The sequence below is a fragment of the Hypomesus nipponensis genome, chromosome 2 (assembly GCF_054491055.1).
Source record: "Hypomesus nipponensis isolate SF chromosome 2, ASM5449105v1, whole genome shotgun sequence".
NCBI lineage: Eukaryota > Metazoa > Chordata > Actinopteri > Osmeriformes > Osmeridae > Hypomesus > Hypomesus nipponensis.
This window is the reverse complement of record NC_140362.1, coordinates 15,207,950-15,349,371: the sequence shown is the minus strand read 5'-3', so window position 1 is coordinate 15,349,371 and position 141,422 is coordinate 15,207,950. Positions and strand designations below refer to the sequence as shown.

Here is a 141,422-nt window from a genome sequence, read left to right as displayed (position 1 = left end):
TCAAAACATGTTTTGAAGTGTTAAAAGAATCCTGCCATTCCCCCAAGACCCCCCCCCCCCCCTGAACCTAGAAGGAAGAAAATGGAACAAGGTGCCATCATCTCTCTCCTGGTTAATTTAGGTTGTATGTATTCATGTGGACATGCTCAGAGACATCTCGTGTTGTCAGTTTACCGGGCACACATTCTGCCAAGATGATTCAGTCAAATTTAGGATTGAGAATCACTTCTTTAGTGATACGGACAGAAGCCTTCCTCATTATATAATTTTGTCTCCTCAAATGTATTCAAATGCCACCTTTATAACCCCTGAGGTGCTTTGCATAAATTGAATAAATCTACAGATACTCAGTGAGAATCTGACATATCAAAGGTTTCCTGTCTTTGAAGTGTGGTAGTCTTTAATTCCAAAACAGATTTTCATGATAAATAAATACATTATTTATGAATTGTGCGTGGGGGATGGAGGGAGGACAACAATAAAAATGCATGAAACATTTTAAGCTGTGCAAATGTCAGGAGATGCAAAATGACACCAGCTGACTGACAAACAGAGCTGTCTGCATTAGTAAATTAGAAACATATGCTGTTGTGCTTATTTGCTGGCACAACTCATAAATTTGAATTGTAGAATTACATACTGCACTCAGCTCGAGTCAGAACACTCTAAACAATCTGATGAACAAGTTGAAAATTATTCATTGTTTTGTGTGTGGAAACCGTACATGGATGGTCTAACTCAAGCTGTAGTGCTCATTATGAGAAAGTACCCTATTAAATGTAACAATCAATCTAAACATATACATTAACATTTACAGGATGATACTGTATTTCCGATATATCAATATTAGTTACTTAACTTAAGTATGGTGAATATTGGTAATTTACATGCAAGACTTGACTAAACCAGCATGAAATCCAGTTTCATCATCGGATTCATCTCTGGGAATAAGGCTAGTAACCCAGGGTCAGAGGCCCTAGTTGTATCCACTGTCCAAAGAACCGCTGCTCTTCTCATACACAATGGATTGAATTGAACGATACGGACACATTTTAATTTATTCACTTGCAGTATGTATTTGTGATGTAGGGGTGGGGAAGGGGGGGGGCAGGCCCAGCCATCAAGTATGATCAAGAGAAGCAAGGCGATTTTAGGAATGGAAGACCGTTTACCACGGCCAACAGATAGCATGCTCCTTCAAGGTGTACATTTGACTTTGATGTCCGAAGGTTCCAAAGAGTCAAATCCGGGGTTGCGTTCAGAGGGTAATTACACATGGGCTTATCTAAATCAAGCCGTCAGAAGAGGCTCACTACAAAGGTCTGTCTGTGGACATATAGAACCTGGGCTAATTACTCTGTCCAAGCATTGATCTTCAAACTTGTCTTACACAAATTCGAGTCAATGGAATGCCAAATCTTTCAAAATGCAAATCGATACATAAACTGGGGTGAACTCCCGCAGATTCTACAACGCCACCTCTACCATACAAGGATGCGAACGTGAAAAACCCTGGAATGGTTTGTTGAGATTAAAGAATTCCCTTTAACCTTTTCTAAATGAAACTTGCATTCATTATGCAGCTCATGCAACCTACAAAAGAGTGAACTACAAACACACAGAAATTATGAAATTGCTAATTAAGCTAAGGTAAATACATGGAAGTGTATTACAAAGGGAGCCGTCTCTGTAAGTAATGAGGTCTGCACCTTAGATGGTGTTCATTTAACCTGTGAACCACAAGGTTATCCCTGTAGTCGCTCGACAACCAACAGCCTGGCTGATGATTTATGTGGGAAAATCCATCTTCATCATCTTGACTGTCACCTTTGTCTTCATCAACGTTAATTAAAGGAAGGTCAGTGTCACCCTTCAGATCCTTGACTCTCTTTTACATAATAAATCACCTTCCAACACAAAGGAGGGCTGTTGACACAAACACAACCCAGCTAGCGACTGTCATCGGGCTGGGATAAGGAAAGGACCAGCTAGATAGGCTTCTGCTGGGTGTCTTTGTGCACCACTGTAACTCACTGTGCTAACACATGCACATTTGTCCCTATTGGAAGCACCAGCGATGCCTGTCGGAAGAGGGGATCAATGTGGTTGTCCAGACTTTAATAGGTAAATACTGAAGTCATGGATTAATTTGTGTTTTGCAATTACATGTCCATTTAGATAAATTCATCAAACATTAAACAGTAACACTTTGTTCCAAGGTTACATTAACTACTGTGTAACTACATAGTAGTACCTTTACTAAAACCATCAAGCAGGTATATAGAAATGACTGTGTAATTCAATGGTATTAAGTGTTAGTGGCATAGGTTAGAACAAAGGTGTTGGAAGGGATGGGGTATAAGGGAAAGTGGATGTTATAGGGAGGCTGAAGTGGTGCAGTTGCAGGGTTTGTGACCAGAAGAAGAGTGTTACCATTCACTTACTCCTGGAAAGCCCAACCTTACCCATACCAAGTTTCACTTGAGTAATATCTTGTTCAACCGTCACAAAGTTTGAATCAAAGCAGTTCCCATGTTCATACAATTGTTGTTGTTGTTACTGTAGATATTGCAATGTAGTGGTGTGGTCGTTCATGTACAGCTAAATGTAAAGTGTTGCCTTAAGTTCTTCAAGAGTGACTTTACTCAAAATACAAATGAGTTCAAAACGACATTAACTCTGTGACAAACAACGACATAACAATGGCTCCCATACGAAGCAGTCAATGACTGGATGAGCTGGGATGAGTGCACGGGTTCACTGTCTCAGCCCAACAAAAGACATAAAAAAGAGAAAAAAAACAACAACATTCATTTATTAGAGCTGTGGGTGTGGACATTTCTTACCATACATGGAACTTAACCTTTTACACTAAACCTCCTAGTCTTTCTTTAATAGAACGCCATTGTTGTCTGCTCCGACCATGCTAATATGTTGAGTGGTGACCACAGCACCCACAAGGGAAAAACAAGAAGCATTTATATCTGAAGGATTTCAGCTTCACCGATATCATCTACACCTCATTGTTGTTTTTAATCATCTAAGCTCCTGTATTTGCAATACAAGAGACAACACACTATACTCGTGTCGTGTATTTCCGAGTTGGTTAGCTAACTGGCTTCGTCTGGACCCACGGTGGTGTTTGCTTATCACGAGGTAGCATGCAGGCTCCCGACGGGCCCTCTCAGTCATCAGTCCATTGATGTAATTGAAGCCCTCCTTAGCTGCTGAGCTAGCTGCCCGGGCCTCACTAGCATATGCTGGGAACACTCTGGACAATGAGACCCACGCTTTGTCAATAAATTTCAATTCCGCTGATTGTCTGGAATTCATTAACTGAACGTTGGGAGAGAACATGGTCCCTGAAAGAGACAAACAATGCAGCTAGCAAGCAACATGGGAGCGCTCTAATAATGGAGGCCACATCCTGAAATATGAACACATTTTCAAATGCTGTTTTATGCATATTGTTACGGTGCAGTATCTGATGAAATGCGGTAAACAGAAAGGACGGGTGGGATTTCATACAAAATACTGTCTCTTTATTTTGCACACTGTATTTCACTTTATTTCAAATAAATCTTTTTTTGTTTTGTTTTTGTTTTTTGTTTGTAATATTTGCGGAAATTATATAGCTATGTTTGCCCAACTTTCACACTAGACATGACCTCTGTTTTCCCTAATAGAAGCTGCAGTTTTAACAGGCTCCCCAATTAGTCAGACTCACTGCCTTGTTCCGTCCACCCCGCGACAACAAAATCTGAGCTTGGTTGTCTCGCCTCATCTGATTGGTCGTGGCCTTGTTCCTCAAGTCCTTGTTGCCCTTAGGAAAGTCCTCAACTTCCCGCAGACCTGCCTAAGTGACCAGCCTGGGGTCAGGGGTCATCCTGAACTGCCACTTCCCCTGTCACAGGAAACAAGCAGACAGGACCTGGTCCCTGGGAGGAGGTAGGTGTTGTTCAAGTACAATGACAGGGGATGTGGCTGGAATTAGCCTGTTATTTATTTATTTTTCTTTTATGTATTTATTCATGGTGGTGGGGGATAGGAGGGTAAAGGTGGGGGTTTGGGGGGTTGGTTACATTTAGTCATTTAGCAGACGCTCTTGGTTAACCTTTCAGCATGTTTAAAAAAGCTCTGAGCAATGCTGTGGCATTGAAGAACATGTGGAGCTGCTCACTGATACACTCATCATATTCATAACTTTTAAGGATTTTTATGAATTTACTGATTAGTTGGTCATTATTATAATCTATTATTATATTCTTGTTAGTTGTGTAATCCTTGGTGAAGACGGAGGACATTCGCACACACATGCACACTTTCTCTAAAGAGCAGGTCTGAGAGTGGCCCACACATCTCCACCAGCTCTGATTGATGCTATGATCTACTGATCCCTGCTGAGTCCACCCTCTGCCTGGCTCAGGGGTGGTGGTGGCCCCTGCTTACTCAACCAGAACACAGCCTCACTGTGGAGCCTGCCTGCTGAACAGGCCTGGGACTGCCGCCCAGACTCCGCCGGGTGTGTGTGCGTGTGTGTGTGTGTGCGGGTGTGTGAGAGAGAGTGTGTGTGTTTATATGTATATATGTGTGTGGTCGCGTGCATGTGTCTGTATGTCTGTCAGATAACCCTTTAAACTAATCTCCCACTTACACTGCAAGGTACTTCCCCTCAGCATAATCACAGAGTATATCCTTGTGGCCTAGGGTAGACATCAATAACATTAATGATACTTCACTGGCCTGATCTCAATGTTCCCTCTGCACAGTGTGTGGAGACACTGATCCTTCTGGTATTACCACTGGCATATGTTGCCGTTCTTAGCTTGAAGGAAAACATCATTTAAATCAGCGGTTCAGTTTGATATCTCTATACCACAATGAGGACTTGGTCACATCCCTGAATGGACAATAACTATAATCAGGGCCCACCAGTATTATGAAGCATGTCCTTCACTTCTGAAATAATGCAGCCTCTGTGATTAGACGGGCTGGAGTTCAGTTTTCGAAAAGTTATTGTTTTCTTAAATGCCATGCACCAATTTTTTTTTTTTTTTTTTAAGAAGGCCCTATGATCATGGTTGATGGGTGTGTGGACGACATTCTTCCGTCTCCCTCTGTCTCACCCTGCTCATGCTCTGCAAAGGTGAAAGAGACAAACAGTCGGCAGGCAACAAGATGTCAGGAGCAACACACCATCCGTCCACGTGTGTAACATTCAACATCTTGATAAATTGTGTTTTTGAGAAAAGCTGATATATCCCTGTAATGAGATTGGCAGGACAAATATTTTTATGCTGCCAATATTTCAGTCAGTTGGCAAAGTAAAAAAGTTTTTTCGGGCAATATTTGATTATAGCATTATATTTATAATAAACTAAGCTACCTTTCAATTGTCCAATATACAATTTGAGGTATTTTAGTCAATTAAGTTTCTTTAGGTCTTTACACAGTACTATAAAACTAAAACTCACGTAGAATACCTTACTTTACATCCTATCTTTATAGCTCTGGTCTTCTGAATGCATTTCAACGTATCAGAAATAACGTTGGACAGCAACTACATGTTGTCCTTTCTTCTTCAATCATTTACATTTTTATATATATGTTAATGTAATAGATGACAATTTCTCTATGAAAAGATATTTGTAAAAAAAAAAAAAGTGAACATTGTCAGGAGTGCGTGCTGCCATCCAAACCATGCAGTGTAACCCCTGTGTCTACCTCAGTACCCAGAACACTGGAACAGTACTGCCCCCACATGGCCAAAACAACTCCCTGCACCCTGTATCATGTCTCCAGTCCCTTCTGGACAAAAAAAAAACAGTAATTAAGAAACCAACCAAGGAAAATACAGGAACAGTGCACACACACAGAGACACACACACACACACAGATTCCCCAATCTCTCTATAGCATTGATAACTATGAAATTTACCCTCCAAACACACACTGGGGTTGGGGGTGGTATGGGATGTGGGGGTAGAGAAATAATTTGGGTAATAGACTTAATAGGTTTAAGTGAGGTTGGAGAGCAGCCAAGAGGGGCTAAGAAGACATGGTTGTGTGGGCAGAGAGAATAAGACGTGCATACTATGTTGCCTTTTATTGTCTGATTAGATTTCTGAAGAACGGGGAGAGAGAGAGAGAGAGAGAGAGAGAGTATTTAAAACCCTGACTCCTCCTGTACGATAGTGCTGTCAGATAGCAGTCAGTCTGCACAATAGGGATTTGAATGGTAATTAATTTAATTGACAAAGCAAACAATGGGCATACTACGCCAGCAGAACGATTCCATTTTTTTCGGAGAGGGAGCTGGTAATTACTATAGAGGGAGTTGAACAAAGGCAGTGGAAGCTTCCAGGCATTCTGGAGTGTTTATTTACAGTAAAGAATCCCCAGCGCTCACTATAAGGTCCCTATGCTGGGAGAACTCGTAAAAGTCCGCCCCTCATAAAATATAAGGGAAGAAAAAATAATTCTTTTGACATTAATGTTGTAGTCCCATTGTATGTTGAATACATGAATGCTGTGCATCCTGCGCTATGAACCCATGAAGGTTGTAGTCCTACTATACGATGAATGTGTGAATGTCGTAGTCCTACTGTATCATGTGACATGTTCATAAAACATGAATATTGTAATCCTACTGCATGAACACTTGAATGCTGTAGTCCAACTGTATGATGAACACATGAATGTCGCAGTCCCACTGTATGATGAACACTTGATTGTTTTAGTTCTCCTGTCTCATGACTCCTCTATTGCATAATATACCACTCTTTTCCATATCCCCACTGGTCATAAACAAGAAAACAGAAAAGTCAGGTCAGGAGAGCAAGACAAACTACCAATCTGTCTGGATCGGAATGAGGAAAATAACTTTGACTCTAATGCTGAAAATGATGACCGATGCTACCATTAGGAGTTCATGTGACCAACAGAATGGGGTGATAGGGTCTGCAGTGCTCCGGCGTTGACCCACTTACTGGGCTCTCAACCCACAGGCCTTTAGCACTAGGCCCACTGTAAACATTTACCTTAAATAAATCGGATATCAATGTGGGATAGTGATCAATTTGAAAACAAATGGGAATATACGGAGCCTTCTCATCACAACAAAGTCAACATGATTGCAATTCGTCATAAAAATGCCAGTGCCATAGTTTGGGCCCTGCAGACAATGGCTTGCCACCTCCCTCTCCTCTCACCACGACTGAAGGATGAGGCAGAGAGAGCTGAGGAGGGCAGGAGGAAACGGGCTGCCTCCAGTGTTAAGTGAGCTAGCGACAGATATGAATGTGATATTCCCTCTGGTGTTTTTAACCGCAGTATTGAATTCATATAAAACACTTAAGACTTCTTCTCCTCCTCGCCTGATGGAAGTCTCTCTCACAGGGGCTATCTGTGCGCCCGAGAGTCTCCTGAGAGATCTCTCATGCCATGGACCATCTTCTCCTCCGCCGTTTCCCTCCCTTCCTCCATCCATCCCTCCATCCATCCCTCCGCAGAGAAGTGGGGCTGGCATGAGAGGAAAACCCTCATGAAAACCTAATGAAGTTAGAGAGAAGTCCATGAAAATCTCATTAGGCCCTTCCCTTATGCAGACGGAAATCAAACTCCAGGACTCTCCTGAGGCCTGTCGTAATGGAGATACGTTAGCATGTCTATTAAAACCTACCATTTGAAGACATGTGCTTTCAGGGCTCCGTCACGTCATTCGGTTTTGCATGCAAGGACAACGAGCAAAGTTACACAGAAAGGAAGGAACTCGGACAGCTGGAACGCTGACGGCTGAAGAGGGGATTGGAACCACTTCACTTCTGATGCAAGCTTCACTAGAAGCCCTGCAAACACTCATCTCTGTAAACTCAGCTTTTAAATACCCCCTAAAAGTGTTGAATATATTGTTCCAGGAGACCTTTACTAAACAGTTTGATATGAGGGTGTTAAATAAATTGCTATTGCTATTAACGTGATACCAACTGTTTGAATGATCACAATTTCTCAATGAACAAGTTTGACCAACTTAAAATAATGATTAAATCAGTTGGTTCGTGACCTTAACCTTTGAAATAATATGTCATACTAAAGCTTCTTACTTATACACAGTAAGACACACAACAGAACCCACATTTTTGTCATCAAAAGGGTGGAGAATTTGAAAAGGCTGCACATTACAATATGAATAATGCATTGCCATGTGAGAACTTTACACTAATCGAACACATCCTTATAAATTATACTGCAGGGTTTTTTCATATTCATCATTGCTCTGACTATTTTTCATGCTTGAGAGGCATTTCTCACTTAACAATCAATTATTAACCTGTGTCAGAATATGGAGTGCTAACATAGAGACAGAGATGTTCGACATTACCTGGGACTGACAACACTTCTGTTACTCTCAGTTTGAGTGGCTGTCTTGACAGCGATAAAAAAAAAGGGACAGAAACAGTTTGCTCTTTATGTTCTCGAACCACAGTTGGAACGTTGTCTTCGAGAAATTTACTGTTTTTATGACATTTTTCCACATGGTTGTCCTTGAAACTCTTTATTTATTAAACATACATGTTTTCTGACTGACCTTTAAATGTGAAAATAACGTCAAATATTTTCTAATTTTTATAAATGAATGAGACTGTATTTGAGTTATTTTCCAAATAATGCTGAAAGAAACTGTCAGACTGTGTAGAGGGAAGGGAGGCGCCCGGACATTAATTCAACAACAACTCTTGATTAGGGGTTATATGTAACAGGTGACCTCCCACGAATTCTAATCAAGCAGGTAAGTCAGTCAACACTATCAAAATCACATCTTTATGTCCATCAATAGTTTTACAGATGTTGGGAGTTGTGAACCTGAAGACCATTTAACGAAGAAGTGCATTCATTATGCAAATGTAACCCATGTTTATTTGCATATATCAGAATGCCTTCTATTTGTATGATAATCTGGAACCAGGATGTTGATGAGAGGTGTGTATATTTTGAAGGGGCGGGGGGCTTAATGCAGGTTTAAATATGCAATGCATGTCTGACCTCTCTGGAGAGGAATGGAAGGGAGCTATGTAAGATTTATAAGGCATCTGGGATTCCTAGATTGACTAAGACACTGGGGATCATTTAGAAATATACAGCCCAGTCAAAACAAAAATTACAGTCAAAAAGTTCAACGACTAAAAACACATAATATCAAAACCTCCAATCTTTGTCCTGTACCTAGCTAGCAAAAGTTTGCATTCTTTCAAACAGTGTTTACTTTTGGCAGGTATGTGATCCAATGTTACATTTTGGTGACCTGAAACTAAGAGGGCTTTGGCCTTGCAATAGCAATCTGGGTAGTGTAGATAACACAGTGAAAAATGTTGGAGGCAATCCACTCTGTCTGGAGAGTAAGACCTTTCCGATTTCAGCACTTCATTAGGAAGTGGCTAATCTCTCCACTCAAGCCGCCTGATAAGGCCTCTGGCTAATGCAGGGGGGGTCAAAGTTCAAACAGCCTTCGATGTTTCGATGCTTAACTTACTAAAGTTCCTGTATGTTCATTAGACAGCTTTATCAGCAAATTCTTCGCTTACATTCTCCAATACCCATCAAGATGGGGGGAAGCGCAGGAGTGGGGAGGAGTGGACTACAGTGGCTGAGAGGAGATAAGAGATAGTAAGGCTCTTGCTGAGGGAGAGAGGAAGGCGGGGGGGAGGGAGGGGGACTGGATTGACCATCTCCTCCCCTTGCCTTCTTCCAGGAGTTTCATCTCGATTAAGCCTTTAGCCCTGACTAGAGTGCTAAGTGTAAACCCTCTGGTGAGATGAGCAGAGGGGCTTTAAGTTTCACTGGACTGAATTGGGGAGAAAAGTAGAAGTCTTGGAAAGAAAGAAAAAGACTGTGTGTCATACAGAGTGAGAGAGAGAGAATAGAGGGAGAGAGCAGGAAAGAGACAGAGAGAGATAGGCTGTGTCTAGCCTTGATGTCCTCGTGCTGTCATATCTCCAGTCTTTCTCTCTCTCTCTGTGTCTCTCTCTCTCTCTCTGCACTCATCAATTTTGCATCACCGTTTAAAAAGCCTATCGCAAGTTTCACATCAGATTCACATCGGCCCCTGACGCACATAAAAGGAGCTATTTATTCAGATCCCTTTCCCCTGAAATTGTTTTTCAAAGTGAAGATACTATGTGGTGCTCCTCCAGAATCAAAGGCCCGACACTCTGGAGAAATGGCCACATATATCAAAGCAGTACGGGAGCAACAAGGACACCAAAAGGAACATTTTGCATGAACTACTTTGAATGTTGTGCACATATTTTTGTTTACTGATCTAAATATTGTCATCTCATGCCGGGTGACATTGCCACCCGTTTTTAATTGCAGCTGACATGTTTTTCATCACTGACTAACTTTAACGATGTACAAACAAGCAATTTCCATCACAGAAGTTGTGGTCCGCAGTCTCTACAGTGACTAAATCAAAGGTTACAAAATGTTCAGACTTTGATAGACTTCAGGGTGCACTCAATAGAGAGGGGATTAAACTGTGACGACTTCCATACCTGAACGTAGGTAACACAGATTGAAACTGCTCATTTATTAGTTTAAGAAGTGAAGAACAATAGGCTTGGTCATTTTTGTTTGTGGGTGCACATCATTTCTGGGAAACAACAATCTAATACAATGTTTATTTTCAAGATGAACTCGAAGATTTCCCAGCATGGGCTGAGAAATAAACTATAAAGTATTCTTTTGTATATCATATGTGAATTCCACATACATAATACAAACAGTACTACCAGAGGAGTGGAAAATAGTGGAGATTAAATACTGACTGAGAAGATCGGGTCTGAATATCTTTATGATCACGTTTTTTGTGAAATGTCTCTGCCTGTGATGTAACTCAAGGTAAATGACAAATGAAGGTGCCAACTGGGCCACAAAAATATCCAGAAAGATAACTGGTTATCTATTAGCTTTCTCTGATCTCTTCGAAGGCACCGGGCTTGGAGTGTGAAACGTCAACACCTTAGATATCTCGAAATACTGAATTGTCCTGAATCAAAGCCAATCAGGCTGTTCAGCCTCCTGAACAGGGATCCCATGGCAAGCACAGCAGAAGTGGCTTAGCTCAGAGTTAGGGGGGAGAAGTGATGGAGGAAGTCAAGTTCATTTTCTAAAAGCTGTTTGTTCACATACTTATGTTCAGACACATTCCCGTAGTTGGAATTCAACAACAACAAAATAGGATGATACAGTAGTTCATGGTTCTGAAGGGGTTTGAGAGAAGCGAGAGATACTTTGCATAATTAGTTGTTTAATTATGCATAGTTTGCTCACTTGAGCAACTCTAAAATGGAAAGAGAGAAAAAAGGCCTATACTTTATTTCCATTTAGAGAATAGAGAGAACATTTAACAATGACAAAAAGATTGAGGGTTGGGTTATTAAAACATGCTTTTCTCATTATCGTTCCAAAGTTCACATTCATTTCTAAACTGGGTTGTTTACAGCTGCTGTTGTAAAGCCAACCTGATTAAGTCTTTATTTCAAAGGGGAATTTTCAACACCGTTAACGTTCTACACTGTTGACTACTAAGTAAATTAGGTAAGGTCAACATGTAAACAAAAAACTCTCTGTAGCAGTGAAAGCATAGTTGTGTTGTAAATGTTTTGCTGTCATTCAGTCTCAGTAGTTCTTCAGTAGAGACAGTACCGAGGCTGTACGACAAGCACACACCGCACCACACTCTGCTGCCTTTAGCATTGACCCTAACATGGGCTGGCTGTATCTATTTCAGCAGAGATTTCAGTGGGCCAAACACGTTTAATTTCCCAATGATATGTCTCTGAGGTGCTTTGAAAAGCCCTCTAAATGTAAAATGAGACTTTACATAATGAATATCCCCTCAAACCTCATGAGGGTTCGGTGCCCGGGTTTAACTTTGCCAAGAAGCCTGGGGGAAATCCTCTGGAGCCTTCATTATGTGTCATTAGGCTTTATAAGGTTTTCATGAGTTACTTTATCCCTGCCGTCACTGCTGCACTCCAACAGCCATCCACGTACATCTCACAGACGGCTTATCCCCAGCCAGACATACCAAAGCATGGCTCTCTCTGGCTGGACCGCCCGACTGATGTCCCTCAGGAGAGTCTTCCGCCACCACCACACATTATCCACTGAATATCCCCAACCTGAGGGAACACAGAGTCCTCTTTGTGGATGGATTTAAAGACTTCCTTCTACTGTACTGTAAACATGCTTTAAGGAAGTGAAGGATTTCCCCAGAGCCTTACAGGCTGGCAAGAAGGAGGCTGGTAAATAGCCCTGGATAAATGACTGCGGTGTAACAGAGGTGGTTTGGATTCATTTACCCGTAATGAGGAAGTGCAAGCTAAAATGTTGGTCCAGGATGTCCATTGGTCTGTTGGTAGATATGTGGAAGACCCATATTTGATTGGTTACATTGCTGCTGTGACCCAGATGGGTCTCAAGGATTCAGACAAGACAACACCGACATCGTCCACATGTCTTCTCCTTATCACAAGATGCTGTTTCCAAATCAACTCCACCACACGGTACCTCCTGATGCCTTCCATCACCTCTCAAACAACCCTACATGTTAGTCTTTCCCTCAACAGTTTTACACTTGTCCCAGACAAAACTTCAAGATCAGACAGTGTATCTGAGATTTGAGTCTTTATCCAAACGTCAATTGTTCATATTTTTTATTGTACAGGAGACTTCACTTCAAAACCAGGGGGAGCTGCACAGTCACAAAGCAGGGCTCAATCCCTCCTTACATCTGAGGGCAGGCCGGGCGCTGTTCAACACACAGCACTGACAGCCCTGCTGTATCATCTCCTATTGGAGGTGGACCCCTCCACCCTTCATAGAGCCACTGAAAATCTATTTGCCGCAGGCATCAAAAGTTTCAACCCCGTCCTTCCTCTGCTTCTGTCATGCACCTCCTTCTGCTTCTCCCCCCCCACCCCCACCCCTCCACTGCTTGATCCACATCTCTCCTTCCTTCCCCCCTTTCCCTCCACCCTTCTCATTGTGCCCTCTTCTATCCTCCTCTTCTTTTCCGTTGGTTCCCCTCCGTGACTTTCAAGCGAGGGAAGGTCACCAGAGTGTTGGTGGGGTGGGGGGGCGGAGGTGGAACAACTTACGGACACAAAGCTTTATCCTCCTCCTTCGTTTGTGCAAGACATCCAGGGCTGCCACCTCCATCCACCTTCGTCCTCTCTCCTCCTCCCCACCACCCCTCTTCTCCGAATCACAGTCGGCGGCTCGATCTTTAGAAGTTCTCTTAATCAAAGTGCAGCACTGTGGCTAATCAAAGGCCTCTAAATAACTACGGCTCCCAACACAGACCACGGGGGGATTAAAAATCCACTAGCCAGAGCTCGGTTCTTCGATCCAGGCCTTCAACGACTAATGAGAACTCCCCGAAGCCCGCGATCAGAGAGCAGCACTAGCCCGGACGTGGAGCAGAGAAGGCCTCTTTAAATCCTTAGGAGATCCTATCAGGGCCAGATGAAAATAGATATTGGTCTCTGTGTGTTGGATGATTACAGGAGAGGTAGAGGATTAAGAAGAAGGGGAGAGGAGATGCTTCTGGAAGATACCGAGTGTCTCATTTACATGGTACAGGAGGGACTGACAGATAACTGTTAAGAGAACAGGGGTTACTGAAATGCCATGTTTCGGGTATATGAGAATTGGAGCCTGAAAACATTCCTTTATTTAGATATCGAAGAGATGATGTCCTGTTTTGTAGGACTCCAGGGCTGTGCCTTGTTTGTCTAATGAGAGCTTGATGACACAATTAAATAAAATGGCACAATTAGATAGACAGCTAAACTGTCACAGATCGTGACAGTTTGCCCATATAGCTTGAGTCAAAGACCTGGTTTCCAGTCTGTCTCACTGTGCCAGAGGTAATTGAATGGTCTAATTGCATATCATCAGATAGGAAACCAAACACAATTTGTTACAGTCGGTAAGGAAGGTCTAACAACATAGAGACAGGGAGGTAGAGCAATGCTAGCTACTGTATCTGTGCAGCCAAGTCATTCCTGATCCTTGACATCATCACAGAAAAATTAGTAGAGGGCTAGCCGTCCTCATTCACCCTCAGATTCAGACAACTGTATAGATGAAGAGAAGTCTTCATATTGAAACTAATTAGTCATATTCAGCCTAGTACAGCCAGAGATTATTATTATACTGGGATTGTGTGTAATTATTGGTTTACATCTTTATAAGTAAATACCATACATATACATAAAATAAAACAATTCTATGTGTTCATGTAAATATGTACTGGGATTCTATTAAACTACCTTACTACTACAGAAATGTCACAAAAACTCTTAACCATATGTCATGTCATATGGGCAATAGGCAATCCCATATGTGTTGTATTGAACTCTGAATCAATATTCATAGAATTAGATAAGAGAGAATTGTATTCAATAATTTTATTCCCCCAACAAGGTGTGGTATTTGTTGTTTCAGTCTGGGTTCTGTCTAACCAGCCTGCCACAGATCTGATGAGCGACACACCTGTCATGTTGCAGACTTCCAACTTTAACATTTTCATGTCTACCTTGGCAGGTCATTAAAATAAATGAGAGGGGGGACTCTGGTCCACTGTGGCTCTTCCTCCTAATGGGAAAAGAGAAATCTGCAAGCCAATACGGTAAATTGACTGATGGTGAAGGCTGAAAAGAGCTGGCTAAAGTGGACAATTAGGGGGGAATATTTTTTCTCTGGCCAAATGAAATTTCCCTTGTTATTTTAATAAAGCAGACACTTGGCTAATTTCCATAGCCTGCTTTTGTCACGATAATGTGCAGCTTGCATGTTCCCATGTCACTTTAAACTCAGTCCTCAGAACCCCAGGTGCTGCCGACAGGTTCCTATGGGAGAATACGTGGACAGAAAGACATGGTGAAGGAAATAGTAGAGCAACTCTATAAACCCACTGTTAAGGAACAAAAGTATTGTTCTTACACATAAATACACGCACGCGTGACATAGATGATGACGAAGAACCACCACACACTCGCAGGATTTCATTCTCGGCAGTGAGAAATGTGAAAGAGCTGGAGAGTGTATGTCAGATTGGTTACACCAACTGTATCAACGATGTAAGATTCCCTCAGCCCTTCAGGGATATATCTCTCCAAGCCTCTTGAACCTACAACAACCAACAATAGCCATACAGACAGGCTCTTTGCTCCACTCCAGAGCCGCTACACACGCTGCACACATCTGACCTAGCTTAGCACACGTGCAAATCTCTCAGAAAGCAGACCCTCAGGACACTTTGTACTCCCAGCATCTCTCTCTCTCTTTCTATCTCTCTTATATTTATGTATCCCTCTGTCTCGCTCCCTCAATTTCCCTCTCCTATCTCTATACAACCTCTTTCTCTCTATTTCCTCTACCCATCCCATTCGCTCTCTCTCTCTCTCTTTCTGCAAGTCTCAAAAGCTGACCCCAGATGTCTGACTGTTCTCTTTTCATCCTCATTCCCATGGAAACTCATTTAACGTTCTGGAGGGAAGACACACCAGTTCAATTGGTTCAGTTTAGACTTTAGATATTATTCATTACATTAGACTAGTCTCTCTGTTGGATTCCACTCACCTTTGTCTATTCAGCTTTTCAATATATTCTTCTCTTAAAATTCATGGACTTCCCCACAATGCATACCCATATTTGGTTTTCCGCTTTTGTCACCGTTGCCTATCTGAGCATGGAAATTGCATTGCTGAATGTCAAGTGTGTTGTTTTCAAGGGCGAATGACACAACTACACAAAGGCCTATCTTCCCTTGTCTAAAATGTATTTGACTGTGTGCCAATGATCACGACTATATGCAAATGAATAAACACATTGGACTTTTTGAAATAATTGAATTGTTGATGCCTGTTGAACCATACAGCCTAGTGAGAGACAATGTAATACCACAACTTATATTTTATCTTCAAAAGCCAATGTGTGGCTATCGCTAGCAGTGAAACGTTATGGCTAATTTCCCCCCTGCCGATAATTTTATGGTCTTTAAGCTTATTATCTAATTGCTTGCCATGGATTCCTTCCTGGAGTGAGGCAAGCATAATGAGAGTGTCTCTCCACCTCCACCAGTTGCACGTTTAATTATTTGTACTGTCTGTCGTATAACTCAGGTCTCCCTAGCATGTTAATAGCATTACAAGGGAGGGGGGGTTGAAAATGAAGTGATTAGGCCTACCTTTGAATAAGTATTAATCTCTGCGGCTGTACAGCCTGGGGGACCGTTGACGTTCGGAGAGTGGGTTCGAGAAGCGAGTGGAGAGTGATTAACGTGAACAGCTAGCAGTCCTGCCCACCAACCACCAACCACCTCTCGCCATCAGGAATCACAACATAACAGATTTCTGCATGGCGGGAGATATCTGACTGTCAGGGACAGACGGGAGGGGTGAGACGGTGGATTCTTCCCTTTTTTCCAGATAATGGCTGCCATTTCCTCCTTCCCAGTCTCTGATGACAGGCTGAACTAACCGATAATGGCATGCCGGCACTGGAGCGCGCCCTCCTTATGTTATTTTTCCTGACAAGGCTCAGGGGAAGGCCTCATTTTTTTGACATTTGACCATGCAAATTTGGTCCTGCTACATTATTCCACATTTACATGCTTCTCCTTAAGAGTCTTCTTGAAAAAAAAAGTGCTACAAACGACAGGATCTCCACTAATAAACCCGGAGAGTAAAAAGCTCTGGTTAAATATGGATGTAAAAGGTGATCTAACTGAAGGGCCCCAGTCCTTTTTCCCTCTCCTCTCACGGTTCCACCTTTCCAGAGCAAACGAGCCGGTCAAACGGAAACCTGGTTAATGTGAACAGGTGCGAGGTAAATATGAGGTATGCTGCTTCGCTCGCCAAATAATTAATCGTGCGCAAATTTCGTTTTCGTGTTTTGTTTCGTTAAATCTCTGCTCCTCACAAGCGCGTGTAGCTACATCCAGAATTGAGAACCACTCTGGATTTGCAAGATTTATCACTGAGATATTGAAACAAGTAAAAATGATAATGGTATGGCAGCTTGGCGAGGCTGCGCATCTGACAGTCAGGTAGGATTATAGAAAACAGAATATTCTGAACGTCCGTGCACACCAGCTCTCCTTTTTTTCGCTCTCTCGCATCAACCACAAAATCAACGCTGGAGAGGCACTGCATCAGGATCCCAAACCTTTTGGCCACCCTCCTATTTATCGATTGCATAAGTAGGCTAGCCTAAATTATCTTGCATTGTGTTCATTTATTAATCCAATAAGTTAGCTTCAGAAGTGAGTTGGCCAATAGGAGGCTGCTGATTAATTAATGTGGAGGCTCCATCCCCCTTGTTTTAGAGTGCAGCTGTCTGGCGGCGGAGGAGCCGAGAGAGATGAGAGCCCGTCTGGGGGGTAATTTGACGGTTCTCGGAGGGTCAGCACACCTGCTGAGGGTACAAGCAATCTGGGATGGCTAATGTTCCCGGAGCTGACAGGAGCCCCTGCTCCGCAGTCTTATCCCGGGGAGATTGCCCTTGTAACCGCTAATAATGTGCCATAGTCCGGTTTTTTAATAGGAGAGACTTTGATAGGCCCAGAACAGTGGGCCGGGTTCAACCCCACACACTCTACCTGTCTACCTGCTTTAACACATTATTATGTTGGCAGGGGGGCTCTCGGCCTCCGCTGTTCTCCGAAGGCGGGCTTCGTGGCGTGTCAGGGTGGAGGCAGACCCGCTGCCAGCCTGCTCCCTGACAGGTAAATAAACCTCATTAGAGATGATGCTGTAAAATAACACCCTGAATGAACTGACAGCAGGGCCTGTTACACACACAGCTTTACTCTTAAAACAACCGTCAGGCGTCCTGGCAGACAGCAAACTGACATACCCATACGAGGTAGGCTAACACAACACAGGGGAAATGTAGGCTACAGGGATCGTGAATGCATTGACTGCTAATTGTACGCCTAGCCTAGATAGCAGACTGACACAGCCTTCAGTCCCCTTTGAATCGTTTTATTTTGATCAACCGTTTCTACTAACAACAGATTTGAGGTCATTAGAGGTTTAAGGAGCGTTTATTCTAGTCTTTCTAATCATTTCATGTTGCTTGGAGAGCGTCGCCCGTCGAGTTTCTGAATACAGAAATCATTACCTATAGTCTATGCATGGTTGTACTTAAAGTGGACAGTGATTTGCACATTTAAATGAAAGCTTTCACCATTGCCTTTCAGCATCTGTTTCTGAAATAATGGTCCACGCCATTGGTTGATTCTAAATCCGTTGTTGCATGCAACTGACACAAGGTCACCGGACAGTCACAAAAATGGACTTTAAATGATATGGACTTGAAACATGTAAAGCCAGGTCTCACTAATATAGTAAAATATTAATGTAACTTCCATCAATGCACGAATGAGGACTATATTAACAGATATTTAATTATTCATATACATACATAAAAGTTACCTAGATTAAGGATAAAAACACTCTATGGGTGATGTATTATGAAGCTGACTGATAATGTAGGCATATATTAAGAGCTCTTAGCTTGACGGTCCTTCCACTCATGCTGCTACAGAAACGATCTGTTGTAAAGCCCACCAACGGGCTGGAATGGGCTTCTTCAGTTGGGTTTACATCAGTTAAAAGTTGATCACAGACACATTTACCTCAGCATGGCACAAGTACTATCGTCCAAAAGAAAGCTTATATTGGTTACGCTTGGTAAATGTGCTTTTTCAGTCAACAACCTAACAGTTATTTTAAGATTTTAAACAACTCGTGTTTGGGGTTCCGATCTCTGTATACCAAATGGTTGTAATATACTTCATGAAAACAATGGTCTACTTTATTATTGCCAACTACAGTATGTGTCTCTATCTCAAACTATTCAACCTTCCCTTTCACAATTATTCAACTACAATGATTTTTTAAAGTATTGCAAATGACAAGTCTCACACATGGAAGGAGTGACTAAATCAGGAGGAGCAGAGAGTAGTTTAGATGGTTGTTAAGTATCCTGTAAATCAAACAGACAGCTTGGACTGAAGAATGAAGTACTAATCAAGTTTCAGTTTCTGCAGTCAGTTTTTAATTGAATATACAAACACACCCACACAAACAATTTAATCAGAATGTTATTATGTTAATGTCCTGTCTCTCTTCTTGGTTGAAATTCTGTCATGAGATATGTAATTATGGTTGACAAAATTAATCCTTATTAAGATGCAGGAGAGAGGTGAACTGTGTCACAAGTGGAATGTTGTTAATACCGTTTTACAATAATTAAACTGATTCTACAATATGGATACTCCAGCTATAAGTCTATAATTTTGTTTTAGCCAGGCCAACATGTATACTTGTATACAGTATAAACACACCAGTTTCTCCAACTACATTTTTTGGCAAGAATCTGAGTTGAAAATGACTTCTAAATGCAAGGGCTCTATTCAGTAGAATCCCTGACTCTTTTCACAAGGAGGATCATTTCCATTACCTGCTTAGTTATTGAGAATGCAGGAGACTGTCTGGTGTCTAATCAAGTCCTGTTTCTTCTAATAAAGCCCCTTCCTTATTGATCGTGGTTTTAATATGTCATCCACCAGAGAAACAACTTCCTCCTCATCTGTGAAGATCAAAGCTTTGCTGGCTCGGCCCAGTTCTTTCTGTGATGTTGTCTTCAGACCTCTCACTGTGCCTCACTCAGACAGTGGAAACCCTTATGAATTAACAACTCAAATAAAGATGTCTTTTGAAACATCCTTAATAATGTATACTGGCTCATTTGGTCATTTATAAATGAGAGGCAATTAAACGTAGTATGCTAATACATGAGATGAAAAGCATGCTCACCAAAATCAATTCGAGGAGGTGTTGTCCGACACGATTTCATGTACACAACAAAATCAAGGTGATATCATCTCAAACTTTTTTCTTTTATGTACATCATTAGTCTTGGTTAAAGTATCGTACAATGAGTGCCGGCATTTGAAGTCACTCGGTTGGAATATAATCTTACTCTAGAAAGAGAGAGATGGACCTGCTAGTGTTATTGAGTGAAGAGTCTGTGTTAACGACAGTTGATGAGCTGAGAGAGAGAGTACTGAGCCTGAGGAGAGAGAGATAGTCGTACTCCTCAGATAATGAAGTCTTCAGCCAAGGGGGAAATGCGTGTGTGTGTGTGGATTGCAACAGGATTAATCACTAACAGAGGAGGGTGGCTGTGGGGGGGAAGGAGCGTCACACGCTACCCCTGTATTGTAATGAGGATACAAAATTGTGTAATTAATTATGAACAAATCTGAATAGAAGCAGAGATTTAAACACAGAGCCGATACACACGCTGAGAGAATGGTCTTTGGGCCTTTTGTGATGTCTCAGTCTCTGAGCAGAGAGAGGCGGACAGGGCTTTGAGAACGGGCTCGCTACGCCACCCTGTGGCAACATTGGGGAAGTGCACCCCTCCAGCCCTCGAGAACCCCCCAGATCTGACTAACCATGCCCAGACAAGGTGGATGTGAGGCTTTGAGGACTGCTACCTGACCACGTTATATTCTCATCCATATTTTCATCACACAAACAAAAGTCTCACAAGGAATGGAGGCCACAGGAAAATGCTACAAAACAAGACAAATCATCTTCATATCTTATACATTTGTGTTTTTCCTTTTTACTAAAAGCTTGTTTGTTTTGCTTTATGTGATTAATGTTCCACTCTCTATAATTACACTTACCACAAAGACAAATTGTTGCTGTCTAGGCAAAAACAATTCCTCAGAGTGTGGAGGGGAAAAAAGCAATTAGCAGGGGGAAGGGGTGTCCGTTTACTTTTAATTGTAGTGTGCTGTGATACCAAAATAGCTGTGAGGATCATTACTGAGACCTTGTGTTTTATAACACACAAATATGACAGTTTTCCCATGTTCTTCCAATTGCATTTGAATGAATGTGTCCCTCTCCAATCAGTGCCATTTTCCCCTCAGCACTTCAACATTAAGTAAACAAACAGGGCCAGTATATTTACTGAGTAAAAATAACATGCAGGTCCAATATATTTACTGGTTCAGGATGACATTCGGGTCTGGTATATTTACTGGGCAGGGATAACATTCTTGCCCTGGTATATTTACTTGGTAAGGATAACAGCCGTGACCTTTTCACTTCAGATGTGCCGGGGCCACGTCATTAATATTTCCATGGCAGCCGCCTAGGGCAGACCTAAACTGGTGATAAATAACGTCTGAATCATTTATGGATGGGCCTTCTCGCCCTTCTCCCTCACACAATATGTTAGATGACATGTGCCCATCTCCCCTCCACAGGCTCTGCCCTTGGAGAGATTTCTTGAATGCTAAATGTATGTGCATATTTTTTCATAGCAAGTTCATATTAGAATTTCAGCCCCCCACCCCCAACATCCCCTCACTCCTTTCCCATCTCCCCCTCCTCACACCCCGCTCCCCTTCTCTTCCCATCTCCTCCTTCCCACCCCCTCCCTCCTATTCCCCCCCCACACCAGAACATGAAAGAGTGGAGAGTGCATAATGCCAGCAGAATTATGAGATCCCCTCTGTGGCCCACGATAGCAGGGGCCATAGTAATGAGCGTCCTTAAGTGCTTTGTGTAGCATTTCACCCACCCCCCCCATGTCCTCCATTCCCTCCTCCTCCATCCTTCAATCTTTCTTCCTTCCTTCTCTTTCATTTTCATATTTTAGGGGGTGTCCCCTGGTTTATTTATTCATCCAGCGCTAACAACCACATCTCGTGTTATTGGCGGAGACAGAACGGGGATGAATGAGACCCCCGACAAAGAGCGGACATATTTGTTGTTGCTGTTGTTTGGAACGCAGTGAGACAGTTGGAGGGGCACAGGGTAGAGGAGGGGTAGAGGAGGGGTAGAGGGCTCTGAAAACAGTGTGTCTGACTGCCTGCCTGCCTGCCTTAAATGACTGCTAATAGAAATATTGTTCTCCGGATGATCTGTGAAGATGGCTCCCCCTGTCTCTTGCCTCTACAGATGAAAGAGCCTCTCTTCAGGGATGGAAGCCTCGGGAGGGGGGTCTTGCTTCTTTCCATTCTCATCACCCCAGTGGAAGGAAACTGGCACAGTGCCTCCATCGCAGTCACCTGATCCCCATCCTCCCCAACCCCCTCTTCCTCCCCCCTCCTCCACCCCCTCTTCCTCCCCCCTCCACCCACCATCTCCTCTTCTTCCCTCAATGATGATGGACATTGATCAGCTGATCCAGCTGGGATTGATCCAGGAACTCCAGTGAGTTATTCTATCATTCCCAGAAGGCTTGTGGGCTGGTGTCACATAGGTGAGCTAACTTTTCTTCTACTTCTACAGGCCTTCTCTATCACAGGAGCCTCTGCTCACTGTCCCTACATGGTCAAACTGTGTATACCAGGTCTCAGTGTTGGGACAGGGTTGCAGGACACTAAAACACTTAAAGACTGTTAAACAGTACTCAACAGCACTTTTCTGCTGAATTCAACCCTCACACTATTCATTTTGGATATTCATTACGGTGATGGTATCTATAAGAAGGTAATTGAATATTACAAGATTATTGATTTCTACATCAGGTCGATTTTCATTCCAATTAAGTAATAATTAGCACTTACATCTACGTTCTTGATAAATCTATAGCACTTTTGAAGTTTACAAAATGCAGGACGCAGGATACATGACCCACTGTTTATGTGAATGTATCCTGATTAGTAATAATCTAATGGAGACTCTCAGGTGTGTATTTATACTGTCATATGAGAGGGGTGCTGGGGTCTTTCAAATCTCAGTTACTCTTCCACTTAAATTAAAGTAATGTGCCTACAGCTCCACAAGAGGGCAGTATTCAACAGTTTTTCAGCCTGGGAATACAGTAGCATACTGCTTAAGTCAAGTATTGAAGAAGATGGGTCTATCTGGCAAAAAAAGTCCTTCTGTCAAAAAATACGAAAGACATGTGGCATCTGTAGGCTTGCATATGATGTACCGAGCTTGCGTGAAGGGGACAAGGCCGTGTGGGACTCACCCATGGGGCCTCACAGGAGGACAGGGGACCTTTGTGGACGTGTCACATCCAGTTGGCACTGTCCTGATCAGAGCTGGCACTTCTGTGCATGTCCCCTCAGACACACAAATTCACACACAAACACACACGCACACGCATATACATTCACACGCACATTGACACGCATGCAGGCCAGACACACGCACAGTCAAACAGAGACGCACACGCACGAACAGGCACACACGGAGATAATCCGTTGCTTTTGTTATCATTGTTCATTAAAAGAAGTGAGCTCTATAATGTCACCCCCTGCTGGGGGAATACATGGCTATGACTGACCCAACACGTTTCGTCAACACTTTTTTGAATTTCTATCGCAACCTTTTCTCTGAAACATCTCTTCTCTTGCTCTTTGCGGCAACGACGTTGACCGTTTGACATGGTGAGGACAAGAGACAGAGAGAGGGAGAGTTCAAGAAAGAGAGGTGGAGGGAGAGAGATCGAGAAAGAAAACGAAAGAACGTCTTTTCCTCATCGGAAGCATTAGAGGGATGAAGAGGGGGTCACTGGGAGTTCACTGGCGTATAAGGTGAACCCTTACGTGAAAGTGTCCAATCACAAGATCCATCTCAGTGTCCAATCCCAGGATCCATCTCATTCTGCCAGGAGAGGTACAGTACAGTTCCACATCTCTCTACCAAACATAGAATGACATCAGATAAACAAATCATTGTTTGAATAACATCTACATGTACAATAGATTCCGAATTATAGTTGAATTTTGTACATTGAAGCTTTGAAGCCAGGATGGTGTTCTCTTACTGGACAGGAACTCTGACAGGAACACACTGTATCATCTGTCTGCAAGATGAGAATAGACCCTGCTCGGGCCTGTGGCCATTCAGTCATGCAGTTCTAATTAAGATACATAGATACATCCATTTAGATTCAGTGTAGGGGAACAGGGCATCTGAACTGTAGTTGGGTTTACTATGTACTGTGTCTCTTCGCTCACTACATAGACATTTCCAGCTGATTGACACTACAGTTGGTACGGAGGCAAGTGTGTGTGTGTGTGTGTGTGACTACAAACCCACTGTTCAGAGAAACCATGGAACGTCCAACGGGGTTAAGTGAGTTAACCAATAAAATGTCTTTCTTTACTCCCCTCTGGTGGACACTGGTGGGAACAACCACATCACCTTCGAAGGAAACGCACTTGTTCTGTGAAAAGCTGTATCCTTTAAGGACTACCGGGCTTGCTTTTCAAGTGAGACAGACACCCATTATTATCACATCATCCTGACCACTTGTCCTAATCTCAGCCAAATGAACGGCTCAGTGCTACTTTGATTGGAAAAGTCTAGGTTGAGGAGAGGCCTTTCTGACCATACCAGACCTGAGTGTGTTATGGAGACCACAAGGTGTGCTGGGCCAGGGAGTCAGGCTCCCTTCAACACAGTAGACCAGTGACCTAGATAAAACGTCCTAATTAAGCTGATTCAAATGCACTGGCTCTGACTGGCACAGTGATGTACTCCTGCTGTTACAGTAGAATTATAAATCTGAATCTGATTTGAAATCACGCATGCGCACACACACAGAGACACAAACATGTAAGACCTCATCTCTAATCGTGGAATCGTGTGACAGACTATGTTATTATGAATTCAAACCCTAATAGCATGCACACAACCATGCCACCCCATAATAGTCTGGTTCCTGTCATTTTGTGGAATGGGCTAGCTAAACTGACTGGTTTCAGACTGTAATCAGCGTGGTGCCCCAGTACTTCAATCTGCACCCTAATGACCTGTAACATCCTCTAGAGTGGGAGATTTATTTGACTGAGTGGAGAGGGCTGCTCCATACTGAGGGTAGGGTGTGTCTGGCAACAATATCCTGGTGATTGAGGAGACATGTTGAATGCTATTGAATCTGTTGGGGCAGGGCCTTGGTCTCATTGCTAAGTATTAGTCATTATTCCCTCCTGAAGGGAGCCCCCAAAGCCGTCCAGTCCTCCTCTACACTCACACACACACAACCACACGTACTGGTACCCTGCCCCTCACGCACACACAACTACACAAGCACACACACACACACACAAACCCAGCTCTCCTCCAGCTCTCACGGTACCCATCTTAAGCACGGCTGGTCACAGTGGAGCCTGCACCCCACCCCAACCTCACCCCCCACACCCCTCAACAATGCCAGCCTTTGTGCCGGAGATGAAGTCAGAGGGTATTTAGTAGACCTGGCACAGAGTGCCCTTGGGCTTAGGGCTGGATGTTTGGGGATGCGGAGGGGGGCACAGAAAGGAGGAGAGGAGGAGACTACGATAGCACAACCTCTCTTCGCAGACCCACACTGGCAGACCTGCCCTCTGGGCTCCCTTCTATACCGTGGAGGAGAAAGTAGTGTGCGTAGCAGTGTGTAGCCGTGTGAGAGGTTTTGGCATGAGTGACCCATGATTCTAGGTCATCATTGGGTCTCCGAGCTCTCCCTTTTAGGCTAAGGATTTAAGGGAACGCCATGGCCATCCTGGATACGTTTCGAGGGCCGACATCACCCCCAACGGAGGCTTATTTCGGCCTCAGGGGGTAACATTCAACCCATCCCGGAAGGAAGGAACTTTCTTGCAACCCTAGTCGCCACAGCTGCTGTCTTGCCAGGGTTTGCATCCTGTGTCAGGGATTAGGTCACCATCCACCAGTTGTCTCTCTGGCCAGACCAGAGACGGGAGTGACAGGGAACCTGTACCCCCACCCTCCCAGAGCCACTCTACAAGTGTATAGACAGACGTCTCATTCCCTCAGCCCCGCTCCAGACGTGTGTGAGCTCCATGAGCTCAAGCCCCGGGCCCATAGAGGCAGAGCCCACATACTTCAGATCCCAGTTATAGCGCCAAGGTCCCCGAACCACCTCTGTTACAGCCACAGGGATACAGTGAGTCTGTGACAGTGTGGTGTGATCTCATGCAGTCCACTCAGCACAGTCAGTGAGTAGAAACCTTGCAAAGCCCTATTGGAAAATCTGAGAGATACGTCCATAACTCCAGCTCTTTGAGAAGTCACAGTAATACAACAATTTATGTGTTGGGGAGAGGAAAAATGTATTTTCATTTCGGAGACACTGGAGACAGCTTGTTGAAGACGTCCATTGTCTCAGGGCGGTTTCAAGCCCCTCCGATCGCGACCACATCTGTGTCAGAGAATGTCATCGTCGGCAGATTTGTCATGGAATCCGACAGAGTGGAATTGTTATCAGAGTTTAGCTGTTGTGCACACCACCCCCCATCCCCCCCCCATCCCCCCCCCCCCCCCCAAGTTAGAGGTCTCGTTTTTCTCTCTTTCTCCCGTAGCTGAATCTGCGGGCTCTTTTGTCCTGCTCTCCAACAGGGGCTCTGGGTGCCAGAAGAGTAATAGTCTGCCATTTCAGATAATGGGGGTTCAGTTGCCTCAGCTATTTAGACAGTGTGACAACGACTTGGGGACTGCCCACACAGGAATGTTACTCGTTCACACGGGCAGCTTTGTGGGAGGAACTACCACGCCATTCTCAACATGTCATACATTCTATGTAGGGATGTGTTAGCGTGTGTGTGTGAGCATGCATGTGAACTTGTTTGTGTGTGTGTGTGCGGCACAGTCAGTAGACTCATGTCCTCAAAGCCCTGCGCTTGTACTGGGGGACCATCAGAATCGATTTGTTCCTCTGAAGATGAAAGAGATGGGGGTGTACGTTCACATAGTCCCTTACCCCACTGCTCAGCCCACCACAAGTACTGTGTGACCTCCGGTCTGGGAGGGAAGGGTCGGGTATGATGTGGGGTCAGCACAGGTCAAGTTCAAGCACACATACCCCTTGGTGCTATGAATTCATTGTTTAGGCAGGGCTTCTTTATGTGTATTGATTACATATTTGGGCCATAGGTCCCAGAATATTTATATACACTGTCTTCATGGCAAGTCGGTATAAAACACGATGCTCGGAGCAACGTCAGTTTATACATGTGTTCAACTTAATACAAGTAATGACAGGTGAGGAAAACATCCTTGTTTTTACATTTAGCAAACACTCTTATCCAGAGCGACTTACAGTAAGTACAGGGACATTCCCACGAGGCAAATAGGGTGACGTGCCTTGCCCAAGGACACAACGTCATTTTGCACGGCCTGGGAATTGAAACGGCAACCTTTAGATTAATAGCCTGCTTCCCTAACCGCTCAGCCATCTGACCCCCGTTTTTACACATAGAATGAGCATCCAATGAAAGTAAGTGGGTTGAATGTTGGGTTAGGGTTGAGGTAAGGGTTAGAATAAGGGTGTGCATGACTGGCGTTGTCATGGAAAAGGGTCACATGTCCTTTCTTGTAAGGCAGCAGGACAGACGGCGGGGTCAGTGGCTCTCTGGGGCTCTCGTGGGGCTTCAGAAGATGGTGTGATGTCAGCTAATTACCCACAATCCCAGACGGAGCCCCGGAATGTTGTTTGGATGAGGGCAGACACATGTAAACTCCTACGCCTGACAAGGTCAAAAGGTCACGGAGCATTCCAAAGGATGGCCGCTTCAAACGTGATAATCGTGGCAGCAAGAATTCAGGCAGAAGACCAGCATATTTCTTGATGTCACTGTCTGTATTTTATGGTATGATAAAATATCAATGAATCAACCATTTTCAAGGATTCTGTCAGACCTTCCTCCTTAGGTTTTGATGAATGTCTCCCTCGCACATGAAACAGAACTGATACAGACTTGATTCATCCCACAGCATACTTGCACTTCTAAAAACAAGCCACAAAACTTAGCATGGACCCATAACGCAATCTACCAGCTAACAATGCTGCTTTGTTGAAAACGAAATGTTTTAAATGAACGCTTCGCACTGCGTAAAGTAAACAGAAGCTTGTGTTGGCATCATTCGCGAGAGACACCTGATTCGAATTACGAGTCCGATGGTTTTGTCGAAGACTCGTGTGTTTTGGTGTTGCCTTCTAAAAAGCACTTCAAGGGTCATTGGCCGGAAGGGAGATAATGACAGCATCTGCCAACAAACACATTTTAGGATCCCTCAACCTCAAAACAAACAACAGACTTAGTTCCCCCACCCGGCCTTAGAATCAGGCATCTATTGAAGATCTGATGGGTACAGGTATTGACGGAGGAGGTGATCTGTAATCATGAGTGACTGGGTGGAAGGTGTTTGGTGTCATGGGGGGAGGGGGGAGGGGGTGAGAGGGGGAGGGGGAAGGGGGGAGGGCTGGGGGGTTGGGATGTGGGAGTGTTTGTTTAGCCTGTCTCCTCTTGTCAACAGAGACGTTGGGAGACGCTGCACACGGGCTGCTCAGAGTGGACCAGGTTGAACTGAACAAAGAATCCAGTTTCTAACTCTTTTGCAATGAACAAGTGTTTGTTCTGCTGTACTCTGCTCTGCTTGACTCTGACCTACTCTGATCTACTCTACTGTAATCTGACCTGCTCTGCTCCTCTCTGCTGTACTCTACTGAAGGCCAGGGAGACCAACAACTCAACTCCTACAGTTAAAATAACTTTTAACGAGTCAATGCCAGTTTGTTCTCTTGATCTTTTTACCCCCTTTACGACACATTCTCACCTTCTGTGGCAGGGAGCTGTCGAACCACTGATATATGGGCTGTGTGAAACGAGGGGGACCTCTTCCAATGAATTAAACGCCAATTAGCTGTGATGCCATTCAGCTTGTCTGCACTTTGGGAAAACATAGTGTACGTGGAAGTGTAAAGGAGAGCGTGATGGACGCGAGCATCGGAGAGCAGAGTGTGTGTGCGCGCGTGTGTGTGTACGTGTGTGTGTGTGTGTGGGGGGGGGGGGCTGTAAAGAGGCCGTGGCCGGGACAGCCCACACGAGAGCTGCAAAACCGTGACAAAGGGCAGGAAAACTTCAAACGGAGGGTGGTGTGAACCATGGGAGTAACAGTGGGGGGGTGGGGGTGGGTGGAGCCAGGCTTCTGATCTCTGAGGATAGTTCACAGGGGCTAAGCATGGGTCGGCCCGACCGTAGCTTCTCACGTGGAGATCATTAGGATGTGCCTGGGTGGGTGCAGCTCTGCCCACCTATAGGATGAAACCAACCAACCAGAGGAGCTATATGATGCACAGCCGGTTCACTAAGTCTGACTGATTTTTAAAGTGTTTTTGGTATGTATGTATGCATATATGTGTGTGTGTGTGTGTGCGTCCTCATGTCTGCAGGTTGTATGTGCATCTACAAATGATTGCAGTGGGCCTAAGAAGAGTATTTCCAGAAGGACAAATCCGGTCGGCACCATCCCTACTTCTGCTCCCGTGCCGTGAACAGCCCTCCTCCATGTCCAGGTGGTCCCGTGTGCAGGGTCCAGGTCAGAGCCGCTCTGTCTGTGCCAGGGTGGTCTGGGTGAGTTTCCATGGCCTGTCTGTGCCTCCTCTCACCCAGAGGACAAACCCAGAGCAGGGCCGAGGCTGAGCCGAGCTGAGCTGAGCCCGGGCCAAATAGGAAGAATGCTCCTCTTCTTCCCCTGTGGTGCCTGACTCGGGGTCTGCAAGGTTCTCTCTGTGAAGGTTTAGCTCGATATCTGATTGGCTAGCTGTGTGACTGGCTGGCTGGTTGGCTGACTGGGGGGTTGTGTGGCTCAGTGACTCTTGGCCAGACTTCAGCACCCACACATTTTAGCTTGCATTGATTTGCGAAATGCAGATTGAGCTTGTTGAGAGAGAAGCCCTTTCCTGTGGAAGGAAAGTTGTGAATGGGTGCTATGTGTTGTGGACAGTAGGTGAGACTGGATGTTTAGACTGGAGGCCACTGCTTCTGCAGTGTAAGCCTTGATTCATCCCAGACTCAACAGCGCTCCTATTTTAAGGATCTGGATCTCCACGCTTAGTCATTTACAATAAGCACACTTTTAGCATGACATACAGTATGCTATTAAAGACAAACAAAGGAAGGAATTCATGAATGAATTAATAAATGGGTGAATTAGTTCATACAATGAACACCTTGCTTTCTTTGTTGTCCTCAAAGAGACAGCTCTTGGGGCCTGCTACTTTTTCTCTCAGTAAATGCAGCCGTTTCCTGTAGGAGCTGACTAACACGAGTGATAAGCAGGGGCCACTAAGAGAGTACATTCGCAAAGTCTGGTGGCAGGTGCATGGGTACAGTGTACAGTAGACATCGAGGCTCAAGTCCCCCGTTCCCCCCTCCGCCCCCCCCCCCCCCCCGCCACCCCTCCGAAAGTAAACTGATAAAAGATAACTGGGTTTTCCTCTGTTGAGATGAAGGGAGTTATTCTAACAACCGTGTATACACAACACGGAGGTGATGAACTTCTAACAGAGTTTCACCCCTGCCGAGTGTCATAAGACTGGCCACATCATCTTTACTCCTTCTGGGTTTCATCTCGCGTAAACGCTCTTTCTGCCCCAGCGATCACAGAGACCTGACATCAAATAATTAGTGCAATTCCACGGCCTACATTCAGTGTGGGTTCACTAGAGAAGCTTGCAGAGCTGAACCCTGTACAATCTTTATCTATGGGTTCAAAACTGTCTGGTCAACAAGGAGTGTTTAAAGAACACATTGTCCATGCAGAATGTTTGGACTGTCTGAGTCTCATTCCTCCGCAGAGCACTGGGGGTGTTCTCTCTTGCAGGGTGTTCATTTCAAGAAGAGATATTACCATGTTGGTCTTATTTTTCCTCCGACACACAGTCTTTGCTGAAACGATTCATTTTGATAGTTTGCAATGACAAATGACACAAATGTGCTATAGCAATGCCAAGTCTCCTCTATGGTTGTCTTTTTTCACAGAAGTTTTAGAACTGTTCTCCTCAGTAGCTCACCACAGCTGACAGTAGGAAACAGTGACATCAACCATCAGGTTGGTGTTTGACTTCTACTGCCTGGTGTGCAATCAGTGGTTTTGGTGCAAACACGTTGTTGCAGGAAGCAATCTAGAGTTATTTGGAACAATTACAGATGCCATTACTAGAAAGATTATACATAACAAACTTGATTAGCACCATGAATCAGATGATTCCATCCACTGTTGGGCTTCAAGACTTGCTGGGAGTGGCCTGGTGTTCTCCCGTGTGGAAAATCCAGCGAGTGGTCTCCAGAACCCAGAACCAAACCCTGCCTGAGAACAGTGGGTTCACTGGGATGGAGAGGGGTTAGGTAAGGTAAGGTCTTTGACCGACAAACAGAAAATTTGGGTCGACCACTTTGGTCACCTACTTCTGTGTTTACCTTCCTAATGTAAAGTGTGTCAAGCAGTGACTCCCCGCCCCCACGCACTCTCTCACACACTCACACACATCCACACCCACCCCCTCCCCTGACATATTTCACAAATTACTTTCACCACCTCTGTCCTTTGCTCTCCCACCTCACCCTTCTCTAGATCACCCCCATCCCACCTCACCTTCAACCCACCTCTAACCTCCTCTGCACCCCTCGTCCGCCCCCTCCCCACCCCCACCCCCATCCTCACCCTACCCCCGCCTCACCCCTGCCACAGTGCTCCAGTCTCGCTCCCCTTGTCAGCTCTCGTCAGCCCCCCCTACGTGCGATCCTGAGGGGTGGAATGTTACAGCTGCGATCGGTCAGCGTGGCTCTTCTGGCCCGCTGCCATGGAGGACTATGCCCCACCTGACATTCTCAGACTGCTAATTAAACCAGACCACTCAGTGAACAGCCCTCACAAGACCTGGATCATTCAAGATTTAGGAGCTGGGATACTGAGAATCAGAATCGCCGGGCAGAGTGATTCTGAATCATTCTGAGATTCTGAATAAGCTTGAGCTACTTGTGGTTGGTGATGGATGCAGAACAAGAGTGTGTTTATGTGTGTGTGTGTTTGTGTGTGTGTGTGTGTGTTTGTGTGTGTGTGTGTGTGTGTTTTAGAAGGCTTTACTGCACTTAACTCAACCAGTCTACAAACACAGAGTGAGCCCATTAAGAGACAGAGACAGACAGGAGCTCAGGGGGTCAAAGGTGAACTCACTCTATCTTGTGTATGGACTGCTCCATTCAGGAGGGGAGTTGGTTTGTACCATTGCCCAACTATCGGGGGGAGATTATCACACTATTGGCTTAAATGTGATGTTGGTTCATTAAACAACTTAAAGAAGAGAAGATCTGCATTGTTTCACATTATTTTGTACAGAATTAGACAAAGATCTCAGGAGATTCCACCACTGGCTAAATGTGTTCCAGGTACATGTGGATGACTGAAATGTTCCTATTTTGCAATGTATTGAATTACAATTCAAACTGTATATGCAGGCAATGCTGGTCTGTTGTCTGACAGTCAGACAGACTGGTGCTGGGAGGGAATATCAGCTTAACAGCTGACACTGTAAAGATTCTCCATGATTTAGAACAGATGGGTGAAGGAATTCTCTTTATAGCACAATTTATCAATGGGTAAATCCAGGATTGGCAAGCAAGACGAGGAATCTGGAAGTTGTATCTTTATGTCTGACTCAGTTCACTTTACAGTATAACCTTGTTTTTATTATTTTTCCAATGAAGCAGTGTGTAGCTCTAAAAGATGGAGGGTAACCAAAAGTCATCAAGGTCCTTTGTCATCCGAGTGCCATTTTACGAAAACTACCACCTGTGTGACCTCCTGGTGACGGAAATTGCCGTTTGGAATAAATGTACAGTAGATGGTGGTTGAAAACATTTTGAACCACTAGATGTGGACACTAGATGGGGACAGTCTGGTCATTTTGACTTACTGTAGACTTGGCTGTATCAGCAATCCCTTTACTCCCTGCTTTCCTGTTCAGTCGAATTGCAACAAGCAAGTTTTGGCTATCTTTACACCAACAGATTTCCTGCATATTAAAACAAACATGAGGAATTAGAATTCAAGAATTGTAATTGATTTAATTCGACCATAGTCTAACCGGGTCAAAGACACCTCTTTCCCCACCCAGTGTCTCAGCACAGGTGTTGAATCTTATTGGTCGGGTCGCTGCTCGAAAGGGTCCTGCCATGTACGTGACCAGACGCGCAGTCTTTCGACAGTGTCTTTCCACAGTGAATTGCAGCGGTCTTTCGCACTAGACTAATATCAGGAATTACATTCTTATTTCTACTGAAACACATGGATCACGTGATGAACGCACGCGCCTCAGTCAACCGAGTTAAATCGGTATGAGCGCGTCAATCGGCCGCAGGGGTCGAGCAGTAGGTGGGGGGGAAAAACCTTAAAACTGAAATGTCTTGTGAAATAATAGGATATGCACTCACCACCCTGAGATGACAGGATTGCGATGTTGCAGGACTGCCCGCTTCAGTGATGCCAGGTTTGAAGGAAGACCATTATTGCAAGAGAGAGAGAGAGAGACTAAACGACGTACCTGGAACTCCCCCACCGCCTCGACATTTCATTCATCCCTGCCAAGTTTGCATTTCACTGAAGTTTAGTTGAATTACCGTGGCAAGCCCACAGGACAATTGCGACCGATTTGGACAAGATATTGTGCAAAAGTTTTGTCGGAGACATGGCTTCTCTGTGGCTTTATACAAAGTGGAGATGCGGGACAATATCGTTAATCTTTTTCCAGCTTTTTTTCATTTTGCTAGTTAATGAGGTATGTAATATTGGGGCGCATTATCTATCTGAAATGTATGACCATTCACTACTCATGTGTTAATGACGTCTATGTGTGTTTTATAGAGCCTCCAGCTGAGTTTTAGAGAATCTGCACATAATGACAATGGGAAGACAAGAGGAGCATCCACTTTACTGCACTCCCTAAAATTGCCTCAGAATACAGGTATAAACCAATGTATTCATTGTTGTTTAGACCATGTTAATAGGGCCTACCTCATTATTGTTCGTTTTTTCCTTTATTGTTTCTAAAACCACTGCACGCACAATTTCCATCTATGGCTGCATTCACTTAATAACCAAAGTTGTGTCCGAGATTTTTGTTTGTTAATTGGGTGTACTGCTTTTCTCCGCTAGAGGATGTAGTACAGTTTTACGCCCAGTCGATTAAAGTGCATTCAGTGTTCCGTTCTTGAATAGCACCGACGAAGTATCTCATAGTGCACAGAAAGTGAACACGTATGCGTGTCTTTGCCCCTACATTGATGCACATGACCTGACAGACATGAATGTTCCTTGTCTCTTATCTGTATCATACTGTTGTTGTTTTGCTTGCCTTTCATTGAATGGAAATGTTTTTGCTGACCTGAAAACTCACCTGCTATCACTGATTGATAAATGAAGTAGGATCTTTGGTGGTGACATCTACAGGCATCGGCTAAGCCACGCATTGCTTGCAAAGGCCAAGACTATACAAATCAAACGTTATTTAATTTGATGACTACAGTCTGGCTCAGGCGTTTCTCCAAACTAAACCCTGCAGGAGTCTCATCTATCAGCTCCTGTCTAACCTGTTTAGGGTAAAGTTGGGGTTCTCTGCGGACATGGCTTCAGCAGCTTTAAGGTCAATTAGGCCTTTGTGTGTGTGTTTTTGTGTGTGTGTGTTTTTGTGTGTGTGTGAGAGAGAGAGAGAGAGAGAGAGAGAGAGAGAGAAACAGAGAGAGCAACAGAGAGAGAGAGAGAGAGAGAGAGAGAGAGAGAGAGAGAGAGAGAGAGAGAGAGAGAGCGACAGAGAGTGTGTATTTGTAAAGGTGTGCGTGTGTGAGTTGTGACAGGTGAGTGTTTAATCAGTGTAGCACGGGTTCAGTGACCATAGGCTTGGGGACTGCAGTTTAGTATACATTTGTAACCTGCATGGTGTATAGTTTTACAAGACACTTTGAATGTTATGATAATGAGTTTCCTGCTTCTCGGTCCCCCCTGTCCGGTCTCATTCTAAAGGTACTTATTTGGTGTTTGCCAAAGCAGGTCTGAGTGTGACAGAAAGAGGTGCTTGTTTACCTTCTGCAAACTCACTCAGCATGGCATTTCTGACTGTGGTCTCTGCTAAGCTGAACCACGTAATTGTCTCATTCACAATATCAGGACATAATCAGACTGTTATCTAATGTTTGTAATTTTCCTTCAATTTTTCAAAATGAAGGATAGCGATACAGTGTCTTGTATTGTGCTTAGTTAAAAGCTTTTAGAATGTTTACCTCATCAGCACACTGGGTCTGATAAGAAACGGATCAAGGTTACATTGTTTGGTCCAAATATCAGTTCTCTGTACCTGGCACCTACATGTGCAAATTCCAAATTTCCCATGCTGTAATACCAACTATGGAGAACAATAACGCTTATCATTTACACTGAATCCACACAGTGCTATTACAAACCCTGTCCTTGTTCAACCAACACCACCAGGAGGACAAGCATCACCTGTCTCCAGGCTCCTTAAACTCTCTGACAGCGTTTTATGATGGCACTTTAAGGATTTCAAAAAACCTACTACCTCCATCTAGAACATTACCCTGAAGTGAATCAGTCAATGGACAGGAGTCAGACAGTGTTTCCAGTGTGTGGTTCACCTGAGGGAGGAAGAACACAAGAAGCCGAATGCCCCACCAGACATTTAAATGGTCTGACATCTTGGCCCTGTGACCTCTCACCCTCTCTCTTTACAACCTGCAGTAAACCAGCCTGAACTGTTGTAAAGCCTAGGTCAGACATGATTCACTCTTTGACAGGACTGGGTTTCCTGTTCACACCCTGGATAGCTCTGCCACATCCGCAGAGTTGGCTTCTAACTCTGTTTAATATCATTCCTTTACTTATAGCTGGTGAGGCTGAATGAATTAATTTGTACTTATGCCTTTGACTTGCTCTCCTTGGAAAAGAGTGCTTTGTTTCATTCATGTTTTCTTCTCTGGGACCTCTGCTACTGATTTTGTATGTAATTATGCTTGATGAGTCTGTAACCTTTCTGCTTATCTTATTCCTAATTATCAGCACTTAAAATGACTACTGTACAATGTGTCTCATTATATATTTGCATAGATAGTTTTTAGGCACTAGAAGGCATGTGTCTCAATGTTCTGGTGGATCTCCTCAACAGAATATGAGATTGTGGCTCCATATGAGGTGGACCACCAGGGCCAGTACGTTTCCCACCAGGTGGCCCACCACCAGCGCCGGAGACGCTCACTGACCAGGGGTGACAGCCTCTGGGAGGTGGTCCACTTCAAGCTCCGGGGCCTGGGTCAGGACTTCCACCTAGAGCTGCAGGAGGCCTCCCGGAGCCTCCTCGCACCTGGCTTCACCGTCCAAGTCCTGGGGAGGAATGGCACCAAAAGCCTGCGGGCGTATCAGCCGGACGACCTCTGCTTTTACCAGGGGTCACTGAGGTCGGAGGTGAACTCGTCCGTGGCCCTCTCCACATGCGCGGGAATGGTGAGTGAACCGACGGGCCTGGAGCGTGTGTTTCATATGTCAATAAAGAGGTCAGGCTGAGCGGAGAGGAAGGAAGGCGGGCGTGTTGGCCAGTCGCCAAGCCTGTAGTAATCCTGCATAAAATCGTTTTCCTTCTAGCCCTTTCCTTATTGGCGATGACCAGGTGCAAGCAATGGATGAATCGCAGTGTTTAGCTGAAGGGTTAAAGCCTGAGACTAGGAGACTGACACTCCAAAGGCTTCTTGAGAAAATGCTTTGCAAGCATGACCTAAAGCACACTTAGGTCTGAGTGGGACTGCTCCTACCTCAAACATACCCAATAGCCTGGAGGCTAAACCCCCTGAGAGAAACGTCTTGAACAGAACATGGCAGGATCTGTGTGTTAGTCTGTCTGTCTGTCTGTCTGTCTGTCTCAGTCTGTCTCTGTCAGTCTCTGTCTGTCTCTGTCTGTCTTGTGGCGTTGTCACCAATTTTGACCAACAGAAATGTCCCAAAATAGTTTGTCACACTCGCTGCTTTCTCTTTGTCCTCCAGCTTGAAATAATGAAATAAAATACATTTTGTGGTACATGTTGACGTGGCTTGTCTCGATCTCTCCGGGATGTTGATCTTCCTGGTTAGCAGGTAGACATTTGTGTGCTGGCCCTCATGTTGCGATGGCCTATCTGTCTAGAAAAACATCTGCTATCAAAATGTTTGTCTGGCTGAATGTGATAAGTGAAGGGAGACCTTGGTCTTCCACCTGGGTACTGTTTGACAAGGGCCAGACAAATATTGACCTGATAGGGTTGGATCGATATCAGGAATTGATCTCTGTTAGGCAGGTCTGGGCTGAAACACGTTATGTGGCAGTTTCCAGGAACATCCGGTCTGGAAGCAGAGGGTTTTGAACTCACATTTTTATTAACATTCACTTGGTGATGTATGTCTTGTTCTGTATGGAACTGTATTACCTTGATCCATGTGGGTGTGTTCATCTGTTTGTTTAGGGTAGTATTTAGATCTATGTATTGTTTACTGCATCAAACATAGACCAAGGTTTGTTGGTGGGGTTTGGTGTAGGTTTTTTACTCTATATTGATGATGTTCCTCCTGGGCACCTAATTTCTGTACTGTACATTCGTCAAACTGATTGTACAACTGATTGCAATAGCTGTTTCTTAAATGACGTAGGTGAGTTGTAATGTCATGTCGTCAAATTGCTTGTGGGCCCGGCTTTGGTTTTCTGGAAACATGACAGCTTGGTTGTCCCAGTTTAAGGTTGTTGGGATGGACGCCAGGGAGAAAATCATTGTTCACTTTGTGACTTGTGAGAGGGTAAAACATGGCTACAGGGAGGAGACTCATGTCTTAAAGCCTATGTATAAATTCTCTTTGAATAGTGGGCTGTTGGCAGTGCTGAGTTAGAGTGGTTAACATTGCTTTGATGACAGTAGGGAGTTTGCCGTTAAAAAGTTACGAGTAGAGCGTGGTGCAGGGACTGTGCGTCTGCCAGGGAGTTTGAAACAGAGCAGACACAAGGACATGGCAAATGAAGGCCATAAAGCAGGTCCCTCTGTGTGTTAGATGTACAGCTTGTATAGTCATACGCTTTAGTGTGGCGTTAAAGAGGGGTTGCCAGGTTGGATTGTCAGGTTTGATGTGAGTGGACTCAAGGTAGGTGGTTGTTGGAGCTCAGCCATAACACAATACATGATTCACCAGGCACTAGTGGTAACAACTATTTGATTTAGGATTGAAGTGAACCCCACAAGTTTAAGATTAAGTGTTAATCTGACTGTTCAAGGGGCTTCCCGAGGAAGTAACAACCTTAGATTAGCTTGTCGATGTATCTTATCTGAGGTAGTCTTGAGATAAATAAATAATAAATAAGGAAGTGGAAATCCTCTCCGCTTCTTTATTTTGTAGATTCCTAGTAGATGCTTAGTAGACTCATTCAGTCTGTCTTTTTCTCTGGTTTGTCAAGATCTAAAAGAAGTTGCTTCATCTTCACCAAGGCATTTGTGTCAGATCTCATCTTACACAGACACTTTTTATTTGAACAGAAGGAACATACATAAGTGTTTCCCCCCCCCCTCCCCAACCACAAATCACTTGTTGGTTGTGTTTTTCTTTTTGTAAAAGTAATGTTTGCTCCAGGGTTTATAGTAGAACCTGATCCACCGCCACATCTGCTCCTCCTTCTTCCTCACCTTCCTGGGATTTCCAGGAATATGTGATGTGACACGCTCTGTAGATGCAAAGAACATTTTAGAGACATTGAGTGTGGTCCCCTTTGGTTTTCTACTATACAGAACCTTCTGCCAATGAACACAGCCCGACATGCATAGTGTTGTTGTTGTGATGTCGTAACCAGGGCATTACCAGTGATAATGAATATGTCTCACAGTATTCACATGAAGACAAACCATTTAATTGCATTATGGTCAAATACCGTGTGTAGTTAGTGCTTCAAAGAGGAGTCTATTGCGATTTGCGAAGCCAACCTGCCAGGAAGGTGCGTCTTTGTGAGGCAGTCCCAAGCTCCAGGCTCGCTTACACTCGTTTACTGACATCCACTTGTACACCTTGCCTTCCCCTTCCTACAGTACATGTTTGGATCTGTCTTCCTCCAGGGTGTCCAGCTGTTCATCCCCCTCCCAGGTACTGTTTCACCCTGCCTACTAGCTTTTTACGACTGCTATTTGCACCTCGTAGGGCCTGGCGTGTAATCTGATGACATTGGCTATTTAGGAGAACGGGAGTGTGACCTAATCTCTTAATTTAGAGCTACGTACGAGTGGTGAAGGGATACGGGCTAGTGATTGTTGTGCACAGGCAATAGTTGTGGGCATGCATGTTAAGGACATGTACACGTCTGAATTGGGTAACTTAGGAACATGGCTTTGTTTAATGAAAACTTTTTTGCAATTTCAAGAGCATTTGTGGCAGACTATCAAAGAAAGAATCATACAGTCTCGTGATCGTAATGTGGAAATAGCTTGGTAATGTAACATGTGGTGCTGGGTGTACTACTGTAGTTAGAGTCCAACACAAAGTTGAAACTAACTAGGTTACAGCAGGACCAGAGCCACATGTTGTGGAGGCAATACACGTGCTTAGTATCTAGGCAGGGTTTCAAATAATGTGAGCCCCTTCACCCAAGTTGTTTACATGTGCAGTCCCAGTTCTCAATTCTCAGCAATGGCAAAGCAGCAGTTTCCATGGATTCTTGTTTCGGAGGGAGAGATATGGTGCTGGAGGGAAGTGACAGCAGTGGAGACATAAGGAAACAGGATCGTGGTGTGCAGGGTGACATGTGGTCTCCATCTGACAGTGTCGCAAGCCCCGGCCACGCCAGCGGTGCCTGGTGCTGTTTTCTCTTTCTGATCTGCTCTCAAACAGACTGGAGAATGATGGGGACTTTAATGTCCCCTTTGGGAAAATGCAATTTTCCGCATTGTGCTTACAGTCTGCTTTGCAAATAGACTGGATCTCTGTGTTTGTGCCACGGCAACAATTCTTTTTACAAATATGGCTACTTGTAAAATCAATATACACTTTGGAAATGTTGTAGTCTCCTTGAAGACCCATATGTTTAGGGGTGGAGGTGCAAATCCAACACTTCCATCAAGTGTCATAGTGCATGTCAAAATGCTTTCCTCAACGTGGGACGCTTGATTCAAGCGACATGTCCTCCCTCCAGATCCGGGGTCTCACCTCGCCCAGTCTCGGACCAGATGTATTACAATGATTGCTCCAACGTGTAAGAGACTGCTAAGAGAATGACTGGAAACACACAGGGTGTCACCAAAAGCCAAGCAACCTGGCTGCTGGTCTAAGGATTAGAGCGTTTTGCTGGCAGCTTAGTCAGCTATCATCAGCGGTGTCTGCACAGTGTTGTTGAGTACTCAACCCAGTCTCCAGAGACAGTAATAGACCTCTTTATTACAAACAGAGTTAGAAGGGATGCCCATTCCATACATATGGCTAGTGATGAAGAAATTGGTTTATCCGTCTCTTCATAAATGGAGTGACCAAGTTCAGTTGAGTTCTGGATTTTAATAAGTATCATCAATCTGCAGATTGGGAGACAACCAGACCTCTGACCATAAATGACAACACAACACAAGGCTTAAGTCTCAATCATGTCTCTCTCAGCTCTGAAGGCCAGAGGACCATCTTTTATAGGGTACAAGAATGTAAACATAGATAGTGACAGTCAGGCAGTAATGACGTTACAACAGTCGCAGAGAAAGAGATTCACAGCTCCCAACCCATGACCACTCTCAGACTAGAGAGATCATAGTTGGAGCTTTCCTTGTAGTCAGGACAAGGGACGTTTACCCACTACTTTCTCCTGACCCCGAACATCTATTAACCCTGACACATAGACACAATAATATAAGCACACAGAAAATCCCAATTTCTTCCACACTAGTCAAGGACATCTATTTTCTGTACAGTGTACAAGCAATTTCATCACAGAGAAAAACTTTTTTTGTGTTTTTTTTCTTCTCATTGCTGTTCACCAGCCAGTTGTGTGACTGTATATAACTGTTTATGATTATATCCAGTGTCATAAGCCGGCTAATTCCTTCACAGGAACACCCTTGATACTCTTAAGATGCCACAAAGCGATCAAGCTATTTTCTCAGCCAGTTAAAACCCTAAGCCTCACTTTGATGTTCTATTGATAGATGTCTGTAGACTTAACTTAATAGTTCATTTTCCATGCTATAAAAATGCAGCTAATTGAGTTTTAGTTTTGTTAAATTGGTGACCTGTGGTTCTGCCACACCAGTATATGCCACCTTGAGATCTACCATTAGACCAAGAGGCCCTCAATATGGTCTTATTGCAAGAACAACATTGAACTTAGAAAGCTGTGACTCATTATGCAAACAGGGTTCTGAAACACTTGCGTCACACATGCAATGCCAATGTAAAATTTGACACACCAAAACATGCTAAATGAGTATTGGCTAGTTGACACAAGTTAAAACAGGAAGTACTAATTACCTAATGCTGCATCACCTGTAAACACCTCCACTACCCATACCTCCCTTACATGGCTAGGGTCATATACAGGACTTGTTTAGTTTGGCTGTGAAGAGCTATGACGTTTAATTATCTTCAGTGTAATCCAGTTTCTCCATTTATTTCTCTTTCTTTTCCTATCTCTCTGATATCTCTCCCTCTCTCTTTCTCTCTCTTCTCCACTCCAATACTCACACCGCTCCATACGATCACACTGCCGCTCAGAGCTGAGGCAATGATAAAGGACCTCACACATCAGTCTGATGTGGAGAAAGGGGCCTTACTCAGTTAAATATCTGGACCTCTACCACTGCCAGGCCTCGTTATGTTTCCACTGTGTGTGGGCCCGATGATTGTCAAGGCCGACGTGGCACTAAAAGTGGAGCAGAGAGCAAGTCATGAACTTTTGGGGACTTTTTGCTTTGAGCTGGCGGATGGGAGGTTCCAGCCACTGCCTCCCAGCTCCATTCATCCATATTGCATGAGAATACAGCATGCTGAAACTGCAGCGGTGATGAGCACCCGTTCTTGCCTCTAGTCAGGTTTGATCCGAACGCAGGATGCGGAGTACTTCCTGAGACCCCTGTCCTCCAGCCTGGCCCTGCAGGAGAACTTCAGCGCCCCCCCCAGCCATCTACCTCACATCCTCTACAAGAGATCAGCAGACCTGCACACGCCACCCCAGCGGGACGCCGAGAGACCGCAGGGGGGGCACGCCGGCGCGGACCAAGGGGCTCACCAACGTGACCGTCACCATGACCACGGTCACCACGGCGACGGTCACCACGGCGACTACAACCATGGGACGAGGCAGCGGCAGCACTTCTGCGGGAGGCGGAAGAAATGTATGTAAGGGCATTCTGTCTCCTTGTATGGGCAGGACCAACATCCCAGGCCGACTTAATCTGTATCTATGATACAAAAAGCATGTACTGTTGATGAGTAGTGTGGCTGTGTTGCTTGAACTTTGAAATCAATAAAAAGTCATAGAACAAGTTGCATTTGCGGCAAACGTTACGTGCTAGACCCGGGCTAATTACATGTATCAATTACTTGTAGGTATTTAAAAGTAAATGAAGGGTGTTTGATTTGAGTCACGGTTGCTTCCTGAGGGGCCAGATCGAATGGTTTCATTAGATGAATCCATCACACTGAAGGATTTGGCTGTATGACAGCTATTGCAGTAAGCACAAGTTCTGGACCCCCACCCCCACCCTCTCTTTATTAAATCGTCCACTAATTTACTGTTGTGCATTCCTGAGAGACCCCGGACCTTCCCTCTCTCTCTCAGGGCCTGACCAAGCTTAACATGTTGAAGCGTGAAACATAACACGTCCACGAGTATCATGGCGTACACGTTATTGACCGTGTGCTGTGTGACCATCTCATAGCACAGTCATGCAACGCCTGGCCGGGCTAAGCTCATTAGACTGTGACCTCACAGCGTGGGGTTTCCACAGGACCAGGGGGTGGTGCACGCCCAGGTCACAGCTGTCCTCAAGAAAACAGCGTTGTGTTTACACTCCGGGAATGACATCAGCGCACCACCTGTGCCACGTTTGAGCAAAAGGCCGTTTGGCCCTCACCTGTTTTCTGGTTAGACAAACAAACTTTCCATCTGAGGTCTTAAAAAGCAAAACACTTGCAGGACAGAAAGATTCATAATAATTTGAGAGGTCAGCAGGGATTAGGTAAGGATACATGTCAAAGGCAACATTGGGTTTTCACCCCACTCATGTGAGTTTTGACTTTGTGACCTGATGTGTAAGTGAATATGGAAGGTTATGCTACAGAGATGACTAACATTCCTGTGGAGGATTAAAGATGGGAGTTCACAGCTCAAATTCCTCTCATGATTTTGTAATCTGACAAAAATGTTTTGGTAACACTTCTTACCTGTCACCTCATTTAAAATGCTTTCATTCGTTTATAAAGGCATAGACTATTACAGAACTCATCAAAAGACCACCTAAATGACAATCCAACAACCAGTCACCCAAAGTGTATTAATCCTTTATGAAATGTGTGAAAACTATGCTACTGTTTAGTGTTACAGTTACTGTAATCCTTCATAATCTGGCTCTGATCTCTTCTCTTTTCCTCCTTTTTCCACAGACATGCCTAAGCCTCCAAAGGAAGACGTCTACATATTACCTGATGAGTTCAAAGACATACCCAGGAACAAACGAGCTCTCTTTTCCAAGACCTACGCCAACCACAAACTCAATGTTGAGACCTTGGTCGTGGTGGACAAGAAGATGATGGACAGCCACGGTCATGAGAACATAACCACTTATGTCCTAACCGTGCTCAACATGGTGAGTGGATAGAACCGTGATTCAGGGCAAAACAGTGTTGGTTAGCGGGAACCACCATAACACTGTTAGAACTGGGCACGGCTGTTCCTTGATTATCTGCACTGGCTTCATGCACTTGTCCGTTGCTATGGACCGTACCATCTGGTACATTTATGAATGCATGTTATGTAATGGAAGTGGTGGTTGGTATCTAAATGGGGTCATGCACATCGTGAATTTAGGAGTCTAGACACAACATTCAATGTATTGAATTATACTGGATTCTATCGACTGCATAGGAAAAAGATACGTCCCAGATTTAGTCTGGTCTTGATCTACGCCAGGGTTTATATGACCGAGGAGATATCTACTCCCGGTGTTGTTTTGAAGAGTGTGGCGAGAACGTAACTGATACGGACATGAGGTCATTGGACGGCATGCTGTCGCCCAGCTGATCTGAGCACATCTCGTCATGCCGTTCTGCTACTTAACGACTGACTGACAAATCCAAAGATAATCCCAGCGCTCTTTTCAAAACAGTGTTCCCTGTAAAACCCGGGTCAGAAAAGTTCAGCACCTACTAAAGAGGGGCAATCTTGACAGGATGAAGTTACACTGAACACCCACACTCTTCTGCCACTTCCCCTGGGTCCCCCCACCCCCAGACACACACACACACACAGAGACTCACACTCACAACAACACACACATCTCTCCAATAAGGATATAACAGAGTCCCGTTAGGTTGCTGACATAGCGATGTATCACCGCCATCTCCCTCCCCATCCACGTGTCAGCAGAGGGAACAAGATAACATGAGGAGGGAACAGAGGTTTCCAGAAGAAAGGAGGGAGGGAGTCAGGTGGCTGAGCGGTTACCGGTTCGGATCCCGGCTGTGCAAAATGACGTTGTGTCCTTGGGCTAGGCACTTCACCCTACTTGCCTCGGGGGGAATGTCCCTGTACTTACTGTAAGTCGCTCTGGATAAGAGCGTCTGCTAAATGTAAATGTAAGAAATACCATTTGGGTAAAAGTGACACCTGAGGTATTCTACAATCCCTGAGAGAAGAATCGGGATTCCTGTTTCAAAGTTGGATGGAGAGCTTTGATTGATGTTTAGGTCATCGCATGAGCAGAGGCTCAATTGAGACCAGCCGTTAAGGCTGCGTTGTTCTCCCATAGGGTCTCTGGGGTATTTGGATGTTATCTCTTTTAAATAACGTGGCTTTGTTTCTTGTTTATTAAACTCTGATCTTTGTGCCAGATACATAATCTTTTTAAGATGTTTAATTAGTTCGGAAACCAAGACTTTTTCTCATTTTTTGACAATATTATTGTTAAATAAGACTACCCCTTCCAAATGCATGATTGTCTGATTGTGTTTAAAATCAAGATGTCTGTGCAGCAGTATTTACTACAGATGTTGTCAATGGTAACTGTATTAAGGATGATGATGATATATTATATCCTCAGATTAATGTATGTCCCCCCCCCCACACACACACACACACACACACACAGGTCTCTACTCTCTTCAAGGACGGGACCATAGGGGGGAATATCAACATTGTCCTAGTGGGTCTTATTCTGTTGGACGAGAACCAGGTTAGTGTTTTCTTTTTAGGATGTTCATCTGTTACCATCACGGACACAGAACCAGCAGCTTAAGTCACGTCTCACGTCACCCAGTCTTATGAAGCCAGGAAAATATGTACGTTTGAATTACACCCTGTTGCCAAAAGTGACGATTTGGCACTGGAAGACCTGTAGTTTCAAGGTTAACATTTAGTTGTAAATGCTTTGGGCTTTTTTCAGATACATTTATCTGACATGCTAGACTATGTCTACCTCAGGGTGCAAATCGCTAGGTGTTTTGGAGCGTTCCACCAGTTTGGAGGTTTGAGCCGTTTGGTTCTTTTCTTTTACAACGACAGTTTAATTATGGGGTGTACCCTTCCTTGGGTTCTCGCCAATTTCTTACGAAAATTTCTCGCCGAATTGTGGGCGAGGGAGTTGAGGAGCCGGAGAGAAAGGCCATCTTTGTCATCCACCTGTGCCTAACGTTGACGAACTTCAATTTTCTCCAGAGGTCATTGGGTTCAGGAATGTCAAAAATGTCCCTACTTCTCCAATTTACTATATGCTCCCAGTAAAGAGGCACTTTAGACCAATTTGACCTGGCTTTTTGCTCAGTTGTTTTCTGGTGATTAAGGAGCTTCTAAAGGAGGGAACTCGTTTTAGTGCCTCTCTCCCACTCGTCATCTGACAATATGAAGTGGAATGTCACTTGGGCTTTTCATCTGAACTTTCTAGCTTTTTTATGGGCACCAACTGCCACTTTGACACTCATTACCATACATTCATATACACACACACACACACTTTGATGTGTTTGTCCCTCTCCCTCAGGATGGGCTGGCGATTAACCACCACGCTGACCACACCCTGAATAGCTTCTGCCAGTGGCAGGCCAGCCTGGGAAGCAGACAGGGCCGTCGTCATGACCACGCCATCCTCCTCACAGGGTTGGATATATGCTCCTGGAAGAACGAACCGTGTGACACGCTGGGTAGGTCGCTCTCTCAAATGCAGCACTCCCTCTCTCTCTCTTTCTCTCCCTCTCTCTCTCTCTCTCTCTCTCTCTCTCTCTCTCTCTCTCTCTCTCTCTCTCTCCCTCTCTCTCTCTCTCCCTCTCTCTCTCTCTCTTCTTGTCCCTCTCGAATGTAGCTCTCTCTAGACTGTCTAGAATAGCTTACACACCCTTCCTACACCAGCCTGCTGGCCTTTCTATCCACTAATGAGCTGTAACTAGCTCACTGAAGGTAATCACCAGGAGAAGGACTTCTGGGGTTTCCTGTGAGAAAAAAAGCTCTTATGTACTATCCCCCCCACACACACACACATACACAAAACTCACCAAAGACACACACAAGCTCAACCCAAGTCCAACCTCTGACTTCAAAGTGCTGGCTGACTACTAGCTCGTGTTAGCTACACTCTTTCGTGTTGAAGCCCAGTTCAAAGGCTCCTGGGAAGATAAACGTGCGGGCCAACCTGTGAGTTGCTAACACCTCAGAGACGGCCCTGGACTCCTGGGCCAGGCCTCTGATGTGGAAGGCCCCCCAGATAATGGAGATTTCACCCCGCATCGGCAGCTCCATCCGGCAGCACTAAATATTTATTTATATCGTAATTTATGTTCCTGTAGCAGCAGATGGAAGGAGGAAACGAGGGATGGTGTATTGCAGATCAGAGGGGAGAGACCCAGAGGGGTGTGGAGTTCAGCCAATATAGGCTGGTTTGAAGGAATACAGAGACTCACAAAGATATGAAACATGCTGTGAGAATCGGATTTGTATGCCGATATTTACGCCTCGAAATGAATCTATAACATCGCCTGCGTGTTATTCGGAATAAGTCCTTAATCAGTGTTTTTATGTTATTACTTGTGTGAAGGTGTGACCTGTTCAAGTATGTATAAAAAGCCCAGGTATCGCTCATCCATTGAGATTGACTCCTTTGTCTGAAACAAGTCAGTGAACGACATGATATTACATTCTCACTGGGAAAACCCCCCATAAAAGAAATCCTTTGTGTCTGTGCCTTGCAACTATTTTTCACTCTCTTTTTTCCCATACATCCTTCATAGTTCCCATGCTCTCATATGCGAACAGGTTTTTAGGGATGACCAAGGGCTTGTTTGATTTCCCTTCATGCATTCCAAAGCTAACATGCAACTGTTAGCTGTCGTATCTGCTTAGAGCCATGGAGAGACAACGTAGAGCAGAATTAACTTAGAACTAACAGTGTTTCACTGCTCTTAGAACAATCCGGACCCAGAATCCAGCCTTCCACTCCTTTGCTGTACGATGCATAATAGTATGTAGGAATGTAGTTTGACTTTTGTATCATAACAGAGAGATATATGCTGCGTTCATATAAGAGAGGGCATGATAAGAATCACAGTTCAAATGGCGTTTTGATTTAATGTGAACTCTTAATGTGTACAGTTGGCACAAAATATGGGAAAAATGGAGACCTGATCCTACAAATCAGTTTGTGCAGATTAGGAGGACCACACATTCATTACTCTCCTCCTCTTCCTCCTCCTCCTCCTCTCTCTGTGCAGGCTTCGCTCCCATCAGTGGGATGTGCAGCAAGTACCGCAGTTGCACCATTAACGAGGACACGGGCCTGGGAGTAGCCTTCACTATCGCACACGAGTCTGGACACAAGTAAGGCTGACACACACACACACACACACACACTGCTCTCTGTCTGAACAACTGTTACAACCTGAGACCTCACAGCCTTACAGGGTCTGTGTCGAGGCTTTAAATATCCATTACAGAGACATTTCATGCAGAAAGAGACGTTGGGTCACCCAACTGGCCAACAGAGGAAAAGAAGAATGGTCAGGACATCAGTCATCATTATTTTGAGCAATGAAGACATGTTGGTTGATACCTCATACCGATGATACTAGAGAGAGGATGTGTGGGCTTGTGTACGACCCCAGGCTGCTGTTTGCTCGTCCTATAGGATCAGATATGACCTGTTGCTTCCCCTGCATCTCTTTCCCACAGTTTCGGCATGGTACACGACGGGGAAGGCAACATGTGCAAGAAGTCCGAAGGCAACATCATGTCCCCCACGCTGGCTGGCCACAACGGCATCTTCTCCTGGTCAGCCTGTAGTCGCCAGTATCTCACCAGGTTTCTCAAGTAAGACTGCACAGCGAGTCAGTACCTCAGCAGGTTCCTCAGTCAACACAGCCATCAGACGCCATTTAAGAAACATTTATAGTACAGAGAAAAAAAGGCATGACAAGAAATCTGAATGGTCAGTTTGGCATGTTGTGTATGATGTTGTTTGAAGTCATTTTAACGCTGTTTACAGTATTTGCATTAAATGGTTTTGAAATGAAGGACACCCATGCTGAAAACCCTGCCTCATTGCACTGCACATAACTTCCTACAGTTTTATAAAACCAGGCTTTTTACTTCATGTATGATTCTTGCTGAAGGGTCCCCCCCCCCCCCCCCCATGATACACAACACGCAATGCGGACCAATCGAATGGATTTATCTCTGTACTCAGCTCAGACCCAGAGGAAGCCTGGTGGAAAGCTATCCTCCCATTCCATGCTGCATACCTGCTGGGTGTCTCAGCCTGCCAAAGCGTGGGCCGTTCCCCTGACGTGAACATCTCCAGGCCTGGAGTGGGAACCTATCCTGGCTGGTCATGTGGGGTTCCCCCCCCTCCCTCCCCCCTCCCTCCCCCCCCCTCCCCCCTCCCCCCTGCAGGGACCAGGCTTCAGCCTTCATAGTAGAGTGAAGGGGACGGGAGGTGGGAGGGATAGATATATATTACTGGCATGGTCGCCAACAGACTGATATGTGGGCCTTCACTGTCTGCCTCTCAGTTACAGTCTGTGCATCTGAGTGCGTCTGTGTGTCTGTGTGTCTGTGTGTCTGTGTGTGTGTGTGTATGGATGTGTGTTATTGTGTGAAACTCGAGATTGGTACCCTAAATTTACCAGTGTGTGAAAGGAGCTGTGAGGTATTCCATCGCCTACTGTCAGGGACACTGTATTTCCTCACTGCTTAATTGAAGCCCCATGATCTCATCCTCGTTAGGGCTGTCAGAGTTATATTAAACTCACCCAGACACTGTGCTCGTCTGGCTCACGTAGAGAGGGTGGTTCTGGGCCAAAGAGCTCGGACCCAGGTGCACTCGCATCCTTCTCTTTGGGTCTCTCCTACCAGCGGAACATGCTACACTGTTGTGGATCGTCCAGCTCACGGTCAAGTCAGTCACACGTCAGTTAGTCACTTCAGGAGACACGTAACAGGCATGCAAACGCAGTTCCCCTGCCATGTTGTCAGTGGTTCCGTCCATGCGTAAGCGGAATCTCTGCCGAACCTTTTGGTCCACCCTCTGCACCAGTCTCACACTGCAGTCTCACAGTTGACCCTTAGACGTGTGACCCTCATCACATCCACCCCCACCCCCACACCCCCCAACCTGCCAGGAGGAAGCGTGGCTTTGGTCGCTTCCTGTTTCGGAGGCTCACTGAAGCCCAGTTGAGCGGAGCTCGGGGTGAGGACCTTGAAGGAGGTGACAGTGGGCTGGATGGATGTGGCTCTCAGCACTCGCTGACATTCCTACAAGTGGCGGCCAGATGGGACCAGCTCCCCCTACACACACGGGGAAAAAAAACGCCCGTTCCACGCGGTACACACGCGGTACACACGGCACACACTCAGTGATGTATAGACGTCTAATTGGAAGCAGGGTGAACGTATGAGAAGTCGGCAGTAAATCTCGGGCGTACAGAACTTTGGAAGAACAGAATGGAATCAATCGAAGGAGAGTAGAATAGATACCCTTTTGCCCCCGCCTCTCTGCTTGGATACAACCGCAATCTGCTTGGATATAAATGCACATGCGACCTTGAGGGGGGTGTAAACGAGATATACCATCGTGCGCCATATGATGTTGTCACTGTGAGACACAGCTCTGGGAACGTTAGAAGGCTGTGCAGTCCAGTCATTGTTCTTCAGACACGTAGGAATCGTAAAGGAGTGGTGAGCGCCCTGTGTTCTGCTTAAGCCATCAGGACCTCTCATGACTCTCTGGGCTGTACACTACATCCATTCTACATTGTGACCAGAGGATTGAAGTTGTAAAACACATCCCCATGATTACTGCTGGTATCGGGTTACGTTGGGAAGCCTGTCAGCGACCTGAGTGATAGTATTTATTAACGCGTGTCAAGAGAATCTGTCAGGGACATAAAACTGTTCCCTGCTTGGGTTTGGCACTTGTTATGTTGCCAAGACAACCCTTTTATGGCCTTTTCTCTGTGAGAAACAATATCATTATGGGATGTGTTCCTTTATAGTGAGTCAATGAGCAAAACATCCATGCACAATCAACCTACATCGCTTTGGCAACGAACCATTTCTCCACTCTGTTGACTTTGTTTGATGCTGTGCGTTTTGCTTTGACGTCATGATGGTGATGTTATGCTGTGTAGCTCGTCAATTCCCTAAAAATAATGAAATACTCGATTCCATCTCCTGTCTCCTCCAGCTCAGCCCAGGCCACCTGTTTGTCTGATGAGCCCAGCTCGGTGCAGGAGTACAGCTACCCTGAGAAGCTGCCTGGGGAACTGTACGACGCTGACACACAGTGCAAGTGGCAGTTTGGAGAGAAGGCCAAACTCTGCACGCTGGACTTTAAGAAGGTACGGTGAAAAGACTGTCAAAACGCTGTCAACCTGACTGTTCTGCGGAGAGTGGGAAGGCGGTATACAATATATGCTGTATAGTATATGTACAATATGAAATCATATTGTGTGGTGCAAAATGAGCTGTTACAAACTGCGTTGATGAGCTTTTGGAACGATTCCATCCCAGTTGTCTACCATCCCAACAAGGCAACAACACTCAGCACGCACCTCAAGAAGCAGAGCTGATGTCCATGTGTTTCGGATGTCTAGACACTTGTTCTGCTCGTAGGAACCAAACCATCGCTTCGTCCCTCCGGTCTACTTTATTTCGAATTGTTTTTTTTGATGAAGTCTTTGGCAGGCGTCACAGAGATAAGGCACGGCTGGATCGTTCAGCAGCAAGTCACACTATACTCTCCGCGGGGGCCTCCCAGGTGCTGGGTTACCTTGGCAAAAGCAAAACAATAGTTTGGATGTGCACACACGCACACACAAAGCAAGAGCCTTCTTTTCGTTCTTTGGAGTTTCTCTGTTGGAAAATCCCTGAGTCTGCAAACAGCTGCACAAACACGTCTTGGGATTGCTTCCATGATAGATGCTGGCAGGCTCCTGCCTCTGCTAGCATTTTGCTCCCATTGTTGTCAGAATATGACAAAGTCATTCACTTTCGAGCAGCAAACACACATGAAAAGTAGCAGTTTGTGTCTCTCAGGCGAAATAAGTAAGCTGGTGTGAGTAGAGCAAATTCCTGTGGGTTTCAATACAGATCAGCTGCCATTATAAATGTATGTACTGTGGTGTAATGCACTGTACATATGTGGAACATGCTGTTTGCAGATGACTCTTTGGGATATGAAGTGTTTCAGTATTGTTTACCACAGGGCTTCAGCATATCTGTAAAGCATATTACTGTTATTTTGACCACCTAAAAACATCTTTTGAACATAATGACAGTGTCATAAAGTGTGTCAGGAACATCTATTCATTACGCCAATGACGGTGTGAGGTTCTAGACCGGCCATTAGTCAGCTAACTTCCTCTTCTACTTCCTGTCTGTTCCTCTCTCTTTCTTTCTCTCTATAACCTTGTCTCTTTCTCTCTTGTGTGTCTCTCTTTCCTCGTCTCTTTGTCTTCCACTCTTTTCCATCCATCTCTCACACTATTTAGCACCTGTACAAGTGTGAAAGTGCGGGTGTTTACTTGTGTGTGTGTGTATGTTTGTGTTTTTCAGGACATCTGCAAGGCTCTGTGGTGCCACCGTGTTGGTAGGAAATGCGAGACTAAGTTCATGCCAGCAGCTGAAGGCTCTGCCTGTGGTCCAGACATGGTGAGACGGAGCATCATAAGACTGACACACACACACACACACACTGGACACACACAGCTGGCGACACACACTGGATACCCACACTGGCACACACACACACGTCCACTGTCAGCAGCTTCTGTGTTTTGGATGCCATTTAGCATAGCATGACTCAGCATAACAATTACTATACTTGTGTTTTAGATTTTAAGCGTCAGAAGTGCTCTCAGAACGTTGTCTTCTGCCCTTTTTTCAATTCTCCCCCTCAAGACAACACACACAAACACCTCATTCTCTAGAGTAGCCACACTAGCACGAGTCTAAGCTCAGCTTCACGTCTGCTGCCCCACAGGCTTCAGTCATTTGACCCTGAGATCTTTATCAGATCCCCCTTGTCCGATATCTGCTGGGTGACATTTAGTCCTGCCAGACTTAGCTCTGTTAACACTGCGACTGGCTGCATTCCTGTGCCCTGGGTTGCCAGGTTTGTCAAAGCTCCAGTGCAAATGCCACTTAGGTCACACGGGGTATCGGTGAACTGCCTCAAGTGGAGTAACAGCAAAGTCTATTGAGGGCTTCTTTGTTCTCTGTTTAATGCTGTCTTTCGGCGTTTATGGAGCGGCTGAATGCACTGTAAAAGCCTGACGAGGGACTTTTGAGGACCTCACATTCTTTATTGGGGAAGTTTTGTCTCTTAATGATGCTGTTGGACCGAGAACTTCCCATGAAACATTCAAATTCACAAAGTACTGTAACAGAGAGGATTATCTGGGCATACGGTCAAGCCAAGCCCTCGCAGAGCACGAGCGTCTCTCCCATCACTACTCATAGGACAACACTGCCAGCACAGTGGGTCAGTACTGAGCTTGTTAAAACAGTTTTTTTTTGTTGAGGGGGCTGGAAAATATGTGTTCCTCTGGGATTTTTCCTGACAGCGTCTCAAAGAGATTTGCCTCCATCCTATATTGAAGTTGATGGCTTAATCCCATCCATTCCTCTGAGGTCCAGTTGTCAAACACAAACAGTGACAGGCTGGGTGAGGAATCCAGGCTGTTCAGGGACCATCAGCTGCTCCAGTCCCAAATCTGGGGATCTCTCCGAGGTGGACGCTTCAAACTCACGCACGAATGTCATCTTGGTGTAAAATCAACTCATTTAACATGTTTGTTATTGCTAGTTGTCAAGACCAGGAAATTGCTGCTGTCAGATTTTCTGGGAAGAACCCCCCCCCACACACACACTCACACACGCACACACAGACCTGCTTCAATTACATAAAAGTATTTAAAGTTAGATTCGACTCACGGTCGGTACTTATGAAGGTGTCCCATGTGGAAGTGGCACCATTGCAGTGGGTGAGACAGACCAAGCGCACCCAAGTCCTTGACAGTGCGTGCAAATATTTGGGAAAAGAACAGCTGTGGCGTTTACGTGCGTTTGTTTCGTTCTCCAGTGGTGTCGTCGTGGCCAGTGTGTGAAACAGGGAGACGAGGGGCCCCGGCCGGTCCACGGCCACTGGTCAGGCTGGTCGGGCTGGTCAGCGTGCACGCGGAGCTGTCAGAGTGGGACCACATATAGAGAGAGACAGTGCACCAACCCGAGGTACACACACACAGACACTCATGCAAACACACACGGACACACACACAGGTATTGTTGCATGAATGCTAACCAATAGACGCACAATTTGAACCCGCATACACACACTTTTTGTGGTTGGACAGGTGGTCATGATGTTAACTCAGTGTGGTGCCCCCTTTCCCCCAGACCTATGTTTGGGGGGCGGTACTGCGAGGGCTCCTCGCGCTCCTACAAGCTGTGTAACACTGAGGACTGCCCCCCCAACACGGTGGACTACAGATCCCAGCAGTGTGCAGAGTTCAACGGCCGGCAGTTCAGGGGCTGGTACTATAACTGGAAACCCTACACCGCGGTGGACGGTAGGTTGGCTCTGGTGGTCGGGGTGTGGGGGGGGGGGGGGGGGTTGTGGAGGTGGTTTGGTGACTGTGCGTCATCGCAATCCCCCAACAAGTCGAGAAAAGCAAACATTGGCCTTCCTCAATTCCAGATCAGGACGTCTGCAAACTGTACTGCTATGCCGACGGCTACGACTTCTTCTTCGCCCTGGCCAGCAAGGTGCGGGACGGGACCCGATGTTCCCCAGAGAGCTCTGACATCTGCATCGACGGCCTGTGTGAGGTGATACTGAGCTTTGTGTTTGGAACGCAACTCCGCGGGACTGAAACACACGTTTGTCGCACGTGTGTTCGTCTCCGCTCTTCTCTTTAGACATTCCGTTTGACACTGTTGAACAAGGACGACGCTGTGCGGAGGCACTTTGTGGGTGACCTTGTTTTGGATGCTTGGTCCCGCCTGCGTGAACTTGGCGGCGCGCGCCGCATGTTCACCGGATGAGAATGAGAAAGCGTTCTTTTCCCTTGTGTCTCGTCTCTCCCAGAAAGTGGGCTGCGACCGCGTGTTGGGCTCGTCTGCGGGACCTGACGTGTGTGGAGTCTGTAAAGGGAACAACTCCACGTGTCGGACCTACAAGGGCCAGTACACCAAGCAGCACTTCACCAACCGTACGTCTCAGCGCGTCCTCGCCATCGCCAAGTCGACCCAGCCTTCGAGCCTGAGACGTGTTACCGAAACACCTCAGCCCATTTCAAGTGGTCTAATGTTAGCAGGGAATCTGGGTTGAATCCCCTCAGCATACCCCCCCCCCCCCTTACAGTGTTTCGTTTGTCGTTTGTGACCGTGACAGAGTACTACGGCGTGGTGAACATCCCGGCGGGGGCGAGGAGCATCCGGGTTGTGGAGCTCAACACCTCCGGCTCCTACCTGGCTGTGAGGAACACCCAGCGGAGGTACTACCTGAACGGGCACTGGACCGTGGACTGGCCTGGTAGACACCAGATCGCCGGATCTCTGTTTGAGTACAAGAGACCTTATAACCGACCAGAGAGCCTGTCGGCCGCTGGCCCCACCAACGAGACCCTGGTGGTCGAGGTACGCTGACATGACGTGTCAAAAAGGAATGTGACGTGCAATTCAGTAAAGGGATAGCCCACTCAAACATAGCTGCTCCCGCCCCAACATTTAAACAAGGTTTCCTACAAGGCCATGCCCAAATCCTGACCAAAATATCCCCCCTAAAATATCACTTCTGTAGTCAATCGAATTGAATGAAAAGCGTTTTATGGGTGGTATCGTGTATATTGGAGCTAGAATGTTCCGCTGGCTGAGGGCCTGTTTCTGTAGATCCTCCTGCAGGGCAGGAACCCAGGTGTACGCTGGGAGTACACCCTCAGCGGGACAGAGGTGGACAGGAGAGGAGCGCTGAAGCACAACTACACCTGGGCCGTCATACGATCCCACTGCTCGGCCTCCTGCGCTGGAGGTGAGAAGATTGGAGACCGCACAAGCGTGCACCCAAATGCAGAGCCGTGCACAGCCCCACCACACCCCCACCACACCCCCACCGCACCCCCACAAGAGAACTGAGATGCACACCCCCCCCCTTCAGATACAATCTTCACTGAAACACACAGGAGGTGCTGTAACAAACTGCTCTGTACTAGCTCGTTACCATCAACCAGTGTCCCCCCCCCCAAGACATCTCTTCAGAAAGCACAGGTTCTCAGTCCACCTCGCCTGTAAATATGGGTTATTCTGATAACAGCTGCCGTTGGTAGTTATATAACTCGTTAACAGTTACAGTAGTTGAACTCCACCACATCATTTCATGAATTGACAAAGGGACTTGTATTAGAGGTAAGCGTTTCTCCTAGCAACACTAGTTCAGGTCTATTTGTAGGCATGGTCACGTTTCCTCTGTACGCGTAGATCAATGAGAAGGAGCCTAAAGATCTAGGAGGGTCAACTGATCTGTAATGAGCACCTTTAGCAGGGAATAAGTAGGGGGCCAGGGGCCGGTTCCCATCATGACTGAGGACATGGCCTGTGGCTGGATACTCCTCTCACAGGAGCCCTGCAATTAGACCTTTTGTAATGACCTGGCTCTAGCCTGGAGAGGTTGTGTGTGTGTGTGTGTGTTTGTTTGTTTGTGTGTGTGTGTGTTAGGAGAAAGAGAAGGCCGGAGGGTTTGTGTGAACAAAGCAGGGGTTGAGTTCATTGTGATTGGGAGGTCAGAGACCTCCATACCTGTGAAGAGCTCTAGTGAGCTTCCCCACCTGAGGCCTGCTGGACTAGGGGTCGTTTTCGTTCTTGAAGAGGGTGACTCCAGCATTGTTTAGTAGAGGTCCAGACCTGGATGGAGATCCCATCAAGTGAGAGCCTGCAGGTCTTTCATTGCATAATGACAGGAACATTTTTGAGTAAGGAGGTGCTAACATATAGGTGAACCCAGAGGCATTGTTAGACAGAACTTTACTGGGGCAGAGTCCCCTATTCGTATTCCTTTTTTTTCTTTCAAGCTGCGCTATAAAATCTCCCCTTGCTCAACCCACTATATACAACATTTCAGGGACGCAAATTTTATATCAGGTTTGGCAGGGACATCAATAGTTGATGCAAGTGTGCCCAAAAAATCTATCATTTGAGGGCAAATATTGTTTTTTGAGCTTCATGTAATTGTTTTTATGTTTCAGTCAAAATACGATGGTCGGTAGGCCTATCATTTAGAAACTTTCTTTCGTTTTGTAATGCTTTTTTAGCCTACCTCAATTCTGACTTGTGTGCCGAGTCTGACACCTGGACTTCTGTGTGCGTGCTGCAGTGGCTATTTGGCAAGCTCAAGAGAGAGCGCTGACATGGAATTCTGCGGGCCTTTGGGATTATCAATCTAAATGAATGCACTGACTAATAAAGTAAATTGTTAAAACTCAAACTTTTGATTTTACTGGGGCACAGCAGATTTATACTGGGGCACAGCAGATTTATACTGGGGCACAGCAGCTTTATACTGGGGCACAGCAGCTTTATACTGGGGCACGTGCCCCAGTAAAAAGGGTCTAACAACGCCCCTGGTGAGCCTTTATTGAAGTTAGTCTCTTTGAGAAGTTTGCTGATTAACGGGTGTTCCTTCATGGTTCCTCCAGGCCAGATGACCACCAAGTCGGCGTGCTACAAGGACCTGAGAGTCCAGGTGAACACGTCCTACTGCAACCCCAGAACCAGACCCAGCACAGGAATGACGCCCTGCAACCCCCAGCCCTGTCCTGCCAGGTAGGCCTGCTGTGTGTGCGTGTGCGTGTGTGTGTGTGTGTTACAACTCCAGCAAAAAGACACAAGCCCACAATGAGTCCAGTCATAACTGTGACTTGTTGATCTACCATCCCTAGTGAGAGACTATAATAAGGGACAATATTTACCTTCTCAATTAAACCTTAATTCAATTTCCACAACTAAGCGTAACGGAGAATTATAAATGATTCAAGCTTGCTAGCATGTTTCTTTGGGTAATATGATTTGTTTAAAATAACTATTAATTTGAAAAACTATGCTGTGACTTAATTTCTTATCAACGTTTTTTGGAGTGCCTCCAAACTGGACATTGCTTTTGAGCAAACAATAACATGATTTGTTGGTTTATCTCTGTAAAACCATGACATGCACTACTTCTGCTGTTTAAGATGTAGTCAGTAGCCTCCTAATAGCAGCCTTCTCTTGATAAAGGTTGTTTGGATTGTCTTGACAACACAAGCTAAGAGGCCATAAACTGACCCAAAATAATCATCCCTCTCTCCAGCCACAAAAGAGAAAGAGAGTGTGTGAGAGAGAGAGAGAGAGAGAGAGAGAGAGAGAGAGAGAGAGAGAGAGAGAGAAAAGAGAGAGTGAGAGCAAGAGAGAACAAGACAGAGATGTTTTAGAGACCCCTGTGTGTGTGTGTGGGGGGGGGGGGGGTAGGTTTATGTTTCTCTCTATCATGGAACATCATCCCACTGCAGTTCAGTCTTACCGACCAGGACAGCTGATGGCCCACAACATACAGCATGCATCCCACAGTCACAGTCACACACACACCATGTCATCCATCTTAGCCCACCTGCCTTTCAGCAAGTCTTCACCGTGATAGAATGTTTCAGCATGCAGTGCGATGAAACACACTCCTGATGTGGGTCTCAACAGAAGACCTGCTGTGTGTGTGTGCGTGTGTGTGTGTGTGTGTGTGTGCATCCGGCAGGCCCACGGGCCAGGATGACATCACCGGCTTCAGCACTTAGTCAGGACTCCCTGTCTCATAAATCAAGGCTCCGGCTGACAGGGGTGTTGGTGCTCTTTGGTCACGGAGGAAATCCCGTGTCACATCAACAGACATCTGTGTGATTACCGTGATGGGGAGAGCTGCGAGCGCTCCCCGCTGGGCTGCGTACGGAACAGGGCTGCACAACTCCACAACCAAAGATACCCAGGACAGCAGGTTCTTTCAGGCTGTAGCGAGGGAACATGATTATTCGTGCCGTAACGGAAGCCTCCGTCGATAAGCGGCCCGATTTGTACATCGGTACAAGTGATTAGTGTATGTGACAGTAGAAATGTAAGTATCCAGTATCCTAGACACACACCGGCCTGGACCCTATTCTGAGGCTGTGCCGGGATGTGGTCTGTCCGAGCGGCGGATCTCTGGAGTTAGACTGTAGGTGAACATACGGTAGCTATGCCTGTACTAAAACCTCATACCCCCACCTCGTGCTCTGCAGACATGCTGCCACTCAATGACTGTAGTCACTCTCTGCATGTTGAGTATTTTGAGCACAGTGGGTGTTTATTTATTTTGCTGTGTCTGTGTAGACGGAGACAGTATTACATCATGGAAATAGGTGCGCGCTGGCAGCACCCAGTCTAGGGGGGGTGAAGAGATTAGCAGAGAGGGTATCAAAGACATGTGGAGAGGCCAGACTGCCTTGCGTAGCCACGCGGCTTTCGGCCTTTTAGTATTCTCAAAGTTGGATCCAAATAAAAGTCCAAATGTGGGAATGTGTGTGTGTTGTTCCAGATGGAGTGTCGGGGAATGGAGCGTTTGCAGTCGCAGCTGTGGGGGGGGCGAGCAGACGCGACAGGTGCGGTGTGTGCAGAGGAGCAGCCAGACACTGGAGGACGCGCTAGCCGACACCCAGTGTGGACAGCCTCCACCGCTCAGGAGACAGAGCTGCAGTGCCCACAACTGTCCACCAGAGTGGAGCGCTGGACCCTGGTCAGAGGTATGTTGTTATTTTTATGGCACTCAAACGCTGGATGCCCTTTTGCTCCTGTGACGATGAAAGATCTGACATCATGACATCTCTGTCCTTTACATCAGTGTTTGTTCCATACAGAGCTCCGAGGAGCATTAAAAAAAAAAAAACGATTCCACAAAGACCAAAAAGATCTGGCATTGTTTCACAGTCTCTCCCTGACGGCTGCCGTCCCAGGAGTCAAGAAAAGCTTAAGTCTCATAGAATGTCCCCAGTCTACCTTCACAAGCCACGCGCGTGTGACGTCCCTGCCACTGTTGTCATGTTCCCTGCAGTGTTCCAGGAAGTGTGGGAAGGGCCTGAGGAGGAGGACGGTGGCGTGCATGAGCACTGGCCTGGTCTCCAGGACGCACAGCCTGCCCGACAGCTCCTGCGTGGGCCTGGAGAGACCCAGCAGCCAGGAGACCTGCCTCCTCAAACGCTGCCCCAAACAGCGCAAGGTCCAGTGGTTCGTCTCCACCTGGCAAGAGGTAAAGTAGCCTCGGGACGATCGTGACGCTGGTCCGGTCACTGTCCCGCTCTGGAGTGAGGATAGGTGCCACGCTCAACTTTTCTCGAGTGAAGGCCGATCGCTGTGACAATACAGCCGTGTTTGTCTACCTTCCTGCCTTCCACCCCCTCCTCCTTTTCCACCGCTCCTCCCTTCCACCCCCCCCCCCCTTCCTCCCTTCCACCCTCCGCAGTGCTCGGTCACCTGTGGCCGGGGCTCTCAGGCCCGCTTCATCAAGTGTGCGGAGAAGGACGCCGCGGGGAAATACCGCGAGCTGCCACCCAGGAAGTGCCAGCACGTGGCCAAGCCCTCGGTAGAGCTCCACAGAGTCTGCACCCCAGCAGAGTGCCCCCCTCCGCTCCTCCACACCTGGCCCGTGTCCAAGCCCCTGCCTCGGGCAGAGTGGTACTCCTCCCCCTGGTCTCAGGTTGGTACCGACTGACTGTCGGATTGACAGTAATGATAGTGAGTGACGACAGACGGCAATCTATGGAGTGAAGTAGTAATGCCGTATCGCCAGCTTGGGTGTTGACCATAGAAATATAATTATGTGATGATTCATCTAATTATGTGGGGTTGACTCTGTTTTTTACTAAATCAAATCAAGTTAAATCGAATTACCTTTTTGTAGCCATTTTTAAGCTGTGTTACAAGGTGCTTGTTCTGCCCCTACAGTGCACTGTGACGTGTGGTGGAGGGGTGCAGGCCAGGACCGTGCAGTGCCTGGCCCAGGGCAGGCTTTCCTCGGGGTGTACCCCACACCTGAGACCCCCCATGTCCCAGGCCTGCAACACCAACTTCTGCCCCCTGTCTGAGAAGAAAGGTACTGCTTGGAAACACCTTGTATGCCAGTTGCCATTCAATTTGCCATTGCTAACTTTTTGTTACAGTGCTCACTGTAGTTGAGTTCAGGATCCATTGATGGACATAACTGACCACAACTCAACAACCTTTCTCCAGTGTATCTGATGTTGTTTGTCCTTATATTCCACAGATACAGCTTGCAAGGATCACTTTAACTGGTGCTACCTAGTGCCTCAGCATGGAGTATGCAACCACAAGTTCTATGGGAAACAATGCTGCAAGTCTTGCTCTCACTCAAACCTATAGGTTCAAGGGACCAGAGGGCTGTATCCGGCATAGATACAGGACATAAAGGACTATGCTCATAGAGTACCAGTGGGTACCAACGGACAACTTTGCATAGAGCATGTGCATGCACTGACAACAGAGATCATAACAAGGAACTGGAAGACACAGGAAGTAACAGTCACATGATACAGCACAAAGGAAGTGTTATTCTCATGATGCAGGACATCTATCAAAGGGACCAGCCTTCCATTCTGCCTTTCAACAGTCTGGACAGTGGATGGTTATTGGTTGCTCTTTCTTGGAGGGGTCTGATTGGTTCTCAGCCCGACACTCCACCAACAGAACTGAGAGTGGGTGGAGTCAGGGGACCGCTCTTGCAGAGGCCTGACATCTTACATTGGGAGCAGTTGTGTTGGTAACCAGACCACTGTGGGATAGGCCATAATAAGGCAGGACATCCTTTCTATAATTAGAGTAACCATTGGACAGTGACCAATAAATAGTGTCTCTCCTCGAAATTCTGTCACCATTCAACTACAACTGGATCAACCTAGCCCAGAGGAAATGCATGAACTGAGGTTTAACTATGGTGCTACATTATGTCTCAAGGACGGACAAAGAGACTGAAATGAGCAGCCTATCATTAAGGCTCTTTTTATAAACAATTAAAATGTTATATCCCTGTCTGACCCCCATGATCACAGTATTGGCTGTTTTTATTTATTATATGTAAGGGTGCTGTGTGAACAATAATGATTTGTGTTTACCTGAACTTCATTCATTTCAATTTAGGATGTCTGCACCTTTATGTATTTTTGTATTGAAACTATGTATTATTTTTGATTATACAGATAACTCATCAGTCATCATCAATGTGGTTGAATACAGAAACTTCCAATAAAATACATAAATGGCTTGCTAAGTCTCCTTAACTATGACTTCTAATATACTGATAACACAGTGAAGGTAACCTGTAACAGGTTGCACACTGTAAGACAGTGTAAGTGTAAAAATAGTGGCTTTTTTTACAAGGCTTATTGAGAGATGTTTCTTACCATGATAAATTACCATTTCAAATCAAATATGTTAATGTATAAGCATATAACATTTTTCTTTTGTCATAAAAGAAAAACGTGTTTTTAAAATGCATTCTGAAAGCGATGAAATGTGATAACCCTGAATGGCCGCTAGATGTCGACCATGACCCCTAAGTCGTTCACGGCCCAAAAATACAACTCAGGCTATGAGGAAGAAACTCTTCTTGCCGAGACATTTCATTCTGTTGGAGTTTTATAAATGATAGTAACTTTTATACATACATATTAAAGTCTGAAAAGATGCAGCTACATCTGGTTCAACTGTTCAGGGCATCCTCCATCTCAATGGTTTTCGGAAGTGCACTCATATGCACCAGTTTGTAATGGCCAGTAGGGGACAGCACTGGCTCAGATTTTGTACATCTCATGGTGAAAGCAAGGATACACCGGTTAAGAAGGTGCACCATTCTCTGCTAAACTCAACAGAATGTTCGTGGTGCATGGTGTTGATTGCTCTCTAAGGCATTAGAGCTAATAATGAGATGACCACCTTGGACCTGCTTTTTCTATCGTGCGTTTGTTGTGTGGTGGGTGTTGGAGAGGTTGACTGTTATGGTTTGCTATGCGCTTGGAATCTTTAAATTATTTTCGTTATATTATGCAGATCACCTAGATATAGATATGTTTCTATATTTATGGTTCAAAGGACCATACGCTGGATGTACATCAAACTGGTGGTACGAAACAGAGAACTCTGATTACATCTCGCGATGTTAGGTTCGGACATTTGATTTAGCTGTGGGTGGAGTCAAGTTGCAAGTTGAATCGCCCGTTGGCTACATCGAAAATGACAGCTGATTTTCGACCCCTAATATACAAAAATACCGTTTATTTGTGGAGAACTTGATGAATGAATGCGGAGGTGTCTTGTGCAATTGCACCGCATTATGTGCATCTAGACGTTGCAGAGTTTATTTCGAACGCGTCAGAACCCCGGATTCAGGAACGTTCCTGCTCCTTCTGGAGCTACCGATTCATCCCGGCTAGTTAGCTATCCAGCTAATCAACCGGATTTAGTGAAGAAAGAAGACAGTGTTAGCACCATAGCTAACCTTATCCACTCGGTAAGCACAATATAAAATGCTTTTACATATATTTGCATACCATGTCCCTAGTTCAAGTGTATTGCGAATGGCAGCTGTGGTCAAGCTAGATATGTGATGCTGTTCCATTATGAGCTTGGTCCACCAGGTTTGTGTGTGGGGACAGTGACAGTGAATTCCTAGTCGAAGAGCATGATAGACGTATCAATCAAATGCCTATCATGTTTGTATGTTTTTTTGTTAGGAACACAATTTACAGTAGTCTCTAAAACGAACATGACAAATGTCATTAATCGTGTCATCAGATTACTCTCAACGGGCACTCATTAGACTACTCTTTGACAACATGCAAATTGCAATCAGTTCATTTCTAGAGTTCTGTAACATTGAGTGTAATTGCAACATTAAAATTCACATTTACATGAGCACAACAGGTGTGACATATACGATGTACGATACGCTTATCTACCACAGTGAGCATGTCTGGTAGCATGTGCCTGTCCTAAAAGACTCGTCATCAACTGGTACCCATGCCATGGCACCTTGAACAGTTTATTCCCAGCCCAAAGAAGTTTGTGTTTCCTCTGAGAGTTTAGGTTAGGCTGCTGATGTTTTAAATCTATGGATTTAGTTGGTAAAGACCTTGGTGAGTAAAACGATCAATATAGATCTAAATAGTTTAGTTTGATGATCCAACGATTGTGTTTTGTGTTTGTTTGTTTTTTTGGAACCTTGCCTGTTGTCATGTGGCAGTTCTATTCTGCTGTGCTGCAGTGTTCTATTAGGAAGTCCTACCCCCATGAGGTTCAGTGACATTGTTCTTCTCCTCCCCCACCCACTTCTCCCCAGCAGAAAGGCTGCATCAGCCCCAGTCCTCTCCTGCCCCACTGGGTAAGGGTGGACTGCACAGCACAGGTTACCTTCACAGTGACAGACTCTAGGATGTAGACTGCTCTAGACTACATCTGCCTGGAGGGTGACACAAGCTTCACTCTTCCTACTTTGCCTCTTTAGTGTGAACGCTAGTCATGTTTGTCCAATCTGGCATAACGCCATCGGACCAAGGAGAATGATGTTAACAAACGAGAACCCTACGCGAGAGCAGGTAGCCGATCAAGAGAAGAGAGGGTTGGAAGGAGGACAGAGGAGAAGGGCATGTCAACCGTCCTCGCGAGTCGCCAGGCTGTCGTCGTCTGCGTCCTGCTGGCGGGTGATCTCCAAGGTAACCCTGAGCAGCAGGGGGAGAGTGGTGGAGGACGAGAGAGGGAGAGGGGGGGGAGAGAGGGAGAAAGAGAGAGAAGACTAACTGGCTGTCCAGGAGCCTCATTAAAATGCATTAGAATCTACTGCCTGCCCATGCTTCTGCACTGGCTCCCCAGCCTCATTCACCCCCACCCTCACCCACACAGAGGGGATAGGGATCCACAGAGAAGCAGCCACACCAAACCCTTGGGAGCCCACCGCCAGGTTGGGAGACAGGGAGACCTTTTCTGAGAGACAAAGGCTATTACAGTGGTAAAAGCCTGACACGGGAAACATTTATAAGGCACAGGTTATTCATTCAGGCCAGGGATTGGTTGTCTTCTCAGGCTGTTGTCAGGTAGTTTTCAGCATTTTTTTTCCCCCAGCAATGTTGAAAGGCTGTTTGCTCACAGTCTTCTGAGGGAGATTTGCAGCTGAGACTGTCTGTTCTATTATTTATATCCATTCTGTAGGCTATAACAAAGGTTTTTAGGCCTATTAGTGGAATGCGTGTGTCGATATGGCCAAGTTGTCTGGGATGGGAGGCGGGTGGAAGATCCCTGGAGAACAGACTGAAGGCGAACTGAAAACAGATTTCAAATGATCCCTTTAATTTGAAATGTGCGAGCATTCTCAGTGGTGAGGGAAGGCAGATATCTTAAAGTCACTATTTACTTTAAATGGAAAGCATGAATGTGTATGTTTATATTCCCCAGCACTTTGACAAGGTAAGAACTCCGTACTGGCCTTATTACTTGTAATTGCTTGGAATACTGCTAATGGTGCATTCATGAGCTCTCAAATGCATAAGAGAATCCCAGCTCCAGATTCCCCCATGGTGCTGGTGAAAGATGGAGGCTAGCATGTTACTGCCGCCCGCTAATCCCAGATTCAGCCTGACATTTGCAAGCCCTTGGTTTGTTGGCACTGAGGGACCCCAGTGGGCATGCTCACAAACCCCTGTGGTTCAACCCAGGGAGCGAAGGGGGGGATTAACATCTGCACCACAGCGATGGCAGCGCCCCGGAGACGTCCTTGTGGGATGGTAGGGCAATGGCACTCTGGGTTGTTTAGACTCAGTGACATTTTGTAGCAGAAAATGACATAAAGCATTATGGGGCTTTTTCCGTGACGAGTTTGTGTGTGTCATGAAGCCGTATTGTCTCAGTGCTGTCTAACCAGCTCGAACGAGCTGGGTACGTTTACAGGAGCCGAGGGGATTTCTCTGGCCTTATTCTACTGTTTAGAGTGTCAGCTCTGGTTTTGATGTTGGGACAATGTTTACCATCCAAATTACTATGATCATTTAATAGCCTCTATAACTGGTTAGGCAAATGATGGGCTGAGGCAGACCAGGGGAAGAGAGATGGTGAGACAGAGGGTTGGGAGGGTGGCGGAGGGTTGAGGAACAGCAAGACGTGGGAGAGGGTGATATTCCAGTGCGAAAAGGAAGAGCGATATCGACGGGGGGGGAAATGCGAGGAGAAGAACTGTGTACACACAGAGAGAGGAGGAGGAGGAGGAGCAAGGAAGAGAAAAGGGTGAAAGGACAAGGATGGATTGAGAGAGTGTGGTGTTGGGGGAGTGAAGGCGGAAAAATAAAGGAGGAGCAAGCCGGGGGGGGGTGGGGGGGGGGGGGGGGAGTGAGAATCAGGAGATAAAGGGAGATATGGAGCCATTAACCTCCGTCTTTGTTGAGTCTGGCTGTTCCCTCCAGGCCCCTGCCTGGGTTTTGAAGGAGGCTGTGTCTCAGGCAGCGAGAGAAACTGTAGAATCCAGCTTGAGTGTGCCTCTGCTTATTTGTCTGTCTCTCTGTCTGTCTGTCTCTCTCTCTACCTGTCTGTCTCTCTCTCTACCTGTCCCTCTGTATGTGTCTGTCTGTCAGTCTGTCTGCCTCACTCTGTCTGTCTGTGTCTGCCTGTCTGTCAGTCTCTCTCTCTGTCTGCCTATCTGTCTGCCTACAGGCCTACTTGTCTGTCTCTGTCTGCCTGTCTTTCACCCCACCTGTCTGCCTGTCTCTGTCTTCTTAACTGGTGTGAGTCCTGCTTCTGCTGTGGAAAGGTAGTGACTCTGGGTGAATCACCCAGGGCTGTCGGAGGAAATCTAGGCTTGAACAGGGAGACTGATACAGAAATGTCTGTGTGCTTGTACCTGTGCATAAGCTGTGTGTAGTGGGTCTACACACAACAGCCATGCCAGCCTGCTGCTCAGTGTTCAATTCAAGGGAGATGGGGATGATTTGCATTCAATTTATCAATTCAATCGTTGTGTGTTTTTGAATGGTTTGCCGTTTAGGCAGGAAAAGGTCGATAATAGTACTGCCGTTTACGAAACGCCAGAATAAAAAGTATTCTGTGCTAAGAAACCTATCCTATTAGCCCTCAACAATTGCCTTTGACCTTCCTGAAGTCTTTTAATCCCAGTCAATATCTTTCTGTAAAGATATATTTATTCTGTGCGCAGAACTCTGTTTTAGCCGGCCTTAACCTTTGGATGAATATCCAGCTTGTCAGCCACATCTGCTTGTCCTCAAGAGTCTCTCTCCACATGACTCACTTGTTCTCTCCATATGCAGATTAGTGGAGGAAGCCTTCTTTTTTTTCCCCCACCCATGTTTTATCTCTCCACAATGTCATTTATTGCCGGTGAGGTGGGGTAGGTGGATTCATTTGGAATGGACCCTGGAAAAGGGAAATAAAACCTCCTTGAGGTGTGCTCTTATACAGTCTTGTAGTAATTAGATTACTAACATAATGTTGTAATGTTGCTTTTTATAGCCTTGGCTTTTTGACCAGTGTCGATACCTGGTTGAAGAAGTGTACTGAGACTGTAGTGTTTTCCTTTACCTTTCCTTCAACAACGTTTTCTCCTATACATCTCCCTATCTTTGTGTCTGTGTCTAACCTTCCTCTTACATTACATTGACATTTTACATTTAGTCATTTAGCAGACGCTCTTATCCAGAGTGACTTACAGTAAGTACAGGGACATTCCCCCGAGGCAAGTAGGGTGAAGTGCCTTGCCCAAGGACACAACATTAAGTGGCATGGCCGGGAATCGAACCGGCAACCTTCTGATTAATAGCCCAATTCCCTAACCGCTCAGCCATCTGACCCCCCTCCTCTTCTCCTCTCCTCCATGTATTCTCTTTGTGTCTGTGTTTAACCTTCCTCTTCTCCATCTCTTCTCCTCCACGTCTTCCCTTTGTTTCAGGTATCTGCTTGCGTGGGCGGCTTCAGAGCATGCACTTGTGCTCGATAACCAGCCAGTCAGCGGAGCTGGAGTGATGCGAGCGGTGGCGGGCTGCAGGATGAACGTCGCAGCCATTCTGAACGGCCTGCTGGTCTCCGTGGTGGCGGCTCTGCTCTGGAAATACACCCAGCTCAGCGACCACGCCGCTTCCCTGGAGGAGGAGCTCCACCTCACGCAGCAGTCTCAAGAGCTGTCGCAGGCCCGCATCGACTACCACGCCGCCCTGCTGGCGCTCCAGGAGCACGGCACCCGCATGGTCTGCACGGGCAAGATGCACACCGACCGCGTCTGCCGCTTCGACTACCTGTGCTACTGCACCGAAGCGGAGGAGTTTGTCTTCTTCCACGGCAACTCTTCCGTCATGCTGCCCAACATAGGGCAGCGACGTTTCCAACCGGCGCTGCTGGACCTTTCCTCGGTCGAAGACCACAACACCCAGTACTTCAACTTCTTGGAGCTCCCGGCCGCCGCCCTAAAGTACATGCCCAAGCCCGTGTTTGTGCCCGACGTGGCGCTCATCCTGAACCGCTTCAACCCGGACAACCTCATGCACGTTTTCCATGACGACCTGCTCCCCATCTTCTACACAATGAGGCAGTACTCGGACCTCGACGACGAGGCTCGTCTCATCTTCATGGAGGGCTGGGGCGAAGGGCCGCACTTTGACCTCTACCGCCTGCTCAGCAGCAAGCAGCCCCTCCTCAGGGAGCAGTTAAGGAACTTCGGCAAGCTCATGTGCTTCACCAAGTCTTACGTAGGCCTGTCCAAGATGACCACCTGGTACCAGTACGGCTTTGTCCAACCGCAGGGCCCCAAGGCCAACATCCTGATCTCCGGGAACGAGATCCGGCAGTTTGCCTCCCACCTGATGGAGAAGCTCAACATCACTACCAAGGAGCAGAACGAAGGGACGAGTCCCGACGAGAAGGACCAGTACATCGTGGTGTTCAGTCGTTCCCAAACCAGGCTGATCCTCAACGAGGCCGAGCTGATCCTGGCGTTGGCGCAGGAGTTCCAGATGAGGGTGGTGACGGTCTCCATGGAGGACCAGACCTACCCCAGCATCGTGCGGGCTATCAGCGGCGCCTCCATGCTCGTCAGCATGCACGGAGCTCAGCTCGTCACCTCGCTCTTCCTCCCCCGAGGGGCGGCTGTGGTGGAGCTCTTCCCCTACGCGGTCAGCCCGGAGCAGTACACCCCTTACAAGACCTTGGCCACCTTGCCAGGCATGGACCTCCAGTATGTCGCCTGGAGGAACACCATGGAGGAGAACTCCGTGGCCCACCCAGATAGACCCTGGGATCAGGGGGGCATCGCTCACCTGGACAAGGACGAGCAGGAGCGCATTCTGGCCAGCAGAGAGGTGCCCAGACACCTTTGCTGCAGAAACCCAGAGTGGCTGTTCCGCATCTACCAGGACACCCGGTTGGACATCCCCTCTCTGCTGGACGTCCTCAGGGAGAGCCTGAAGACCAGGCCCAACCTCAAGAAGACCCGGCCTGCCAGCACAGTTCATCCAGGCAGGGTGAGGGAGCCTCAGTGCCAGACCTCAGTCCAGGCTACCAACGAAGCCAAGCTCACAGTATCCTGGCAGATCCCTTGGAACCTCAAGTACTTGAAGGTAAAGTGCCTAATATATTCCGCTTTATAATTCCGTCATTGTGTTACAATATGACACACGTCATTTTTTATTTATTTATGTATTTTTAATCTATGTTTGCCCAATAAAAATTTCAGGTCAGGGAGGTGAAGTATGAGGTATGGATCCAGGAGCAAGGAGAGAACACGTACATGCCTTACATCCTGCCCCACCAGAACTACACCTTCTCGGAGAACATCAAGCCCTTCACCACCTACCTGGTGTGGGTGCGCTGCATCTTCAACAAGAACCTCCTGGGACCCTTTGCAGATGTCCTCATGTGTAGAACATAACCTTTTTAAGCTCTTCAGTTGTGCTGCTAGTACCGCTTGGACTGTCTGAGGTGAACACCGTTGTCATAACTTGTCCCAGACACGGTGAGATGGGGAGAATGAAGAAGAGGTCAAAGAGGCCTGAGGGCGTCCAGACCAGGCCAGCTCCTGGGCAGAAGTGTCACCTGTGTTTTGGCTCAGTGCTGGATGACACAGTCATGAGCTCCCTGTGGCTGATTCCACTGTGGCACAGGCCAAGAGAATCTTAACAGCAACAGAACGGGACACAGGTAAACATGGAATGCACAAATGTCGTATGTATTACATGTCTACAAAAGAAAACGATTTGCACATTTACAATTTTTTATGAGTAGTAGAAAACTGAACTTTCTGGTACCTGTTTGAATGTGCTGTGTGGTATTCTGGGGGTAGCGATTGGCATTTTAAGCCTGTGAGATCTGTGTTTTGTAGGTCATTGTCTTGAGTGAATTGAACCTTTAGCCCTTTCATTGGTACGTTTGACAACATACTAATTTACTGAATTTCCCATAAGCAACAACAGCATCAAAAAGTGGCGTAGTCACTCGTCTATGTTTTAGTTAGGGTGTTTTTGGTGGATTTGGTGTTTATTGATTGTCTACATTTAATTCTTAACATCTTCATGTAAAATGTTTAAGCAATTACAAATAACACTCATGGCCAGTTATCTGAAGGTTCCAATTGAAGAATAGAATGAATTTTAAAAGTCTTTAAATTAGCTAACAGTAAATTATTGTGTGCTCTTAAGCTAGGTTTTTATTGTTTACAACTTATAGATTTGACTTCTCTTCTTAGTAAAACACTGAATGGCTGATGTTTCAATGTGATGTGATTGTATGTCAAGTGTGAGGCTAAATGGGGGACAGTGATATACACAAATGGCTATGCTGCTGTTAAATCAATGAAGGGCACTTGGGTCCATGTTTATCCCCCTCAAAATCTGTGGTCAGCGCTTAGAGTAGATGAGACCATTATTGTAGCCTATTTACTTATAAGTTGATAAAATTGCCATATTGTATGTGAATCTATAAACGGGCTAAAATTGCCGTCAACATTTTCAATTTGATCACGTGTGGTACTGTCCCATTAGTCGATGTGTAGAAGTAGACCACTCTACAGCTAATCTCCACAGCTAACGACCCTTCTGCGTAGAGCTGGTAATTGCCTGCTAATTAAGACAAGCTGAGGATCTGGGCCTCCTCTGGGCTCCCTCAGCCTTGAACACAAGCTTGCTGCTTGTAGGCCTATGGTTTGGATGGCCCTTATTCAAGCGTTTGTGCTTATCGCTGCAGTAGTTAAGCATATAACGTGTATGTAGGTGAGTTGGTAAAGTAGAGCAGTGGTTGTCAACCCTGGTCCTCAAGTACCCCCTGTCCTGCACATTTGAGATGTTTCCCTGTTCCAACACACCTGATTTAAATGAATGGGTCGTTATCTAGTTATGCGGAAGCCTGTTAACGACCCATTCATTTGAATCAGGTGTGTTGGAGCAGGGAAACATCTAAAACGTGCAGGACAGGGGGTACTTGAGGACCAGGGTTGGGAACCACTGAAGTAGAGGATGGTGATTGGTTTCACAACTCAAAACAAATGTAGTTTTTAAGGTTCGTATTGCATCAAGTCTGTATCACAGTTTACAGATGTGATACGCATTAGCTGATGTCAATGGTTTTGATCTGTTTTATGCTCAGCCTTCTATTGATATGGTGGCTATTGGCCCATGGGAGGATAAACTAACTTTTGGCTACTGAGATTAATCTTTAATGTTTTATCTGTCCTGTGTTCCTTTTCCATCCAGAAATGTTTTCTGAACCCTGTACTGTTTTTTTTTTTGGTGATATGTTCTCGAATGCAGTTTTCAGTGTTTTGTATTTAAGATTATTTGCAACCATTGTTCAATGTGATGCTGTATGAAGATTTTGTTAATGCTTGTTCATTTTAAAGATATTATATTTGCTAATTGTGTCAAATTGGACAATTCCATCAATATCACTTTGGAAAAAAAATTGAAACAATTTTGAAGTAATTGTGATTGAATGAAGAACATAAAATAAAGACCTTTACCGTACTTTGGGTCTTTTTTCCTGTGATTGTTTTACACTCGAAGCGCATTCTCATCCCATATCGGATACGGCTGCCTTTGACCATATCTCGTATAGCTATTGATTTGGTGTTCTATAACCAATGTAGACCTTAACGAGCAACAATGGGATTCAAGCCCAGTCATCCTGGGTTATTTATTGTTACACCTCAAAAAGAATATGGATTTAAGTGTAATGTGTCCGTTGCCTTCCCTTAGATCTAGTAAGCAGGGAAGGACTAGGTTGTTTTTACGTTCTAACCATGTTTCCACAGAAGGTGAAACTCAAGCTTGTTAGTATCACACCACAGCTTGTCTCATGCAACTCCAGTCTGTCACGTCTGTTAAAATTACGTAGGGTAGCAGAAAACAGACTTGAAGGATAAATGGGTGTGAATGTGTGCTGGAAGGGATGCAAAAACTGCAAATAGTATTATAATGAAAGAGCTCTATTATTGCAACTCTATGACTCAGTGTTGCTTGTGTGTGTCAACGTAACTGCACAGTATGAACAGGGCAGCAGTCTACACATGCATTCCAGCTCTTCTATCTATATTGTAGATTAGGAAGACAATCTCTGCTTTCTCTTTCATTCACAGCCACATGCACATGTGCCATGATCCAGACTCACTCAGTGCCAGGTACACACACACAGGCAAAGCTTGAAAAAGCTTAAGTGGACCTCATATTTCCCTCTTTAAACAACACATGCCACAGCAAGTAGTGTTTCTTCCCCCTCGAGAGAAGAGGAAACTGGAGGAGGAGGAAACGTCAGACGGTGCAGAGACTTGTAGTGAAGGAAAGGCTCTGGTCTGCTTCTCGCATGTTTTTATGCTAAACCTAGCTTAGACATATCATATTGATCATATATCACATTGTTGAATATATATAAACTTTTTGAAGTTCTATCTGGAAACAGGTCAGATCTAGTCTCACAGTACAACCAAACCCTGACTCGAATTACAGAAAAGGAACCAAAGGGACTGATGTGGTCTTAATTCATAAGGGGTTGGATGAGTGGGCGTCTTTATCTCAGTATTCACAGGGAGTTGTCTCAAACCAGGTCTTCACCTCAGAAACAGAGCGGTGACTCACTAATAGGGTTTTTGGAGAGGTGCAAGGTTAATCTGATGTTTGAAGTCAGGTTTATATCTCATTGACTTTTACACCGAGAGGAAAGCTAGATAGTCCACACTTTGAACTTGAAATAAAGCCGCTTTTCCCTCTCTGTGTATAACTCCAATCGCCTTATTAATTCTTTTGGAAGGTTAAGGAGACTTGAGGGAAATGTTTACAGTGTGCTGTGTGTGGCAATGTATGAGTTCTGTCTGCGAGGATATTAGATAATCACAGTGACTATTTCATCCACAAATATGTCACTGCTTTTCTTTCTGAATGTGCAAAGATTCTTACATTTCAAACCATTTCAAAGGTCTTAAATATACAGATTGCACTTACAGATTCATGTTGTTTGATTATAACTTGCTTAACTACATGCTCTTATGGTTCTTCCCTTTGGCACTTATTTTTTGGTCGTTCCCAATGTGTGCTTCTTGTTTTTGGCTACCCGCAATGCTTTGGGGCTATCTTGTTGTTATTATCAGTGACCCATGCACTTTGTAAAGCTCTCTCTTGGAAGTCGCTTTGGATAAAAGCGTCTGCTAAATGGATAAATGTAAATGTAAATACAGACTGCATGCCATTTTCACTCTGAAAACGACACACCAACACACATACACCCTCTGTATCCAGGTTCTGGAGCATGCACACTCACATATTCATTGATGTCACCCCTGCACACCTGAGGGGGTGCTGTCACTGCTCCTTTGTCAACGCACATCTCATTGTTAGGACAAAACCTGAGAAGAGCAGTGAAGGTTCGCTCGTTAGAATCGCAGCCCGGAAGGTTCCTGGAGGCTCAGGTGTTCTCTCTACACTGCATGTTTTTGGGACAGAGACAAAAACGAAACAGTCGGACTACCTTCACCTTTTCTCCTGCTCTTTATCCCTTTCATGTTCACTTGTCCACCATGAAAAATGTAGTCGATGGACCTAACTGCCTTTTTTCTTCCTGTCTGTTCCTTTTCCATCTGTTTTTCTCTCGTTTTCCTTTGCACTCCTTCTCCTCCCTCTAGAATATAATTTAGCCCATATCGCCATTCCTGCCCTCAGAACCAAGGGAACCAGCCCAAAGACATCATCATTAATAAGACATGAGCGGGTGTACATTTACCACACTCCCCCTGGAGAACTGAGAGGGAGAATAAGAATGAGGGGAGGGGGAAGGAGTGAGAAATAGAGGAAGCATAGAGAATGAGAAGAGAGGGAGGTTTGCTATGATTCCCTTCTTTTAAATATATATTGTACGGCTTTATTTGACAGATAAACAGGAAAAGCAAAGCGAGACAGGGGAAGATGTGCAGACATTTTCTGAGCCAGAATCAAACCGGGGCTTCTGCTTTCAGGCCTGAGCCTATTTGGTACACGCCCTACCCAGAGAACCAACCGGAGCACCCTATTATTCCCTTTTTAAGGAAGTCAGTGTTTTTGTTGAGGGAAGGACACCACAAATCCAGAGTGAAAACGCAGGGTCTGGAAAGAGTGTTTCTTTACTTAGTGGGGGAGGTACAGGAATTACAGAGGGAGTGCCAAATGACAGAGTAGTAAAGACTGAGATGGTGTTTCTAAAGGCTGGGCTCCCGATTACATTTGAGATATGGTTTGAGTTCAGTTCACTTTTGACTTTTGTTAATAACCTTTTTCGGTCCCAGATGAGCAATGTGTGAAACTCAACAAATGTTAGCAAACATTAACAGTTAGTTCCCAGCATGTGGCTAATGTGGCCTGGGGAGAGGGTTAATGAGTCTGGCAACCCTCAGAATAAACAAGCACCAAGGCACCAGGGGACAGAGCAGAGACAATAAGTACCTTGCTGAGATCCACTATTAGTGAGACATCCCAAATAGGTAGTTCTGGTTCAAAAGCTGCAGTTTTTGGACAGTATAATTTAGTGGCAGGAAGTAAATGGTGCCAGTGTTGGTCTGCTTGGCCCAAATGCTGTTCTTTGCCTCCAAACTGGCAACCCTACTAGGATTAGTTAATACTTTCCACACAGAAGGATAATGAGCAAGCAGAGTGAGAGTGTGGGTTGTAAAAACATTGTTTTTAGGCTTTCTCTTCTCTCAACTTAAACTTTGTTTATACTACTCAGAGGGTAAACTAGTCTGCCAAGAATGCCTTGATAAAAGTTGCCAAATAATCAGAGAAATACAAAGTCTGAAGAATGGTTATAAGTTCCTTAGTTTCAGCAAACAGTTGTTTTGGAGACCATGGAAGAGTTCAAATGTGTACACAGCCACCAATGCCTCATACACAGTTAATAAGCAATGTCACTTTCTGTCTGCATCTTGTTACAAGTCTTAACAACACCATGTACATTTCAATGCACAGTAAATCAATCTGCTTTGTTGTTAAGCCATACAAGAAGATATTTCTTCGATCAAAAACAGAAGGGAGTATATAGGCCATCCATTAACAATGTTATTATCTGACGACAAGTGACACGGCAGCCCATGGCAGTGGATGAGTCATACCTTAGCAACAACATGACCTAATCAAGAGGAGGAAAGTAGATGGAGGGATGGATGGAACAGAGAGCTGGATGAAAGGATGAGGGCTAAATGGAGCTTTAGCTACACCTGAATTACAAATAACAATGCAGTGCAGTGCAATCATTTCACCAAAGATGCCTTTATTTTCTTTTTTAGGGCATCCAAAGTCATTCTCGTTGTAAAGCAATGCATTTCTTTCAGCCTTTTGAGATCACATGGATTTTGCCGTTCTCTCATATAAGGAGTCCTGGAGCCAATCCTGAGAGGCCATTTGTCATCTTGTCATCTACAGCTCATAGTTATCTCCTAAAAACACACTTTTAAAGCGAGCACATTCAATGTGATGGGCATTTTAAGATATTGTGTGTGTGCACAGCTTTGAAGCAATGGTGCTGTGCATGCAAGCATAGACTGCTGTTATCCAGTGAATAAAACAATACACTCAGACCATGATTGTATTGAATGACTTGATTCTCAAATGTCTCTTTGGGCCTTCCAGGGCCTTGAAGTGCTCTCTGCATCTTCCCAGTACAGACTAAATTATCTCCTTTGCTTTTTGGCTAATGCAACCACTGTTATGGGTGCAGTCCACCGAGGCACCATAGCAAGTAAGCTAATAATCTTATAGCGTTAGCCCTGGGGGCTAGCTGATCACAAATCTCGATTGAGTCGGAGCTTCTTGTCGTAGATGTGCTGCAGCAGGATCCTGCTTCGCTGCTCCACAGCGCGTATGAGAGGTCGCATGCCAGACTCTCCTCCTTGGCTATTCCAGAATTCCCTGTCCGTGTAGAGAGACTGCAGCAACATGGCCTCCAGACAGCCTGACTGGAGAACAGACACTGCTCTCTCTGGGAACCTGCCAGGAAATAGAACACTGGTTGTGAACGGGTCAGGTGTCAGTATATCACCAATTGGGTATTACTATTGGGTATTTTAGTGCTGTCAGTCAAGGATTGTTCAGAATACTCTACTGATACATACAGATTCCATTTTACTTCAGTAAAAACAGAGGTATTCTCTCATAGTTGTATGTACTGGTAAAAATAATTACTAATACAATTACAGCAATGTTTTATTTGACATCAGGATAACATTGTATCCGTCTAATATTAATAGGCGTATCTCTCACTATGATGCCCTTTATACACATGTTGCTGGACTCACTCATTAATACCCTCAACCAATCGAAAGTTGAGGTTGTCTGGTGGGTGATGGGGTCTTCCTGCGTTGTCTATAAACACCAGCTTAGTACGGTCTGTTTTCCTCACCTACACAGACATGAGTACAGCATAAGTATACAATCAGTACTGATTGTTTCATATACTCTCTCTGAATAATGGAGAATCCATGAGAAAAGAGGACATTCTTTGACATGAGAAGCTTCAAATCTGTGACTGTACCAGGATGTGAACCAGCACCAGGTCCTTTGGGTTGTTACATTTGACATGGAGCAGGTTCTCAACGCAGGGTTCTCCTGGTCCTGGAATGAAGCCACAGCAGTACCTGTCCAGACGATCGTTCACCTGGAACCCGGGAAGAACACAGGGATTCCAGAAGAGGGTTACACTAAAAGTTCCCTCTCTCTCACACTTATCTCAAAGAAGATTTTATTTTTTTTACCACAAGTTGCTGAGCTGTGAAAATCAAAGCAGTACACAACAGCACAAAACACCAGCAAACCAACAAAATCTAGTTGACTTCCGTTCAACCGTTCACAGTCCAAAATATAGTCCCATCCAACTGCGGAACCCCCTCCGGTGAGCACTGAACCGCCGATGTTAGCAGTGACCCTATCCCCTGTGTGAAACCAGAAGCAGACACCACATCGTTTGCCCTCCGCGGGCCGTCTGCGTCGGTTCTCCACACAGTCCCGTTCTGTCCCCTACTTCCCTGGAGCACTGGGACTGGGTTCCACATCAGCCCCATCAGAGGTGTTAAATGAGCAGGTAGGAACAAGTGTTCAAGCCTCCCACTCAGCAGTTTCACACGATCAATGGAAGGCTATTAGCAGTTGGCCATGTTACAGGTATTGACTTCTGGGAAAGAAAGAGCCCATGTATTATTCACCAGCTGGCTCGGCTCACAGTCAGCTACACATTCCATCTCACGGACTGTGTGAAGCCAGTCCTTATCGTAAGCGGATTTTCCTACAGCTGATTTGGTTCGCTTAAGGTTTTCCCTTCTGTCCGGTGGAATCAGGAACAATGAGAAGGGAGAAGGGTACAAAGGTCTGATGGGAGATGTTTTACAGCGGTCAATGAAAATCAGAGGATATTTAAGAAACCTTTTTCCTTCTATTCAGTTCCTTTCTATTATACATGAGGCTATTCTAACCTCCAGTTTGGTTATTACGGTCCACAGATGCAAGGCACTAATAGCAACAGTAGCAGCTATCAATTACCCTCCCCGTGTCTTTGAACATTCTCTTCCTGAGACATCCCTGACTGCCTGTCACACAAGTTCACTATCACCAGAGAAAACCTTGTTTGCACTTCACATAGTTAGGGGTCATACACTGGTTCTTATAACACCTAATCTGTGTATGTGAAGGAAGACCGGAAGTTGACAGAATGAGGCCACGTTTCCTTACCTGTAGGAGGAAGTCGAAGAGGGCCAGTCTCCCCCACTCTGAGTGGTTGACGCCCACACAAGGGGCGGAGTTTGGGGCCACGCCCCGGCCACACCCAGCCAATAGCAGGTGCTGGTACTGGGTCCAGGTGAGTGGGATGGAGTTTTGGTCGTTGTCCTTATCAGCCAGGTGCTGGATCTCTGGGTCCCACCAGACCATGGGTCTAGGTGTACCGCTGGTGTACCTGTCAAGGTTCAGGTCAGTTCTGTCTGCTGAATGAAAGCTAAATTCAATTAATTAATCAATCAATCTGTCAGTTAATTAAGCAAAATTATGTTTAACCAAAACAGAACAAAAACAAGTACATTGAAATTATTCTTCAATTTGCAATACCATACAACCATACCATGTTGTGTTTTTTTTTTTCATTTTTCACCTCATTGCATTAATAGGAAGTCCGCCTGATAACTTTAAAGGTCAGCGACAGTCCTACACCTACCGGTAGGGCAGGATGTCGCTATGGAAACTCCTGAGCACAGTGGGCAGGGTCCGGTTGAGCCCCAGGACCCTGTCAAGGTGGAAGCCAAACACCTCGAACCAGTCCTCTGCCCTCTTGATCAGAGCACAGTGCCCCTGCTCGCACCGCCCACTGTGGGGCTCCTCCCCTCCAGGCTGGGTGCCAGGACCCAGCGCCACCTGGAGAACCTGCCCGTGGGCAGGCACTCGGGCCTTGCTGACCACGTCGCCCCCTGACAGCATCTCCATCTTCTGGAGGTCGTCCGTACTGAGCCAGGGCAGCGGATGGGTGCCGGTTCTTATCCTGCGCTGGTCCTGGTCGGGAAACAAGCCCGCTTCTGTGCCGGTCTTGCACAAGACACCGTCTCTCTGCTCCAATGCAGTTTGAGGTTTTAGCCCACCATTGCTGCGTTTGTTTTTTTGGGAGGATGGTGCTTTGCGTTTCCGGAGGGCCCTGGCAGTTTCCTGAACGTCCTTATGCTCTTCAAAGGTCTTCCCGGCTTTCCCAGCATGCTTTGCATACTTGTGTCTGTCTGGAGTCTGTTTGGGTTCTGACATCTCCAAGACTGCAGCTGCAGCCTGGCCCGTGGGTCCATCATGTCTGGGAGCAGGGCGAGGATTGGAGGAGAGCTGTGAAGCAGAACTGTGATTGGCTAGCATGTCAACACGCCCTGGCACATCATTCACCAGTGGGAGTGGATGCTTCCTGGTTTGGTGCTTGGATGCTGGCGTCTCCTTCCTCTTTGAGGCTATGCCTTTAATCCTGCGGGTCGTGGTCCTTCCACGTAAGTGCGTGTGAGAGGTATCATGGATGACATCCCCAGGAGATCCCCTCCTCCCTGCCTTATCCACAACCATCAGCAGGTGCTTGGAAGACTCTTTCCCATCAGCCTGTCTCCAGGCCCCACTGTGGATGTTGGGGGTCAGGAGGTGGAGGGGGTCCCTGTACATACCCCCTGGCATAGGTCCACCTGCGGCGCTGAGACCTCGGGATGGCAGCCTTTGTATCGTCTCCGGCAGCGGGAAGGGGAACGTGCTGATCATCAGAGCCGACAGCGCGAGGAAGAGGAGGAAGAAGAGCAGGGAGAGCAGAGTCCAGCTCTTGCAGCGGATCGCTGAGCACACTCTCAAGGCCTGGGGACAGAGGGAACAGGGAGACAGGGAGGAGGGCTGTAGTTAACCAGCCAGCCGGGAAAAAAAGCCATGATTATAATGGAAGGGTGCTGTAAACTGCAAAGATAGCATGACTACTGTAAACTGAATGCTAGGAGCTTGCATTCCAGGCAGTGTTTACATGAGAAAAAACGGGGGGGGGGGAGGGGGGGGGAATCAGCAATGGAGAAAAGAAAGAAAGAAGGGGGAATGAGGGAGAAAATAGAAAGAAAAACAAAGAAAAGTATGAGGATAAGATTGATCACCCACGTGTATCCTGTCTGCTTTTCACAAAGAGAGAGCAAGGCTGCCTGGGGTTTCTTCAGGCACAAGGTTGTGGGTTCTTCATAGTTACCCAGCTAAGACCTGCTATGGCACAAACTCATGTTTCCACACTGCCTCGTGCACGCAGAGCCATTAGGAATATGCTGTCAGGTTCAGCAATGGATGACTTTTCACAGCCGGCTCTGACAAATGACTGCCTCAGCATGTTGTGCAAGACAAACTATACCCATTACTTCCAGGACACAAAGTATCTCTTTTTATAATGGCATGAGGGAAGGACAGTCTTTTTACAAATTAGAGTTGGCATTTGTGATAGTAATGTGCAATCTTTTCTATTTTTGTTGTCTGTTTTCATTCTATTACCAAGCTCCTTGCTCACAGTAAGGAAATGTTAGTTACAAAGCAGATTACATTGATGTGTGCTTGACCCAATTTCACTGACACACTAGTACTATCCATCCACACTATGCCCCTCACCCCCAGCCCCCACTTCCACCCAGAATTTTTCAGACTGCCGAGATCTCTTCTCCATCCACAGCCGAGCTTTGCTTTATGGCTTTCCCAGATCACACCACCTGTGAAAGGATTCCATTATGCTCATCTGCTGGAATGTTGGTCTGGGAGTTCTGAGGGCCCGAGGGTCCAGCAGGGTAGGTGTCCGTGGAGATTCCTGACAGAATAGGGGCCTCACTACAGACATAGCCGCACACAGACCAGCACCATATGTGCGACAGGCATGCAGCTCTCCTTAAAGGAATAGTCCACCCCAAAAAATGACATCTCAGATGTTTAATTACATCAATATGGGTACTGCCATACCTGATAAAGTATGAGAAATCTTTGAGTTCATTTATATTACAATAGCCTTTGTCACAGGCCTGTGAGTGTAATGAATGATATATGAGTTTAACATGTTTTATAGCAGCATCACTTATTGCCCAGTCATGCAGCCTCTCGGTCGGTGTGGATGTGTCAATATCAGGAGACCCTGTTGCCCCTTCGTGGGTTCTGCCCTCAGCGAGAGCAAACAGGCACGGCCAGGACATGACACAGGTCAACGGCGAACCACACCACCACAGTAAACAAACATGGTGAGACTCCTGGGGCCAGAGGGGTGAGAGGGAAGGAGGGAGGGAGGGAGGGAGGGAGGGAGGGAGGGAGGGAGGGAGGGAGGGAGGGAGGGAGGGAGGGAGGGAGGGAGGGAGGGAGGGAGGGAGGGAGGGAGGGAGGGAGGGAGGGAGGGAGGGAGGGAGGGAGGGAGGGAGGGAGGGAGGGAGGGAGGGAGGGAGGGAGGGAGGGAGTCTATAAAGATCAACTGCAGGGAACAGCTATCTGTCTAAAGAAGAATTTATCAGGCGAGGACACATTAGTGTGAGATTAATAATATCTTACAGGTGAAAAACTGAAAATGAATTAATTAATATAATCCATCCCTCTTCTGTAACAATACTCTATCGAACTGGGAGTGAGAAGGAGACAAAAAGAGACAGAAAGGGAGAGAGCGAGAGTGAGACCCGGGGGAATGAAAGAGAAGCAATGGAGGAGCAAAAAGAAAGTGATGAGATAGTGCTCTGAGGACAAGTACAAGGCCTTTATTCTGCTCTCCAGACCAGGCTTGCCGGGGCCTCAGGCTCCTACAGGTGTGCTGTATATAAAGTGTGTGTGTGTGTACTCGTACTGGTGTGTGCTACTGCATACTCAAGGTCTCCCGGTTGACTGTTCATGTCTGCTGATTTAGGAAGACCTGGGCAAGACAGGCTGCAAGAAGTCTGACTAACCAGACACAGCCCTGGAATGCAGCCATGAACTCCACCGTTCTTAGATCTAGTCCAAAAAATGCTTCTCAGCACACCCTTCACCAGACCTCCACACAACCCATGTGAAAAAAACGATGTTGTCTGCGACAGGTACCTCTCCAGCTGTTGCAGACAGAATTTGACAAAAACATATAGATTTTTGTTATGTCAAGCAATGAAATATGCAGGGATATAGCAGTAGCAACCATGACTGAATCAATGTAGTATTGTGAATATTTTGTCCTGTTCACAGCTCTGTAGGTCTATGTTCTGAGTACTTATATGTCATGTTATGCCAGGTTGCTTTGAGTTGTCTTGTCCAAAGAATTTCAGTGCCGTCTGACCCTGTGTCGTTCTGTGCATCTGATAATAAAAGACTTGAACTTGAGGTCAACACAGAAATTATTCTCAACACGTTGCAGCAATATGTAACCCAATTCGAAATGTATACTGCTTTGAATTCTACCAATCATAACTTGAAAAGAGCTGGGTTTGAAGGAGGGCATTGTTTGGAACAAGAACGTTTCACCTCCACAGGAGTTCTTATCGTGACAGGCTCACCAGCTGAGACACCTTGACCTTAAGGGCTTCAATAAAATGAATGGTTCTCTCTCCACTTTGCTCCACTCATTTTTTGACGTTTCTCTCTGCAGGCAGTTCTTAACCATGTGTTTCACTGAGATAAGTGGCACGCTTAACTGCCATAGGCCATTTTTCGTGGTCAGACTAGCCTGTTTCAACCTACACACAAGTTTTGGGACAGAAACACACACCAACCACTTCCTCGAATCCCTTTACCACTCCAAGGGACTTAAAACCAGCAGGTGTTATAGAACTGTAGCCTGGGAGTTTTTGCCCCCTCCCCCTCCCCCCCCTCTCCCCTTTAGCGTCCCGCGTGGCACAGGAACCCGGCGCTGGTTCAGGGTCTGAGAGAGAGATCCTATAGAGGCTGGTAGCTGCCTCTAAAACACATACTTTGGCTGGTCTCTCTTTTCACAGCTTGGGAATAGCAGCAATAGTGATCCAGCTGAAAATACACACATGGCCAGCAGGCGGTGCCTTGTGTGAAGCTATGTTCTGCAAGATGGGGACCCTGATGGTTCCTGTCTGAGTCACTTCCAGAAAGAAATTCCAACTGGAGGCCCACTGACCCAGCTGAACAAGACTGGAGATTAGATTTGGATAGAATTTTTTCTCAGAGGTACTCTGTGTGGGCTTGTTTTCTCATGCCCAGTGCGATAAAACCAATTTGGGAATATTCGGTGCAAATTCTACATGTTTGGTCAAGCATCCAAAATCACATCTACATGTTTTGACTCCAGGTTTAGCAGTTGGTAGCTTGGGGTTAACACAAGGCTTCTGTGCATGAATATTATAAATCATTTTAGCTACACAGGAATAAACCTAGTGTTCCATCGACAAAGCAAAACAGAAACAGCAAACAAAAATATAACGATACAAAACACCATATCCATTAAGTTTGGGTTTCAAGATTTAACCATCACAAAGTTTCACACTTAAGTGAAAGAAAAAGGTTTTGATTATGTTAACGTCTATACAGCCGCTGAAACCACCAGTCACTGCGTATGGAATCAATTATCCTAAGGAACTTACGACAGCTGGAATTGTAAGATCGATCACCCGCCTCAAACCACTTAGTTTTGTTTTATACTAAAACATACTTTTACCCATCGGGTAATATGAATATATTCATGGCTTAAAGGCCATTTACGCAGGAGGTTGCACAACCGAAATACTAATCGATAACTAGTCTATTATCTGAGGTTGTCAGGTTCTACCAGCCAGAGTCAGATACCCTTGCCCAAAACTTGACCATAGCTTGCTTATGGTCCTGGCACAATGTCAGTAGGCTACCTGGGCGATCTGTTCAAGTAATATGCTGCACCAAGCCAATTGTTGATCGTTCACAATCAGTCCTCTCTCAGTCCTATCCTCTCTTGATATTAAGTCAAAATATGAAACAGCAAACAAACAAAAGCAAAAAAGTTTTTTTTTACTAACATACGATTCACACCTACCATCGTTTATCCTATGAGGGTGCATTCCAAACGAGGGTTTGCAAGCTTTTAATTTGCGACACGTCGCGAGTTGATCAAGACTGGTCCCCCCATCCCGTCAGTGATGCAGCTGCAGCGGCGTAAATCAGCAATTATCTTGGTCCATACATTCCACATTTCAAATTGTGTTGCATCCATGCATTATTTATTCATTTATTTAATGTTGCAATGTGTTGCAACCGTAAAAGCTTTACCTACTCAGCTCACCAAAGGGAATGTCATTATTGAATAGTCTAGTTATCTTCTCTGGGGATTCACATAATTCTAAATGCACTACCTAAAGTTTCTATCCCATAGACTATACACTTACTCCAACAGGGCTGGACTACCCTATAGCCGTTTCTCCCAAGGGACCGTGAATTTGGGGAAGTTCATTTCAAAGTAAAAGTCTAACCCTTTTTTGTGCGGAGTGGGATGGTGGAATGCTGGCTGAACTGAAATTCGATAGCTTTCGAATAGCATAGTATAACTTCACCAGCCAACTTTTGAAGACGGACTGCTTAAATGCATGCAAGTTTTTATGAACCCATGAATCCTTAATCAACTACTAAACATTTATCATGAAGCCAAGTCGGTTTTGCTAATTTCGTTTCAACATGATCTTTGAGGCTGAAGTGACATGATTAAACACAGCCACGTTGTCTCTCTCCAGAGCAAATTAGTAAAGGCCCGCCATGGACTATATGAAAACAATTTGTACAATACTCACTCTAAATTTTAGAATACACCATAAGACAACAGTTTGTGTGCCCGCCGCGCCGCCACACTAAAGATTGATTGCACGGTTGACCGGCTTCTCTGTACAAGACTGCCCTCTGCTGGTAATGGATCAGCTCAGGCCTAGGAGTTCCTTAGACAGTCATATAATTGCTTACAGTAGGCTATCTTGACCAGGGGTGTCAAACATACGCCCCGTCGGGGCGTCCAGCTCCGTCCGTCAGATGTCATTACTAAGTTTGAAAATTACAGAAAGACATACATCGCATTTCTCTATAAAAGTAACTGCAATTCCGAATTCATTAAGAATGTCTATTAAGAATATGCAGGTTTTATGAGTAGAAAGGGCTAAGTATTTTTTTTTTTATTGATCCAGTTATTGCTTCAAAAACAGCTTAAATGCAATGTCTGCTCCGAAGGCAGCAGCGCTCGCTTTGTGACGCATTTGACGTCAAACGCGTCACAAAGCAAGGGAATCAGCTGAGGAAAGCCCAGGCTGATGTCTGAGTTTTTGGTCTTTATGTTTCTAATTTTTTGTAGAAAGACTTTAAAATAGGGGTTGTCATCAAAACCATTCACCAATGATTTAAACATCAAGAAAAATTGTCGTTATGTATGCATTATGCTATGATTTATTTTACTGGTCTGGCCCACTTGAGGTCAAAGTGGTATGTATGTGGCCCCTTACCTAAAATGAGTTTGACACCCCTGATCTAGGCTATTCATTCCCATTCAAACATACATTTACAATACATTGATAATACAAACTAAACTACACATTCCAGTGTAAATGATCATATTCAGTTTATTTAGAGTGCATAATACATCATACAGTCCATTCAACCTATAAGATTATGGTACATGGTTGCAATTCATACTGAACATGCAGTTTCTTGGGCTGCACGGCATCACCAATAACACCATCGAATCAAACAAAGAGATAAACACGCACAGTAGTATGTCCCTCCAGTAGTATGCACCATGCCGTCTTCATACAAGAGTACAGTATGTTACTCAATATACAAGTAGCTCAACAGTCCATCATTCCAAGGTCCTTCATTGTATCTTCAATGCATTCCTCTCACCTGGACTATCGCTTTTTGTTGCGCTGCAAAAAGATATATTTATTAGAGATTTGTTCGGATTATCCTTGGGTAGTGACTAGCTGTTCAAACGGACGCCCTTCTACTTCACAAAACCACAGAAGTTTTCTTCTGTGGTTTATCTGTTCAATACAGAACCTTGTTGGTACAAAAAAAAAATAGCCCTCATGCATTGCAGTGTGTCCTTATCTCAGACACAGTGTTGGAGTTTGCTAGCATCCCTATCCTGTTGGTCACATCCTGACCTTGCCGGTTAATAAATGAAGTGATCGCAAAACTGATCTCAAATCGTTGTCCAGTGACTTCATGTTACACAGTTAGGCATCAAGTGTTCTCCCTGACCCCACATCCTCCTCCTCCTCCTCCTCCTCATCTCCTTGTCAAGGCTGAGTAATTCAACGACCGCCCACCCTCTAGTGGTGGTCAGTACCAGGCGCGTACCAGCTTGATGAGGAGAAACATGACACTGACGATGGTTAGGGCCGAGAAGAGGAAGAGGAGACCACCAAACAGAGGGATGTTCAGGGGCAGGCGGACCAACTTGGCCTCTGCTGGGATCATGTTGGACAGTGTCAGCATGTACCCCAGACTCCACGCTATGCTGGTGTTCCTCACCTGGCGAGGAGAGAGGAACAGCTGCGTTAGAAAAGAAGCACAACGAAGGACGAGCAGAAGACTGGGTGCTTCTCAGTAACCAGATCGAAGTTTGTCCAGGGCAATTTGCGGGTGCAGATTATTACACAGATAAAATATTGGTTATGGTTTGTCCCCACATCGCCATCAGAAAATGGACAAAGGAAAGATGGAAGAAGGATGGAAAACTATGGACGTATTTGATTTCAGCTGACTAAGATGACAGAATTTTGAGAATGCCAAAACAACTTAACAGAGAACAGTGCATGCTTACAATAGTACTGTGTCTTCCAAACTGAATCCTGATGAATGGTATGCCTCACTTGTTTGAAGAGCACTATGCCCTAGAGACAAATGACTCAGACACCCATCTTCCTCTCCATGAGGGAAACATCAAGTCTAACACCAAACACACAAAGAGCAGCTAGATAGTGGCTGACTTGTTAACCATTATGGAAATATTGAAAACCCTAATTTTTGACAGACAATTCATCCTATTTGTCACAGTTTTCAGCAGTCTGGCCGCAGGCTCTGCACTGTCTGAGTGGATAACAGGATGTCCCATTGTGACCTTACAGCAGAATTTCTTGGAGCCATAGATGCGGAATGCAAAGCATATCCTTTTCAAGTCTTTTTCCCAAGGGAAACATGACGCCATGTTTAGAGCCGTCAGTTCTAAATGATGGAGACAGATGGGAAACAATAAGGATTGGCTTGCGTATCGACGGTTTCAAGAACAGTTCTAAAACGAAATCAGATGATTTAATCTCTTTAAGAGTATACAGGAATCTAGTGCATACTGCTCAACAAACTGGCCTTCTGCAACGTGAGTGCACAAGTGTCTCACATCCCTGCTTGTTCCTAACCACACCTCGCATGAAGAGAGACTCACTTCTTTCTGAAACTGAATGGTCTTCCAGGATTCTTCATTGAACTTGTATCCATCCACCAGTAAAGTGTAGACGTAGTTAATAGAGAAACAGTAGGATTTCAAGAACTTGTCTCTTATCCACGTCCGTTCTTTCTTTAACTGAAGAAACACAAACAAGAACAGTAACACAGTCAAACAAATAACCATATAGTGTATTTTGGGCTGTACATAATTGGTGAATAACAAATACTAAAACTATGGAATCTTTGAAAACATGTTTTCTCGTGAAAGGCAGAGATGGCTGCAGTTCGCCCTCCTGTTATTCTTAGGATTCCCAACCCATAAGTTATATCCAGCGCAAGTCAAGTGTTTGACTGAAGTTCAAATACTGTCTGACAATGTGTTACTTTCAGGCCACATCTTGTATGACAACACCTACATCATCAGCTGTCAAACACTGAATTCACACCCAAACACATCATTAGATATGGACCAGTGACCATGTTTACAGTCACCAGGCAGGCAGGCAGGCAGGCAGGCAGGCAGGCAGGCAGGCAGGCAGGCAGGCAGGCAGGCAGGCAGGCAGGCAGGCAGGCAGGCAGGCAGGCAGGCAGGCAGACTCACTGTGGGCCAGTCCATGGCACAGAAATTCTGCATGGTGTAGTTGAATGTGTCAAGAGAGGAGGTGCCATTCAGGTACAGAGCTGCAGCACTGTAGTAGAAACCAGCATACGCCTTGGAGGACAGCACATCACAACCGCACACACACACACACACACACACACACACAAACACATCATATCCACATACCATATACACACAGAAATATATTCATGATAGATGTCAGATGTGCTCTGACATGTTTGAATGCACTATGCCAGTGGTTCTCAACCCTGTCCTCAGGAACTCCCTATCCTGCTTGTTTTAGATGTTTCCCTGTTCCAACACACCAGGGTTGAGAACCACTGCACTATGCCCCCATGCGAGGGTTTACACCTGCATGACAGTCGTACCATGAAACCTCCAGACAGCGGTGGCTGCTCCACCCCGTTGAAAGAGCAGTTCCCCGTGCAGGACAGATCGAACAAGGAGCGCACAACGTCGGCGCAGGAGTCTCGGTCTCCCGCTCCCACCATGGTGATGTTCAGATTGAGGTCATAGCCCCCCGGAACCTCTGTGCACTCACTGTTGAAGATGGACGATGCGGGTATGGTGTGGTTGAAGCCTCGTGGAAGGCAGGGATGGACCACCGTGGTCGGGTTTTTCGAGGACTGTGGGAAGGTGAAGGCCTGGTTATGACTCTCGTCTGGGAGTGCAGCGCTGAGCGCTGACGGAGTGCACGTTTGTTTCCAGTTGTTAACTAGTTTAGTCGAGACACTCGCGTTGATTGATTTCACCATTTCTTCGCACATTTGACACATGGTTTTACGTTGGCGGAATGGATGGGGAAGCGCTCCCTGCCTTCACTGCAGCATGCATGACGTGAGGCAGGGAGCAATGAGTTCAATCCCCTACGGGGAGAACAGACAGGCCACATGGGGGAGAAGGGGATGGTGGTGGGTGGCAGCAGCGCAGAACGGGAAAGGTAATCGAGGATGCGTGTGCGTGCATGTGTGCGACTTTAAAGCGCCGCCTATCAAGCTAAGCCTATGGGCTAAGAACAGGGCGATGGGTGATATGACGCACGCTGCCCGAGTGCCACGCCTGAACCTGCTTCGCTCATTTGTACAACCAGTTCAATTAGCAGTATGAAAGACAGTATGCAGAGGTATACTCAATATTATGTTCACAAATTCTGCAAGGGTAGCCTATATGGCTCAGTGGTGGGAACAGATTACAGTAAGAGTCACAGGTTTTTATCCCTTCCAGACTGTGTGTTGCTTTGTATAGATGCGTCTGCTAAACGAAGGTATTCTTTTTCTTAATACACTTAAAAAATATATTTTTCAATAAACTGGAGGTTTGGTAACGAACAGACATTACTGTACATCAGTATTGAATTATGTGCATTTTATGTGCACATTTCAACATCATTGAGTTTGGGCTAGAAGCCTATTGCACAAGAGGTTAAGTGCTTTTCATAAATGGTAGCAAAGCTTAAGGACTGGAAACATTTTCTACAAAGCTAGCAAAACAGTGCACTTTTACAAGCTAGCAGACGTGGTGCGATCAATACGTTAATAACAAAAGGCTTCCTGTTTCCTTTCTGAAAGCCCGAGATGAGGCGGGGGGGACAAGGGTGTCCACTGATGGCACAGGCTATGATAATTGGTAACAACATAATGGATGTTAAAGGACTAGATTGGGGGGGGGGGGGGGGCGTGGGGGATGGGGCTGAATACAGTCAATGTCTCCATACCCACACGCAAATACATTTGGACATAAACTGGCTTGAGGCCTTACCTTCACTAAAGCAGCCTGGACTCTCTTCTCCGCCTCGTTCTTCCCGTAGCACAGGAAGCTGTGTGTGTAGATGTTGTAGTCATACCCATACAGCGTCACAGGGAGGTAATCCTGTCCTGTAAGGTCCTCAGGAACGGCGAAGGCAATCTGTGTGGAGGCCCCGCCCAGATCCATGGAGCCCCGTGTCTCTGCTCCATGAGGACGCACCCAGGAGTTCCAGAGGCTTTTCTAAACAAACAGTTGAAAGATTGAACAGTTGGAAGATGAACAGGATTTCTTTGACATGTATATCTGACTATTTGTTCAAAGTTTGACTCACATCCAAGAAATTCCCCATGAGGTAGTTTACGGTAATCCACCCATACAGACCCTCTTCCTGTCCTGAGATGATCGAAGCGTTTTGAAAACTGAATGGTAGGGACTTGAGATAGTCCCTAAGGTTTTGCAAGATTGTATTGGACGCTTCTTCATTCCGTGCACTTGAAAAAAAAGACAAAAAGTTCCAAACAGTCTGTGTGAAAGACCCGGGGGCAGAACATAGAACAGATATAGACATCTGGGCATGTGATTCGATCATCTGATTGATTAGAAATTGATCAAAAGATCTTTCATTGTGTTATGTCAGCAGGCTCTCGAATATCCTTCAGGGTCCATTCCATGAATGGAATTTACTTCAATTTTTTAGTTCAATTCAATTCCAGAAAACTATCACAGCACTCAGTCTGACCCCCAAGGCTCCACCTCAGTGAACCAGAGCTGCAGACAAAGCTAACTTCTTCAGGTAGACTTACTGCAGTAGCCTCATCCCTGCGGTGGCCCCCAAGAAGATAGGGGTGGCATTGTGCTTTTCTGAAGGGATGGCCTTGGTGACATTGGCCATGCAGGCTCTGATAGCCTTCCAGGATGCCTCATCCTGAGCCGGATCTACGTTCATGTCAGAAATCCCAGGGCCTGGAGGGAGAAGTAGAGAAGAAAAAGGAAACAGCAACCAGGAACAAAGAACCTGAAAGTCAATCTAGGGTCCTTTTATCAACACTAGTTGCATGTGTTCAAGGTGCCATGTTCACGTCCAGTCATGATGGCGACGATGCCATTATGCATTGCACGTTGTTACTGCCACATTCCGATAGGAACTGGGTTTAAAGTGCTCGCTTACCTGCAACTTGGCAATGCATGTTTTCAGTGACCACTCCTGTGTTGTTCTCCTTCTCCGCGGGCCACTGGTAGAGGTAAACAGTAGAGCGAGACGAGCCAGAATCCACCACAATGCCATACTGCATGACAAAAGACAGCGCCTCAGCTTTAGTACAAACACAAAACTTCAGATCAATTAACACATCCTGTTTGGATCAATCAAATGCATACTGTACACGTCAGTCCAATCATAAGTAGCCTACTTGCAACTGGGGTGATTTTGATCAGTTTGACAAGCACACACAACGGGACTGTTCAGAACTATCAGGACTGTCAGACAGTGATTGCCATGGAAACACCTGCCCTGTTTAGTTGTTGTGTCACATCAGCCTGGGTGGGTATTATTTCACAACATTCAGAAAAACACTTTTTGCCCACAGCGACTTAAACAGATGACCTTAGGTTCAAATCAAAAAGCTCAACTACTTAGCAGACCATAACTAAGGAAACATGATGTAACAGACCAAATGATCCCAACAACCATTAGGTGATCATCAGACTTAGTGCCTAATGGCTACCCTGCTCCATAAGATCAAGAGAGCACAGAATACAGACATTCAATAATGCAGCAACACTGGGACCACAGCTACCATACACAGGGAACATCGTAAAACAGCTATTGATGTATCTTCTTGACCTTAGTGTCGGCCTGACACGTCATCTGGACAAGGGTACGTTGGACTTGTGTACTTGTTTAAACTTGAAGGGACCAAGGTTGTGTATATTGGGTTGCTACCTTGAGTCCTGGTGTTTCATGAGTCCAGTTACGCCCCTGGATCACAGAGATGGTGATGATGACAGCCACGCTGGCAAGGAGGAAGAACACAGCAATGCAGCTGCCCAGCTTTATGGCCATGTCCTGCACAGAGCGAAGGCGATGGAGAGACGGTTTGCTTTTAAGATCTGTGTTACGATATCCACATCCATTGGGGGAGTTTGTGGTCACAAATGTCACAATTGTTGACATGATTCATGGATGATTCAATGCAAGGTAAATTGTAGTTTAAGTTGTTGAAAGACATTTAAAAAAAATACCTGATTATTTTCTTGAACAACAAATCTCACATTATCTACTTCACAGAAGTTGTCAAAATTCTCAACAGTCTCCTGCCAGGTCCCACAGTGACAGCCCTTAAAAGAGCCATAGCATTCATAAACTATAAATGGTACAATTCCAACATCGCCATTTGTGTCTGAAAGCTGACAATACATTTAGTTCAAGTTACAAGTTTACTGGAGGTCTTTCTCTGTGTGTGCAGCCCGAATACTACATAAAAGCCTGTGAGTGTGTTTGGCAGTTAGAACCCCTCCACTTCAGCAGAAACACTCAAACCTACAGTAAATGCAAATTCCTCTGGAATGCAGAGGAGTTACAGTACGTTTAAAGTCTCTGACCACTGTTATAATATTTTTGAATCGGCAGTTAAGCAACTTCCAGACCACTGAGGGCTACTCGTTTTAGAGAAGAGAACAGAATGGGCTTTATTCACCATGTAAGTTCACACAAACAAGGAATTATCTGTGGGAGGAAGGTGCAGATGATAAACATATAAGAATCTTGAATATAAAAGTAGAAAAAATACAACAGTCTAAATAATTCTAAACACTATACAATGGAAAATATAAAATAAGATCTCAAAATAAGATGCAAATGACTGGTAGATAGTGCAAAATGACTGGTAGATGAACTTTCTGTACTGATACAGCTGTGCAGTTTTGTGTTCCTAAAACTGCTTATTACTTTGATCTTATAGTGCACCAGGTGTGTCAACAGTCAACACTTGTTTTACCTGCAGGCTGTTTACAGGTGTAATTGCATACCATGCTTTTGATGACATACAAAGTTGCTCTACGGAACTTTATTTTAATCAAGGAAAATCCATAATTTCATAGATAGACATTATGAGATCAACATTTTCTACAATGAGAATTGGATCCAGCAGTACTATGCAAAAGGCATAGCATTTTATGTTTGCCAAAGGTTTTTTCAATGTTGACCCTGTCTAGCAGAAGTATGTGGCGTTGTACCATGCATACATTGTTTAGTCAAGTGCTGCTTATGCAAAAGACTCTAACACATAATTCTCTACCTGAAGACACAATCTCCCATAGTGTAAAGCACATGTCTGTTCTTGTACTTGTGCTGCAAACAGGAAAGACACGCATGGTGTTCTCAGTGAGTCGACTTAGTCACCGGCAGGAAATGCTTTTATGGAATGGTAGATTCACTCGTTTCTACTGCCAACCCTTTTAAAACAAAATAAATGATACCAATTTGAAAATGTTTCTAAATGATAAGACACAGCGCAAAGCGTGCACGACTTACCCCTGTGTCGTTGATGTTGTGGGTGTGTCTGTGTTTGTTTTGAGCGTCCTGGCAGTGCTAACAGATCTACGATGACAAATGAAAGATCTGAAGAACACAGCTGCTCATTGATCAATTTACCAGAACAGACCACACCTCTGTGGGAGGGACTACAGATAGGCAATCACACACAGACACATTTTTTCACAGACAACCACATACACACACACACACACACACACACCTAAAGCTCCTCCCATCAGCTAAAGGATAGACTGGAGTGTGTGAATCTTAGACACCCCACATACACACACAGCTCACACACACAAACATGCACGCCACACACACCCAGATAAACACAATGGGATAGATACTATATGTATGTACATATACAAACAGACAGACAGACAGCCACACACATGTAAAGTGGTAGAGAATGGTTTTAAGGGTGTGGTGTTTCGAACCCGGGACAATCCGTTATAACAGCATAGCATTCCATACAGCACAATAAGATCAAAAGTGCCCGCTGACAATTAACACGGTCACAGAAAGCAGACTTAGATACAACATGTTGGATCAACCGTGATTCTCTGTAATGGAACAAGGTGTTGTTTTGGAGGACTGACAAGTTGTATGACTCACAAAGCTTAACCTCCCAAGCAGATGAGAGATCTGTGTGTTGGCAAGTATGCAGCCTTATCACCTGTCAGTATTGGCGAGTGTATTTGTCAGATGTTTTGGTTCAATCCTTTATTTGGACTCTGCACTGAATGGAAGAACTAGTCACATGACTTGGAACCAGACGGACAGTCTTGGAATGTGATGGTATTTGTAACAGGGCACTAAAGGCCCCCGACCATTCCATGGCACCTGCCACTGTCATAACAATGTTACAGAGGCACTTTCCATTATCTGTTTCCCTTACTATATTCACTATGTGTCCATTGGTTTGGATTTTAAAAAGCACCTGCTACATGGCTATACTTAATGTAAATGTGAAATGCACCAAGATGCTAACATTTTCAGAGCTGGAGTACCTTACATTTAGTCAATTTAGCATAGTACTTATAGTAAGTACAGGTACATACCCCACCAAGGCAAGTAGGGTGAAGTGTCTTGCCCAAGGACACGTCATTTTGGCACGGCCAGGAATCAAACCGGAAACTTTCTGATTGGCAACCCGATTCCCTCATCACTCATCCATCTGACCCCCATTACCTTACTGGCATTGTTTTGTAAACCTGGCAACCAGTGATAGAGTCTCTAATGACTTTGTTTGGTTTGGAAAAGAAGAGTACTGGCTGAAATTATGTAGTTTAAGTAATTGGCCAGCTTACTCATCTGGCCATTAAAGTATTTTTCCATGTAAATTGCTATCTGCAGGCTGGCTCTGAGTCCAGATCAATGGATAAAACCACAGCAAACAGCGCTCAGCTGCACCCTCTCACTGACTGAATGGCATTGTACTGTATGAGTTCCAGTACACAAAGACATGCAGCCACTATAATTACTGTGGCTCAAGAAATCCACTGGACTACACTGCTGGTGGTCCAATACACAGTACAATACAGCCTTACATGGGCCAGGGAATGTGGATGTGATTTGGGATGCATTCACTGGGCATGGAGAAGAAGAGAGGTATCTAAAGCTGTCGGTAGAGTGATCCGACGCCTCTTTTCTGAGGAACTTGAGAGGGCATCTCCTGGGCTATTAGATTAGCAGGTGGCAACAGGGGAGCAGTGATGATGCAGCTGAGGGGATGCTGCTGGGTGGATCCCCCCTCCACAGCAGCAGTGTCCGGTGGACTTGCAGGATCCGGGAACAATAAAAATAGGGGCAAAAATACACAATCTTTGTTTCAGCATACTGGTATAATATTGATATCACTATTTGCCCTATTTGGGGTAACCCTAGCCTCTCTGCAGGAGGACGTACCCTAAGTAATAATATCTGTTAGAGGGCGGGTATAACAACAGTTGGACAGATATATAGAGACCAAACCCTTTCATTTCAACAACTTAAAAATCAATATGGTCTTTTACAATCATCCTTTCTAACTTATGCCCAATTAGCATCTGTTATCAGTCAGAAATGTAAAGAGGGAGCTACGCCTGCTTCGTGTCCGGAAACAGATCAGTGCCTCAAAAAAGCAAGCGTATCGTCAAGTGTGGTCTTGAAAATGTATGCACTATTATCTAAGACTGCCCCTAACGCCTACTCCCCTGTCCAGCTGGTCTGGGAGCACGACTTAAACACATCTCTGTCTGTTTCACAATGGAACTCTGTTTGGAATTTGGCTTTGTCTGTGTCCAAATGTGTCATATTAAGGACTATCCAGTTCAAAATTCTGAACAGGGCATACATCACCCCTGCCACACAGTCCAACATGGACAAAAGACATAAAGATCGATGCTGGCGTGACTGTGGCAAGCGAGGTACACTTTTACATATGCTGTGGGAATGCCCAGCTGTAAAATCACTCTGGTCAGAGGTGATAGCTTTTCTGTCTGAGGCCTTACAAGTGAAACTTACAGGTGGTCCTAACATATGGTTACTGGGCTTTAAGCCAGATAATGTGATTGGAAGGTCTGCTGTGCAGCACTGGACATTGGTCTGTTTGGCCACGAAAATCCTCATAAACTGGAAGGAGCGCAAACCAGCTTGCTTCTCCAAACAATCATGGTTGGTGGATTATATGGACTTTAACACGCATCAACAAAATATATTTATCTATATATCTATACCTTATGTGAATTAATTGTGAGTGGCTCTTCTGCTCTCCAGAGTAACCTCCAGAGTAACCAATGTATATTGCTTAATGTGTACCCCTCCCCCATCCCTTGTTGTGTTTTTGTCAATTGACTTGTATTGTTGCTTTCTTACATGTCAGTATTTGTTTCGTTATGTTTTGTAAACTGTCTGGTTTTGTTGTTCCCGTACATGTTTTTTGGAAATAAAATGAAAAATATTGTAAAAAAATAAAAATAAAAATACAATAATAATAATATAGAAATCACTATTAATGTCCAAGATGTGTGTGTGTGAGTCTGGGTGTGCATGTGCATCTAAGTATCTGTCTGTCTGTCTGTCTGTCTGTCTGTCTGTCTGTGTGTCTCTCCTGTTTGTGTGTCCGTGTACTATACATTCACTGATCGGGGAAACGTGTGTTAAATATTTCATTATGTGAAATATAAAAAAGCCTTGGAGTTTCTGTGTCGTCATATTAATTAATGCTCTTAGCTTAGAGACATATCCTCCTTTCAACAGCATTCAGTCAGTCCTCTGGGAAACTGCCCCCCTAAAGTTCTTTAACAAGCTTTCAGAGAGCACACAATTCCCTTTACCAAGTCTCTGAGGCAGTGCTGGAGGATATATGTGGTATGAAGTGTTGTCTTGTGGCCAAACAAATTTGAAGATGTAGAGGTTTTTGAATCCACACAAAGTGATGATGAGAAACCTTTGGATACCTAGAAAGAATAATCTATTGAACTAGAAGAAGTTAATGGATGTTTGTGCACATTGTGAAGCACTAATGACTCCACCGCCATAGAAAACATCCATGAGATGTACAGTATGTGCTTTTACTGAGGTCTTTTTCTCTATTTGCTTCACGTTCCCATGCTTTTGCAGGAGGTCACAAGGGTGTTTTTCCTGACATTTCTAGCTTGATTTTGTCAACTAGCATACAGATATACTTTCAAATCAGTCTAAAATGTGTTCTTTGTAACAGCTTGACTGTTTCTGCTTACCCTAAAATTATTTTTACTTTGTTGCACACTTGTACTTCAATACTCAATAATAAATTCGAGAGAAAAGTCTTAATGGGTCAATAAAGCTTTCCCAGTGTCTGTTAGGGCATGGGAGCTTAATGTCTCGCTTATGATGTAATTTAAACCAAAGGCCCTTTCCTGCTACACAGTTCTTATTAGCATTAGATTTCTAACGCACTTTAGTCTAATATAATTACTTGTGTAGTGCTGCAGCAATCAAAGCACATCAACATAAGCAATGCTTATAAACTGGAACATAACACTTTTGGCCAGGGACATAGCAGTGGCATTGAATTATAATTGACTCTTAATGACTTTTAGATTACAATGTTTTGACACTAAAGGCCTCTGAGGCTTAAGAAAATGAGTCCCCCTTTCAATAATATGATACATTTTCAGTCAGGCTAATGAGTGACTAAGAATTATTCACACTCGATATTCTGGTAATTCACGGAAATAATTCTGAGCTCAACCCTCACAGTTTGTACATCATCTGATAAAACAATTTAGTTTATTTGGAAAGACATAAATGTAATGTAATGTAATTCATGTACATCTTGTGGGTTTAACCACTTGCTTTTGAGTCATGGGAGCATCAAGTGCAGACTGAACATTCCAATCTGTGTTGTCTCTTTTACTGGAAGCTAGTCTTCTAAATAATTCATGCATGTTACTTCAAGTCAAGTAGATTTGACTTTCAACCCATATGATAGCACTCTGGTGTCCAATTTGTTAAGGTTTCTTTACTCAAAAGGTCATTTGTACAACCCTTTTAACAATGAACATCACAAAGGGCCATCAATTAAAATGACAACAACTCAGTTCACTGAGTGACCTCCTCAAGAAATGTCTGGAGAGGTTAAAGGTGCAGACCCAGAGGCTGCAGACAAACATCCATAGGAGGTAAAGATCAATCTCTGTGGTTAAAATGAGTGCAGTCATTATAGTGCACGGAGACTCATTGTTCTGCATTAGCTCTCGTCACTTGGAGCCCATAGTCACAATGGTTCTGTCGGGCCGGTCAGCAAGGGCATTTTGAATCAATGGGTGTTCAGACATTTCTCAGCCAAGAATTATTTCAAGACAGCAAAGCACACCCTTATTGAACACAGAGTGCATCAAAGACAGTGTCAACTCAGATAAAGTCCAGACAATGGTGAGGGTCTCAGTGCTTCTGAGAGAACAGCCTCATCATCTGCAGCTCTTTAAGATGGGGATACTCACACTCCACTCTGGGGGTACCGACCTTATGGAACATTTACATTTGATGGGATATTGTGCAGCCTAGTGGAGTGTTGATGCACCCTCACCCACTCAGACCCGGCTGCCATGAGAAAATACATCTGCAAATACAAAGACTGATTGATGTTCTTGGTTAAATATAGCTGGAAGTATGCGTTATTTTTTCAAGAGGTAAGATAAAAAGTGCAATATCAATCCCCAATTCACACAAATTTGAGTGGCCCAGTTAAGGATACTCCATCACCCATTGTGGAGATATTATATAATATATCAAATATCTATATATATAGTATATAAAAAAAGATACTATATATATATATATATATATATATATATATATATATAATTTTTACCATGTGGGCCTTGAGCCTGTATTAAAGTTTATTTATATCATATAATATAGTAGCATGTGTGCATGTATGTGTGTGTGCTTGCTTGCATGCACATGTGTATATTTGCATGTACATCTACAACCTGTAGATGAACTTGTTCCCCACAAAAGCTGTGTAGAAGAGCATGCTGTCCCTATACATTACCCGCTGTACCCGTAACATTTTCTTTAATCCTAAAGGTTTTTTGTCTTGTCTTATGTTTGAGCACAGGGGGCGCTGTAAGGCTTTCCTACTCCTGAGAATTAAACCTTAAATCAGCGGTATTTGAAAAATGAAATCTTCAATCAGCTGTATTTCGGCAACATTTCACAAAGTATAGTTTTTTCTGTTTGCCTGCCTTTTATATCTGTGGTTTCCACAACATTTGAATACGACATATCCCAATACAGTAGCAAATGTGACTTTATATTCTCAATGACTGACACTTCTCTGTGCAGAAAAAGGTGTTTTGTGTTGCTGAGCTGTGCTGGTCCATAAGGTCATTATATATGTGTGTCTCAAAGAGTAGGCTCTGACTTCCTTCTCAGTTTAACACAATGGTTGGAGTCTTAGAAACCTCACCCTCATCTCCAGTAGTTAGTCATCTACCCCCTTCAAACAAACACAGTGTTATTCCCTCACTGGGCTTCACCATTAGTTACAAAAAAGATGAGTAAGTCCTCCATTCCACGGTAACTGGTTGCTAGTAAATGTATTTTGATGGATGTCACATCCTTTATACGTATCACATTCATATTATTCAATCAATCCTTACAAGTCAGTCTGCAGACCAGACTTATTTTTCACACCTGAAGACATTATTATGACATTTTTGGAATGAAGCAAGCTTGGCCAGATGCATAAACCCTTATGGGGGACTGGGTCAACTGGTTTAGAAAAATGCCTCTAGAAATATTCCTTACCATCAGCTTTGGAAAACAAATTCTTGCTGGAAATTAATGTCTGCTACATTATCAATCCGGTCAGCAGGTTCTGAAATGATTTCCCATTTATTCTTTTGTCCCCACCGCTAAGACTATGTAAATAAACTTTTGTATTCATTTGAGTATTCAAACTATCTGTAGTATGAACTAGTTTGCAGAGGCCACTGTGCTGCAGTATGTTAATTCAGGCCACAAACTAGTTAGACTATTTTATCTCAGGGAACAACTTTGCCTTTTGTTGGAGTGTCCTTTGCTACTTCTGTGTGTGTTGTGTGTGTGTGTGTGTGTAGGTGTGTGTTGTGTGTGTGCCTCTCGGGGTGTGGCTGACAGTAGAGAGAGAGGGAAAAACCGACTCAACCAGTCAGGCAACATCTGACTCATACACTCAACGACGCACTCAACCTTCATATCAGAATGCCCAGTTTAGCTACAGCCCTGCCAGGCAACCTAGGACTAGGACTTTCACAGGCAATTCATTTGTAAAATGAATGAAAATGAAAAACAGCTACCTATATTAGCCTGAAATCGTAGTGCTATCAGATGATTGGCCTTAAATAGGTTACTGACTTGAAACCAGGGTCTTAGGGGAGAACATGTGACATGATAAAAATAGATTCTCTTTCCCCATGGAAACTGGCTAGACTGCAGAAATATTGTTTCTTTAAAGCAGGCTGTCAGGTTAGCTTGTTCTGGTTATTATAACAACAATACCCATACATGTCATGGTGGACTTGATCAACATATACGTGTGGGGCTGAACTGGCACTGATAGGTACACTGTCATCTGTAACCATGACATATTTGATACAGTAACGTCACTTAATACTTGATTCTTGGTCCACAGGTTTCTGTGGTTATAAGTGAGGCTTCCTAGGTGATAGAGGCCTCATGCAATGGCTGTGTGTTGGAGAAAGGAACACATGACAATGTACCGTATTGCAAGCTGCTTGTTACCAAATCGTGCACTTTTGTGGCATATTGTCTGGTTTTACTTTTTGATGCCTTTGGCGGAAGCTGTGGGTTAATTCTGCACGTTCGAAACATTGGATTTAAATTTGGCTTCAGCATCACCTTACACTAACATTTTGTCAATAAGTAGGTTGTGGTGTATTAGACCTTCGTAGCACACAGGTTGTAATGCAACCCATAACGCGTCAATCATCCTCCGTTGCCTTGGCATCCTTTGACGTCGGTTGTCTTGCTCCTTAGGTACACTCGTTTTGTAATAACGTTGTATTTCAGGGCGGAGTTTTCACCATTATATCGACAGAACTCGTAAGAAAGCTAAGACCCCGCCCATCATGAGTTCGCTGGTATTCATAACATGTGTACCCAGTTGCTGCATCTCGGACTGGTGTGAGAGTGAGGAAACCCCGTGGATCACATTCAGAAGAACTGGTAGCGAAGAGAAGGCGTTGTACCGTTGACTAGCTAGCTAGATCAAGAACACCACTATCTCTTAGCACTCAGGTAAGCAAGGCAGACAAAATGCACTTATAAAATATTCTTTGTATCATCTGTGTCTGTAAGCGATATTCACAAAGTATTTATTTGGGGTTTGAGAAGCTAGACTAGACGACTTTCGGTAACGTTGGCTGGCTAGACATTGACAAGAACAATAGCTCGCTAACTAGCTTAGCTGCTACTGTAGTGTCAGTCACGTCGGGTTGGGTTTAGTCTCATTCCTGGAATAAACCTAAAATTAAAAGATGAAAGCTATCCTATATAGCTGGTGTCTAAATCGAGTAGCAGGTATTCGTATGACTTAAGTGTCAAGTGCAAGGGGCTGGTTTAATCATCTAACGTCCGAAATGTTTCCATCACTGAACGTTTCGGGAATTTGCCGTATCCGCGATTTAAGAATTGTGCTCATGAATGGCCTTATGTCTCAGACTGTTCTTAATAACCGTAGAGGGTTTGAAGCGTAATTGCTTTTCTCGGGGAACGTACAGTATGTATATACAGACGGTAGTCTAATTTACAAGCCCATCATGGGTATGTTTCGCAGTAAAACGAGGCCGCCGCCTTACTGCATGTCACGAGGAAGAGAAGGTTCAGTCTATTTGCTGGACGCTAAAATATGTGAACTGGCTATCTTTGAAAATTATTATCTTAATGTTAGCCTATATTGGTATTCATTTGACCATTTAGTGTCTATTTTCTGCGTTAAAAATGAGTACCATTACAATCAACTGAACACTAACGAATTGGTACAAATGAAATATTTATTTTCCAGCAAATAGTCCATGCCGGAGAAAAAAATGGAATGTTCGTCGCTTTCACAAGCTAATAGCCAAAATTAGATTTAGTGTAATTTTTTCAAAATCCGATTAAATAACCCTAACGCCTGCAACAACTAGCATTTTGATCTCACTGATCTCGAACTCATAGCGTGTAGTTTGCCAGATAGTTAAGGATTTCCGGATCAGCCCATGTTCATGGTAGCATGTGCCCCCGGCCTCATCGACAAAAAATGTAGCACAGGCCTAGTTACAGAATCCATAAGTTATCGTCTTTCACGTAAATAACTTGTAGTTAGTGACCGAGTATATCAGTAGATAATATAACATCTATTGTCTCGAGTTAGCATGACTAGCAAGCTAATCATACTAACAGGTACATATGGGTGTGGCACATCAGCGCGCGAAGCTAGTAGTAAAGGAATCCTAGTAGTCACACCTATTATTGCATAACTGACAGAATTCCATTCTAACTGAATGAAAAATAATCGCGACTTGTCCACAAAATAATTGGCGCCTTTTGTATTGACATGTCAAAAACAGTACGAGTACGCCTTGCAACATGCGCGAATGGAAAAACTGAATTGATTGAACATGGTAAAAAAAAAAAAAAAATCTGTGCTGTCAAAGAAGGCCTGCGGTCCATCCTGCATGGGGAACAGCGAACGCAGAGAGAGCTTATTGATCCTTTGCAGAGGGTGCATTTGTTTTGGTGTCAGAGTGAGCACTGAATGTATCAGTTGAGTAGCTATGCCCTCGGACCACAAATTCCCCCATCCACCGCACTATAGCAATACATGGCCACGGATGATTTCTGACCTGTCCCCCTCCCTCCCCAGTCCTGAGTAGCCATGACCGAGGTGGTGCTGAAGGAGCGGGTCCAGATGGCCAAGCTGGCAGAGCAGGCGGAGCGCTACGATGACATGGCGGCCCAAATGAAGGCTGTGACGGAGGAGGGCAACGAGCTCTCCAACGAGGAGCGTAACCTGCTGTCGGTGGCCTACAAGAACGTGGTGGGGGCACGGCGCTCCTCCTGGAGGGTGGTGTGTAGCATCGAGCAGAAGACCGAAGAGGAGAAGAAGCAGGCGTTGTCCAAGGGGTACAAGGAGGAGATTGAGAAGGAGCTGAAGGACATCTGCAACGACGTGCTGGTAAGATGGGGGTTCTCACTTCTGGGGGTCTTTAGAGAAAGACGGAACGGAACCATGAAGGGCACGTGTCGTTTCTCAACACCGCTGATGCTTATTGTGATCGCTTGAATCCTCACTCAACGTCTTTTGCATGTTTTTTGCCATCATAAGTGATTTGTTGGTTTTTGGTCCATATGTTTCTAAACATGACAACAGTGGTGCTGGGACCCTTAGCTAAAACGCCCTCTCCCTGTCTCACCCAGGACTGCATGTTAAGTAGTTTGACAGTAATCCCAATAAGCCGGGCGTGCTTGCTCTAATCGTCTGCCATGAGCAAGGGCCTCTTCGAGCCGAGCTCATTACTGCAGTCCTCATCCCGTTTGCCCGGGTGTGGAGAAAGGAGGCTAGGGAGGGAGAGGTGTCGCAGGTGAGCTCCTGGCAGGGGGTTCAAGTCTATCCAGAAACAACCATCTGGTCTCCTCGCCACACACACACCTGTGTAGTTGTAGGAGACCAGGGCAGTCTTTAAAAAAAGACTGCGATCCATCTTAAAGTAACCATGGCATCTTTTTCTTTTCGTAGTCATGTAAGGGGAAGGGGTCCTTCCCCCTGTACAAGGCTAGTTCTATAATAATTGTCCTGAAATGCCCATTTTGACTGTACTATGGCAAGCATTGGACTGAGACTTCCTGGTTGGGTCAGCAGATCCAGCTGGTGTGTCCAGTCAGGTAATAGAAGTGTAGTTAGTAGGACAATGGGAAGAATGCTATGGAGGGTCTAATACAACGCAGGAGAATGGTTTCCGACAGCCCAGCTGGTGACGCTCATCTGGTGTTGCTAGTCATATTTGGGATTGGAGCCCATGGGTGTTTTGTCATTGCAGAATCAACTTCCCTTCTGCTTCCTCGTCAGTCTAGTTTCTTTCTCTTATACTGTCTGGCACACACCATTCATGAAATCACTCAAGTCATGTTTGGTCTATGTTTAGTACAGGCTGTATGTGGCATTTCCTACTTTTTCTTCTCAGACTTTGACACCGCCCCAAAACACCACAGGATATTGCTCTGTGGAAGCTCGTCTGCTGGATTTGCAGAAGCTGTGTTCTCGTGTGGAATGTATGGATGTCGTTTCACCACAATGAAGAGAGGGAGGAGAAGGGGGGTGGAGGGGTAGAGGAGCGGCCAGCCCCGGACACCTTTTCTGTGGGCTGGGCTACAGCAAGTAGACTTTCTGGTAGAGCTCGGGCCTTAAAACAGGTGCTGACTTGTGGCTCTGCCTCGTTCCTCACTACTGCATGACTGAGTGAAAGGAGTAACCTATAACTTGTAACACTGAGGAGCCTGGTTGGTCTCATGGCCACCAGACCCTCCCTTCCCCTGCACGCAAGTCTTCCAGGCCTGAGGTTGTGTAGGTGTTGGGGTGCCTCTGAACAGTGGAACAACAGGAGCACCTGTGGTGCTAGCAGGTCTTGTGGAGCACTACGGGCTGGGCTCGTCTTTCATCAGAGTCCAGTAGGGTGGGTGGGTGGGTGTGATACAGCAGCCTGGAGCTGGGGACCCGAGTGGTGGAGGCTGTGCTTCATCTGGCCTGTTCTGGTGAGTCACTGGGCTCTAATCCCATAATGACAGCAGCTGAGCTGCCATTCTGGGCCAGTGACCTCCACCTCGCGTAGGAACGGACACGCCTGGGGGACGGGGGAGGAAGAGAGGAAGTGGGAGGCATGCTGTTGGAAGGGGGGAAGAGGGGGAGGCCTTTGTTACTCGTAGGCATGCTGAGAGAAAATAGACGGGGAAAATGGGGGAGGGTAGGTACGTATATACACACACATACACGCAAGAGGTGGGAGAGGGAGGGGTAGCTTAGCTACACTCTGGCACGTTGAGTGGAGGAGGACACGGGGGGGGGGGGGGGATGAGATGAGTAGAGCAGGGAGGATGAGGTCACTGTCGCTATCCCCAGGGGGAGGGGCTCAATCAGTGAAGGGCGGGATTTGTAGTGCAGATTGACGAATCCATGGTGTCTGTTTTCCGTGAGTGGCGCATGACTAAGCCTTGGTTGTCCCCTGCAGTGCCTGTCTGATGGTGGATGGAATCTGGTTTGCTTGCTAGCCTGACTTCTCTGACCACCACTCCCCAAGGACAGTATCTCAGAAAAGCCATCAACGAACGCTGACTGACTGACATTTCAGCAAGATGGCGATTTAAATTTGTAGCTTTGTCTTGCGCCCCGTTCCGCTGGGGTGGGTTCTCATGCAGTGCTGGTGGTTTGGGGTTCCATATCTTTAGCATGGTTTGTCAGTTTGGCTAGCCGAGCTTGAAACCAGTATTTGTTTCTTATCTCTGTCTTTCTGACCCTCTTTCTCTCCCCCTCTCTCTTCCTCCCTCTTGTTCCCCCTCTCATCCTTCCCTTTTCTCTGACCTACTTCTACTAGTGCAGCTCATCAGGAGTTCAGCCCGTCCTCCCCCACTCCCCTCAGTGGTCTCTGAAGCATCTGTGATGCGGCCTGGGAACATTCCCGGGCCTGTAGCCCTGGGCTATCAGAGGTAGCCTCCTCTAGCATGAGAGTAGCCAGCAGCTAGTCAGTGAGTGTGTGTGTGTGTGTGTGTGTGTGGACTGAGGATAGCTTAAGAGAAGGAATATTCCAGTCTAAGTACATAAGCATTTTCATGGGGAACAAATTCAAAAGACAGATCAACATGGATTTGGATTGATCCAGCTTGTCTATTGTCTCCACGTCTAACCTAGGACGCAAGGCAACTAAGTCAAGTAACAAACCATGTGTTGTTGTTTTTTCTCCTCAGGATCTTCTGGACAAGTTCCTGATCCCCAATGCCGTTCCCAAGGAGAGCCAAGTCTTCTACCTGAAGATGAAGGGAGACTACTACCGCTATTTAGCCGAGGTAGCCCTTGGAGACGAGAAAATTGGTAAGCCCTGCTGCTGGCCCCTCTCACGGCCCTCCTGCCTCGTGGTTTAGAGTTTTACGGGTCGTCTCCCGAAGCCATTGTAGCTAAAGAGGCTCTTGAAAATGCTCGTAGATTACTCCTCACGAGCATCTTCTGGAAGCACACGGAAGAAATAATGACGGTTCGTTATTTTGCTTGTAGAAAACCCTCGTAACAGCTAAGATCCATTGTTATTGGGGCCCAGGACTAGTAGCTTTTAGTCAAAGGCTAACATTGCCCACCAGAGAACAGGTTACTAGTAATGTCTCTGAGGGCATTTGCTTCTATTCTAAGATAGACAGAGGAAGTGTGTGTTTTGTCTTACAGACTTGTTTTCCCTTCTGCTTCCTTGTTGTCAGTTTCTTTCTTTCTCTTTGTACTGTCTGGCACACACCATTCATGAAAAGTCACTAAGTTTAGTACAGGCTGGATGTGGCGTTTCCCACTTCTACTTCTCCTCAGACTTTGACACTGCCCCAAAACACCACAGGATATTGCTCTGTGGAAGCTCGTCCGCTGGATTTGCAGAAGCTGTGTTCTCGTGTGGAATGGATGGATGTTGTTTCACCACAACGAAGAGAGGGAGGAGAAGGGGGGTGGAGGGGTAGAGGAGCGGCCAGCCCCGGACACCTTTTCTGTGGGCTGGGCTACAGCAAGTAGACTTCCTGGTAGAGCTGGGGCCTTGAAACAGGTGCTGACTTGTGGCTCTGCCTCGTCATTACTCTCTGCTGCATAACTGAGTGACAGGAGTAGAACTTGGAACACGGAGGAGCTCTTTGCTTTACCAACAATCGTTTTTCTTGTAGTGTCTGTCAAGTCGGTGTGTCCACCCAGGTCGTTTTTAAGTGTTAGGATCTGAAAACGATTCTTGCGTCCTTGGATCTCTCCATGTTAGATCTGGAACCCCTGGCATGTGTGCCCTGCCACGCCCCAGAACCTGCAGGGCCCAGCACTGCCTGACAGAGGCGTGTCCTCGTACATAGCCGACACATGACTCATCGCACAGGCACCAGATGCACACACATTACCCACTCGGAGGTAGGGAGAAAATAATCTGTCGTGCCTTCGAAAATGTGCCATGCAAATGAAGTCACACTGACGGAAGTCAAGTCCGGAAGTCAAGTTATCCCAGGTGCTGTGATTAGCGTGCCGGCGATGAAGGCAAAAGCAGCGGGTAGCGGGGTGAAGAGAGGGGGGGGGGGGGGACCGGGGCCGTGCTCAAATGTCCTGATGTTCCCTCTCCTCTGCCCTTGCAACCGCCTCCCCGAAGCGTGTTGTCGGCCCGTGTTTGTCTGTCCTCCGGACACCGGGGGCCGAAGCACAACGATAGTCCTGCTGGAGAGACTGTGAGCGCAGAGGAGGGTCACGGCTCTGTCCCCTCCAGCGGGAGACAGACTCTCCATTGTGTAGATTTGCAGCAGAGGAAGACATGTGCACACATCTCCTCTTCTCCACTAAGAAAGCACAAAACTGTCCCGGAGTGGGTCGCATCACACTCATGTGGGAGATCGTTGGGGAGGTCAGATGGCTGAGCGGTTAGGTAATCGGGCTATTAATCCGAAGGTTGCCAGTTTGATTCCCGGCCAAGCCAATGGCTTTGTGTCCTTGGGCAAGGCACTTCACCCTACTTGCCTCGGGGGGAATGTCCCTGTACTTAAAGTCACTAAATGTAAATGTGGGGGGGGGAAAGAATCCTGCTGACTGACATATCATTATTTCAATATTGGCGTTTCGTTTACACAAACGGCCCCCTTGATTTGGTTCTTATCATTGAATGTGGTCACAGGTTATTAACGGCCAGCTGTCTCTCGGACAGAAGACTGCAGCGCCCTTGTAGCTCATCTCCGTTGCCTGTTACCAAGGGCACAGGCCTGTCGCGGCAGACCCTCTCACCTCGTAGTACAAAGTGACACCCTCGCCTCACATGCACACATGCAACACGCATGACATGCCCAGGCCCGGGTCTCAGTGTGAACTGTCGATGTGGTCCTTCCTGCAGAGATCATCAGCAAGTCCCAGGACGCCTACAAGGACGCGTTTGACATCAGCAAGGAGCACATGAAGCCCACCCACCCCATCCGCCTGGGCCTGGCCCTCAACTTCTCCGTGTTCTACTACGAGATCCTCAACTCTCCTGAAAAGGCCTGCAAGCTGGCCAAGACGGTGGGGACTAGATGAGGCTTTCATTTCGTTTCAACGCGTGACTGATCTTTCTACTGGCCTGCCAGAGTGTTTGTTACGGTGGCGGATGTGTTTGTCCCTAACGTCTGGCTTTTTTTTTTGTCTTTTTGCGTTTCTCACAGGCCTTTGACGACGCCATCGCAGAGCTCGATAATCTAAGTGAAGAGTCGTACAAAGACAGCACACTGATCATGCAGCTACTGAGAGACAATTTGACAGTGAGTGCAATGATGAGACGCTTGCATGAGAGTTATGAACGGCAGGATGAGCTCCCTCATAAACCACGTTTCGTGACGTGGATAGAATTGACAGTGGCGGGAAACAGTTTGAATACAGTATGTCTCCTAACGCACGTGTGTCCCTTCTCCCCCTTCTCTTCCTCCTCCAGCTGTGGACCTCAGATAACCAGGGGGATGGCGAGGACACTGAGGAGACCAGAGAATGAGCTGGCCCCTTGTGGGGGTCGTCGCCTGCCTGTCATCACCCTGGCTCATCATCAACACTTGAGACCACCTCGTCATCATCGTCCAGCTTCTCTTCTATCTTTTTTTTTAGTTCCATGTCCATCGACCTGTGTCACACCTCCGCTAGGTTTATTCCTCGGTTGTAGTACTTGTGGGTGGGAGGGGGGAGGGGGCTTCGTTGGGGGGGGGGGGGGGGGGGGGGGGGCGGATGGTGTCAGAGGGGCTGCTGATATTGTTAAATGTCGGGAAACGATATAGGGTGTGTTGCGTATGTACTGTGGGTGGGGTAAATTCTCAACTCGTGCAATGTGGCAAGTTACGTTTTCAAACGGTTGTACTGTAGGTATATTCATCTAGACGGTATTGTGCTTGACAGCCGCCATTACTTGGTACATCTGTGGTTCACAACATCAGTCCGACTGAAATGTGGAGGCAGCAGGTTTAGTGTGCAGCTCTGGAACTGACAGCTGGTTCGTGCAACAGTGGGAGAGGAGGCTGTTGATGGTAGGCATGGTCGCGATGAAACAAAAGGTTACATTCCATGTACTGTTCCAAGTTTCTTATTCCTCATTTTGGGTGACCTGCATTTGTATTTCTATGTATCAATTACGAGGTCTAGAAAATCTCTCGAGAACAAAGAGCACACAAGCTTTATGCTGTGGCTGGGTTACAAGCAGGACAGTAAAGCTAGATCCCCTGTGCTTATCTAGTTGATGCTTTTCCCATTAAGGTTTTTTTTTTTTGTTTATTTTTTCTTTTGGGGGTTTTTTGTTTGTTTTTTCCCTTTCTTTTGATACTTGCCTGAACTGCATGTGGCTATAAGGGTGGTGAATGGGGAAAGGGGGGCAGACTGTTGATGGGCTGGCTTGCTTTGTTCATGTCTTTGGAATTTTCATACCGAACACCCAAGCATAACTGTTATTTGGAGGGAAATATGTTATTTCATGTATGTGGAATAAAAAGTTAATTTAAAGTGAATGTTGCCTGTTTTGATTGAGTTACGGCTTGACCATGCATCATTTATTTGTAGTATGTATTTAAAGGGAGTTGTTACTATAAATCATAGCATGAGTGTCTGCTGTTACTAAGCCATGTGGCAGTGTGCCATGACCACTCTGGACATGAGGAGGCACAGCAAAGAGAGTTTACACTTTAATGAATATGAATCACTTGTCTGGATGAGACTGAGTCAAGAGGGGCGGAGGCAGAAGCCCATCAACTCTCCTGGCCGCTGCCCTGAACAGTTAACGGTTCTGTTCATTTACACCTAGACCCCCCACAAGCTGAGCCAAACTCTTGGTGGTCAGGTGATGCCTTTGTCATGAAGAGTGTCTGTTTGGTGCCTCATCATGAACCCTAAAGCCTGAAACCCCAATTCAACAGCTTCCCTTCAACGATGTGAGGTGTGCCCTGCCCCTGGAGCAGTGAAGAGGGAGAAACTAGTAGCTCATAATACACAAAGCCCTCCTTCAATGGGGTAGGTGTATGTGCTTCTCTATACAGCTGATACCAGCATGATCAGATCAAGGATTTCCTCTGGGGATGGAGGGGAGGTTGCTTTGTGTTTCAGTATGGCCCAGCAGACCCACGTAGTATCAGGTGTCTGCCTGTCTGTCGAATCCAGGATGTAGGAGGGATCTGAGCCTCCCAGCTTCTTCTTAAGAATGAATAGTCAATAAGACCTATTTAAACATCATGTGTAGGAGACGTCTAACTTTCAGAAACTGAATTTAAATACATTTCTTGATTTTTCAGATATTTGCCATTTACTGAGTGGCACCTTGGTGGCAAGTTAGTCCATGGTGCAGATGATCATATAGACACACAGAATTAATTTGACAGAAATGTAAGCAAATACAAGACAAAAAGAAATCAGGGGCCAATAGAGTACTATCCTTACCTTGAGGTGTCGTCATGATCTCCGTAGAGGTCTTTCTGGTAGTATTGATATGCATGGGGCCCTATCAACATCGTATCTCACCTATAAAGGTTTGCTGGGTGCCCCGCTATAAGAGCAGCCATTGTACCCTGATGTCTTCTGCTTTTCTTATCATACAGTGGTAGATGCGTGAACAGTGGTACTGGTTAACTCTGACATTTCCACAAAGTTTTTTCTTACATTGTATATGCATGACGGTGATAATAAATGGTTTAGGTGAAGAATGTGATATATTTGACATAATGACGTTTGACATGGTCGTATGCTTTTACATTGCTCAACTGCCCCCCCTGCTGTTGATACCGATACATTATTTTTAAGACGAAAGTCTTTGGGCCTGTGTGGAAGTGGGCTGATTAATTTCATTTATCAATCATTCATTTTAAAAACCCACTACAGAATCACTTTTTTTGCGAGACGAGATTGCATTGAAAGTAATCTCAAGGGACACATTTTCCGTATAGTATACACTGATTAATACATTGTATTTGTGAAAATGCATTGGAGGCATTTATTTATGTCCCTCTATGAACTCCAGAGAATTATGTTGGGTTTACACACAAGGAATGCTACTCGGCCATCAATATCGTGAATGTAATGTACTCATAAATACTATTCGTATTAATCCAAAGAAGCTCTTGTTTTCCTTCTTTAAATAATTATTTAAAAAAAACACAACCAAACAGAATAGCATAGTAATGTGTTATACATATATCATAATTGCATGGAAACAGGAGAATTTAAGATTTGATCTTAATGTTCAATACAGATCTTTTTGGTTTTCCAAAGCAGCACATGTCCACAACTAAACCAAAAGTGACGTCACAGTCGTCGCCCAGCGTCGCGGTGTAGACTCGGCATTCCATCCACATGACATTTCATTCCTGTTATTCGTCTGCGTAGAGTGTGCACCGGAGCTAGTCTCGGCACACATTTTATTATTATTATGAGAAACATCAAAGGCTAGACTATTGACATAAACATTATTTTTGTAAGAAAAAGAAATCGGTGAAGCAGGATTTGATTTTCAAGCCAACGTGAACAAGACGCAAAGGAAGACGACGATAGTGCTAATCAAGTTAGCTATAGCTATTTTGCCGACATTTTTGAAAGCGTGGGGTGCTTAGCCAACGAAATATTGTTGCCAGCTTGTGCTGTTAGAATTTGCACTTTTTATTGTATTTGTCGATATATAATTATTTGTTGTAACTATAGCTTGCCACAACGTTGTGAAAGAATAGAGACGGTGTATTATCTGCATTAGCGTAGCAAGGCCATATTGTCCGAATCGTTAGCTACCCAGAAATAGTCTGGCCCACGTTTCTGTCCTCGTCTTGCGCGCAGTACCGAAACCTTGACGAAAACGGAACAAAGGACATTCAAGTTTTCACCGGAATCATCTGTCTCGGTTTGCAGAGACCCGGGGCTTTGGTTGTCAGACAGCTAGATAACGATCTTATTTTCTCCTAGTTGGATATTTGCTACACTCGTGCGGTGCCGCTCTAGTGCACGGTCCGTCCTCATCAGGCATGAATCCTAGCGCGCCTAGTTACCCCATGGCCTCGCTGTACGTGGGCGACCTACACCAAGATGTTACTGAAGCCATGCTGTACGAGAAATTCAGTCCAGCCGGGCCGATTCTATCAATCCGAGTATGCAGAGACATGATCACTCGCCGGTCTCTTGGATATGCATACGTTAATTTCCAACAGCCAGCTGACGGTAAGCCATTTTCCTTCATCAAACCTTGGTTGTCTTCACCGGTTAATGAATTCAAAGAATGTCATGCAAGCTATTTAATGTGGCGATGGTGCTTGCCACAATTCTTAAACGTGAAATAGAATTGAGTTGTACAAAAAGGGGTAAGACCATTGAATGTTTGATCTGATGAATCGTTGTTTCACGATTTCTAGGCATTTTGCGGGCTCGAAGACCCACCCCCTGTTGACCAATAGCGTATTTTATTGTAACGACCAGCTGAAAGACTACGCATGAGCCGCAAAGATACATTAAGCATTTTCTTTATTCTGCTGTAGTAAAGTACGGTCTTGCATTGATTGGCATTATGTCATTGTGATTGCCACTCTTTTCCTAACCGAGACCGCCAGAGAATTACCACCTGGGGGTGTGGCTGATGGTGTCGCCTCTCTTTTTCAGCCGAGCGTGCCCTGGACACCATGAATTTTGACGTAATCAAGGGAAGACCGCTCCGTATAATGTGGTCTCAAAGGGACCCCTCCCTACGGAAAAGCGGAGTGGGAAACATTTTCATCAAGAACCTGGACAAGTCCATCGACAACAAAGCCCTCTACGACACATTCTCTGCTTTCGGCAACATCTTATCCTGCAAGGTAAGAAAAAGACTGCTCTGGGGAACGTGTTTCTTTGCGTGTACTTGAATGCATTTTGCAAGTGATTGTGAGCCTAATAGTTCAGCATGTTACAACAACGATGCATATAGATGCAGAATAGATCACCGGTTGGTAAATCTGGACAGCCACCTCGACTTGCATGGTTTTTGCTTTAACATTTAACACATGTCCTCTCCCCAAGGTGGTTTGTGATGAGAATGGCTCAAAGGGCTACGGCTTTGTGCACTTTGAGACTCAGGAGGCTGCAGAGAGGGCCATTGAAAAAATGAACGGCATGTTGCTCAATGACAGAAAAGTGTAAGTGGGCTGTTATTTGCTCTCTTTTTTTCCCCCTTACTCGCAAATGTAAACGGGTTTACCATTTGGTCGTTGTGGGTCCATGTTGATTTGTGGTGTTTTAAGTGTTTAACAGCAGCACCCTACTAATAGTGTGGGAATAATATCAACTAACTTTGTGGTTGTAATATAGAAATCCAGTTACCAGGCAAACAAAACAGTTTTAATATGTATCGTCATGATCTGTATCATTAACTATTCTATGGCGGAAAAACCCTGAGTGACCTTTTCCTGTTTCCGGTCAGCTGATCTAAGCACATGCTGTTTTTAGTTACACTGCTTTGTAACTCCCGACGCTATAGGTTTGTGGGCCGATTCAAGTCTCGCAAGGAACGAGAGGCTGAACTCGGTGCCCGTGCCAGGGAATTCACCAACGTGTACATCAAGAACTTTGGAGACGACATGGACGACGAGAAACTGAGAGAGATGTTCAACAAATACGGTGATTGTTCATCCGGTGTCGCTGCGCTCTACAATAGGTCGTGTTTTGGCATTGAGGGGGGGGGGGGATGACACCACGTGACAGGTCTGATGTTGTGTCGGTGCAGGACCGGCCCTGAGCATCCGCGTGATGACGGACGACGGCGGGAAGTCCAAAGGCTTCGGCTTCGTCAGCTTCGAGAGGCACGAGGACGCCCAGAAGGTCAGTGACCGTTCCTCCGCGGGCTCCTCGCGGGCGGGCTGTCTGAATGTCTTGAGCGGTGGTGTCATTAGAAGCTCTGTGGCATCTCTCCTTGCCCCAGGCCGTGGACGACATGAATGGCAAGGAGCTGAACGGGCGCCAGGTGTACGTGGGCCGCGCCCAGAAGAAGGGCGAGCGGCAGAACGAGCTGAAGCGCAAGTTTGAGCAGATGAAACAGGACCGAATGACCCGCTACCAGGGCGTCAACCTGTACGTGAAGAACCTCGACGACGGGCTGGACGACGAGCGACTCCGCAAGGAGTTCACTCCCTTTGGCACCATCACCAGCGCCAAGGTAGCCCTTCCTGGGAATTGTTAGTTGTTTTGTTAGTTGATTTTTTTTTTACCAAAGGTGTTGTATAGAAAGTGTTCCAAATTTGAAGTGGACGGATTCAACATGGCGTCTCTCTCGTATCTTTAGGTCATGATGGAGGGCGGACGCAGCAAGGGCTTCGGCTTTGTCTGTTTCTCGTCCCCCGAAGAGGCCACCAAGGCTGTGACGGAGATGAACGGCCGCATCGTGGCCACCAAGCCCCTGTACGTGGCGCTGGCCCAGCGCAAGGAAGAGCGCCAGGCTCACCTCACCAACCAGTACATGCAGAGGATGGCCACCGTCCGAGCTGTACCCAACACGGTCATCAACCCCTACCAGCCTGCCCCGCCCTCGGGCTACTTCATGGCTGCCATCCCGCAGGTAAAGGACCATCCCCACATCTGTCTACTGAGGAACTGAACCCTCAAGGCTGGATGTCAGGCAGACAGATGCAGGCAGACAGATGCAGGCAGACAGATGCAGGCAGACAGATGCAGGCAGACGCAGGCAGACAGACAGACGCAGGCAGACAGACAGACGCAGGCAGACAGACAGACGCAGGCAGACACAATCTACGCCTTGACTAATTGTCAAAGCACGTTGTGTGGAGTTGGATAGAACAGGAGCACAGATCCAGCATAACAGCATTGGGAAGGAAGGGCATGTTAAAAGAACCTTCTGGACCAGAATGGTAACGGTACCTCTTGGTTCTTCTCAGGCCCAGAACCGTGCTGCTTACTACTCAGCCAACCAGCTGGCCCAGCTCAGACCCAGCCCTCGCTGGGCCACCCAGGGAGTCCGACCTCAACGTGAGTACAGAGAACGGGACACTCACACACCCATACAGGACCACTAGTATACTGACTATGGCTGTGGGGGAAGGGGGTTGTGTCGACAGTTTACCCGCAGAATTGATTCGTATCATTCCTTAACTATATGTATATTGCACATTTTCACTTGGTTTTGCTAAAGATGATGACATAATATCCAGCCTTTTGATACAATACTTGCAACACAGTTATCATAGACCAAACTTGACCCAGGCCAGGAGCACCAAAAGGTGTTTCCTGCAAAGCCTTTGACCTCATAGGCTGATCAGTACCTGATCCCCTTAGCTGTGTCTGCCGGTCTCATCCACCCCTCTCTTTCCCCCCCCTCCGGCTCCAGACTTCCAGAACATGCCCAACGCTATGCGTCCGTCCGCGCCACGCCCGCAGACCTTCAACGCCATGCGGCCCACCACCTCCCAGGTGCCACGCATGATGACCTCCCAGCGCATGGGTGAGTACGACACATCCAGAGGGCCAGACAGCACAGCCTAAAAGACGGCAGCTTTTCACCCTCCGCTTTGGTGCCTCGCTTCCTCCGAGTATAGGAAATCCAGGATTCAAGTCAATTTCTGAATGATCTACAAAATTCCACGATGGCAAAATATTGTTGCCCTCTTAACGTTGTATGGGTGTGATCCTGACTTCCGGTTCGACTTCCTGTGTGTCTCCTCAGCCACCCAGGCTCTGGGCCAGCGTCCCGCCGGTGCGTCTGCGGCCCCCGCCCCCGTGCGTGCCATGCCCCAGTACAAGTACGCCGCCGGCGTCCGCAACCCCCAGCAGCACATGGCCTCTCAGCCCCAGGTCGCCATGCAGCAGGTACCCACCCCTCCCCCCCCGCATGCGCGCGCACACAGAACGTCTTCAGGGGGTGTGGCCTCTGGGTAGTCATGCGTTGCTTGTAAGGTGACTGATGTCCGTTTCCTCCATGCAGCCGGCTGTCCATGTCCAAGGCCAGGAGCCCCTGACTGCCTCCATGCTGGCTGCTGCCCCTCCTCAGGAACAGAAGCAGATGCTGGGTGAGACTGGCCTCTAGTTACAATCCCCTACTACAGCTTGGTTGAATGACGAGCTTCTCTTTAGTTCATGCTCTCCACACTTGGTTTGGAAACACTGCACCCTTTCCTTCTCTGCTGGTGTGTCCAACAGATTCTCATTCTAGAACATAGTGGTTATCAGTGTGGTTCTAACCACAGCACCCCCCTCTCCCCCTCCTAGGTGAGCGTCTGTTCCCCCTGATCCAGAACATGCACCCCAGCCTGGCTGGGAAGATCACTGGTATGCTGCTGGAGATTGACAACTCTGAGCTACTCCACATGCTGGAGTCCCCCGAGTCACTGCGCTCTAAGGTCAGTCAACACCTCACCATGGTCCCCCCTCTCTGCCTGGTGACTGTGGTTCTGCTAATGTGTAACACATCCTTGTTGCTCCGCCCCTCAGGTCGACGAGGCTGTTGCTGTGTTGCAGGCCCACCAGGCCAAAGAGGCCGCACAGAAAACGACCAACCCCGCTGGAGTCCCCAGCGTCTAAGACGAGGTGTGTTGAGGAAGTAAAGCTACTCAGTACTTACTTACTAATGAATTATGCATGAAAATGTGTAACACTAATAACTACAAATAGGGCTGCGTTTCCCAAAGCGTCGTAAGCCAAAGTTGATCATAGAATCCATCGTAGGCCTACGATGCATCCTAGTTTTGTGGGCCGTTCCCAAAGACATTGTAGCTAAAGTGTCTCTTGAAAATTTGCACTACTCCTTACAAGCATGTTTGGGAAACGCATGTAAGAATTATTGGATGGATTCGTTTCTTGCTCGATTTTTGCTACGATCCATCGTTATTGGGAAACGCAGCCCAGGTCAATTATGCTGACGTGATGATTTCATATCTTGGCGTTGATGTGCTGCTAATTTTGTGTTCCCTTTTCAGGTAATGGAAATCATTGAAACCTGCTTCACCGAAGAAAAAGTTTGAAAAAAAAAAAACGTTTAAACATCGAAAAACTGAAAACACCGAAAACATTGCAAAATGAATAAATTTATATCTTTAAAAAAAGAACGGATGATTGACTTTGCCAGGTCTAGTAAAAGTCAAGCTAGACCTTGATGATAAGAATACAAAAGTTTCTTTAAAAAATAGAAAAATTAGAAAATGGAAGGTTTGAAAAATGGGATGAATACATTCCTACTTACATACTTTGTCCTTTGCTCTGTCGTTGCTCAGAATGTCAACTGATATGTGTGTACAGAGGCGATAGCTGAGCATTTTGAAAAGTTATTAGGGTTGTAATGCTGCTGGCTGTAATAAATCTCTCAAACAATTTGGATTGGGCCCTTCTTCCAGCTCAGAATTGATAAAGGCTTAGTGTTCTCTTCCAACAGAAGTACAAATGCTGTTTTGTATTTCGAAAGTGCATCTGGAGACAAGAAACTGCCTCCAACCTCCAACACACACCTCCAGGTGGCAGCAGAGTTTAGGCTGTTTGTGTCAGTGCCTAGTCGATTGACAAGTTCAGTTCTTACGCCACTTGGAACACATTTTCCCATATTGGATTATATAAACAAATATGTCCATGTGTGTATTTATGATCGGCTTTGATCGAGTCCTAGATCATGTTTTCATTATGATGCCTCTAACTCTGGATGTAGCTTCAGTTCCCCCACATGCATATTATCTGGTCCCTCATGCTAGTCCCAGGGGCGGTATCTGCTTTTCTGTTTACGTTAGAGACAGCGGCCTGTCTCTTGTAACCTAGTTGCTTCAACTGTTCCTCCAAAGCTGGATCTCTGTTTATAGCACTTCACACCATCAGTGCACACTGGAAATGGGGTTCCATCATGTCATTCTGCCCTCTAACAGTGTAAACTCTTTAAACTAGAGCAGAGGAGACTTGGCAGGGTGTTTGTGGGAACCATGGTTGAGTGCGTCAAGGGGATAGAGGGCAGCAACTTTGATTAACTAAGGAGTTTCCCAGAGAGCAACATTCAGACCCATAATATGCCTGCATCTCATTTTCTTACAGTACATGGTTTGGGAATGAGAATTGGAGGTTCTTCCATGCCAATAGTTTCTGGTTCTTTTCTCATAAAGCTTGGCTGGCGTCATAGTTCAATCTGCATCTCAACGATTAGTTTTTCTTAACAATGCCAGACATTTGATTACTTTTCATTAACTTCCCAAATTTCAGATATGCTGTGGTATTTCTTTGAACAACCAGCACCAGCAAAACAAAGCCTTTAGACTTCTCTTAGGTTCCCTCATGAGCCAATGTCTACAGCCTGGCAAGGGAGTCAGACTCTCCAAGCCTGGACGCTGTGTTTTATTAGAACAGCAGGCACTTCCAATGTCTCACCAAGACTCCAACACAAACATTTCCAGACCTACAACCTCCTTGTTTAAGCTGGACTCGACCTTAGCATACTTTAGCACTGATGCGCAGCACATGACCAATTCGGAGGAACTTTTCAAGAGGTCATCGAGCTCGGACTGTAGCATGTTTATTGTTGGTGTTTGTTCATGGCCCATGGAGAGATTTGGGATAAACATATTTTGTCTTCACAGTTTGATAGCTGTATGAGAGGACATAGCTGCGTGGTGCGGGAATTCTGTTATTTGTCTTGGTTCACCAAGATGGTTCACCTCAGGCTCTCTGCCCAGGGATGGACAATAAGCACAGCCAGCTAGCTATTTACAGTCTAAAAATGCCTTATAAAGACAGACCCTCACAGAAGAGTCTTATCTTGATCACCATCTTCCCAAACTCTCACCACCTTTGTTTTCCAAGCGTTTTTTTTATATTCCACCCTCCTCCGTCTGGAACCGTTTCATTTTCTCATAAAAAACCCCTGAGCTGCAGTACAAGGCAGGGAGCTCTTTAAGTGTGAGGTGAATCATGTGCAGCAGAAAGAACCATAAAGTAGCAGCTTTCTTGCAGCAACACAACAGTGCTCTGCCTAGTCTGTTGTGCTGACCTGCATCTTTTGAGTGTATAAAAGCCTCAGCTTACCCCAGATTCCTCATGTCACGTGATGCCTTCTCAGTCTGCTGCCTCTCACTTGTCTGGGCCTGATATTCAATCTCTATTCAGAGAAGCTGGCTCGCTTGATGGGGAATTAACAGGAAGTCAAAACGAAAGAAATGAGTCAGACTGGTTGATGTGAGACTAGTGGTAAAAGGGACACTCTTACTCTCCTCGCATGGTGCCTCGTCACCCCTCCATTTTAGAAGACACTGGAAGGTTGTTCATGTAATCCTCTCTAGGGTGGATGCAACACGTCTGTCTGCCCTGTCTGTGCCACATATCTGGGAAGAGTTGTGCAATTGCATATTTCAAAGCAAACTATTTAGTTTTAACTGTGTTTTGGAAGGAGTTGAAAAGATTGTTCACTCTACTGTATGTGTGATATCCATTATTTCAGTGACGGGGCTAATGTGTGTCTGTGCATTCTCAAAAAACTACATTCATTTTATAACATCTGTCTTATAGTCTTACAGTCTCGCCACTGGTTCTTCAAATCATAAAAGCTATGACTTACTTTTATAGTGAAAGTGTTTGGAGAGTGAAGGAAGACTTTATGATTGTTTGTCTGGTTGCTATGGACACAGAATACAGAGTCTGGGTTAGCACTGGGTTTCAGTTCTGATTCATGAAGGGGAATTACAACAATTATGTGTGTGTGTGTTTCATGACAGGGAGCTCTATCATCTTATGTCTTCCGACCTATTAAATACAGAGCAGTAGCTTTTTTAATATCTATTTGAATCTTGGTTGGTTGTGAAGGTGTTGAATGTCGAGGACTCTGTCTGTGATGCAAAATACTTGCTCTGTTTAGAAGTCTGCCAGGAATTGACTACGCTCATCTGCTGTGTGCAGGTGTTAGTGATCAAATACCTCACAGTGACTGCGCTTCCCGTTCTCAGACAGAAGGCGGGCGAGATGGAGGTACATCTGCCTGGATGCGAGGGAAGAGAAAATGGGAGCTGTAAATTCAGTGAGTCTTGTGTGTCAGCAATTTGTCGACACCAGCATATTTCTTTTCCATGTGAGAGAACATGTGTTTGATGTGTTTTGAGCAGCTTCTCCCAACAAAATTATTCAATATATATTCAAAGGTGCTGTATATATCCTTTGTGTGTGTATATATATATATATGTTGCTCAAACAATTTAAACAATATTATAGATAGATCTTCTGATTAAATGGACTGTGCAGAGGACTCTGCACGTTAACATCTATTGACTGACATGACTTTCTTTAACTTCAAATTCCATGAAGCCAGGCAGTATCCTAATGTATCCCCTATCTCTAACAGTTATGAGAAGCATGTGAGCATATTCCCATATTGTCTGTATGGGAATGAACACATTTTCATTTCCAACGTCCTTTCCAATGACCTTTTTCAGTTCGAAAGTGATTAATCAATCTGTCAAATGTATCCAGCTGACAAATCTCAAAATAAATCGTGATTTAACATGTCTACGTTTGTACATGAACAGAGTCTCGCGAGATATGGAAAAACAGTTTCGAATAGTCAACGCGACCAATGAACAACGGGTGAGCTTGAGCTGTTGATCAGAGCGGATGAAGGTGGGACCGCCGACCGAAAAGAAGTATATTGGAAAATGTGAAAGTGACGAGACAGCTTTTACCAGTTTTATTTGATCAGGACCAGGATGTAAAGAGAAGGCTTTGATTTTTTGATATATCTCAAGACAAGTAGTTTTGCACTTGCTAATAGGTACGTTCACTGCGTTTCTATGTTGGTTGACTCCTAATAATTCCAACCCAGTTGCTAGCGAGCTAACGTCTCGTTAGCACGCAAACGAGCTAGCGAGAGCTAGGTAGGTAGCTATTGCCTGCTGTGTGAGTTAGCTAGTGCTAGCTTAGTCTATTCGCTGGAATCAAAGATGACTATATAAACACATTATAATGTGTCGCTTTTGTAAATTGTTACCTGATTTTGCTAGCGTTTGTACTTCATTAGCAACCTTTCGCATTTAGCTATCTTAGATTGCGACAGAACGTGATGCGTTTATTTTTGTTTAACGTTCCATGGAATGTTTATGTTCCAGGAAATACTCAGTCTCAGAACTAACTAGTAGTCTACTTGCAGTTCACCCACTGTTGATCACTCGGCTGCCAGTTGCTAACTCGCTATCTATCTAAATTTCTGATGGGTCGTGTTGCATCTATACATTTATACCTCTGACTTCATTGGGTTGGAGAACGATAGTTAGCGTTAGTTAGCCAAGTTATTGTTTTTCGCAGCTAGCTAACGTAGTATGCTCGGGCTAACCTCTGTAATAGAAAGGTAGCTCTAAGACTGAGCCTGGAATTAACGCATTTACCCGCTTTTTATAATTCCTCACGTATGTATCATAATTATAGCCAACGTCATACTGTAAGATTTAGAATATGCCCAACCAGCCATTATATTTGGATAACATTTAAACGTTTTTAAGTCGTCTATTGTGACAAATGTTTGCTTTGCCCACCTTCTGTGGAGACCATCACTTGGTGGTGTGACACCTGACAATATGCATCCAAGTGTGTATCTAATCTCTTAACGTTAACTTGAATATTGTGTGTGTGTTTGCAGACTTAAAAGCGTATACACCAGGCTAGCTCAATATGAAACTAACATACAATTGCGTGCATACCGGGAGCTTATGAGACCTAGTCTGTAATGAGTCAGTTAAATTGCATACCATTAACTTACTTCCTATCACCTTGGTCAGTCAGACCTTGATAGTCAGCTGTGATACCATGGAAGCATAACACAAACACATGGGCTGTCAGTGGTACAAGGTTGTCTAACTCCTTGCTTGGTTGTCAAGCAAACTGCACATAATCTTTAAGGTTAGCTATCTGGAGACCACCTGCCCTGTCTCATGACAAGATAATTAGTCAATGGGCTATGACAAACCTTAACAACACACAAAATAATGGATTAGTAGTCAGAGGTGTGTGTGTGTGATAGTAAGTAAATGTGTTTACATTGGTGGCCTTGGTTTGCAGGCTGTTGTTTACAGGGAGACTTTGTTTATTCACAATAGCCGGCTAAGTGTTTTTATTCACATCTCTGGACCTCTGCCAGTCCGAGTGACGAATGAGAGCTTCTGCTCTTGAGCTCTTCTCTCCACGGTGGCATTCCTCTCCTTGTGGGCAGACGTCATTGTTACATGAGCGTTCAATCTGAGAGCAGATGTTTTCCCTGGCAGGGAGACTGACAGCAGTCTCCGAACACAGCTGTTTGGAGCAGCAAGGAGATGGTGTTCTAACGTGTCTGATCAAATCAAGTCAACATAACCTCTTTCAGCTGGTGGGAGTGTTTGGGCTTTCTGTCTGATGGCAAATTGGGTTATTTGGGTGTATGAACAACCTTTTGAACTCACTCAACTTGGACAACTTTCCAATGGACAACAGTAGGTTAACTGTGTGTACGTTTTTAAAGTTACTGGTCTGACAGATGTTCTCCCCCCTCATCCCCCCCCCCCCCCTCTCTCTTCTCCCACTCAGGTATTGAGGTGTCGAAGCCCCACATTGAGAGGGGCTAGCTGGCTGATATGATTGATTCACCGGAAGAAGCCACCATGTCTTAAACCGTGCCCCGCCCGCGGAAAACCTGTCCCCCCACCCCGGACCCCCACCCCCCTCCCCCGTCCACCCCCCTCTCCCCCTCCCAGGCCTGGCCCTCCCTGTCCATGTGAGGGGCGTGGCCGGTTCCCCTCTACCCCTCTCTGGAGGAGACATGAGTCTCCAGAAGCACCAGCAGATGGGTTCGGACAGGGACCTCCAGTCCACCGCCTCCTCCATCAGCCTTCCCTCGGTCAAGAAGGCCCCCAAGAAGAGGCGCCTGTCCCTGGCCGCCTTCTTCCGACGGCGCCGCGAGCCCAAGCGCAAGTCCCGCGAGCTCCACGTCGGGCTGGGAGGGGTGGACGGCATCGCCAGCATAGAGAGCATCCACTCTGAGATGTGCAACGACAAGAACTCCGCCTTCTCCGTGGCGGGGGCGGCCTCCACCTCCTCGGGAGGCTCCTCCGTCGCCGGCGGCCCCTCCTCCCCTCCCTCCTCGGGGCTGCTGGAGTGCCCCCTGTGCCTTCTGCGTCACTCCAGGGACTGCTTCCCGGACATCATGACGTGCCACCACCGCTCGTGCGCCGACTGCCTGCGCCAGTACCTGCGCATCGAGATCTCCGAGAGCCGCATCAACATCTGCTGCCCCGAGTGCTCGGAGCGCTTCAACCCCCACGACATCCGCATGATCCTGGCCGACCACGCCCTCATGGAGAAGTACGAGGAGTTCATGCTGCGCCGCTGGCTGGTGGCCGACCCCGACTGCCGCTGGTGCCCCGCCCCCGACTGCGGGTGAGAATTGGGTGCAGCACACACAGTCTCACAGACACACACACACATCACAGAAAATGGGTGGGCAGCCCTAGCTAGCTGTCTGGGCCTCTGGTCCAGCTCTGTGGACAGCCCTAGCTAGCCGTCTGGGCCTCTTTGTCCAGCTATGTGGACAGCCCTAACTAGCCGTCTGGGCCTTTGGTCTGGGCCTTTGGTCCAGCTCTGTGGACAGCCCTAGCTAGCTGTCTGGGCCTCTGCTGCAGTGGAACAAAAGTGTGGCGTCTGGCCGGCGGTCTGCTGACACCAGCGTTTGGGCCCATTGTGCTTTCATAAGTAGAATAGGGTTGGAGCCCAGCCTGGGTCACGTGACCAGAGGGGTGGGAGAGGAGAGGAGGATGGCACTGCCAGGGCCAAGAGTGGTGGCACAGAAGAGAACATGCTGCTGATTGGTGCCTTGGAGTCGCTAGGACAACAACAGGCCCTAACTGAAGCCCAGTCTCATAGGATCACTGTGTGTCTGGATGTCAGAGTGACACTGACACACAGCTGATTCCCTTTCTTTTATGGATTGCCAGTCTATTTACTAGGGCTCTGTTGGTAAGGTAAATGGTACAGCCAATTTGTAGAGCCATTAGCAGTAATGTGATATTGTGGAGGGTTCTGTGTGTGTAATACACGTGTAATACACCACACATGGATTATCATGGTTAGGATTGGTTAGAGGATAAGAGGTAGGGGAGGAGCCCCTTCTTTAGGACCCTGCCACAGCCCCCAGTCTCAGCCCCCAGTCTCAGCCCCCAGTCTCAGCCCCCAGTCTCAGCCCCCAGTCTCAGCCCCCAGTCTCAGCCCCCAGTCTCAGCCCCCAGTCTCAGCCCCCAGCCCCCAGTCTCAGCCCCCAGTCTCAGCCTCAGCCCCCAGCCCCCAGTCTCAGCCCCCAGTCTCAGCCCCCAGTCTCAGCCCCCAGCCCCCAGTCTCAGCCCCCGGTCTCAGCCCCCGGTCTCAGCCCCCGGTCTCAGCCCCCAGTCTCAGCCCCCGGTCTCAGCCCCCAGTCTCAGCCCTCCGCCCCCTGTCCCAGCCCCCTGTACCAGCCCCCAGTCCCAGCCCCCTGTACCATCCCCCAGTCTCAGCCCCCTGTCCCAGCCCCCAGTCTCAGCCCCTTGGTGCAGCCCTGTGTTCCACACCCCAGCTGAGTCACTATCACCACCAGTCAGGGACTCCGAGGCCAGGCGGCCTTGCTGGCTGATCCTGGGGGAAAGACTTTATTTACTCTACCTAAGCTCCACCCCCTGCTAGAGCAAATATTAGCTTGGCCACGAAAGATGGCCTTTCTGGCTCCAGCCTAGTACGCAGCAGATACCTGGTAGGAACAGATGGACTGCCATTGACTTGTGGGGGGGAGTAGGGGGGGAGAGGAGGAGGGGAGAGGAGGAGGGGAGAGGAGGAGAGAGGAGGAGAGAGGAGGAGGGTAGAGGAGGAGGGTAGAGGAGGAGGGGAGAGGAGGAGGGGAGAGGAGGAGGAGGAGGAGGAGGAGAGAGGAGGAGAGAGGAGGAGGAGGGTAGAGGAGGAGGGTAGAGGAGGAGGGGAGAGGAGGAGGGGAGAGGAGGAGGAGGGGAGAGGAGGAGGAGGAGAGAGGAGGAGGAGGAGGAGGAGAGAGGAGGAGGGGGGTGGAGGAGGAGGAGGAGGAGAGAGGAGGAGGGGGGTAGAGGAGGAGGGTAGAGGAGGAGGGTAGAGGAGGAGGGTAGAGGAGGAGGGTAGAGGAGGAGGGTAGAGGAGGAGGGTAGAGGAGGAGGGGAGAGGAGGAGGGGAGAGGAGGACGAGATAGGAGGAGAGGAGAGTGGCCAGGATAGGGTGGAGGGTGTTCCATCAGGAGGGTAGGAGGTAAGAAGGGAGTAGTGAGAGAAGGAGAGGTGAGAGAAGGAGAGGTGATGTGCATGGAGGGAGGCGGGCAGATGCCTGATCTGCTGTTGCCGTGTTAACGTTATTGTTGACGGCCGGGCTTGACCAGGGCCAGAGTCCAGACCAGGACCAGTGTGTTCTGGGTAAACATGACCTCAACCCCCCTACGCAGGAGATGTACATCTAGTCTCTCTCTCTCTCTCTCTCTCTCTCTCTCTCTCTCTCTCTCTCTCTCTCTCTCTCTCTCTCTCTCTCTCTCTCTCTCTCTCTCTCTCTCTCTCTCTCTCTCTCTCTCTCTCTCTCTCTCTCTCTCTCTCTCTCTCTGTCTCTGTCTCTGTCTCTGTCTCTGTCTCTGTCTCTGTCTCTGTCTCTCTGTGTCTCTCTCTGTCTCTGTGTCTCTCTGTGTGTCTCTGTCTGTCTCTCTCTCTCTCTGTGTCTCTCTCTCTCTCTGTCTCTCTCTCTCTCTCTGTCTGTCTGTCTCTCTCTCTCTCTCTCTCTCTCTCTCTCTCTCTGTGTCTCTGTCTCTCTCTCTCTCTCTGTGTCTCTGTCTCTGTGTCTGTACTGTGGCCTGATGTGTCCCTCCCTGGTCAGTAATTCCCGGGCCATGCAGGGCTGTGGATAGCTGACTAATTCCATTCCTGAGTGACTGCCTGCTGGCCCACCGCCACTGAGCCACACTGCTGCTGCAGTGCAGGGAAGTACGGACGGACAGAGGGAGGGAGGGAGGGAGGGAGAGCGTGTGTGTGTGAGAGAGAATTTGTGTGTGCGTGAGAGAGTGTGCGCGAGAGTGTGTCTGTGTGTGAGAGGTCGGATGCCAAGACTCGTTAGCTGTCTGATCATCTTGATGGTGATGAACTTGAGCTCCTCGCCTCGGGCCTTGTTCACGTGTGGCCGGCTCCACTCGGGAGTGTTGTCGGCAGTCATTTCCTTTTATTCCAGGAATTGTTTGCGATACTAAAACTCGTAAAGACGTGTCTAACTCCTCTTCCTCTGTGCGCTCTCGCTCCGTGTCTGTGTCCCGTTCCCAAAGAACAGCCGTTCAACACGTCGCCAGGCCAGCGGGCCGTGTTTGAGACGCGACTGAAGGTTTATGACCTCCGTCTGCACGGTCTTGGCGTTCCTTGTCTCCGGGTCACCTGGCCTCCCCCACCTGTTAATGTTAGTCTTTCATTATGACTCACTGTTCCGATGGCTAGCACACCAGGCTTGGCTAGGAGGGTCCCTTGGATAGCCTGGACAGTTTTGTGTTGTCTCGGGCTAGGAGTGGTCTGTTGTAGCGCAGCCTAGTTTTGTGTTGGCGACGAGTGCTGCGTTGGTTGCCAGGAGAGTTTTCTTGGCCTACGTATCTCATATATCACTGTAAAACAATGGCCAGTAGACAGAGACAGCCCACACAAACTGATGGGAACTCCAGGCCAGACCCAGTCCTTGTAAAACCCTCGACCCTGTCCCTGGTCGAATGCGAGACCTGGCCCAGACCATGGTACAACCCCAGAGCAGGCCTGAGGCCCAGAGCCTGTAACCAGCCTCCTGGCCTCCCCGATCCCCCCCCCCCTGGGGTCCATTAGTCCAGTCTGCAGTGTGTATCAGCTAGGACACGGATGCTATCAAGCTGCAGAGTTTTTTTTCCTGGATCATGTTAGGATTCCGCACCCTGACCCTGGAACAGTCAACTGGGGCGAGACCTCGTCTGGTCTTTGAGAGGGATTTGGAGGGAGTAGAGAGGGAGATGTGGGGGAGGAAAGGGAGGCAGGCTGGGAGCGGTGAACAGTGTGGGATCAACTGGGGCAGATTGGAACCCTGGATTCATCCTCCCTGATAGGAGGAGGGCAGGGCTCTGCGAGGACACTGGAAGTACAGGATTGATTCTCTGGCTGATGGAGGAGGATTTGGCAGAAGGAGACACTGGAGGGAGGGAGGGCCAGATAGAGATAGAGTCCGTTAGATCTAGGGTGGCTGTCTGGGCCTCCCCCCCCCTCTTTACCTCCCCCATCTCCTGAACCCTCCCACCGAAACGGCGCCCCCTAACGCCCCTGCTCGTGGTTCGCAGGTATGCGGTGATCGCCTTCGGCTGCGCCAGCTGCCCCAAGCTGACGTGCGGGCGGGAGGGCTGCGGCACCGAGTTCTGCTACCACTGCAAGCAGCTGTGGCACCCCAACCAGACGTGCGACGCGGCGCGCCAGCAGCGGGCGCAGAGCCTGCGGCTGAGGACCGCGCGCTCCTCCTCCCTCAGCTACAGCCAGGAGAGCGGCGCCGCAGGTACGCGGGGAACGCCCACACGCGCGCTCGCGCGCACCTCAGTCGCTTCCACTCGCTTCTTCCAGACACACACACACACACACACTAGTCTGGCGACACTTGGCTGTGTTTTCGCTCACGGTGTTTCTCCCCTCTGCTCCGCCGCGCCCCCCCCCCCAGCTGATGACATCAAGCCCTGTCCGCGCTGCGCCGCGTACATCATCAAGATGAACGACGGCAGCTGCAATCACATGACCTGCGCCGTCTGCGGCTGCGAGTTCTGTTGGCTCTGCATGAAGGAGATCTCGGATCTGCACTACCTGAGGTGAGACACACACACACACTTGCGCTACACACACGCCACACACACGCTACACACACGCCACACACGCATCTGTCAGAGCATTCAGCTTTTACAGTAGCAGTAGGATGACAGGGAAATGGAAAGGAAATGGGAAAAAAGCATTTTTTTATTGGCTGCTCCATTTGGAAACTTCCAGTTCACATCCAGTCTGTCAACATGGTCAGGATGTGCTCTTCCCTCGCCGTCTCTTCACCCACGCTCTCTCTCCTCTCCTCCCCCAACCTCTCTCCTCTCCTCCCCCAACCTCTCTCCTCTCCTCCCCCATCCTCCCCTCTCCTCCCCCACCCTCTCTCTCTCCCCTCCTCCCCCACCCTCTCTCCTCCAGTCCGTCAGGGTGTACCTTCTGGGGCAAGAAGCCGTGGAGCCGGAAGAAGAAGATCCTGTGGCAGCTGGGCACGCTGGTGGGCGCCCCCGTGGGCATCGCCCTCATCGCAGGCATCGCCATCCCCGCCATGATCATCGGCATCCCGGTGTACGTGGGCCGGAAGGTGAGGCCACGCGTGGATCTGGTGGTCGTACAGTTGCAATGCGAGAGTCTGGTTTCCGTTTTGAACTGGTTGCCACTACAGTATCTCGAGTGAACACCACTCGTAACACCGACTGCAACACTATAACACATTACTCAACAAAAAATGTTTCCCCCTCATGACAGTCATTACTCACAGAGCCGTGGTAAATATGAAAGAGGAACAATAAAACCAAGGTCCTCTGCCAGAAAGTTTTCTAAATTCCCCCGGAGAGCCTGCCAAGATGGAGGCTGAGCCAGAGCCATGTTCTCTCCTCCTCTCCCCCACCTTCTGCTACTGCTACTGCAACACTGTCTGCTTAGAGCAGCGTTCATCACTGCAACACTGTCTGCTTAGAGCAGCGTTCATTACTGCAACACTGTCTGCTTAGAGCAGCGTTCATCACTGCAACACTGTCTGCTTAGAGCAGCGTTCATTACTGCAACACTGTCTGCTTAGAGCAGCGTTCATTACTGCAACACTGTCTGCTTAGAGCAGCGTTCATCACTGCAACACTGTCTGCTTAGAGCAGCGTTCATCACTGCAACACTGTCTGCTTAGAGCAGCGTTCATTACTGCAACACTCTGGTTAGAGTAGCGTTCATTACTGCAACACTGTCTGCTTAGAGCAGCATTCATTACTGCAACACTGTCTGCTTAGAGCAGCGTTCATTACTGCAACACTGTCTGCTTAGAGCAGCGTTCATTACTGCAACACTGTCTGCTTAGAGCAGCGTTCATTACTGCAACACTGTCTGCTTAGAGCAGCGTTCATTACTGCAACACTGTCTGCTTAGAGCAGCGTTCATTACTGCAACACTGGTTAGAGTAGCGTTCATTACTGCAACTGCCTGGTTAGAGCACCATTTATTACTGCAACAGTGTCTGGTTAGAGTAGTGTTAATTTCTGCTGCACTGTCTGGTTAGAGTAGCGTTCATAACTGCAACACTATCGGGTTTGAGTACCGTTCATTATTTGCTTATTGCAACACTGTCTGGTAGTCAGGTGGCTGAGCGGTTAGGAAATTGGGTTAGTAATCTGAAGGTCGCCAGTACGATTCCTGGCCGAGCCGAATGACGTTGTGTCCTTGAGCAAGACACCCTACTTGCCACGGGGGAATGTCCCTGTACTTACTGTAAGTCGCTCTGGATAAGAGCGTCTGCTAAATGACTAAATGTAAATGGTAAGAGTAGCGTTCACCACTGCAACACTATCTGGTTAGAGTTGCTTACTGCAACACTGTCTGCAGTGCTGTCTGGTTGCAGTAGCGTTCACTACTGCAACACTATCTGCAGTGGTCTGGTTAGAGTAGTGTTCAATACTTCAAAACGTTCTGGGTAGAAGAGAGTTCACTATTGCAACAAGGTCACCCCCCCTGACCCTGTCTCCTCTCCCCCCGACTGGTTCAGATCCATAACCGCTACGAGGGTAAGGATATCTCCAACCACAAGAGGAACCTGGTGATCGCTGGGGGCGTGACCCTGTCAGTCATCGTGTCTCCAGTGGTGGCAGCCGTCACCGTGGGTGAGTGTTCCCCCCCTCTCTACCTACCTCTCTCTTTTCCTCCCTTTCTCTTTCCAGCTCTCTCTCTCTCTCTCTCTCTCTCTCTCTCTCTCTCACTCTTACACTCTCTCTCTTCCCCTTCCTCTCCATCATGCCAACTCCTACTGCAGTCCCTGAGAGCAAGGTCAACAAATAATGGGCAGGCATAAACCTTGACTTCCTGTCCGTTTATCGACTTATCCCGGTGTGACTGTTCCTCCTTCTCCTTCTTCTCTCCTGCGTACTCGTGGTCTGGTCTTATGTAAAGCTGTTTGTTTTCACATTCGATTCTGCTCGAAGGGTCATTTCACCTCAGGAGACGCCACCTTGCCGAGCTGTCCTGTACAACGGTGACCTCTGCTGGATGTGTCTGGTCACTGCAGGAAATGTTCCGCGTGTGCGTGTCCTTATGTATTTCCGCGTGGGTGTGTGTGTGTGCACAGGCGTGGGCGTGCCCATCATGCTGGCGTACGTGTACGGGGTGGTGCCCATCTCCCTGTGCCGCAGCGGGGGGTGCGGCGTGTCGGCGGGCAACGGCAAGGGCGTGCGGATCGAGTTTGACGACGAGAACGACATGAACGCCGGCAGCGGGGCGGCGGCCACAGGTGCGTGAGCGCCGCTGGCTCCGCCCACCCTTAAGGGGGAACTACACAAATACGACATCATGTTTTTTTTAACATGAGAATGGTGATCCTGGGTCCTCACCTCGTTTCCTTCCTTCCCTCACCTCCTCTCTCCTCCTCCAGACTCCACCTCCGTGGTGGACTCCAGGAACAACCCCAGCCTGGGGGAGGGCAGCGTGTGCGGCCTGACGGGCAGCCTCAGCGCCAGCGGCAGTCACATGGAGCGCCTGGGCACCATGAGGGACAACCTGAGTGAGAACGCCAGCACCATGGCCCTGGCCGGGGCCAGCATCACCGGCAGCCTGTCAGGCAGCGCCATGGTCAACTACCTGCACAGGTGTGTGCGCGCGCGCGTGTGTGTGTGAGCGAGCACGAACCAGTGCCACCAGAAGACGACGACGTGACAAACTCCGCCACCCGTTTGTTCCGTCATCGATGGTGTATGTGATGACATCATCCCCCCCTCCCCCTCCCCCTCCTCCTCTCCAGGCTGGAGGTGCAGGCGGACGTCCAGAAGGAGCGCTGCAGCCTCAGCGGGGAGTCGGCCACCGTCAGCCTGGGGACCATCAGCGACAACGCCAGCACCAAAGCCATGGCCGGGTCCATCCTCAACTACCTGCCCCTGGACAGGTGAGCACAGCACGCGGCACCGAAAACACCCCCTCACTCACTCTCTCTCTCTCTCTCTCTGACACAAACACACACACACGCGAGGCGTCACTCAGCTCACACACTGACCGACCCCCCCCCCCCACTCCCGTGTCCAGGGACGGCACCAGCATGGAGGTCCAGGTGGACATCGAGTCCAAGCCCGTCAAGCTCCGGCACCACAGCGGCAGCAGCAGCCTGGAGGACGCGGGCAGCAACGCGGGCCGCTGCTCGGCCTGGAGCTGCCCCTCCGGCTGCCCCGCCGCCGAGGGCAGGGCCCCACCCTCCGCCTCCTCCACCCCGGCAGCCCGCGGCTCCAAGGAACCCTGCGCCTCGGGGAAGAAGAGCAAGGGCAAGCTGCGGAGGAGGAGCGGAGGAGGGGGAGGAACTGGAGGAGGGGGAGGAGGCACCAAGATCAACGAGACCAGGGAGGACATGGACGCCCAGCTGCTGGAGCAGCGCAGCACCAGCTCCGAGCTGGAGTCGCCCTCCCTCAGCGGCAGCCTGCCCTCCGTGGCCGACTCCCACTCGTCGCAGCTGTCCGAGTTCAGCTGCGGCGACCTGGAGAGCGCCAAGACCTCCTGCGGCCACGCCGCCGTCGCCGCCGGAGGAGACTACCACGCCCGCTTCGCCGCCGTCAGCCCCCTGACCGAGGTGGAGAACGACCGGCTGGAGAGCTGCCCCGCCCGGCACTGCCGCTCCCCCGGCCCGCTCCCGCCCCACTCCCCGGCCTCCTCGGCGGCGTCCCCGGCGCCCGGCGCCGGTCCGGACGCGGCGTCCTCGCCCTGCTGCCGGACGGAGGACAACGTGAGCCTGGTGGGTCCCGCCGAGACGGACTCCTGCTCGGACGAGCTGCTGAAGGAGCCCAACAACAACAACAGCAGCAGCCAGGCCCTGTCCACATGCGGCGGCGGCGGCATCAAGAACCCCTGCATCCAGACTGAGATCTAACACCCACAAAGTGCTGCTCCACGGACTCTCCACGTCAGTCTCCCACTTGTCCCCCCCCCCCCCCCCCTTCCCCACTAACCGAGCGGCCCCACCACAGCTTCGGAAGTTCAACCTGGCGTCTTCGGGGCTTCATCCCGGAGGGGAGATGGCTAATATAGTGTTTGTCAGAGAGCGGACGTCGTCTGTGTCCGCTGACAGGGACTGTCGATGTGTTCTGTGTGAAACCAGAGAGTATCCTCCTTGCAGACATGCCTGTTTTGGTGGTAGGATGATGAATGCAGGTGTTTCCTCCCGAGAGCTCACATTCCCACACCTTCAACTCTTTTGTATTCCTCCAGCTGGCTACAGTCCTCTATGAACCTCGGTGGGTGAAGAAAACCACTGTGCCACAACTACATTACCCATAGTTCACTCGGGCTCTTCAGTGAGGATATAGCACCATGCAGGAGTCCTAAACTCTTTAAAATTCTGTGGAACTTAATAGGGACCAGGCAATATTGTTCTTTTTTTTTGTTTTGTTTTTTGCCCAAATGAAATTTCAAAAATCGTCGGCCACTTTTGTTCAGTTAAAATGTGTTTTATTTCTGGATGTTTGGAAAGGAACCTGTGGGGATCCAGGAGTCTTGGTTGTATTATATGGATCTATTAGGTATTCTGTGGGAGTGTAGGAAAATTCTCCTGGGGGGATTGGTCCCCAGTCTGAAAAGGAAGGGTGGGGGCGGAGGTGTGTGTAGCTGACCAGTGCTGGGAGCTGCCCTCACGCCCCGCTAGAAAGACTTGTCTCCAGGACGCTATGCGGGGGTAGGGGAGATGGGTCGTGTTTAGTTATTTTGATAACCAATGAGGTTGGTCAATTCTGTGAAATTGGTTCAAAGTTTTTTTTTGTTTTTTTTTGTCTTTGACGTTCGGTTCTGGAGACGTTGAGTTCAGTCGGAGGGTTCTGACCGCTGAATCCAACCAGAACTTTGATATCTGTGTTAACTCATGGTGCCTTGGGGAAAAAGAAGCTGTTTCAGTCAGTGTCCGTCGGTGTCTTCAAGACTTCAAGCTAATGATTTCAGAATGTCTGTGTGTCCGTGGCAGGTGTTCGCTCATACACTGTGGTAGACATGATAAATCAATACTTTTTCAATTGCCTACCAAAGACAGCACTCAGGCTCTTGTTAACGTAAATCCTGTCAACCCGTTGATGTCCGACCGCCATCTTGAGACTCAGTAATGGTGCATCGTCGCCCCTCCCCTTGCGAGGGGGGACGGGGGGGAAAACACCCAGGAATCCACAGACTGCTGTTTTTGTACATGCTTTATTACAAATGCTACGCAATGAACCGAGGGCCCAGAGGGGGCCTAGGCACCTGCACTGTTAACCTCAGAATTCCATGGATTATCGTACTGCAATGCACAGCGAGCGGGGATGCACACGGCTCGCGTTCCCAGTCCTCCTCTGTGTTTCCCACGTATGTCCTCTGTCGTCGTTCAGTGCTGCTGTGTGGTGGGTGGCGGTCCGGGGGACGGGGCCACAGGGCCACGCTCCGCAGGGACGGGGCCACGCTCCGCAGGGACGGGGCCACGCTCCGCAGTCGTCCTTCACCTCGGGGTGTTGTCGTTTTTTGGTTTCTGCTTTGGTTTCGTTGTCGAGGTTCTTCTCCACCAAGCCCAGTTTCTGTACTCCCACTTTGAACACTAGTGCCAGGCATACATTTGTAATTCGTGCAGAAACAACATTAAGGTATTTGTATATTTGTTTGCTAATTTGCTTTACAATATGCGTGTAAATGCATATCGGAAATTAAAAAATGAGCTATACAAATTTGTTTGGGTCGTGTCTGGTTTGACAAGTTTGTGTACACAACACACACACACACACGATAACGGTTTACAGTTTTATTCAACTGCATATTTCCATGACATCATAATATAATTCACAACCATTTTAAAGTACTGTACAGATAAAGTAGTCTGTATAAAGTAGATGTATTCCAGTTTATTGATAAATAATCCTTAAATTGTGACTCCTCAAAATATTTGTACATCTCTTTGCAAAGCTAACAGGTAATATAATGGTCAAGTTAAGCGACTGGCTCTGGTGCGCGGAGCAACGGAGCCCCTGCAGATATTGCATCATCACAGCTGCCAGCTCTGCTCCCTGAATAGAACGCGGTACATTCAATTAGAGGTTGGAAAAACATGAATCAATTAACATTTGACAATATGTATTTATTGACGTCTTTTAAGTAGGCTCTCCCCTCGTGGAACGTTCTTCTGAAATCTATACAGTCCTTTGACGGAACACTCGACCCCCCACCCCCCAAGAGGGAGATCCCCGAGGCAGAGGCGTCTCACAAAGACTGCTTCTCTCCGGCCGCACGGCTGCTCGTCGGAGCCGGGTGTCAAGATGGATGTGTGCATTTGACTCGCGCGGCTTTGCGAGTCAAATGAAGGGCGTTTTTTGTTATGAGGTCTTAGTCATCCCTACTGTTCAGTAAAGACTAAAGACATGAGTAAAGCCTTAACACACAGCCCTGGGTGAAGCCTGCGTATGGGTTTACACGCACAGAACGACACATGAATACTCACATCCGACTGCAAGTCATGCAATTTGCATTATTATTCAGTTTTACCATCAACGGACGTCAGATCCATTGAAAAATGAAGAGTCACAACAACTTGAACAACCCCGCCCCTCGTGTACACGTTCCGGAACAGAAGCCCCCTAGCATGCGTCACCACATCAGCAGTGATCTCTTCAAAAACAAAAAACCCTGGTTGCACTACAAAGAGATGATTCCTTAGATTATTGCTGCGAGAGAATCTTATATCTTCCAGCTTTGCATCTTTTCAGAGTCTTTTAACTCAGGGCTCTAACTAGTCGCTGGGCCAGCAGTGTGGACTGCAGCCAATATGCCTCTGGCTCAGTGGGGGAGAGAGAGAGGAAGAGAGAGAGAGAGAGGGGAGCACCAGCTGATACTTGTGTCTGTCTCAACCTGCACACTGGGCCCAGTACAAGAATACTCTGGAAGCAAAACGGCCATTTTGACACGCAATACTGCAATCCAATCACTTCTAAACATGTTCACAGGTACAAAAGTATACATTAGCAAAATGTTTTTACCTCGAGAGAGAGAAAAAAATATAGACTAGTGGTATGCGCTAAACAGAACACGAACGGAACGTAGAAGGAGAAGACGATAGTGTGTTGGGGTCCTCGATATTGCTGTCAGTACGCCGTCTTGGAGACCTCAGCCCGTTTGCATAGATCCTTAATGTAGCTGAGCACATGCAGGGGGGAGGAGGGGGGCGGAGGGTGGGGTCAGATGTACATATTGGCCAGGTTCTGAACATCGTTCCTGGTGAACGCTGTCCCATCCTTGGCGGACAGGCGCTCGAACAGCTGGGTCATGTGACGTCGCTCGCTCTGCTCAAGGAGCATCAGGACCACCTGGGAGAGAGAGGAAGAGAGAGGGAGAGATACACGGTCAACTGGATGTCCGCGCCCCGCTCGTCTCGGATCAGAGCCGCGTCGGGCGCCCGCCTACCGAGAAGCGCTCTGTTTTGTGGAGTTGGCTGAGGTGCTGGTAGACCAGGTCCGGTTTGCTCTGCAGCAGGTGGGTGTCCAGCGCCTGCATGATGAAGTGGATGGTCGCCGCGTCCAGCTGGCTGCTCAGGTACACGGGCAGACTCTCGGGGGGGATGTGGCTCAGGAGCTCGGCGCATGCCGCCGCGTCGCCCCCGGCGCGCGCCGCGTTGAGCGACTGGCCAAACTCGTAGGCGTTGGCGGGCCGGAGGTTGATGGCGACGCTGTCCGTGGCCCCGCCGTGGTTGTCCGTGGCAACAGAGGCTTCTCTGTCGGTGGGGGCACTTGCTGTCCGCTCCTCTTCCCCATCCACCTGAGAAGACCGGGAGGACGAGGAAAGAGGAAAGGTTACTCGGTTCTAGAAATTCAGTTCTCCTCCCACAGGTGACGTCCCCTGACTTCCAGCTGTCTAACCCCTTCCGGAATGTCCTCCGTCTGCGATCGCAGATCCAGGGATGGGCGGATGGCGGGCCTTACCTCGACGATGGCCACGGGCTTTCTGGGCTTGGCGGGCGAGCCGGCCGCCAGGCTCTGTCTGAGGAGCATCGTCACCTCCTCCAGCTCTGTCTCGGCCTCCTGCACCTTGGGGTCCAGCTGCAGGACCTCCTGAAGGTCACCGCTGCACGCTAGGTAGTCCTGGACACACGGACACGCGCACACAAAAGATGGCGCACACAAAAGATGGCACACCCAAGTCATTCACACACGCAGGCAGTTTGATCCCTTTTTCAGGGTGTGTCTTAAAATAAATACAAATGCCAAAGGCTCAAGGAGACTATTGCAGGTGATTTGTCAACACCTGGTCATGCCAAAGTTGGCAAGGTCACAAAAGATCCCGAGGGCGGTCCCCACCCTCCATCCTTACCTTGAGGCCCTTATTGGCCATAGCCCGTCTATAGAAGGCCTTCTTATTGGTTGGCTCCAGCCTGATTGCTGAGTCACAGTCTTGCTTGGCTTCAGCGAAGCGCTCCACTTTCAGATAGCACAGGGCTCTGCAGGATAGAGCGCACAGTCAGGGCCCCTCCGCCAACACAGGGTTAGGATCAGAGCTGGGTGGGAACCCTGTCAGTCTTTCCATGATGTTTGGAAGCCAGGCACACAACCTATGGCATGTTTACACTGTGCATGGCTGGATACACAGGCCTGTGTGTGCGGATGTGTGTGTACACATCCTGTGCATACACACATGAGGGCAGTGCACGCACCGGCAGCAATGACTCATATCGCAGTGGGAGCGAGCCCTTCCTCCGTCAACACTACACGTACTATTGTGAGGGGGAGAGGGAAAGAGAGAGACAGAGAGCTGGTCTCTCAGGGGAGCCCAGAGCTAAGGCCTGTCCTCTCCCATCTTTCTAGGACAACGTACGGACGTCTATAATTAGCTGACTGACAAAGGGGGTGAGCCGAGGTGCGGACATAATGAGCAGCTGTTTCCTCTCACCGCCACGCCACTGCTTGCCTCGCCAGACTCATCTGTAATCAGCTTCAGGCTAGTACCGTTAGCAAGGCTAGCAAGGCTATTACAATTGGTAAGGCTAGCAAAGCCAGTATGGCTAGTAGGGCTAGCAAGGCTAATGTTGGTGGTATGGCCAGTAAGATTAAAAAGATTAGTATAGCTAGTATGGCTAACAAGGCAAGCATGGCTAGTATGGTTAACCGGACAAGATAAGATAGGTAGGGCTAGCAAGGTTGGTAATGTATGGCTAGTAGGGCTAGAAGAGTTGCCAAGGCCGGTAGAGTTATGTAGTAAAATTAGCAAGGCTAATAGGGTTAGCAGAGCGAGCGGTAATCAATGGCTGCCTTCTTGAGATTAGTGAAACAGGGATGAGGTGTGTAAACTATATAGTTTATGTCCTGTGTTTGTGCTACATGGTATGTATACTAGGTGTGTACAATGGCAGCGTGTGGTCCATCCTTACCTGTTGGTGTAGATAGCACATTCATCTGGCTTGAGTTTAAGGCATTCACTGTACTTCCCTAGAGCCTCGGGGAACTGGCCCCTCTTAACAAACTCGTTTCCTTCCTGTTTCAAGGTGTTGAAACGTACTTCTGCTCTCCTGGCTGATGAAAGAGCAACACGTCATAGATTAGTAGTAATCCCCACAGGTCATTCAAACCAGCCACACAGTCAATCAGCCACTTTCCCAATTCTAAAATCCCTCCCATTCGAGTCCTACGGGATTAAACTCCAGACGACTTGCGAGGAATTGCCATGAACAACGTCTCCTACAGAACACAGTGTGCCAATTCTCTATTTGAAACACAGACAGGCCATTCAGCATCAGTCAGTCTCTCCCAGAGTGAATGGGACGTGGAAGGGGAATCAAAATGAAAGCACAAGCTTCCAGCTCCGTTCCAGTAATAAGTACCCTCTGGACGGCCTTGAGCCTGGCTCCGCAAACTGCTTGGTCAGGGAACACATGATAGAGGTGATGACGACGACGACGACGACGATCATCCGCCTCTGTCTGAGGTGATTCTACACCTTCCCTGAAGGAGCTCTGCTTTTACCCTGCTATCTGCCCACCCCCCAGCACCGCCTGACTGGCCCCATCCTAGCGTGTGTGTTCAGCGTGTTTGTGTTTACCGCGCGTTTGTGTTTACCGCACGCGCGCGCGCGTGTGTGGGTTTGATCCGATAATAAATATCCGCAACGACATAGCAACCTCTGAGAAAGGGATTTACAGAGAACGGGCAAACAGTGACTCTGTGAGTGTGTGTGAGATGGGAGTTGGTGTGTGTGTGTGTGTATCTGCGTCACACACACCTGCATCCTGGGCGGCCTTCTCGGTGCGGGCCTGCAGCAGCTCAGCGTTGGGGGGCTCCTCTCTGCGGTGCTGCTGGGCTGACAGGGGCACCAGGGGGATCTCCGGAAGCTTCCCCCTCCACTCGGAGCCATCCTGCTCTATCAGCAACCGGGTTATCCTGTACACACACACAAAGAGCACTTTAGTACAGATGTGTACCGTACAGTGCGTAACACAAACACATGTAGTACAGATGTGAATGTAGGCACACACACACACACGAACGTACACAATACACACACCCCGCCCCCCCTCCTGTGGGTTATCCTATTATGTAACTGAGAGGATACGTGGCAGAGGCTGTAAATAGCGTCTCGCCGGAGGACAGAAGGTAAGTCTGTCCGCTGCTAATCAGACTAGGCAGCCTGCATGTGCGTGTGTGTGATGGACGAGGAACCTGAGAAAGAGCCCAAGCACTAGCATGCAGTCTGGACCCCACAACGGAGGCGTCTGGCGCACCGCGGCGTACGCATGACAGCCCACACACCCTCGCTAGCAGCCAGGCGGTCTGGGAGCCAGAACCAGCCTCTGAGGAGGCCGAGAGAAAAGGGGGAGAGGATGTGCGTGTGTGGGGGGGAGAGGGGCGTACCTGTTGACGCTGTCATGGGCAGCCTGCACTCCGTTGTCGATCTGCAGCACAGTCTTGTAATCCACGTAGGCCTTGGAGTAGCGCTCCAGCGTCTCGTAGGCCATGGCTCGCCGTAGGAGGGGCTTGAGGGAGAAGGGGTGGAGCTCCAGGGCTCTGGTGTACATACACGAGGAGAAGGGTTAGGCCAGCTGTGCCCACCACACACACACACACACACACACACACACACACACACACAGCATGGCTGGGAACATTGAATGAAACCACACTCTGCTTCATGTTAAGCTCCCTCTCCAATCGTCTCTATGTGGTGGGAAGTGTGTCTCTGAGTCTCTGTGTGTGTGTGTGTGTGTGTGTGGGAGTATGGGTGGGTGAGAGTGGCCTCAAAAGGCCTTTCATTTGATAGGGAAATCACTGCCCTCATAATTATCCTCTCTGGCTAAATGATTTGGAGGAACTACAAAGGCTTAGAAAGAGATGTTATGTAAAAGTGCATCTGCTGGCTAGCAGTCCAGGGGACGAGATGGAAGAAAGGAGGGGGGGGGAGAGGGAGGGAAGGAAGGAGGGAGGGAAGAAATGGAAGGAAGAAAAGAGGGAGGGAGGAAAGGGGGGGTGATATGAAGAGGGAGGGAAGGAAGGAAGAAGAGGAGAGGGAGAAACAGAGGGAAGAAAAGAGAGAGAAAGAAGGAGGGATGGAAGGAGGGATGGAGGGACAGATAGGGTCTTTACCCTGGAAGGAAGCAGGGATCATCCTCACCATCGCCACACATCCACTCACATACCCCCGCCGGTGATCACGCCGACGGACCACTTTGTTCCGTGCGTGTGCGCGCAGGCAATGTGTGCGTGTTCCTTAGCGATACTCACTTTGTGCAGTCCTGTATACAGTCTTGACTGTTGCCATCTTTAAGGTAGCAGGCCGCTCTGTTGGAATAGAGAATACACATATCCTCTGGGCTGTCGATACCTACAGGACACACACACACACAAAGAGATGGCACGGTGAGAGGAGCCGTGTGTGTGCTGAACCCCTGCTCTGTGCTGAACCTCCTCATGCGTGTGAGGAAGCGTTTATCATGTGTCTGAGGGCGGTAGCATGTGGGTGCACTACTCTGTCTGGGCACGTCGCAACTGGCTGCTAACACTTACAGCCAGGGTGGGGTTTAAATAAGGCCAGGAAATGATGACTAAGCCTTCAAATGGGCCTTTTGGTTCAAACCAAAACATAGCAAATGTGAAAGGACTCTCCCGGGATGAAATGACTTAATACATCTCCCGAAACGATGTGAACGTTTGTATTTGTTAACTTGGCAAATGACGTCGTTATTTTGGGGCCGGTTTTATGGCCTTGCGGGTGGAAAAGCCAGTCTAACCACATTGGGAGACGAATTACAATTGCTTACACATCGTTCTGGTTTCGTCACAAGGTTTGTCAATGACACCTTGCTATGCCACTGGAGATCTAAGGGGTGAAGAAACCGAGTTGTGTACTGGCTGATCCAGTCTGTCAGCAGGGAGGTCTACGGTGTCACGGCCTCTCTATGGTCAACTGAGCAGAGCTGATGATCAGGTCAGTCTCACATCACTGGTCAACACTGCAACACAGCAAAAGTGCTGATGTTGGAGAAATGGAGGAGAGGAGCGAGACACAGAAAGAAGGTAGAATAAATAGAGAGAGAGAGAGAGTATGAAGGAGAGAGAGAGAGAGAGAGAGAGAGAGTATGAAGGAGAGAGAGAGAGAGAGAGAGAGAGAGTATGAAGGAGAGAGAGAGAGAGAGAGTATGAAGGAGAGAGAGAGAGAGAGAGAGAGAGAGAGAGAGAGAGTATGAAGGAGAGAGAGAGAGAGAGAGAGTATGAAGGAGAGAGAGAGAGAGAGTATGAAGGAGAGAGAGAAACAGATGAGACTGTGTATGAAAGCGAGTGAGAGGAAAAGAGGGGAGAGACATAGACTGTGAAACGAGCGAGAAAGCGGCGAGACCAAGGCTAAGAGAGAGGCAGAAAGAGAGAGAGAGCGACCGGGGCAGCAGTTGCCTCTCCTCCGTCAGAGATTTACTACTGCAGTCTCCCAGAATCCATTTCACAGTGAATGATCAGGAGTCATGTGACCTGCACGGACCTGAGCTGAGAGGCTTAACTCGAGGCATGAGCTAAAACAGAAACCGGGCAGAATAACAAGCCCCTTCGTGACGCATCACCCTCTCAACACCACACATCACCGGCAACAACACGCTCCATTAATATTCACATAACAACTCATATATTTGGCATCCTAATCCAGCACACACATTGTGGTTCCTACGTTTCAAAGTCTAAATCCTGTCAAGGGCTCAGCCGCAATAATAATGCACCAGTAGGGTAAAAATGGTCTTATCAGCTTAATTGCCACAATGAGTGATGACCTTTGATTTGTTTCAGCCACTAGCTTAACACATGATCGTAAGGCAGCATCAACTGGGAATAGAAAGGACCTGAAGCTAGCCACTGGGCTAAAAATGAATGAGGCTTGTCATGAGTCAAACAAAAACAAACGCAAAAAGCTCTTAGATCTTGTGTTGAACAAAGCAAACCGTCGCAGCGCACGTCGCAGCACAGCCGGCGATAAAACCAGCCGAGCGAAAACAACAACAACAACAGCAGCAGCA

At 46.8% G+C, this 141,422-nt stretch overlaps 8 protein-coding genes and 1 long non-coding RNA gene across 16 annotated transcripts in view; 5 read left to right on the top strand and 4 right to left on the bottom strand.

Annotated features, from left to right (window-relative positions):
- Positions 1–33,174: 33,174 nt before the first annotated feature.
- Positions 33,175–61,962, top strand: adamts16 (ADAM metallopeptidase with thrombospondin type 1 motif, 16). The gene is made up of 23 exons (XM_084708542.1): positions 33,175–33,678; positions 33,765–33,864; positions 36,076–36,410; positions 41,968–42,274; positions 43,545–43,747; positions 45,248–45,331; positions 46,136–46,295; positions 47,856–47,961; positions 48,313–48,450; positions 50,825–50,978; positions 52,195–52,290; positions 53,723–53,871; positions 54,037–54,209; positions 54,338–54,468; positions 54,728–54,851; positions 55,034–55,278; positions 55,531–55,669; positions 57,330–57,456; positions 59,228–59,432; positions 59,741–59,935; positions 60,149–60,382; positions 60,631–60,778; positions 60,950–61,962. The coding sequence occupies exons 1-23, from the start codon at positions 33,589–33,591 to the stop codon at positions 61,063–61,065; spliced, it is 3,759 nt and encodes a 1,252-aa protein (XP_084564668.1). The 5' UTR covers positions 33,175–33,588; the 3' UTR covers positions 61,066–61,962.
- Positions 61,963–62,324: 362 nt separating this feature from the next.
- Positions 62,325–71,692, top strand: pomgnt2 (protein O-linked mannose N-acetylglucosaminyltransferase 2 (beta 1,4-)). Of its 2 annotated transcripts, XM_084708530.1 has the most exons (4): positions 62,325–63,208; positions 64,040–64,409; positions 67,643–69,302; positions 69,419–71,692. In XM_084708530.1, exons 3-4 carry the CDS (start codon positions 67,716–67,718, stop codon positions 69,611–69,613), a joined length of 1,782 nt encoding a protein of 593 aa, XP_084564656.1. In that variant the 5' UTR covers positions 62,325–63,208; positions 64,040–64,409; positions 67,643–67,715; the 3' UTR covers positions 69,614–71,692. The 2 variants fall into 2 exon arrangements, with proteins under 2 accessions (XP_084564656.1, XP_084564649.1); XM_084708523.1 differs by lacking the exon at positions 64,040–64,409.
- Positions 71,693–75,466: 3,774 nt separating this feature from the next.
- gask1a (golgi associated kinase 1A) lies at positions 75,467–84,055 on the bottom strand. Its single transcript, XM_084670155.1, has 6 exons — positions 83,680–84,055; positions 78,391–79,541; positions 77,913–78,135; positions 76,723–76,845; positions 76,487–76,590; positions 75,467–76,178 (listed from the first exon to the last, which is right to left on the bottom strand). The coding sequence occupies exons 1-6, from the start codon at positions 83,680–83,682 to the stop codon at positions 75,974–75,976; spliced, it is 1,809 nt and encodes a 602-aa protein (XP_084526281.1). The 5' UTR covers positions 83,683–84,055; the 3' UTR covers positions 75,467–75,973.
- A 1,165-nt stretch (positions 84,056–85,220) lies between these two features.
- On the bottom strand, positions 85,221–93,036 carry entpd3 (ectonucleoside triphosphate diphosphohydrolase 3). Of its 2 annotated transcripts, XM_084670133.1 has the most exons (12): positions 92,966–93,036; positions 91,675–91,770; positions 91,376–91,498; positions 90,602–90,719; positions 90,237–90,396; positions 89,765–89,924; positions 89,446–89,673; positions 88,056–88,313; positions 87,667–87,777; positions 87,064–87,201; positions 85,980–86,153; positions 85,221–85,543 (listed from the first exon to the last, which is right to left on the bottom strand). In XM_084670133.1, the coding sequence occupies exons 3-12, from the start codon at positions 91,493–91,495 to the stop codon at positions 85,526–85,528; spliced, it is 1,485 nt and encodes a 494-aa protein (XP_084526259.1). In that variant the 5' UTR covers positions 91,496–91,498; positions 91,675–91,770; positions 92,966–93,036; the 3' UTR covers positions 85,221–85,525. The 2 variants fall into 2 exon arrangements, with proteins under 2 accessions (XP_084526259.1, XP_084526268.1); XM_084670142.1 differs by lacking the exon at positions 91,675–91,770.
- A 7,556-nt stretch (positions 93,037–100,592) lies between these two features.
- On the top strand, positions 100,593–108,395 carry LOC146300973 (14-3-3-like protein). The gene is made up of 6 exons (XM_084708510.1): positions 100,593–100,741; positions 102,351–102,662; positions 105,443–105,566; positions 107,584–107,747; positions 107,888–107,983; positions 108,154–108,395. The coding sequence occupies exons 2-6, from the start codon at positions 102,363–102,365 to the stop codon at positions 108,208–108,210; spliced, it is 741 nt and encodes a 246-aa protein (XP_084564636.1). The 5' UTR covers positions 100,593–100,741; positions 102,351–102,362; the 3' UTR covers positions 108,211–108,395.
- A 2,618-nt stretch (positions 108,396–111,013) lies between these two features.
- LOC146300972 (polyadenylate-binding protein 1A) lies at positions 111,014–117,018 on the top strand. The gene is made up of 14 exons (XM_084708496.1): positions 111,014–111,890; positions 112,326–112,519; positions 112,722–112,837; positions 113,179–113,318; positions 113,425–113,519; positions 113,620–113,853; positions 113,980–114,252; positions 114,590–114,680; positions 115,039–115,152; positions 115,375–115,517; positions 115,633–115,717; positions 115,917–116,047; positions 116,139–116,234; positions 116,624–117,018. Exons 1-13 carry the CDS (start codon positions 111,698–111,700, stop codon positions 116,226–116,228), a joined length of 1,899 nt encoding a protein of 632 aa, XP_084564622.1. The 5' UTR covers positions 111,014–111,697; the 3' UTR covers positions 116,229–116,234; positions 116,624–117,018.
- Positions 117,019–118,268: 1,250 nt separating this feature from the next.
- Positions 118,269–121,030, bottom strand: LOC146300971 (uncharacterized). Of its 2 annotated transcripts, XR_014767203.1 has the most exons (5): positions 120,649–121,030; positions 119,518–119,646; positions 119,230–119,287; positions 118,882–118,996; positions 118,269–118,794 (listed from the first exon to the last, which is right to left on the bottom strand). It is a non-coding gene; the product is annotated as an uncharacterized LOC146300971 (long non-coding RNA). The 2 variants fall into 2 exon arrangements; XR_014767202.1 differs by having other exon boundaries at positions 118,269–118,996; positions 120,649–121,025.
- Positions 121,031–122,367: 1,337 nt separating this feature from the next.
- LOC146300970 (E3 ubiquitin-protein ligase RNF19A-like) lies at positions 122,368–133,620 on the top strand. Its single transcript, XM_084708452.1, has 9 exons — positions 122,368–123,062; positions 126,988–127,196; positions 127,356–127,500; positions 127,865–128,027; positions 129,456–129,570; positions 130,032–130,193; positions 130,335–130,548; positions 130,701–130,841; positions 130,979–133,620. The coding sequence occupies exons 1-9, from the start codon at positions 122,446–122,448 to the stop codon at positions 131,808–131,810; spliced, it is 2,598 nt and encodes an 865-aa protein (XP_084564578.1). The 5' UTR covers positions 122,368–122,445; the 3' UTR covers positions 131,811–133,620.
- Positions 133,621–133,679: 59 nt separating this feature from the next.
- spag1b (sperm associated antigen 1b) overlaps positions 133,680–141,422 on the bottom strand; it is a 12,849-nt gene continuing 5,106 nt past the window's right edge. For all 5 annotated transcript variants that reach the window (XM_084708408.1, XM_084708440.1, XM_084708415.1 and 2 more), the window contains exons 12-19: positions 139,648–139,747; positions 138,781–138,933; positions 138,152–138,309; positions 137,304–137,445; positions 136,250–136,376; positions 135,862–136,020; positions 135,347–135,697; positions 133,680–135,249 (exon numbers count right to left, since the gene is read on the bottom strand). In XM_084708408.1, coding sequence (XP_084564534.1) covers positions 135,121–135,249; positions 135,347–135,697; positions 135,862–136,020; positions 136,250–136,376; positions 137,304–137,445; positions 138,152–138,309; positions 138,781–138,933; positions 139,648–139,747 — 1,319 coding nt within the window. In that variant the 3' untranslated portion in view covers positions 133,680–135,120. The remainder of the gene's footprint in view (positions 135,250–135,346; positions 135,698–135,861; positions 136,021–136,249; positions 136,377–137,303; positions 137,446–138,151; positions 138,310–138,780; positions 138,934–139,647; positions 139,748–141,422) is intronic.

Coding starts and splice junctions, on each gene's coding strand:
- LOC146300970 (XM_084708452.1), top strand. CDS start 122,446: ATGAGTCTCCAGAAGCACCAGCAGATGGGTTCGGACAGGGACCTCCAG. Junction 127,501..127,864: donor TCGGATCTGCACTACCTGAG/GTGAGACACACA, acceptor TCTCTCCTCCAG/TCCGTCAGGGTGTACCTTCT. Junction 130,842..130,978: donor AACTACCTGCCCCTGGACAG/GTGAGCACAGCA, acceptor TCCCGTGTCCAG/GGACGGCACCAGCATGGAGG.
- LOC146300972 (XM_084708496.1), top strand. CDS start 111,698: ATGAATCCTAGCGCGCCTAGTTACCCCATGGCCTCGCTGTACGTGGGC. Junction 115,153..115,374: donor GATGACCTCCCAGCGCATGG/GTGAGTACGACA, acceptor GTGTCTCCTCAG/CCACCCAGGCTCTGGGCCAG. Junction 116,048..116,138: donor CCGAGTCACTGCGCTCTAAG/GTCAGTCAACAC, acceptor TCCGCCCCTCAG/GTCGACGAGGCTGTTGCTGT.
- pomgnt2 (XM_084708523.1), top strand. CDS start 67,716: ATGCGAGCGGTGGCGGGCTGCAGGATGAACGTCGCAGCCATTCTGAAC. Junction 69,303..69,418: donor GGAACCTCAAGTACTTGAAG/GTAAAGTGCCTA, acceptor TAAAAATTTCAG/GTCAGGGAGGTGAAGTATGA.
- gask1a (XM_084670155.1), bottom strand. Junction 78,136..78,390: donor AGCGACATCCTGCCCTACCG/GTAGGTGTAGGA, acceptor GAACCTTGACAG/GTACACCAGCGGTACACCTA. Junction 76,179..76,486: donor TTGGTTGAGGGTATTAATGA/GTGAGTCCAGCA, acceptor ATTTCCTGGCAG/GTTCCCAGAGAGAGCAGTGT.
- LOC146300973 (XM_084708510.1), top strand. CDS start 102,363: ATGACCGAGGTGGTGCTGAAGGAGCGGGTCCAGATGGCCAAGCTGGCA. Junction 105,567..107,583: donor CCTTGGAGACGAGAAAATTG/GTAAGCCCTGCT, acceptor TCCTTCCTGCAG/AGATCATCAGCAAGTCCCAG. Junction 107,748..107,887: donor CCTGCAAGCTGGCCAAGACG/GTGGGGACTAGA, acceptor CGTTTCTCACAG/GCCTTTGACGACGCCATCGC.
- entpd3 (XM_084670133.1), bottom strand. CDS start 91,495: ATGGCCATAAAGCTGGGCAGCTGCATTGCTGTGTTCTTCCTCCTTGCC. Junction 87,778..88,055: donor CGCTGTCTGGAGGTTTCATG/GTACGACTGTCA, acceptor CTGTCCTCCAAG/GCGTATGCTGGTTTCTACTA. Junction 87,202..87,666: donor GTGCCATGGACTGGCCCACA/GTGAGTCTGCCT, acceptor GTGTTTCTTCAG/TTAAAGAAAGAACGGACGTG.
- adamts16 (XM_084708542.1), top strand. CDS start 33,589: ATGGCTTCTCTGTGGCTTTATACAAAGTGGAGATGCGGGACAATATCG. Junction 33,679..33,764: donor TCATTTTGCTAGTTAATGAG/GTATGTAATATT, acceptor TGTGTTTTATAG/AGCCTCCAGCTGAGTTTTAG. Junction 60,779..60,949: donor CCCCCTGTCTGAGAAGAAAG/GTACTGCTTGGA, acceptor TATATTCCACAG/ATACAGCTTGCAAGGATCAC.